Below are 139,703 nucleotides of genomic sequence, written 5' to 3'. Positions count from 1 at the left end.
CTGGGCATCGGTGTATTGCCAGCAGGGCAAGGGAGGTGATTCTTCCACTCTGCTGTCGTGAGACCCCACCTGCAGTGCTGCGTTCAGCTCTGGGGCACCCAACACAAGAGGGACATGGATCTGTTGGAGTGAGTCCAGAGGAGATTCGCAAAGATGCTCAGAGGGCTGGAGCACCTCTCCTATGAAGACAGGCTGAGAGAGCTGGGCTTGTTCAGCCTGGAGAAGAGAAGGCTCCAGGGAGACCTTAGAGCAGCTTCCGGTGCCTAAAGGGGGCTTACAGGAACTCTGGAGAGGGGCTTTTTACAAGGGCAGGTAGGGACATGAAAAAGAGTAATGGCTTTAAACTGACAGAGGGCAGATTTAGATTAGATATTAGGCAGAAGTTCTTCCCTGTGAGGGCGGTGAGGCGCTGGCACAGGGTGCCCAGAGAAGCTGTGTCTGCTCCATCCCTGGCAGTGTTTAAGGTCAGCTTGGACGGGGCTTTGACCAACCTCGTCTAGTGGAAGGTGCCCCTGCCCATGGCAGGGGGTTGGAACTGGATGAGCTTTAAGATCCCTTCCAACCCAAACCCTTCTGTGATTCTATGAAAATCATAGCACTAGTGAGGGCTAAAATCCTACTCCATGCCATACACAAGTGGTGCCTCATGGCTACGAGACTGGTGCTTTAGGCAGGGCTTTGGGTTCTTTGATAACGGCTGGTTTTATAAGGCTCCAGTCCGGATGATGGCACGTGGGAAAGGTTTAACTCACAGAGGCAAAAGGATGCTGGGGCATGAATTAGCAGGGCTCATTTGGAGAGCTTTAAACTAGATTCGAAGGGGGATGGGGTTGTAACTGGGCTTGCCCCAGTGAGGCAGCACTCTAGGATTGATGAAGACTGGGAGGCCTCCTATAATCCTAGGGTGAAATTGGTGAGCTCAGCTCCCTCCTTGAAATGCCTGTACACCAATGCATGCAGCATGGGAAATAAGCAGGAGGAGTTGGAGACCTGTGTTAAGTCAGGAGATTATGATCTGGTGGCAATTACAGAGACGTGGTGGGACAGCTCACATGACTGGAATATACTCATGGAGGGCTATGTCCTTTTCAGGAAAGACAGGCCAGCCAGGCGGGGTGGTGGGGTTGCTCTTTATGTGCGAGAGCAGCTGCAATGTACTGAGTTCTGTCCAGGGGCAGGGGATGAGCGAGTTGAGAGTCTGTGGGTGAGAATTAAGGGGCAGGCTGGCAGGGGCGATACTGTTGTGGGTGTCTGTTACAGGCCACCAGATCAGGGTGAGGAAGTTGACGAGGCCTTCTACAGGCAGCTGAGAGCGGCCTCACAGTCACAGGACGTGGTCGTCGTGGGGGATTTTAATTTCCCTGATGTTTGCTGGAAGGACTACTCAGCAACCCAGCCACAGTCCAGGAGGTTCCTCCAGTGTATGGATGATAACTTCCTCATCCAAATGGTGGATGAGCCAACCAGGAGAGGAGCGCTGCTGGATCTCATCCTCACTAACAAGGAGAGGCTGGTCGAAGCAGTAAAGGTTGAGGGCTGCCTTGGTTGCAGCGACCACGAGATGGTGGAATTCAGGATCTTGTGGGGTAGGACCAGTACAATAGCAAATAGAATTGCAACCCTGGACTTTAGCAGGGCAAACTTTGGCCTTTTCAAGCAATTGCTAGGGGAAGTCCCATGGGCAAGGCTGCTTGAAGGTAAAGGGGCCCAAGATAGTTGGTTGGCATTCAAGAATTGCTTATTCCGAGCTCAAGAGCAGAGCATCCCGACACGTAGGAAGTCAAGGAAGAGGGCCAGGAGACCTGCGTGGCTAAATAAGGAACTGCTGGGTATGCTCAAGTGGAAGAGGAGAGTTTACAGGTCATGGAAGGAGGGGCTGGCCACTCGGGAGGAATATAAGGCTGCTGCTAGAGGATGTAGGAAGGCAGCTAGGATGGCTAAGGCCTCCTTAGAATTAAATCTGGCCAGAGGGGTCAAGAACAACAGAAAGAGCTTTTTCAAATACATAGCTGATAAAACTAACACCAGAGGTAAGGTTGGCCCACTGGTGAACGGGATGGGTGCCCTGGTGACAGAAGATACAGAGATGGCAGAGTTATTGAATGCCTTCTTTGTCTCAGTCTACTCTGCTGGAGGCAGTCCTGAAGAACCCTGTACTCCTGAGACCTCAGATGAAGTCAGGTCACTGGAGCAGTTTGCCTTAGTCGATGAGGAATGGGTTAGGGACCAGTTGAGCAATCTGGACATCCATAAATCCATGGGTCCAGATGGGATGCACCCGCGGGTGCTGAGGGAACTGGCGGAAGTCATTGCTAGACCACTCTCCATCATCTTTACCAAGTCTTGGGAAACGGGAGAGGTGCCTGAGGACTGGAGGAAAGCAAATGTCACTCCAGTCTTCAAAAAGGGTGAGAAGGAGGACCCGGGTAACTATAGACCGGTCAGCCTCACCTCCATCCCTGGGAAAGTGATGGAACACCTTATCCTTGATGCCATCTTAAGGCATGTCAAGGATAAGAGGGTTATGAGGGGCAGTCAACATGGCTTTACCAAGGGGAAGTCGTGCTTGACCAACCTCATAGCCTTTTATGAGGAAATAACATTGTGGATGGATGATGGCAGAGCGGTGGATGTGGTCTACCTTGACTTCAGCAAAGCATTTGACACAGTCTCCCACAGCATCCTCATAGCTAAATTGAGGAAGTGTGGCCTGGATGATCAGCTAGTGAGGTGGACTGCAAACTGGCTGAAGGAGAGAAGCCAGAGAGTTGTAGTCTATGGGGCGGAGTCCAGTTGGAGGCCTGTATCTAGTGGAGTGCCTCAAGGGTCAGTATTGGGACCAGTATTATTTAATATATTCATCAATGATTTAGATGAGGGAATTGAGTGTACTGTCAGCAAGTTTGCTGATGACACTAAGCTGGGAGGAGTGGCTGACACGCCAGAAGGCTGTGCTGCCATCCAGCGGGACCTGGACAGGCTGGAGAGTTGGGCAGGGAATAACTTGATGAAATATAACAAGGGAAAGTGTAGAGTCCTGCATCTGGGCAGGAACAACACCAGGTTCCAGTATAGGTTGGGGAACGACCTGTTAGAGAGTAGTGTAGGGGAGAGTGACCTGGGGGTCCTAGTGGACGGCAGGATGACCATGAGCCAACACTGTGCCCTTGTGGCCAGGAAGGCCAATGGCATCCTGGGGTGTATTAGAAGGGGGGTGGTCAGTAGGTCGAGAGAGGTCCTCCTTCCCCTCTACTCTGCCCTGGTGAGACCGCATCTGGAATATTGTGTCCAGTTCTGGGCCCCTCAGTTCAAGAAGGACAGGGACCTGCTGGAGAGAGTCCAGCGCAGGGCGACAAAGATGATGAAGGGAGTGGAACATTTCCCTTATGAGGAAAGGCTGAGGGAGCTGGGTCTCTATAGTTTGGAGGAGACTGAGGGGTGACCTTATTAGTGTATATAAATATATAAAGGGGGAGTGTCATGAGGATGGAGCCAGGCTCTTCTCAATGGCAAACAATGATAAGACAAGGGGTAATGGGTATAAACTGGAACACAAGAGGTTCCACTTAAACTTGAGAAGAAACTTCTTCTCAGTGAGGGTGATGGAACACTGGAACAGGCTGCCCAGGGGGGTTGTGGAGTCTCCTTCTCTGGAGACATTCAAAACCCGCCTGGACACATTCCTGTGTAACCTTATCTAGGTGTTCCTGCTCTGGCAGGGGGATTGGACTAGATGATCTTTTGAGGTCCCTTCCAATCTCTAACATACTGTGATACTGTGATACTGTGATACCTGCAGGGACCCTGCTTACTGGCACTGTGAGGGCTGGATCTGGGGAGACGAACCACAGCCACACTGACTTTAGCTTGTGGGAAGTTATCACAGAACCCCTGGTCTGCTGCCAGTGCTCTCTGACACAGCACTACAAAAGATGATCATCACCTGCTTTGCAGATATGACCATTAGAAACCTCTTATGTGTAACAGAATGAAGTCTCCCCAGAATTGATGTAAACAATGAGCAATGGAAGACTGAGCTGCAATTATCCCAGTCTTTTTTAAAATATCATTTGTGCACATTACTTACTTAGAGAGTAATTGAAATACAGTTTGTCTTTTGTTTTCTTATGGCATAGCAAACCTGCAGTGCCAAGGCACTTGGCTGGTTGTGGCAACAGGGTTGCTAGAAAGTCTGTTATGAAAGTCTGTGGGCATCCAAAATTCATTAACCAAAAGAGTTTAGCAGTCAATAGTCTGTGTTTTATAAAGCCTAAATTTTACACAGTTGACATGAAAAGGGTATATAAAAACTAGATATAGAGACTGAAGCTCTCTATTCAATGCCCCAGGATAGGTGTTATCCTTAAAAGACCCCATAAATGAAGGGGAAGTCAGGATGAGCAAGCTGATGACAGGCAGCAAATAAGAGCTGCTTTCCCTGAAGGAGGGCTGGCCAAGCTTCCCTTTGCTGCTTGCCAAGGACAGCCCTGAAGCCACAGCTCTGGCTGGCCTGGTCCAGAGAGGGTGTCAGGCTGTCCTCTCAAATCTGCTGATGCTGGGGCACACTAGAGGTTCACGTGCCCACAGGGAGCGGAACAGCTCAGCCTCTTGTGAGAGAAGGAAACACCTGGAGCCACAGAAAGATTTTCTCCATGGTCCCAATCCCACTTTATGATCTGTTGTTTATCCAGAAAACAATCGCACACACACACCCCGACTCTCTTTATTGCATAATCAGGGCACTAAGTAGGGATCAGAGGACACCTTCCCAAGTGGGTAGGATCTACCAGTGGAGGCTCAAAACAGAGAGAAAAAAGTCTGATTTGTACTGTATTGGCACAACCAAGACTGTCCTAAGCCCACCCATAGGATAACAGAAAGAATAAGGAGTAGCAGAAGCACACAAATGGATACACAGTTTCAGAGCAAAGGTCCACCTAAGCCCAGCATCCTGCTGATGACCAAAACCAGAAGGCTGGGGAAGGGTGTAAGAGATTCCTAGATATCCACCATACATCTCACTGTGTCAGGACTCCTTGAAAGATGCTAGTGACTGAGTGTACAGTATCTGGTGCAGACCTTGGAGAACATGTAATATCCACAGTGCCTGATCCAGATGGGCACGTCTGGAACACAGCAGTGCAAGGTGGGGCTTTGATGGGATGTGGGCACATTGGCCCACTTTATAATACAAATATCACAGCAGAGTGTGTCTAGCCAAGATGACTGCTACTGCCTTGGCTTATATTGGCATTTTAAAGCAGAATCACGTTTGCGATATAGAATCATTAGAATAAAACCCAGCACTTTTAGTCAAGCAACATGTCTGAGAATAAACTCGCTTTAATTTGGCTGAACATACACCAGTCCCACCAAAGGACTGAATCATCATTCTGAGCATGACATTGATCAAAAAATATAATGCTTAAACATAATGGTTAAATAACACAATGCAAATCAGAATGATAATTTTACGGTTTCCTCAGAGTTCCCACCTTCTCTAGCCTTCTGGCAATATTAGGGAATTGGGATTTGATATGATTCTAGTTGAAGCTGCTACTGAGCTCGTGGCTAAGCTAAACAATATAAATGCAGATTGAAGGTGGTTTCAGCTTTCAAATTTGAACTCCAGACAGAAAAGTAGTCTCAGTACTGTGGCAGGTGGGTAAGTGGCATTTTGGACTTCTTTCTGAAATGCCATGTTAAAACACTATGCACAATTAGAAATCTATTGGATGGCTGACAATAGAACAGCTTATGTATAATTGAGCTCCAATCACTGGTCAAGGCTCAAGACACTTGCATTCAGAGAGCTTCCATGGCTCACTCACTCATATTTTCCTTATATTTTTTAATATAAAACAAACAAGGGGCAAAAACATCAACTGTATTTTAACAGCAGAAGAATAAAATCTTGAACAGTTTCTGAAAGGAAGAGACAAACAAACCTACTTTCTGGGAAGGATTTATTGCCCTACTTCAACAGGAAGCAGAAACAGAGCTCTGAAGCCTGAAGGATACAGAATAAATACCCACATCCTCTGTTTTTCTTGCTGATTTGCTGTAGAGGGCTTTCCAGTCATTATCCTGACTGTGAAATCTCATCTCAGGTTGGGAACCAAACATTAAAAAAAAAATCCCATCAACACAGCTTTTATCTACTTTAGTCTTCTGTTTTTCTGCCTAGGTTCATGAGCCCTGGCATATGGCTTTCATAGCCACATGTGAGGGCTGTAACAGCTTTACTTGAAAGGAGTGTTCTGCAGCATTAGCAGTCCTATGCATTCAAAACACGTGCTTGAGCAATGCAAGATCCTGAGTCTTGAATATATTATGCATTCTTATCTGCCTCCTGATTTCAGAGCCTTGAAGGCATACCCACATCTCACTTCTAAGCGCTTGGCTGCATTCACATGGACCACAGACTGCTTGTGATGCTGTGGTTAAAGCACAAGACGAGATGCTTCTGAGATCAGTCTAGTCCATCGTCAGCCCAAATTAAATCCCTAATGCTGCTGAGACTGACACAGAGCAGAAGATTATATTGCCCTTTTGCGACTATAAAATTGCCCTTAAAAAAAAGTGGGGCATGCTTGCGAAAGCAAGTAATTTTGTGTCAGGAAATCTCATCAAGTTAGCATACCTAAAATACATACCTGTTCAAAATGCAGTACCTGTATGCAAGGCAAGACACCAAGAGTCAGGGTTTTAGACCCAGAAGTAAGCCTGAAGATTCACTTTTTCCCCAGTAAACTCTCCTTCTTAGCCCAATAGTATATGGCAATACAAACACAGCTAATAATGAGTCAATCAATTTCTCTTGCTTGCTGAGAAGAAAACCAGAAAGTGCTATTTTGAAGTAATTGAGAGCCCTTTGAGGTCCTCAGTTCTGTAGCTTTATAAAATGCAGAAGATTCTATTTAACATGGACTTTTATATTTAAAAGTTCAAATTTAAATACACAACTCAGGAAATGTTCTAAAGTCAAAGGCCTCTATCACATAGTCAACTACACTAAGCATACACATATGTAGATGCATCTCCGTGAACCTCTAATTATAATGAACATTAAATATACTTACAGTGTTGTCAAGTCGGTACTAGCCAAATGGTATTTTAAATGGCTCCATATGCTTTTGACTGAACTACTTTGTAAGTGCACACAATAAATTCCTCAACATTTTGCTACCGCATAATGTTTCCCTCAGTTTTATAGTGCTGCAAACTATTATGCAACTCAAGAACAGACTCTGGCTCCATTAACACAAAACCATGGATTTGTTTATAAATCTGCTCAGATTATTTTCCTCCATCCTGGCTGCTGACTGCCTGAACTGTAAACTCTTCAAAAGTGTCCTTTTTTAATCTCCTTTGATGGCACTTAGCTGAAGGAAACTCTGGTCCAAAATTGGTGTTTCTTCAATAATTAATAATTAGACCTCAATAAGCACCGTTAGCATTTTCTTATCTGTAAGCAAAAGTCATAATAAGTTTTAAAGCAGGCAAGGTATTGTCTCTGTAAACAAGTAACATACTTCATTTTGTATCTCTTACAGCCTGGGAGCATTCAGCTCTGGCTTCATGAAAGTGGGGAGTGTTTGGGTCTCAGTATTGCAAAATAAATGCAAGTTCTTCCAGGGCTGAATTAGCTGGAGCTGTTGAAGCAACTGGAAAGGAGAGCAAGGGAACCATGAAATATAAAAGCTGTGCTGCAGGAAATGAGTGCTGAGATGCATAGGAAACTTCATGCTGCTGCTGCTTTTGATGAAGAGAAAGCTGGTGTGACATCTGGCTCAGCCTACCTTAGCAGTTAATGCAGTGTAATAAGCGTGGATCTGCTGATCAAAGCATTTGGTCCTGAGGCATCTCATGTCCCCATTACGACCTAAATTCAAGGTGTTTATTTCAGAGTATCTATAATCCTGCCTTCAGGGCTAAACAATTCAACTACACGTACGGTCTGGCACTTGCAGGAGCCAAGCGACCCCACCAAACCCTATCTCCCTCACTTGCCATTCCTTCTAGAAAGAACCACACTCTCTTTTCATCTGTTTTCTGTCAATGTGTCACTGCCCACATCAGTTTGTACACACATCACTTCCCTTGTAAGGCTTAATGCCAGAAAATCTCTGTCTTTCCTGGTGCAGCTCCTGAGTGGCAGCACAAAGTCAGCTTCTCCGTCCGCCTCCCAGATCGTATTTGGACAGTGTGATCTGCAAGATGCTGTGGGCCAAGGACTGAAGGTGGGAGTCTAGACCTGAGGCAATACTGGGAGGACACCTGATGTCTGTTGTCCTGAGCTGTTTTTTCCTAAAGCATGAGGATGGCAGGATTTCCTCCTGAGTGGCCACCGTGCTTGAGTATGACCACGGCCTTAGGGCCACATGGGGCAGCCTCACCCTTGGGCAGCCTGGGAAACATCCAGGATCTTGGTAGAAGTGGCCACAGTCAAGGCCATCAGCTATGAGTGGAACCCAGTGCTCCATCTCACCTTTGGGGAGCTTATCCCTGGGATCAGAAGTGGAGCTACTGCCCTGTGGCATCTCACTATGCAAGTCCTGCTAGTCAACCATTACCCAGTTTGGGGTGGACAAGACTGACAGGGTTTGTGAGACAACCCTCCAGGCTCAGTTCCTTTGAGCAATGCAAGTGGGAGGGGCTGCCAAAATAAAGTAACCCTCCTGGCCTTTTCTCCCCATGAGAGCCATCACAGTGGGGTCTGCTGGCTGTTTTCACATTTCCATCCCAAGCTTAGCTCAAGAGAGGCTCTCACTGCTCTGTGAGAGGCTGTTCCTTGCCAGGAGAGCCCTGTGTGACTGATAGGGTACCAGTCCTCCCATGGCATCCAGCACATGGAGCCAATAGCTTTTACTGTTGAGATCCACAAACACACTGATCACCAGAAGTGATCATGGCACGGCAGGGCAGAGGAATATGTTTAATCACTCATGCTTTTGTCATTATAGTTAATGTAATGTCAATACAAAGAGACTCCCCATGTTTCTCTCTGTGATCTTTCCCCACTGCCCATCCTTACAGAAGGTTTATTCTTGCCTTCCGACATCCTTTTCTAAGATTAAGCTGCTCCACTCTCTCACTCCTGAGTAACATTCAGTCTACAAGCACAGAGTAAAGAGGGTTCCTCGGGTTACACCTTCTCTGACCCTCTGTGATTTGGGCCCTTACATCTCCGTCGGGCACTGGTGCACTTTTGAAACAGACTTTGCATGTTCACGTCCTCTGAAAGGGATATATATTACGTGAACCAAAACTCCTCTGAGAAACAGACATGTCCATGGGGGAAATGGAGGCTGTCAGCGGGGTTGTTGCAAACCTGCACACAACAGTTCCTAACCATACCACTGGAGTCAACACAATGCTTCTTTTTCAGGTGTGAGACACAGTCAGTCTTTCCTGTCTTCCTCTCTCTTTCCACCCCTCCTTCCCACTTGGTAAGAAATGTTAGCGCTACCCTCAAAATGCCAAGTGATTTTTCAGCTATTCCTGTCTTGAATCTGGAACAAGCTAAAAGTAGTTGAACCCAAGTCAGCTCAGCAGGAACATAGATTTGCTTTCGCCTGACAAATACAGATATTTTTTTTCCTTTTGGACTTGCCTGAATTTGCTCATTGTAGTTAATGTGATAATAACTGCTTTCCCCATCTAAGAAGCGTACAGGACCAATCTCTGAATTCACCAGACACACCATCAAAAAGCAAAAGCTGCATTAGGTCTTGTTACTGCTATCCAGTCTTGTGAGTCCAGGCTAAGCAGTCTCTCAATGCTTTTATGCTTTTACACTATACATTAAGGTCAGTGGAGTCAAGCAAATTATTCATCTCAACCAGAATTTATACATTTGTTCACAGGAATTGCATGCTAAACTAGATCACCATTGACTTAAATAAGAGAGGAGACAGCCAGCATGGTAGGATGTGGGGGGCTGTAGTTGTTACAGACATGTGTCGTGGCAGTACAAATGGTAAAAATCCCAGTAAGGGAACTATAACCTTGACCTGAATGGGAGAAAATCATCTCTCTTTGTTCTCTGGGTTCCTCCTGCTTGCTTTTATCCATCTGAAGTGTAGGCATCTGCTTCTGTGTGGCCTTTTCATTGACTATCGCGGCTCTTTGGGACTCACCCTGTAACCGTTATAGCTACATGATAGAGTTTTAAAATGAGGCAAGATGAAGTGGAGTAATTAAGAGTGCTAACTGAAGGGGTCACTAGCTCTACAAGGACTCTGGTTCAAAACTGGGAGCAAGAGTACCAATTAGAGCACAGCAGCTAGCAAAACCATAGGCTTGGTAAAACAATGGTAAATATATTATGCATTCACCAGTTGGCCAAAAAGGAACGTCAGTAGGTAAATTTATTGACAGAAAAGTCCAGTTCAAGGGAGAAAGAAAGCAGGAATTCCTACAGGCACCGCTTAAAGCTTTTTGCTCAAAATACCTGGACAATGAGGACTTTTTAAAGCTTTTCTGATGGCTGCCTCAGAAAGCTTCACTTGACAATAATAGCTATTGGTGCAAAGCTGCAACACTTTCCTCTTCTTCATTCTGACTGTAAGACACCACCTTCACCTCTATGCCTACAAATGATTAATTCGACAGCTGGTGTGTGGATGCTGCTAGTCACACCGGGGGAGCAGTGGCAGCGCACACAGTTTGGGGTGTGAGTTACAAAGCCAGCTGTCCCATGCTCCCTCCGTGGGCAAGGAGACAGAGCTTCTGGGGTGAGTCAGGGAAGGCAGTCTCAAATGCCTCCCAGCACTCAGGGCTTGGTGCCACAGAGGAGATTAGAGCCAAAACTGTCCCAGGCAGGCCCAGCTTCTGCTCTGTGTCCCACTCAGAAATAACGCAGTTGTAACTAAGTAGTACCTGCATTTTAGAAACGCGGGGAGAGAAGTACCGTCTTTTGCAGAATAGGTGCGAAGTGGGCATCTTTCTTTATATAAGGATATAAAATGGTAAGGGAGAAAGAAGGGGCAATCAAAATAAAAACTAAGAGATTACTAACAGTGTACTGCTGGAGGTGCCAGGAAGGGTTTTCCTCCTTCACAGAGAACCCTGATTGTAGCTTTGTGGGGAGAAACACAAGTGGAGAAGAAACCACTGAGACTGACTTGCCTTTCCCAAGACATCCCAGCTAGCTGATGATCGACAACAATTTTGCCTTGTACTACAAAATGATTTTGCCTGCTGGTACCTGTCCCTGAATGAGCCACATGCAAACTCTACACCCAGCAGTGTGATGCACAGATGGGGAGACAGGGATGGAGAGAAGTTCTTTCTCATTTGAGCAGATCAAGACACAGCTGGAAAATAAAGTCTGTCTAAAACACCCACATTTGGCTGTCCAGTTCATTAGAGGAAGAGTTTCAGACTAAGGCACTGTTACTCAACATTAGTCATAGCATCATCATAGAATACCAGGTTGGAAAGGACTTCAAAGATCATCTGGTCCAATCTTTCTTTACAAAAACACAGTATAGACAAGATAGCCCCACACCCTGGGCTATTAATTATGGAACTAAACCACAAATAGTCACATGGCAACTTACAGAAACTTCAGTAAGGAGATAGACAAAAGAAAAGGTGATAATATGCACAGCTTACTTAAGATATCACCATTTCAGGAACCTATTTTTAACCTCTTAAAAAATGCATTTACACATCCCACACATTAGCTACATAATCTCTTCCTAACACTAACAAGCCTTCTCTATCAAATGAAATATAAAAGGCTCATCAACTGTTTGGTAAAAAAGCAAAGAAAGCATCATTTGGAAAGGCCTTGGGGCAGGGTGTGGCTCAAGATCTCTGAAGTAGTGATGCTGGATGCAGAACTACTGTTATCCACCACCTCATGCATGGCCAGAGTTTGAAGGAACCTGCGGAACCTCACAGGCCACCAGTCCCAGCCAGGGGAAAGTAAGTACATCTTTACACCACAGGCTGTCAGCTTTCATTCACTGCCTCAGGAGCTCGAGGAGCAGACAGAATCATCAGGTGTAAAACAGGGTTAGAAAAATTATCCAAAAACACGTCCATAACTAAACCCCAAAGGAGCCAGGCAAGGATGTTCTCTCTAACAGCCCAAATACAGTGCCTGGGAATGTATAGACAGTGAGAAGGAAGGACTGCCACCGGTAGCCAGGCTCACATGTTCACTTTAAATGGCATCTCCCGCTGGTCCTGTCAGAGTTAAGATGCCGGGCGGCTGCGATGGCCCATTAATCTGATTCAGGAGCACATTTGTCATGTTACAAATAACCTTCAGGGGGAGAAAAAATAAAAAGCCTTTCCATGTGACTGCAGAAAGTGAAAGAGGCAAAGAGAGCATTTGCACTCCCGGGAGCTTCAGCAGTGCTGGCTACCTCAGGAGCTGCTTAATTACACTGTTAAGCCCACTTCCCTCAGGGGCTTTGCAGCCAGCTAGCACTGGAGAAGCAGGGAGGGTAATATTTCAGATGGACTGACAGCAGAGATCACTGGCAGGGTCATTTTGCTGCTCTCTTTTCCTTCTCTATGCGCATTAGAAAATTAACATGAAAATTCAAAAGGTGGCAATTCTGGAGCAGGAATGGGTACTGATACAGAAGAATAACACCACAGTGCTGACATAGAATAAACTCTGAGAAGGGAGAAGTTAGGGGTATGCATGGTTGGTGTTCCCTTCACTGATCAAATTTAAATCAAACAGTGCAGGGAGTGAGGGAAGTTCAGGAGAATGTCTAACGCTGACACGAGGGTGCAATGCCTCAGACATTGCTGAGCTAATGGTTTGCTTTTCCTCTCTATGCAGAGCCAGTCCATGCCATGCAGTCTCAGCTCGTCATTGCAGCAGCCAAGATGTGTATCACTGGGAACAGTGATACAGAGCCAGGGAGGGAGATGGGTAAGTTACCGTGGCCTGGATCACTTGGCCACCACGCAGTGCAGGGAGGACAGATCTCTGTTGGTGCTGAAGTGGATGGATGTAAAGTGGAGATCTCTGTGAAGGTACAATAAGCAAGCTTGCGTCATGTGGTAGCACTGAAGTTTGGGGACCAGCTGCTGAATTCAACTGTCGCACATGGGTTTGTGATGCTATAGTTTAGACCAGAGATTAACAGATCTGTCTTCAAGTAACCATCAGGGATGTGGCAGGGCAGACCTCGTTTCTTTTCTTGCACCCTTCCTGTGGAGCACTCACCTGTGTGATAAGGCTACCTATACTGTCACTTTTGCTTCATACCTGTGTTTGTATGTATACATGCTTTCTCCCTACCAGCAGGTGCCTTCTCACAGTGAAGAGCCTTTAAATGCAGGGTTACCTTTTCTACACCATCATTAAGGTAATGTAGCATTCAAATCCCAGTTAGGACCTCCATGCTCTAATAAGATTTGTAGTCAGTAAGACTAAGGCAGCTTTATAAAAAGAATATGAAAAAAATAACTTACTCCTTTTGATAGCCACAGTTATTTTTGCTGGTTCTACCTAAAGGCAGTGGGATGCTACCTGCAGTTATCTGGCAACAGCCAGGTCTTATCTTCTCTTAGGGCTTTACCCAGTGGATTTGTCAGGGGAAGCTTTCCAGTCTTGAGAGGAGAGAAGCAGGCTGGAAGCCTCAGGGAAGCACAGGAAGGCTCAAGAAGCCTACAGATGATGAATTTCTCACTAGTTTTGGCGAATGCTCACCTTTTCATGTCTCCACAAGGTCACATTGTTAAGGATGCTGGGGCTGTGGGCTCAGACTGTGCCAGTAAGAGGTAGGCATCAAACCAAGCTTGCCAGACTATCTGAAATACCTTTCTGTCTGAAAAACAAACAAAACAAAACCAACCAAAAGAGGCTTGATCATTACAGAGAAACTCACTTAAAAATTCTGTAACCAAATCCTATGACTTAGCACAGTAAATACCCCTTAACCTTTCCTGCGAGGAAGAAGATAGATGCTAAGCTGAGCTGTTTACCCCTCTCCTTTGTCCTGTGCTTCCTGCTTACCTCCCTCTGTGCTGGGCACTATGGCCATGCAGCCAGCACTCACTCCTCCCCCGCTTACAGAGAGAGCCCGGCCTTCCCTGGGTTCAATTTATTTGTCTCTTTTGGCTTTTATGGTGCTGAAATAAAACTGTAAAAAATATGAAAGCTATCATTTGTGTAATGCTGGAATGGAGAGGTTGCGTGCAAAAACAAGGGAGAAAAGGAACAGAAAAGCTTAGTCTTACATCCTGTCTCCAGAGAGCATCACTTCCTCTGCCTGCCGTGGAAGGAACAGCTCATGTGTGAGGAGTGTGTCAGGTAACTTACAAAGGTGCTGGTGCTGTACAGCTTCTCTACTTCCAATTAGGATCCAGCCACCCCTTTTGCCCAGCCCTTGGAGGTATGAGGTGTGAGCTTCTCCCACAGGCAGGCATCTGTGTGTGCAGTTACAGCTTCATCTCAGAGACAGCCAGAGACCCTGCTGCCGCCGTCTAGGAGAGGAAGGTGACATTTGTGCATGCCTTTTCTGTCAGCACCTTTTATAACACTCCCTATGAATTGCTTTATCAGCGGTTATCAGTGTTACAAAACCCCTCCACATGTGTGGCAGGGAGGGAGGAGGCAAACGGCAGATTATCATGTTGCGTTTGGAAAGACGCAGCTCTGTCATTACTACTTATGCAAGGACCATGGTTTGCTATGACTGGTTAAAAACATTATGGTAACTCCTATGCTTTTTTGAAAGAAAATCCTCCAGAGCAGTCCATAGCCTTGAAGGTTTTGCCTTGGGCTGCCCCATGACTGCTTTAAAGGCAGCGCCTGTGGGCACTGCTCACCAAACACATCCCTGGACAGCTGGGGTCTGCTGGCTCTGGTGGTCACAATTGCACTGCACTTGAGACCATGACAGCAGGCTTGAAATAGAAAAGGCAGGCTGCTTGGTTTGGAGAACCACCACTGGGCTGCCCTTAACAGAAAAAATACTGGCACAGTAGACTGGTTTTCACACATCATGCAGTATGTGGAGTTCTGGGGTCAGGTGAACATTACTGTCTCTGTTAAAGCTGGCAGGCTGGGTATACAAGTGCACTAGCAGTGCCCATCACACCATCTGAGCCATCCTTACACAGAGTCTGCAGGAACCTCCACCTGGAAATAGAACATCAAGGGGGATTTCCTTTCCACAATGCAAGGGTGTTTTCTCTCTCTTGAGTCTTCTCAGCAGGACTGCCCATGGCAGGTAGGGTGGCTGGTGGTGTACCTGTGTGGTGGGTTGGCCTTGGCTGGATGACAGGTGCCCACTAAAACTGCTCCATCACTTCCCTCCTCAGCTGGATGGAAAATATAATGAAAGGCTGGTGGGTTGAGATAAGGGTAGGAAGATCACTCAGGAGTTACCACCATGAGCAAAACAGACTTGACTTGAGGAAAACTATTACCAATCAAATCAGCATAGGATAATAAGAAATAAAACCTAAATCTTAAAATACCTTACGCTCAACTCTCTCTTCTTTCCAGGCTCAGTTTTGCTCCTGAATTGTCTACCTCCTTCCCAGCAGTGCAGGGGATGGGAAATGTGGGCTGCAGTCAGTTCATCACATGTTGTCTTTGCTGCTCCTTCCTCATTGAGGGGGGACTCCTCACACTCTTCCCCTGCTCCAGCCTGTGGTCTCTCATATGGCACACAGCCCTCCATGAACTTCTCCAATGTGAGTTCTTCCCACGGGCTACAGTTCTTCACAGACTGCTCCAGTGTGGACGCCTGCAGGGTTATCAGTCCTGCAGCAAACCTGCTCTTCTCTCCATGGGGCCACAGGCTTCAGCATAGGCTTCCCATGGGGTCACAGCCTCCTTCGGGCATCCCCGCGCTCCTGTGTGGACCTCCACGGGCTGCAGGGGAATCTGTGCTCCAGCGCCTGGATCACCTCCTCCCCTCCTTCTGCACTGACCTTGGTGTGTGCAGAGCTGTTTCTCTCTCATATTCTCACTCCTCTCTCTGGCTGCAATTGCTCCTGGGCAGTAACTCCCCCCTGCTTAAATACTTTATCCCAGAGGCACTACCACCATTGCTGATGGGCTTGGCCTTGGCCAGCAGCAGGTCTGTCTTGGAGCTGGCTGCCATTGGCTCTATTGGACACAGGGGAAGCTTCTGGCAGCTTCTCACAGAAGCCATTCCTGTTGCACCCCCGCTACCAAAACCTTGCCACACAAACACAATGAAGCCTGTTGTCTGTTACCCTCACCTGTAGGGAGGATAGCACACAAGCAAACAGACCCCCTTAACGCGTTAGGGTTTAGTTTAAAAAACCAGGAGTGTCAGTAAGCTCAGGCTGCAGGGAGCTCAGGAGCAGCGGGTGATGCTCTGACTAAAGAAAGGCAGCAGGTCAAGGAAAACATGTAGGCTGCAATGCATGATAGCTTTCACTGATCCCAGGGTCAGGATGACTCATTGAGATGGTGAGGACAGACCTGCAGAGGGCTAATGTGTCTGTTAGGTAAGCAGGGAGCGCCTGAAAATGGAGTTTTCACTAAACTGCTTTGGAGAGACAACTTCCAGCAATCACACGCAAAGGAAATAGAGACACAGAGGAGTAACTGCCACTGACAGGAGTCAGCTCTCCTACACCATGGGTCTCTCCAGCTTTACCTGTTGATCTCTGGAGTCAAATATCACAAGCCTTACTGAAGCAGGAAGCTTTGCACTGAATTTCCACCTCTCTGTCTGCATTCCAGGAGGTAAACAAGCGTGTGTGTTTGTACCCTGTGGAACACCCCTTGCTGGAGACCCATCGGCCAGATGCTGAGTACGAACAAGTGCTGGCAGCATCACTTGGTGTGTGAAATTGTGCTTGGTGGGAGGCTTTCAGGTACAGTGAAAGCACACACAGCAATGCTCAGGCTGAATGGCTGTAGTTTATCCCCTGGTACTTAACGGAGGGGTTCACTTTGGCATGAAATAGCCTCACGGTTTCTCCTGCATGGGAGCAGCATTAGCAAGGCACTCAGAAAGATTGGGTTTTAGTGGAATTTTATCATTCGAGAAACGCTGACCCCTGTGACAACTGAAGGGGTGGGCAGAGCAGGATGCGTGACTGCAGAAGCTGCTTATGAGGACATGGGAATGAGCCTGAGGTATCGCCTAGCTAACTGCTACCTCTGATACTGAGTGATGCACACTATTTCCCTACATCTTAGAGCACCCCAGAGAGGTGGCAAAAGCTATAGCAGAGTTAGAGATAAGCCTTAGCAGAGCAAGCGAAGGCCTGAGGGAGGCAGGGAAACTGTTTTTTATGCATATGTGGGTACTGTTTCTGACCTTCTTTCCATGATCATATGACATTAAAACAACAAAGAAAAAAAGATTCTTCTTTTGCTATGGCAGAATACGGTGACATAAAATTCAGGCCCACTGGCTTTGGCTTTGCAGACAAGGGGATGCATTTATGCAGACTGGAAAGAAAATAGATCCCTCCACAGAATAAGCTTCAGAAAATACCTCCTTGGTAATCCTCCCGTCACTTCTAATGAACTGGTGATGCCATATCAGGTGTTATCTTCCTCTGGAAAAAAATATTCCTCCAACCAAGCATAACACTGGAGGGAAGCAAAGGAACCTGTCCGAGTTTCACTGGAGGAGGTCCCACACCCCAGACCTTGGAACCCAGGGCTTACTTCTGGCCATGTTACACATGTGTTTCAGATACATATGGAGCAAACTTCTCCTGTGTCCTGCTGGCCTCTCAGCCCTTGATCCTATTTCCCATCTCCACATATTGCCTGCTCTTTCTGCTTAGATAAGACACACTTAGAAAATCCCATGGACAAGCTCAGCAGGCACAGCTTTTGGCACAGGCAAAGCTGCAAGCAGCCGAGCAGCTGCAGCCCAGGTCCTACTGAATGGTGCTGTTGCAAGAACCAGGATTTTCCTTTGTCCTCTGGACAACAGAATTCAGTGTTGTCCATGCTGTGATAGCTGTGAGCTGCCTTTGTGTTTTATGTCAGCAGTATCCTTTCCACCCTGGCTGCTGCAGAGTGGGTTTAGGAGCAGGAGAGGTGAGCCCAAGATAACTTTCCCTCTCCAGCAATGACTCATGTAGGTGGGAGATGTCTTTTCCTCTACTGAGAAGTCTGGATGAAGGTTTTTCAGGCAAAATATTTCCATTTTTGGAAAAAAAAAAAAAGTCTGTCCCACAGAGGTGTCAGTGGAAAATCAGACAAACCCAAACCCATGTGTTATCTTCAGAGAACAAAAGTTCAGTTATCAAAAACCTAAATCTGGCTGAAACCTCCACCACCATTGATGCTGACATGGAAACATTTCTTCTTTCCTTTTTGGTCCTGTCCTTTTATCCTTTAACTCAGAAAAATGAGGTATAGGATGTCTCCTGCACTTTAAAGGCCTGAATAAATTCAACCAGACAGATGTATAATGAAGTTTATTTAACAGACCCTTTTACACTTCAGATGATTCCAAAGACAAGTGTGCATGTGGCATCATGCGTTTCACAGGAAGCCCATAATACCCACTTGAATTTAAAATAAACACTAAAGAAAAAATTGCACTGTATCTCAATAACTGCAGGGGACTTTAGAGGTCATGAACGTGGGGAGACAAGTGGATGTATTAGCATCAGGCATTAATTCCCTTTCACAAGGTCTAGCAGCACATGGCAGTCCTGGACCCGTCACAGTGCAGCGCCGATGTTCCAATCCTGAGTGGGCTTTTTGTGACCAGAAACCAGCAATTGTAAAAAAATGCATTGCAATTTTATTAATGAAACAAACACCCATTGGAAGCTGCTGTTGTCACTAACAACTCGCTAATACCCTTGGTCAAATCCCATGCATAGCACCAGCAGGCATTTAAAAGGTAATTGAAAGTTCAAGCCAAAGCCCTTTGTGCACTATAAGGATCACCTGTGTAGCTGCCAAGTTTCACATCAGAGTGAGGAACAGAGAGAAAAGCAGCAGCCAGCACAAGGTAAGGCATCCATGAATTGCTTTGGTTTTGCTGATGGCATCCTTTTATTTACAAAACTACTGATTTTCTTTCCTCAATGCTGATAATGGAATGGCAGGACACAGGTTTCACAGAGCTTCCAGTTACAAAAGCAGCCAATGGTGTCTGTGTTGCCCAGATCCCTCCTTAGGCTGAGGGTTGCTTCAGCCATGTGTCTTGGTACTGCCTGAAAACCTGTTTGCAGCCTTCAGGAACTTTCCTCAGCCACGTTTCCAGGCTGCTGCCAGAGAGCATTTCAGGCTCAGAAAGGCTTTAGGGGGCTTGCTAACTTTCATTTATTCATCAAACTTGTCAGTAATAATAGACTTGTAGGAAATCAGGATAACCTTGACTAGATATTGCCTCCTGTTTCAGGTTTGAGTAGGGCAGTGATTTATACCTGCATGTCACCACATGCAAAAAACCCACCCAAACCCAAAAGATACCACAAGGATCTATTAGCTCCCTGTGAGAGGAGGCCACGATTTTACACCAGTTTACTGCCTTAGTGGCTGCCTGTAGCCAGTCAGAGTCGAAGGGGAATGAGCTTCACCTTGACACAAGCAGCTCAAATGAACAGGTGCTGTGAGAACTCACCTGGTATCAGTTTCTGTGCACTTCACACATGGCTCAGTCTGTCGGTGTTGCTTGACACTGGAGCCTGGAGCAGACTGCTGACATGAGCCAACAGGAAGCAGCAGTGTCATGAGCGCACACACTCATCCGTTTGGGTTTGCTGGCCTTGCTTGTCTCAAGAGAAAGGATTCTCGAAAATCCATGATTTGTTCTTGGGGTTCAGCGTGATTGCAGGCACCAGTAGAAAGTCTCCGAAAATTAAGAATATCATTGTTTTAGCAGGACAGAGGACCAATATGGTGGTTGAAGGAAGGGGGGGACCTTCTATCTTGCTAAAATACAATGGTTACAAATGTGAGACTCCTGTGTCTCTAAATTACTGCTTACTGAGGCACTTCAGTGAATCAATCTCTGCAAATAGCTATCCCATTTTAACTCCTCTCTAGGTATCCACTAACCCAGCCTCCTGCTCTGACTCTGAATGCAAGAAGTGGCTGCCACTGGCTGCTGAATTATAGGCTCTGGCACCATCACAGTGACATTTTATAACAACAAAAATTAGCCGGGGTTTAAAATGGAGGGAAAAAAAATAGCAGGAGAAAGCACCTGAGTGGAGAAAGATGTTTTTTTTCCTTCCAAACACTGTACATGCCACAGGACGGCATCCTCTAAGCCAAAATGAGCAGGACTTGGTGCCAACACACTAAGAACAAGCTGCCTACCACTTCTCATGAAACTACAGGCGAGAAGGATCCTGTCCAATTGTCTAGCAACATCACTAGGCCAGTTATTGGAGTCCAAGTGTAATTTTAGCAGCTCCTGGCGCTCGGGAGATGCGGGCAGTTGTGTGTTGCACATGCTGAAAGCTCCTAACAGTGTTGGCTGATCCTTCATTTCTCTATAAAAATAGCACTTGCAGTAAACTGACAAAGGAAGATTTTAGGGATGAGGGCTAGGAGCACCTCGCAGTATCAGCCCTGTGCCACCTCTCATCCCAGGGACACTGCTGCCAGTGGCTGAGCAGGGGCTGGCCCTTGTCACATGCAGGTACATGCTTCTATGCCTGTGCAGTCTTCTCTACTGAGTCCATACAACAGCTCACAGGGACTCCTCAGTGACAGCATCACTGAACTGATCCAGCTGAAAAATAACCCTAGCAGAACAGGCTGCTGGAGGTTGAAGGGCTGTGCCCATCCACTTTGAAAGGGCCTTGTCTTGCTCAGGAAGGGGTGCTCCACTGGCCAGCCAGACCAGGGTGTCTCTTCTGCTGTGTGAGCTGCAGCCCCGGAGTAGTCCCTTGCTTCTGCCACCACTTCCCATTCTTCGGTTCTAAAACATTAAGAAGTTGTACGATAGCGTGATGGAAATGATTTTTTAATAAAAAAGGCCCCACTTTTGAAGCCAGAGGTAAAAAGATCATAAATCCTTAGAAACAGCTCATTAAAAAACTGGAATTATGCAGAAGTGAGTAGGAATGTTAAAGATGATGTTCTAATTTTTTCATTCAAATTATTGATACTGCAGTCATCTATTAATTTCCCTGTAATTTGTGTATGCACTTAAGAGAACATATACCCTCCATCCATCTTGTCAGGCACAAACACCCAGGGTTTTACCAGCAGAAGACTGAGAGAACAAGCCAAGGTTGTTAGTGAGAAAGCTGCAGCAACACCCACTGTCACAGAGGAAATCAGAGTGCCTTTCCAGCAACTACATCAACATAGAGTTCTGTTACATAGGAGGGAAGCAGGCCCTATAGCTTCACACCTTTTCTTTCCCCACCTGTTGCACTGCTTCAGTTGAACTGCTTCAAGCACGCTACCAAAAATGTCAGAGAACAAATCAATATCATCGAGAGGAGACTGTTATTGATGCAATCACCCTATCACGTGAAGAGAGGGACAGCACTCTTGTCTGTCTGCAGTGGTTTTGCTGGTATGAATGCGACTGCCTGACATACTGTCCTTAGGGAAGGGAAAGGTGTTGAGATTTTAGTCGTATTTCAGGAACCACCCTCACTGTAATTCAGCTCAAAGCTCAGACACCATGACAAACCATCTGCAGGGTGTGTCATAGCAGACAGCCAAAGTACTGCTTTAGAAAGGATGGGAGTAATTTTTGTATGTGTGGAAAAAGCCTGGGTTGAAAATAACCATTTTGCAGCTGATTCATTGCATTTGCTACCTGCTGCCTCAGAGGACACGTCTCGCCTGCAGTGGGGAAGGCAAAAGCTCTGTGCTGACAGCCAGCAGCAGAAGGTGGTGGGGAGGAGGAGGAGGGATGTGCATCCACCCTGGGGAGGTGCACCCCAATCAGGCAGCTTCAGAAGGCCAAAGGTGCAGCAGCAGCAAATGTGACAAAGTGGTGTGAAGCAGCATCAAATAAACCCAGTAAAAACAAGTGGTTCATACCTTTCAGTGCAGTTCTGGCAGCACCTGCAGATTCAGGCCAGGAGCCCTGAGAGTGCTTTGTCACTGCAGCCCCCATCTCCTTGATGCTGTTTAGGCACCCAGTTAAGGGATTAATCAACACAAACTTCTTCCTCATGGGGAAGAAAAGAAGGCTGTCTTCACAGAGAACTTTGCCATGTGACATGGTCTTATTTGGTAACATAAGAGAGAGTTTTGACAACAATCCATAGAAGATGAAGGTTTTTTTTTTTCCCTTTTTAAACATCCTGCTAGTTGCCATTACTTGGCACTCTTCTGTTATGCTTACCTCACATGCTAAGCCTACCCATTTTTAGTTGCTTCCTTGCTTTTGGCTTTATGAATCTTTTCCACTTGCTTTCCATTTTTTTTATGCTCCTTTGTGCATTTGCACTTAATCTTCCTAGATTTTTCTGGGCTTTGTTCTGATGTGAAATACAACCAAGTTACATGCAAATCCTTGGAGCGTATTCATCATTACTTGCTTTCTGGATTCAATTTCCCCACACCCTTGACAGCATTATTCATGTGTTTCTTGGCTGGAGATAGTGTACTTGGGATACAAGTGCCTGATGACTCTACTGAGATCTGGACAAGAAGAAACTTCCCCTGCCAAGCTGCCAAGCACCAGCCGCAATCACAGGCTGCCCCTCCTGTTCCTTGCAGGAAGGACATAGCTGCCAGGCTGCTGAGTGATGGAGTCTCTACCCAGCCCCAGCCCTGAAGGGGTGAGGGCCAGGCTGCCACATGGCATGGTGAGCCAGGGACCCAGCGAGGGCAGAGCCCCAGGTGGTGGCTGCATCACCCTGGGTATGCCTCAGGCCATTTCCCTTGGCCAGGCTGCAGCTGCAGAGTGACACTGTGGGGCTCAGCTGGCCGCTGGTGCCCACGCTGAGCCTTCAGCTCCACCAAGTGTGTTAATATATCTCCTTCTTACCCCCCCAGGATGAGTGTCCTCTCTGTTCAGGAGCATCATTTGATTGTATGAAGAGTGCTGCTTTTTTGTCTGGTGTGCTTGAATTCATTGTCAGAGTGACATCAGCTGGGAAAAGCTGGTACTGGAGCAAAACTTCATTTTAAAGAAGTTTCTGGCCATCCGAAAGCAAGTTTGCCCCACACTGTGCCGGAGAACCCCTCAGTTCTTCTGAAATCCAAGAATACCAGCCAAATTGTAACTTCCCATAATCTGAAAGCCATTAATGACCTCCCTCTTCAAGAGCATTACCCAGTTAATATAAAACAAAGTTGTACTTTAATTATTAACTGTAAATTCTACCTACATGAAACGAGGAAGCAGAAACTGGACTGTGATGATGCAGCCAGCCTTGCTGAAAGACAGAGTTGCATGCAGTGTGGCATTCTCTTTCAGTTATACAGGACTGAAGCTTTAGCATCAGCTGTCGTGGGGGCCAGAGGTGGCAATTGCCATACTGAAGGGCTGGCTGCTTGATACGTTTAGGGATTTTTTTGTCCTTCTGGTGGCAGCAATTGTACTTTAGAACCACAGAATGTTTTGGGTTGGAAAGGACCTTAAAGACCATGTAGTTCCAACCCCCTGCCATGGGCAGGGGCACCTTCCACTAGACCAGTGGAACCCTATCCAACCTGGCCTTGAACACTGACAGGGATGGAGTAGCCACAGCTTCTCTGGGCAGCCGGTGCCCGTGCCTCGGCATCCTCATAGTGAAAAACTTCTTCCTGGTATCTCATCTAAATCTCCTCTCTATAAAGCCATTTCCCCTTGTCCTGTCACTTCATGCCCTTGTAAAAAGTCCCTCTCCAGATTTCTTGTAGGCCCTCTTTTGGCACTGGAAGCTGCTCTAAGGTCTCCCTGGAGCCTTCTCTTCTCCAGGATGAACAAGCCCAGCTCTCTCAGCCTGTCTTCATAGGGAAGGTGCTCCAGCCCTTGGAGCATCTTTTGTGGCCTCCTCTGGACTTGCTCCAACAGATCCACACCCCTCTTGTGCTGGAGGTCCAGAGCTGAACACAGCACTGCAGGTGGGATCTTACAAGAGCAGAGCAGAGGGGCAGGATCACCTCCTTCGACCTGCCGGTCACGCTCCTTTTGATGCAGCCCAGGATACAGTTGGCTTTGTGGGCTGTGAGTGCACACTGCCAGCTCATGTTGAGCTTCTCGTCAATCAACACCTCCAAGTCCTCCTCAGAGCTGCTCCCAATTCAGTCTCTGTTATATTAAGAATACAGGCTTCTCATTAAAAGGCAAGGCAGTTGCAACACAATACTGTGATTCAACACACATTCATAATAATTTCTGCTTCTGACTGGCAACACATATTACTACTCAAGAACCTAATGTGTTTCATATGATCCCAGTGTAAATCAGGACTGTATTTCTTTCTGAAAGGTATAAACGATTGCTGTAAAGTTCTTTGGACAACTCTGGCATACACAGATGATAGGAAATACATCAAGATCTTTTTTCTTTGGCAAGAAAGCATGCATACTTTATTTCTGAATATGTGATAGGTGAGGTGGGAGAAATCCTCCTCAAGAGGAAGATGTGTAAAGAAATCCCTGGAAATTCAGGCCAGCATTGAAAAGAGATTGCTTTTTCTTGGGTCAGGAGCCTAATATTTACTGGATTTTCTCAGCCTAAAATCTGATGAGCTGAGCTCATCTTTTGAGAAAAGAAGCTATATGAGCTCTTACTCAGTAATACCTGTGTTGTTTGCTGCTCTCAGGTCTGTTATTGATTTGCTGAACCACCACAACCTTGACAGCAAGGTCTTGATTATGATTTTGCTTAGTGACTGTAGCTTTGTTGTTCCAGACATTTTTCACTAAGGTAAGCCCTGAAAAGGGAAGTTGGCCCTTTTTCATATGGAAAACTGAAGGTCACTGAAAAAAAAACCCCACCACTTTCTAGACACAGCTCATTTAAGAGACAACTGAAATATCCTGTGAAAACCAGTCCACACACAGCGTGCCCTTTGGGAGAGGGAAAAAGCTGAGCATCCCGGGAGAGCATCACTCCTGGGCTTGTTCTGGTACCAATGCCCTTTGATACAAAGACAGGTGCTGAGCTAGCACACTCCCTGCAACTGCTGTCAGGAAAAAGGAATACTTTTGCCTTTATTTATGCCGTTTCATGGAAGAGTTTCCAAGGTGACACAAGGAAAGAGAAGGAGCACAGTTCTTATCAGAGTAAATAGCTCCACTAATTCCCAAATCCATTATGAAAGTCAGGTTGATTTGGTATGAAGTTTGTGACTTTCTCTGCAGTGAACAGCATCCGGCCAAACTTTAATTTGCTGCTGGTGAAAAGAGAATTGTGATCAGTAGCTCAAGCAATGGAACGCTGTAAGAAGTGCAGAGCATTACAGCAGCTTCTCTCTAGCAAGAGCCCCTCTACCACCACAGGGCCAAATACCATTTAAAAAGATGAAACACAAGATTGCCCGGTATGTAAAGGCTTCAGGATAGAAGTCTTTAAATGGGTCATTTAAAGTGCCTGACTGAATAACACTGTAATACAGCAGCCTGTTGGAAGATGCCTGCTCCCCAGGATCACTGCTCACCAGACATATCTGTTAGCTGATAGTGAAAATAATTCTGCACAGGATGCCTGAAGTATCATTAGAGCAGGTTTTTCCAAACCCTTCACTGAAACTCAGATAATGAGAGGAGAAATGTTTCCAGGTGTACACTGCTGAAAATGAAAGATGAAAACCTGCCTTTATCTGTTTACAGTTCCTGGCCCCAGGGGATAATCAATGCCAGTTGCTTTGGTCAGCAGCTAGCGAGGATGTAATCAAGAACTACCTTAGTGCCACCTGGTTTAGTTACAGAGGCTCTCTGAGATATGGAGCCAGCAGGAGACAGTCTCTTGGCATTCAGTACCAGGCTGCTCCCTGCCAGCAGGCAGCAGCTATGGCTGTCACAGCCTTTCTCTCAGAGTTGTTTCGGCTGAATCAGGAGTTTCTTTGCTTCCCTGCGTTTTTGATCTTCAGTGATGGCTCTGTTTCCCTCCCCTCTGGCTTGCCTGCCCCTTCAGCCAACACCACTGCTTCACCTGCATTTACATTCAGTCTATTAAGTAACACATCCAGCCTCCCAGCTGACATTTCTGAGTGGCTTTGCACCTCTAAGGAAGAAGTTTTTGTTCCTTCCCTAAATTTATCTCTTCAGTCTGTCTTAAAAATAAAAGCACTCATCTGTTTCAGCTTTGTCTACTGCACAGTGCAGTATCTGACCAAGCAAATAGGCACAAAACTATCTGACCAAGCAAAGCTAGAGGGACACCCACCCCCCATGTGTATATATATATATACACACAATAAATGTATATACATGTATAAGCTTGCACAGCACTTTTCTGTCAGGACATGTTCAGTCTCTCAACCAGTTTTACTCCAGTCCTGTGCAAAGCCCCACTGATTAACTCAGCGGAACATCCATGCAAAGACCATCTCTGTCCCTGCCAGCTTGGTCTAGCTGCCCTTCTGCTCTGGAGAAAAACACTCTATCGCCACCTGTCTGGTTTTATAGGCTTTTTGCAACTGCTTTTAGGAATTAATTAATATTGCTGGTTTTCAGTCTAGGGTCCTAAAGCAGCCATTGGCATGGTGCTGTGCTCGAGGTCGTTACTGCCTCTCCTTGAAGAAATAGCCTCCTTTTGACAAAATATTTCAGGAATAACAATGAAACTGATTATTGAACCCTGTTTCCCAAAATCACTGAGGTCTTTCCATCCCAACACACGCATGCTCATGAATCGTAGCTCTCTCAGGTTTTTTCCTACTTTTCCAGCTGAGCAAAATTCAGCAAGTGGCCAGTGGACAGAAGCATACTGTTGATTGCAGGAAGGCTGAATCATGCTCAATTTTCCTACCTAGGCACAGTAATTTGAGCATGATCACACTTACTTAGCTCTTCCTAAACTGTTTGCAGTTGTTCAGATGTAACTGGCCCATGGGTTGAAAAGTTGGCAGAGCAGGAAAGACAAACTTTTCTCCATAAAAACCCCACTGCACTAAAAGCATTCCAGAGGTGACTTTCCCCCCACGTTCTTAGAGCTCACTTCAGGCCTGTTGAATTATTCCTGAGGACAAGTTCAAGCTCCCATTACAGCTCTAGTTCCTTGCTGGGTACAGTTCAGGTCATCTTATTAATTCATGGTTGTTAGCCAGACTGCTTCCTCATCAGCTCTGCCTCCCTCAGCTGCTTTTAGCACACAAGAGCCAGAAGAGTCTCCAGTTGCAGAGCAAGTTTTGCATGCTCACCGACTCAACCCCTCTTCTCTTTCTCAATGGGGAAATGGAAGTTGCGAGGTTGATATTATGGATTCCTTCCATGGAGCATAAGGCAGTTTCTGTGAAGCCAAGCACATCGGCATGCCTTAGGAGGCAGGGTGTGTGCTCAATTTTGGGAATAACACTGCTTTGAGTTCCTGCAATAATACATTCCCTTCATGGGGGAGAAAAATACTTAATACCTGCATCCTGCAGGTGTCTTTCCTCCTAGTTAATCTCATTAAACCTCATCTCTTGCATTCTCACCTTTGCAGGCTCATTTTTTCCATGCACGCTGTTTGCAGCTTTCACTCTTACAAGCTTATTTTTAAACATTCTGGTTTCTCATCATCATCTGCAGCTGAAGCTTTCTGCGAACTCAGTTACTATGAAGCTGCTCCTGCAGAGCCCTTGAAACTGAGACTCTTGAAAACCCTAAGCTTACTGGGATGAACGGGGAAGCAGCTAACTAACATTTTTCATCCCAAAATACCTTTCCCTAACTGGGAGGAATGTCAAAAAAACCAACAAATCTTCTAATTTCTAAGAAATAGTTTACTTAGTGCTATCCATGCTTGCTTCAATTATGATCTATAATTGATATATTACATAGTCTTGCATTACAATACAAATAACTTATGTGATTTGTTATTTGTCTGAGATGGGGGTATTCTACTTTGATTAGTGAATTCTGATATACAGCCCACATAGGACTCCTAAACGCTAAAGACTCCCAACTCATTTAGATCATTTGTAGTAAATACTTGAAGCAATTCAATAAGAAAAATGTTTCCACACTCATCAAAGCTGTGCTAAACTAAACAAGCATTTTTCCTGCTTGTTCTGGAACAATCACTTCAACCTGAAAATGACTATGAACTGGATTTTTATTGCTACCTGGTGTCCAGCCGTTCTGTAAGTCATGACCTGTCAGACAATTGAAAACTAGTGCACTGCAGGTAGTTTTAGGCTGTTTCTGGTAACATGAGACAACTGTTTACATGAGGATTCCAACTGCTTCTGAATGCTATCTCTTCTTTTAAACTGACTTTATTAAGTAACTGCGTAAGTTGCTTACAATTACGATCAATACTTAATTATCTTTGTATTCTTTCTTTCCCATCATAGCCAAAGAACTTACTTGAATGTTGTGCGTCATGAATCACAAACACAACCGATTCCTGTTTTTCCAGGTAAATGAGAACTGTTTCGCAGGTTACAGACGTATCTTCTGATGCCACTCACATTAGCACCATTTAATTTTGGTTTCCAGAAGAACAGTTCCATGAGTAAAGAACAATTTTAATTGAAGGCGGACACTCAATAAGTGTTTCTCCCTCCTCAGCATTTTTTAACCTTTGTTTCAAATTATTAATGGCTGAGATGTCAATACTCTAAAATTAGAAGAAGATAAAATTTCAGTTTGGTGCCAGGTTAGATGCTGTGGGCTCTAATCCTGAAATAATGATGCAAAATGTAATTGAGTCATGTCTGATGTATTGGGTTCCACATTACAACTCTCAAAACCAATCACTCATCTCCTTTAACTACTAAGTAATCCTCTCTTGACCATCAACCATATTAAGAATTGCTTTTCCAAAAGAAAAACATATTTATACAGTATCAAACCAAACATATTGTGAAGTCCTGATACAGCTATATTAAACCCACAACCTTTAAGAGTATGTATCATCTTGAAAAACATCCCCCCAGTCTAGTCAGTAAAACCATTCCCCATAAACTTGCACAAACGCACCTTGTATCATGCTGCTTTTGTTATCAGGCAAAGGAGTCCCAAGTCAGTTTGTTTTGCTTCAAATTGCTAATTGCAAGCTGTTAGTTTGCAATTCCCTGTATTGTTCCAATAAAAATCTGAGTCTGAGAATAGGAATCCCAAAATAAACTCACACTGGCATAAATATACTAATAACCATAAACACAAATAAAAGGTCCTCCATTAATAAGCTACTGAATGGTTGCAAGTGCACTTTAAATGAAGGCCAACAATTTACTGAAGTGTTCTAAAAAAATTATTTTCAGTCCATTACATCTTGTTGCTGCTGAGCTAAACATAAACATTTTGAAATCAAGTGATCTGGCAGGTTTAAAGATGACAAAATATTTCAGTCTTGAATTTGGCAGTCCAGATGGAGGAGTTCAGAGTTATAATGAGAATACTTCTATTGAGACATGATTTCAATAAAAGGTAGTAACAGTATAATCAGAATTTTATCTTCTTTTTAACAAGGCAAGTACCAGCAACTGAGTTATTTGGCCACATGAGGTAAGTAAGTGGAGCTGTTTGCAAGAATGAAACAAAGTCCAAATTTTACAGCTCAATGTGAACCTTTCCAATTTAAACACTGCTAAAAGCATAAACCTATTTTACAGGGCACCATTTGGGCCTGCAGTTAAGTTTTCATCATCAGTTTTATCAAAGCACCATTCTGAGATTTACAATTAAGATGTTCAAGAAAGCTCTTACAGTAACAAAGGACACAGAGTCCCGGTTTAAAAGTAGAAACACAGAGCCAAGTATTGTGTCAAAGAAGATGCATCTTAGAAAAGTCTGCCTTCACCCTCCAAGTAGCTTGTGATCTTAAGTGTAATGAGAATGAAGTGCATGTATTCATCCTGAAACTGGTTCCACCTGAATGACACTGCTAATGGCTTTCTGAAAAATTAAGTCAATAGGCATTAGCTGTATAACATTTTTATTTTACTATATTGACATTTTATGCACAAATATTTTATCAGAGTAAAAATAGAAAATAATTGTTTCATGTAAAATTACCAAAAAAAATGCAAAACACAGAAGAAATACATAATTATTAGCAGAGTATAAGTGTCTTTATTTAAAGAGTAAAAATTATGCAAAACCCCTTCTGTTTTACAAAAAATTGGGAATATTCTTTCTATGTTTTCCTTCTGGCAGCAACAGAACCACCTTTGACAATATTCTACATCTTTTATTTTATTGAAGACATCAAGTTAGTCACAGATTTCTCCCTCGGCTACAGAGAATGTGACAGTGATTTTATACCATTTGAAAGATTCCTTCTTTGCTAATTAGAACACAGTGGAAAAGGAGGTGATCCCACAATGAAGAACCCAAAGGACTGTCACACCTACTGAAAAGCTGCAAAATAATCAGATGTATTTACAAGGAAAATGTGATATACTAGACGTTTCCCCTACAGGGCTTACCATGTAACAAGACCATTCAGGGGAATAAAGTATTGATACCAGATTTCAAATTTGCTGCTAGTTAATCCTCCCATAGCCCAGTTTGATCCAGAAAGCTGATATTTTAAGCTTCTCTTCTTTTTATACTGTATTTTAACTAAAAAGGCCTCCCGTGAACTCTGCTAAACAAAACCAGTGACTTGTATCAAATCATAACAGAGCAGTGTTATACACATCATTGCTGCCACTGAACTACTGGCTTCATCTTAAATCTTTGATTTAAGTGAACCTGCATCTATTTGCATAAGTCAAACACCTGCCAACCGGTGGAATCAGACTACTGTAACAGTAATGAATGGACTGATGGCTGACTTCTTGTGACAGATGCATGCATCTATTTTGCTCAGGGCTTAAGATTTTTTTCAAATACAAAATAAACCCAGCATACTCCGTAGGTGAAGTGCTTTAAGAGCTCAAGAATGAAAACGATATCAAGAGTTACTGAAAAAATTCAGAATCATGGTGATGATGATAAAGGTAGGCCAGAACTACATGCAAGATTTCTTGTTAAAGAAAAACTATCTGCAGATGAACATCCACCTATAAACAAAGTTTTGTCCTCAATGCACCTTTAAAATACACAAGTCTTCTGTGTTCTTTGACCTCTGCCTGCAAGCATGACCGGTCCTTTCCAGATCAAGAGCAACAGTCCAGTGCTCTCACTACTCAGTATAAACACATTTTGTTTAGAACCTCACTGTACAAGCGCTTTTGATATAAGGTTTAAGAGTAGCTTGATCCCTCACAGAATTAAAAGGTTTCCCTTATACATTTGCATTTTAATTGTTACCAGAGGGGGTTTACTTACAGAAAGTTGGAAAAAATGCATTGGTGACATAATACTTACACTGTTTAACAACATGAAGAGGCAAAAACAAACCTAAATTGCATCATTTTCAGCCACCAAAAGAAACAGCCTGATAGGCATCAGTACAGAAGCTCAAAAGCTGCAGCCTCCTTTCTACTGCATGTGAAAGTTCACACAAAGTACTCTCCGTACTGCAGAATTCAGGATACATTCCAACTATTTCTATTCATCATCCAGATTTCAAATTGCACCCAGCTCTGAAGCATGCATTTGGCTTGTGAAACTTCCAAAAACACCACTTGAAGTTCAGAAAGAAACTGATTTTAAATAAAACACACATCTTTCTATTTCAATATATGTCAGACTGTAAAATAATTTGGAAATCAAACTTCAGTTCTCTGTAAAACTATTTCCAACTTGCATTTTGTTTCTAAACAGGGACTACTGACTGTGATTAACTTAAGTCTTCAGTTACTAAGGTTGACTTCTAAGCAGGTATAAGCACCTTGTAGAACAGAGCATTTACCCCCCCCCCCAACAAACTACTCTTTGGGTGAGGGCAACTTTTTCAAGTTTTCAAATCACTTGATGGGGGTGGCAGTGAGGAAGAAGTTTGTCTTCATTTTTTGCTAAATGGCTAGCCTTAACAGTGTTTTTCAAAACAGGGAAGTATTTGCCCTCATATATGCATGTTATCTACATATTACAATGAAATACTCATTAATTGGCTTTTCACTTAAGCCAGACCTAAATCTGGATCTCCTTCTTCAGCACTGATCTCCAGTTCTGTCTACTCTTTGTTTCCCTTGCTTATAAACACAGAATCTATTTTAAGAACCTGATGCTTTGTAGCGTTCAATGAGCCTTTTGGTTCTGCTTGATTAAATGCGAATAATGAACATGTTTAACTTTGAAAGTATAAAACGCCATTTGGTAATTCAGCAGAGAACAAAAGACTGGAAAGGACTGAGTTCACACAACTGATCAGCCTGCTTTCTGCAGGTACTCCATTTTTGTAAAAAGTGCTGCAAGAATTACTTCGTACAGCTGTGGACACAGCGCTGACTAGTTCAACCTTCCTCACCCATTTCAGATGGCATACCACAGAGGCCCTGGCTTAAGGCTGCAGAAGCTGTGGTGATCCCTTAACTTATATTGAAATATATGCTGTTAAAGGATCCAAATTTATGCAAGTCCCAGTTCTTTATAGAAAATCATGCTCTATTTTTCTGTACTGTCAAGAAACAAAAGAAGTTTCTAATTCTGACAAAGATAAGAGCAGCACCTGCTCTGGTTATATAGGAAAGGCCTCAGATTCCCACTTTCAGTTCCTAGTGCTTAATTATCTTTCTCTGTTTGCAGGGATGCTGTAGCTAGTGCCACCGCTGTAACTGGCTGTGCAATGCCATGGAGCTGCATCTTGGCGAGTTTCTTCTGCTCACATTCCGTGACCAACCGATTCAACTCCCCTGCGCTGTATCCAATGAGAGTTTTCAAGTCACAGACAAATTTGTATACAAACCTCTTGCCTTGCACTTTGCAGATCATGTCTCCATCATAGTAATACCTGCAATAAATAAATAATAAAATCAGTGTATATTTGCAACACCTGTAACTTCCATACACACTGGCTAGCTACTTAGGGTTACACAGAAGCCAAAATATGAAACTTTTTCTCATTAAGATTATCATATAATTTCATGCACCAAGGTACTATTTAGGCATTTTCTTACATGAGAAAAGGGAAGAGGGCTGAAAATTGTCCCTGCAACTTGACACATTAAAGAGAAACAAAACATAGTAATTATTTTATAGGTAGTCTGGAAGTACCAGAAATGAAGGTCTTAGAGCAGTTTAAAAACAGATTGGGGGGATAACAAGTTTTATTTAGTGTTTGCCTTAATAACAAAATGTTGTCTCCCCCCTCATTAATCCTTTTGTTTCTTTACTCTTGTCTTTGATTTTCTGAAGAAAAAATTCACATTGGAAACAGTTTGACAATTAGCACTGTAGTACCTATGATACTGAAGCAGCTGTTCTCTCCCTACTGTTTTCAAAGATGGAAGTAAAACTATAAAAGCATGTTTATTTGTTTGTTTATAGCTCATATACTGGCAAAACTACATCCTTTATCTTTATTTACAACTAAAAGTAACTTCTCTAACTCTGAATACTTTTTACATTGTGCCACAAAAGAATCATCAGACTAGGCAGAAATGAAGAAAAGATAACAAAGTCTGTAGGACCCAATGTATTCCAGAGACATTATAAAACTTTAGGTGATATCAATAAGACAGAAGTTCAACATTTTACAGTTTTGTTGCTGTTCTTGTCTCACTGCAGGCAGTAACAGAATGCATGTCACATATCTCATTAAGAAAACCTAAGTGCCTGGTACATTACTTGGACTTGATGAGCTTAACAAGCTTGTGATAAATTTGGAAAAAATCAAAACCAACCAATAGAAACCCCCCCAAACTACAAAAACACCCCCTCCCAATTTAATTTCCTCAAAACCATTACCCAAATGTAGTACAAATCAGCCCAGATTTCTTGACTGTCTGAACTCAGTCCCTTGAATGCCATGCTTGTAAAGCAAAGATGGTCATTCACCAGCAAAATAAGTCAATTAAAAGACTAACTTCTACCTCCCAGCCCTAGTGGAAAAGGTAAGTTACTAAAGAATCCAACCAAATTTCTTCAGCCACCTCAAATTCTGAAAAAAAAAAAAAAAAAAAAAAAAAAAAAAAAAAAAAAAAAATATCCAAACAAAAAAAAATCCAGAAAAAAAAAAGCCTTTCAATTTCTTACTTTTGGGGGTCAGGATCCAAGCAAAGACAGGATGAGAGAGAGGCTATATAGAAAAAATACTGAGAAGCCTGCTGGTTGCTGATGTCATGCAAGAAGCCACAGAGGTCTGTTACAGACTACACGAACTGTCAAATTAGCTCTGCTATTGCTCTGTGAGTAAAGTTTGGTCTGTTTGTCAAAGATCACCTTCACCTTCCTCCTGAATGACATATAGTTATATAAAAGCTTCCTCTTCAGTCCTCCTCCTCACTCCACCTCCCCCAAGCTACCACCTGTGCCTCCCTCAACTCCTCTCTGTTTTCTCCTCCAGATCATTACGCTTGCTCTTAACTGATACTGAACTCCCACTCAGCACTTCTCCACACCAGCCCCAGCCTCCAAAGCACCCTCTTCGCACCACCTGAAGGACCTGTTGTTGTATGGTGTCCACCACATCCAGCCTACTAGCAAGGCAATGAGGATTAGTTGTAATGGGTTAGATGAACCCTGCAACCTCAAGGGTGGGAGGATGATTTATGCTCAGTTTTGAAGCACAGTCTTGCAGTACTGGGCAGAACTGAGGAAGGATACCCTGGTGTATGTATCCCTTGTGTGTGAAATACAGCATAGCTTAGAGCATGGGAACACTGGGCAGGTATTCATGTTCAATGTGATAGGTACTGGGCACCAAGAAATTGGGGAACTGGGAGCTGTGCTCACCTGTGTCAATACAAAGAAAAGCAGAGTTCGCAAAATGTGGCTATGGCACATTTGCACATACGCCGAGTGCCACTGGACAATTTTAAGCTATTTAACTCTGTACAAACATTCACATTTACATTGTACTATAATGCCTGTGCCAAAATAGAGCTGTAGAAAAAATGCTTTACATAACTGAATAAATGTCTTTAAATTATCAAGTCTGCATTACTGACATGACCAGAAACAAAAAGGACAACAACAAATTAGTCTGCCCCAAACCATGCAAGATTCCCACATCATGTGCTAGAAACATTCAAGCTAAAATTGAGGCAATGTAGGCAGAGCAATTTTTCAATATTAATTTGAATGTATTTCTGATTACAGCATTTGCTTATTCAAAAGTAAAGAAAGAATAAATACCCATGCATGTTTACAAAACCTTAGTTACTGGAATGTTCCGAGTCACATGAAAACTTTGTTCCAGAGTAATACAGGGGATGAAGTATTTTTTTCAAGTCTCACTTCCCTACTGGATAACTAAACAAATGTAGATTTTAGAAAATTTACCAAGGTGTATGTAACAAAAAGAGGTTCTCTTCTGTTTTCTTACCCTGCTTAGGTTTCCATACTGCCTGGTTTTCCTACAGCTCGGCAGAAGAGCTAGCACATTTCTCAATAATACCAACATCATTTTCAGTATTAATCAACAATTGACACAGTAATTTCAGTATATTAGTAAACTAAATATATTAACATTTAAGAAAAAATTAGCTCAGCAACAGTGTTTATCATGGGAGTAGCAAGAGACGTTAAATATCCCTTCAGACATTCAAGTGTTAGAAAACACGTCAATATTGATGCAGCTGCCAAAATGGAAACATTCTGAGGAATGATTTCTGTAATTCTGTGACTAAAATATAAATGCAAAACTTCTCTAATAGTGATTTATGCAAATTACTGTGCAGACATCTGGTTAATATCCCAGTGATAACATTATTCTAAAGTTCTTCAGCTGCCTTTGAGATCTTCTGCATAGTTTATTGACAAAACCCCTCTGAAATCAGCATAATTTACATCGTTTTTATGTTCCTGGAAGTTTTCACATATATCTTCAGTACACAAAGGCATACATTCACAAAACCAGGTTGGAAATCTGGGAATGGTACTGCATCAATACAGGTTGGGGAGCAGCTCCACTGGAAAGGCCCTGCTTTGGGCCAGACTCCTCCTGAGGCCTTCTCACCCATGGGATTCTGTGATCCTCCAAAACCAGTAACATCCTAATATATAAATAACGCAAGAGCAGCCATACAAGACCAGACTAAAGATCTATCTAGAACAGGACAGACTCCAACAGACCAAAAGAGGACACATAAGAAAAAGCATGAAACTAGAGTAGGCATCTATCGATGCTCTTCCTTGCTCTCAGTGATTTGGGGCTCAGGAACTCACGAAGGTGCATCTTTCCATACCTAATATCCTTCAGAGTATCTATTTTTTGTTAATTTGTCCACTTACCTCTCAAACTCATAAAATAATTTGGGCATCCACAACACTTTGTCTAAAGAAGTTAGAAGACAAACAAAACGATATAATTTAGTTGTGTATTTGGTGCCTGACAGTTTCTTCTGATGCCTCCTGCTCATGTATGGGCAGTTGCTCTTTACTGACTCTATGCCATTCATGGTTTTCCAGACTTGGGTCCTCCCCAGTGAAAGTACTCATTCATTCTTATGCATACTGATTTTATTTAAAACCTCCCTAAAAGACTAAAGGAAGCCAGATTATGGTAACTTTACCATAATTTCTCACACAGGTAGCTCTAAATAGAAGTTGATTTTTTTTTTTTAAACAGTGCTAGATGAGTTTATTTCCTTTAAAAAAAATAATGTAGCCGAATGCGAAAATGCTGAACAGTAAATCTTAGATCTCAGACTAACTTCATTCATATAAAAACGAGTTCCTAAAACTGCTTAAGTAATTTGCAGGATTAGGCAATACATATCTTTCTTTAAAAATAAGTCAGTAATTCTGAGTATTCACATATCTTGCTTCTTTAAGGAAAAAAACCCAAACCAAACCAAAACCCAACAGAAAAACCCAACAACTCGAACAAACACCTCATCCCTAAGACTAGGACAATCTGATGGGAAGGAGTAGCTTCAGAGGATCTGAGAGGATCTGTTTATGCCTTTATTTAAGAAGCTGCAAGTCTTGCATTATTATAGCTAAAATTGCAAAGTAGAAGCAGATCACTTCATACCTGAGCAGTTCCTAAAGTTTCTTACCTCAAAGCTCGACTAAGCTTCTCATAGTTCATAGTGGGTTTGTTTTTGCGCTGTCCCCATTTTTGTGCAACCAGTTCTGGTTGATTCAGTTTAAACTCTCCTTCATCACCAACCCAAGAAATACAGTCCCGAGCATCTTTGTCAGTGAGAAGTTCTAACAAAAACTGCCACAACTGGATCTGGCCATTGTTTCCTGTTGAAATGGAAATAACAAGATCCATTTAAATTAGTCCTTTTTATAGTCCCTTCATATCTAAAATTTTCAACCAACATATTAAAGCAGACCAGCATAGACTATATGATGGAAAAAATACTTGCACTTAGCTAATTTCTTCTAATTATTCTCTTGTAAAAATTTTCTTGCAAAGCCATCAGAATTAATCTATTAAAAAGAAACTGAGGAATACAGAAAAAATGAATACATAAAGATTTCTCTCAAATCTGCTCCTAGAACTTCAGGAAAAAAAAAACCCATTATGTAACACTAAACACAGTCATTTAGACATATATCTGTCCCTAAAACAAAACAGATGTAGAGCTGCTTGTTCCTCTTCAGGCACTTACATACACATACAAAATAGAAGTTGTTTTTTCAAAAATAGTTTAGTCTCCAATTTCCCCACTGATGTCAGCTGATAAAATCTTGGCCTAAGAATCTTAAATGACATCAGAACAAGTTTTTATGGAGTTTAAAACAAATAAAAATTCAAGGGCAAGGAGAGGATTTAACAGAAAGAAAGTTCTCAGTGCAGAGAACTAAAGCAAAATTGTCCATAGGAAGGCCATGAAGATGCTCAGAGGGCTGGAGCACCTTTCCTATGAAGACAGGCTGAGAGAGCTGGGCTTGTGCAGCCTGGAGAAGACTCAGGGGAGATATTACAGCAGCTTCCAGTGCTTAAAGGGAGCCTACATGGAAGCTGGAGAGGGACTTTTTACAAGGGCATGTAGTGACAGCACAAGGTTAAACTGAAAGACAGGAGATTTAGATGAGATATTAAAAAGAAGTTCTTTACTATGAGGGTGGTGAGGCACTGGCACTGGTTGCCCAGAGAAGTTGTGGCTGTCCCATCCCTGGCAGTGTTCAAGGCCAGGTTGGATGGGACTTTGAGCAACCTGGTCTAGTGGAAGCTGTCCACGCCCATGGCAGAGGGATTGGAAACACATGATCTTTAATATTCCTTCCAACCTATTCTGTGATTCTATGAAAAATCACAGCAAGAAAAAATAAGATAAAGAAATTGAGTTATCAATAATCAAAGAGAAATATGTATGAATAACAGTAATTCCAAAAATAAACAAAACAAGAAATCTGAGACTTGTTAAATTCTCAAGCCACCAAAGGAGTGGTGTGAAAACAAGTATAGGCTAGGATTCCACAACATGTAGTTTATTTTCTCCCTTTTCTGCAAATGGAAAGTAGAAAGAAGTTAAGAGCTTGAATAAATGCTATGCAGTGGTTTGAGAGGACAGTTAAGTTATAGAAACAATCTTAGGCATTTTATTTGCTGTAGGACTCAAAAGCTGCAGCACCACACAGTGCCTCCATGAGGTAACCAACCTGCCAGGCCTGCAAGTGCTTGTGATACATTTTGTAGTTCCAGTCCTCTTCAAATCACATGGACTTCTACAAACATCACGTTTAGAATGACAAAGATGTGTTCTACAAAACTGTAATTCAAATTACTAAGTGTTTACTGCACTTGCATTTAAAAATAATGGAGACAATACCTGTTCTGTTCCCAGGGGAACTTCTGTCTTCCCCAGAGATCCTTGGAGCTCTCTGTACTTTAGCTGCCTTTGCACTGCTGTTTATTACTTTAATGGTGGTTGGGGTAGCAGGCTGTACAGATGCTGGAATAATCTGCACAGCTGTAAAGCAGAGAACATTGCAGAACATCAATAATAAATTGTTGGCACAGAAATAGACATGTATTATTTATTATCTGCACTATCATGTCATCTAGGAGCTAGTTTTTTCCTTTGCTAAAAAGATACACTGTGTAAGTCACACTGCCAAGAATAATTTACAGACTTTTTACCTCTTACAGTGGAAATTGTTGGTTTAGACTCATAGTACAGATGCCACAATACAGATGAAATATCAGATTTAATTTACTATCATATGTATTATATGTTTCCATAAAAAAACCCAAAAAACAACAAACCAGACCCTCTCATGCCTTTGTTTTCATCTTTACGTTGTTCCCTGTATGATCTACCCTAATGCATTTTTCTCAGTGCTCACTGTACATACCTGCTGTTTCAAACAGCAATTAAACACCCTTCTAGTGCAATGGTATAAGAAGATGCAAATGCTCCACTGTAGGTGGCTTTAACTAGACACAAACCCAGGATGCAATGCATGGTCTATTTAAGCTGCTTAGAAGTATGCTGAAAATTGATTCATTTCAATAATTGATGACACTGCTTCAGCTGGAAGAATGAGCGTCAGATAACTGAAAAGTTACTTTAATATATTTTTTCTAATATTGGTTTCTAAGCAAGTCCTCTTTTCCACATCTCCTTTCAGTTTTTAGAGACACTTTCTTTTGAAATCATAATATTTTAATACATCCATTCATTAATGCAATGTATCACAAAATCACAGAATAGTTAGGGTTGGAAAGGACCTTAAGATCATTTAGGTTGGAACTAGAGGGGGGATTCCAACCCTCCTGCCATGGGCAGGGACACCACACACTAGACCATGTCACCCAAAACTCTGTCCACCCTGGCTTTGAACACTGACAGAGATGCAGCATTCATCACTTCTTTGGGCAACCTGTTCCAGTGCCTCACCACCCTCACAGTAAAGAACTTCCTTACATCTAAGCCAAACTTCCCCATTTCAGTTTGAACCTGTAAACATGTAATATAAAATATAACCTAAAAAATCAGAACTGCTCAAGACCTCAAATATGTATCCTAGACAGCTTATTTCAAGAGAGTGGAAAACTGACCATCCAGAAGCAAAAGCTGAAAACTCTCATAGTTCAGGTCATACACCACCTTTCTGACAGTAACAAGATATCCAGAAACCCAACATTTTGCTCTGAAGTTTAAAATATGCCCTCCTCCCCTCATCAAGTAATGTGCCACCCCTCCCCTCTCTCTAAGATTAAATTAAGAGAGTGATGTTTTAAATGCTGCACTATTATAGTGCTGAACCAAAGTGCTAAACCTGCAAACAGTTAATTGTGTGAATTAACTGCTGACACAAGTACTTACGCTGATCAATAGTAACAGTTGCTATTTCTCCAGAGTGTTCTTGGCTAGCCAACACATCTGCAAATTAAGAAAAAACCTCAAGTTTTTATTTAACCACAAACTGCAAATCACCTTAAGATCAAGGAGTTTCAGATTTCATATTAGAAAAATACAAAATTTGGTATCAGTTTTAAAGAGAAATGCATAGCTCATGGTCTTATGAGTAGAGACACTTAATGTCTGCCATTCAATTTTTAGAAATAAGGATGTACATGGTGAATTTCAAGGTACTTATGCATTCTCCATCACCTAAAAGCCTTAGCTAATTCATGCAAATGAAGATGAAAATAGTTTTTAGTCTGCCAAATTACATTCAAGCATGGTAAATCTGAAATGAACAATTATTGTATCATGAATACAATTACTGTATTATGAATATAAAGGCATCACTTTATCAGTTACGTACTAAGGATTTCATTGCCTATGCTTAATAATCTTCACTTCTATATGACATAGAGATGTACATTAAATAACTCACAATCAATATTTAATTATAAAACTATCAAATTTGGGAGATGCACAAACTAAGAATCTTTATTAAAAACAAAGGAGGAATTATCAGTCATTATTTCCTATTAGTTATGAAGTTTGATAAAAGACGGGCAAAAAGCTTTTAGCACGCAGACATGTTTTATAACAGCAGACACTTTCAATAATACCTCCTGTCATCCTGTATTGATACCCTCATTTTTACTGCCAATATTAGAATCATAGAATAGTTAGGGTTGGAAAGCACCTTACAATCATCAAGTTCCAACCCCCCTGCCATGGGAAGGGACACCTCACACTAAACCATGTCACCCAAGGTCTCATCCAACCTGGCCTTGAACACCGCCAAAGATGGAGCATTCACAACTTCCTTGGGCAACCCATTCCAGTGCCTCACCACCCTCACAGTAAAGAATTTCTTCCTTATATCCAATCTAAACTTCCCCTGTTTAAGTTTCAACCCGTTACCCCTTGTCCTATCACTACAGTCCCTAAAGTCCATCAGCAGCATCCCTATAGCCCCCTTCAGATACTCCACGCAGCCTTCTCCTCTGCAGGCTGAACAGCCCCAACTTTCTCAGCCTATCTTCATATGGGAGGTGCTTCATTCCCCTGATCATCCTCGTGGCCCTCCTCTGCACTTGTTCCAACAGTTCCATGTCCTTTTTATGTTGAGGACACCAGAACTGTACACAATACTTCAAGTGAGGTCTCATGAGAGCAGAGTAGAGGGGCAGGATCACCTCTTTCGACCTGCTGGTCACGCTTCTTTTGATGCAGCCCAGGATATGGTTGGCTTTCTGGGCTGCGAGTGCACACTGAATCCAGCTCATGTTCATTTTCTCATTGACCAACACCCCCAAGTCCTTCGCCTCAGGGCTGCTCTGAATCTCTTCTCTGCCCAACTCGTAGCTGTGCCTGGGATTGCTCCAACCCAGGTGTAGGACCTTGCACTTGGCATGGTTAAACTTCATAAGGTTGGCATCAGCCCATTTTAAGTAGAGAAAAAACAACTGCTCACAATTATTTTCATCGTGAAAGAAAGATAGGAAGAAAAGAAAAAAGGAACAGGGGAATAAGTAATATCAGCTACAGAAAAATCTCCCATACACTTTCGAAGAAGCTCCAAATGGCTCCACAGGATCTCTCCCCGTGGGACACGCTGGAAGAAGTCTTCCTGACTGAGGATACAGAGCTCCCGCCCAGGAATGCTGAGTGCATTGAGGTCAATGTCAGTCATACTGAACTCCTTCATCACCCACACCACCCAGTGGAGCACCTGGTCTGTTGACCACTGCACAGGATCTGGGAAAAGAGAGAAAAAATTGCAAACAATATTGTTGCAAGATTCCTCCTCAATTGCGTAATAACTTCCATGAAAGTAAATACAGAACATCAAGAAGCACACTGTTGTGGTTTAAGCCCAGCCAGTAACGCAGAACCATGCAGCGGCTCGCTCACTATCCCCTGCTCCAAGAGGAGAATCAAAAGAGTGTAAATCCCACTGGTTGAAATAAGAGCTGTCCAGTAACTAAGGTATAACACAAACTCACTACTGGTACCACCACTGATAATAATGATAAGGGAAATAACAAGGGGAGAGAATAGAAAACTAAAAGGGGAAAAGGAAAAAAAAACAATAAAAACAAGTGATACACAATGCAATTGCTCACCACCTGTCGACTGATACCCAGCCTGACCAGAGCAGCAATCTGGGCCTTCCGGATAACTCCCCCCAGTTTATAGACTGGGCATGACATGCTGAGGTATGGAATACTCCTTTGGCTAGTTTGGGTCAGGTGTCCTGTCTCTGTTTTCTCCCAGCTTCTTATGACCCTCCTCACTGGAAGGGAATGAGACCGAAAAGTCCTTGATTGGAGTAAGCATTACTTAGCAACATCTAAAACCACTGGTGTGTTATCAGCACTGTTCTCAGTTGGCGCTCAATGTGATCCCGCAGGTAAAACCATTGGGTAGCCCACGGTGTGCACCTCCTGTATCTTCTCTCAGGCAACAGGGTACCTTCTGCTAATATCTGAAATGCAAGTTGGTACAGGTGGGGAGCTGGACAGATCATCTCTCAATTGTATGAACTCCTGGGTCAGGAGTTTTCCCACAGCTGAAATGATGGAAGGGTTGAGACTGTCTTCAAACTCTCAGGAGTTGACAACTCACTTCATCCACTGTTGATGGTGCTGCCTCACTCCAGGTCATTGACGCCAGTAAGTGGGCATATGATGATGGTACACTCTGTGTAAGTTTCCACCACATGGGTCATGTACATTCAACTTCATGTGGATCTACGGGTGCATTCCCAGCATCCGGCCTACGATAGGTCATCTCTAGAATGGCTGATTCCCTCCAAGGACTGGATGCCTTTCTCTATCGTGGTCCACTTGGCTGAGTGACACATAACATCATCCTTGTAGGGAAATCTTTCCTTCACAGCTGCCAAGAGCTGCCTCCAAAGGCTGAGGGCTTGTTTCTCTTCTGCAATTGCTTTGTCAATTTCCCCTTCCTTAGTAAGTAATCCCAGCTGCTTGGCTTCCCTACCTTCTAGTTCATGACCGTTGGCCCCATTGTCCCAGCATCGGAGCAACCAGGTGATGATGTGCTCATCTGGAAGATGGATGAATCTTTTCATATATTCTACAGCTCGGTCGAGGTCTGGGATTGAGAAGGTACCTCTTCCTCTTAACTCCTGTAGTAATAACTCCTGTTCAGATACTATCCCCTCTAGTACATGGATTGCTTCTTCATCTTTCTTCACTGCATGGGTTGCTCTTTGTGGCTCTTGTTTGCTTTTCCCCTTGCTTATAGGGACAATTGATATTGGCATGGATTAGCCATTTGGTTCAGCTGCAGTGTCTGTTGTTGGGGTTGGTGTAGCTGCTGTGCTTGCAGGTTGAGTAGCTGCGCTGTCTGTTGCTTTGTCATCAGATCCAGAAACATCTTTTTCCAGAGATGCTCTGTGGGTGTAGGCCAAGCCCCAGCATGTTGCCATGATTTGTCCCTCTCTGGTATGACCAGGATGATAACACACCTCATTTAAGTGTTTTACTTGTTTTTTTGGATTTCACACTTGTTTGGGGGTGAAGTTCCAAAGCGCAGGGGGGGCCCACTGGCCTAGACAGTTGCCCATACTGTCCCATACATCCTGCCACTCATGACTATCCAGCCTCAGGGAAAATCTCTTGGTGGTCCTCATAGATTGTCATTTAACCTTAGACAATACCTGAGCCTGACCCTCCTTAACTTTTGAGATCAGATGAAACAGAGCATTCTCAAGGTGGTATGGCTGTGGGAAAAAACACATGCCCTACCATGCACTAGCCTCTGGGAAAATCAAATGGTACAATGAGCTGTTAAAAACTACACTGAGAGCAATGGGTGGTGGGACTTTCAAACACTGGGATACACATTTACCAAAAGCCACCTGGTTGGTCAACACCAAAGGATCTGCCAACAGGGCTGGCCCAGCCCAATCAGAACTTTTATATACATAGAGGGGGAATAAAGTTCCTGTGGTGCACATAAAGAATTTGCTAGGGAAGACAGTCGGGGTTATTCCTGCTTCAGCTAAAGGCAAACCCACTCATGGGATTGCTTTCGCTCTGGGAGCCTTACATCATAGACCGAATGAATTCAGAAAACTTTATAGGGATGGTGCATGAACTAAGGAATGGTATCTCTCTCTTTGGGCGTGTATATATATACACATATATGAGAGACAAAAAGTGATGGTACATTGAAAAACATGGGATCCGAGCATGACATGAATGGTATGGAGTAAGGGGTGGATACTGTCCTGGGTTCAGTTGTAGAAGTAATTTTTATTCCTTCCTAGTAGCTGGTGCAGTACAGTGTTTTTGACTTTAGCCTGAGAACAATGCTGATAAGACGCCAATGTTCTTAGCTGTTGCTAAGTAATGCTTACTAAGATCAAGGACTTTTCTGTTTCTCATGCTCTGTCAGTGAGGAGGGGCACAAGAAGCCAGGAGAAAGCAGAGACACAGGACACCCAACCCAAACTAGCCAAAGGGGTATTCCGTATCACAGCACGTCATGCCAGTATAGAAACTGGGGGGAGTTACCGGGAAGGCAGGGATAGCTGCTCGAGTCAGGCTGGGTATCGGTCAGTGGGTGGTGAGCAATTGTACTGTGCATCACTTGAGTTTATTGTTTTATTTTCCTTTTCCCCTTTCAGTGTTATATTCTCTCCCCTTTTTATCTCCCCTTATCATTATTATTACTGATGGTAGCAGCAGTGGTTTTGCATTATACCTTAGTTACTGGACTGTTCTTATCTCAACCCATGGGAGTTACATTCTTTCAATTCTTCCATCATTTGATGGGAGAAGAAGAAGGAAACTGAGAGAGCGGCTGCATGGTTCTGAGTTACCAGCTGGGCTTAAACCACGACACATAGTTACCATAATCGAATCTGACTGGATGGAAAGTTGACTGCTCTTAAAATGACTTTATCTCAACAAAAAGGAGACTGAAGGGTGGTAGATAAACAGCTATCAACAGTTGAGTGAATCAGCTGGTGGTGTTAATGTCTCCCCCAGTCAGAAAGCGAATTAATATGTGGCTCAGCCCAAAATAAAGTACATGAACTAGACAAGAAGCAAAGGAGATTTGAAGAGACCAATGGGCTTGAGTTGGTTTTAACCCACGTATTCCTTCCTAGCGGCTAGGGACACACAACATCATGATGGTGATTGCATTATAAAGACAGGCAATAGAAATCACACTAATACTGTCATTGAACAATATATTGCAATTGCTGTATTTTAATAAGTGTAATTTACTCTTGTGTTTTAGTATACTTTATATCACTTTGATGAGTCAGAAATCCTATACAACATCCACCTTTTTTGAGTAAATTTGGTATTAACCATTATACCCTCCACAACATGCACAGCATTTAAATTCTGTTGCCAAACACAGTACAGCTTGTGTACAGCCTGTACAGACAACTCACAAAGCAGAGGAACATACAAAAATGGTAATAAATAATCAACTCAACATATGTGCAATACATGATTTGTTGACTCAAGACATTTTAACATAAAAAGTCTGTTGTTTCAAGCAGAATTAGTACGAACAACCTTGAAAGAAGATGGGTAAGTCCAAACATTATCATCAGAACTTTAGTAATGTTGTATGCAATATATTAAAACAGAGTATGAACTGGAGATGGAAACTAAAGTAGGGATATTTACTTTAACTGTCTCAAGGGTAAAAATCAGAAGCAGAAAACTTATGTATTTTTAAATTATGAGACGCCAAACAGATGTCACCTTGACAAGTTTTTATGTTAAGAATTAAAGAAAGCAAAGATTTCTCAGTCTATAAACATTACCTAGGAGCTACAAATTCCATTTTGCTTAATAAAAGAGAGTAACATCGCATAATTCTTCACTGTTGCTACCTAAACCCATGCAATGGGAAAAGCCACAACAAAAGGGTTTTGGTCTTCAAAACTTTGTCAGCAGTGAATTCTCATCAGAAAGCTGCTAATTTGTTCTTATTGACATAATCTGCAAGGTAACGTAAAACATTATTTTCTCTAACCAGTTCCATGGTTTCCAAGCTTTCTGCTGTTTCTTTTCCTGGCTTTATTTCTCATGCGAATTAGTGTTTTCCTTCTTAGGGACCTCTGCAGTGGTACCAAATTTTGGGGTTCTATTAGTAGAAACAGCTTTAACAGCTAAAAATCTGATCTTTAGTAAAACTCACCGAAACACAACACAAAGGGAAAGCACAACATTTTCAAGACCTGCTAAATGCTTATTTTCTATTTTCAGCAAAATAGAGAAACCTGTGAGGATGTAAGGATAAAGATACTGAATCCATGACCTTGTGGATGATGATTATTTACTGACTGGACTTGACTTTTAATTTCAACATAACCTGTCTTTTGGGAAGATTCAAGGAATAATTTAATAACTTCAGAGAACTTCACAGAACCAAGCCTCACAACTCTTTGAAGGAAACTGTCCTCTTTTGCTATGTTTTAAGATGTATATTTAGAAGTGCTGGGGGAGAGGGAAGGCTTTTTGAGGGGACTATATAAGAACCTTAAGAATATTCAATCACAGAATCAACTAGGTGGGAAAAGACCTTTAAGATCATCAACTTCAACCTCTACCTCATAACTGCCAAGCCCACCACTAAACCATGTCACTAACGGCCTTATCTACATGGTTTTTCAACACCTCCAGGGACAGGGACACAACACTTCCCTGGGCAGCCTGTTCCGACACCTGATCACCCCCTCGGTGAAGAAATTCTTCCTAATATCAAATCTAAATGTCCCCTGGCACAGCTCGAGGCCGTTACCTCTTCTAACATTCTTTATTCATTTTACATTCTTTATTTTCAGAAACTTTTGACTGTACCATAATGTAAAACATAGAAGTGTCTTATTTCAACTCAAGGCCCTGCAACATCAACTCAGATAACATTCAAAGTTTTATTCTGGGAAGACAGTTTAGCACATTTTTCTGGTATCAAGAGAACACTGTATTATAAGAGATCTTTGCCATCATGAACTAGTATGATTTTCCTGGAAAATCTGTACTCCCATGACACAAAAAACATTAAACTTTTGAAGTCACAGTTGTGGGTTGTCACAGTTGTTCTTAAAGCAACATTATTAAAGTTTATTAACAACATCATTCAACTTAATAACATAGGTTTAAGTAATGCTCTTGTTATATTAATGGGAGAGGATAATGAAAGGTATTAGTCTGCTCCTGATAACACCTCACCTTCCTCCTGCCCCCCCCAAACCATTCTGCATTAAACCCCTGATTATCCGCAGACATAGCATGATGAAAACTATTTTGGAAGTGCTTGCTGCCAACAACAAAAACCACCAAAAGGAATGAAAATGACATTGGTTTAGTTATCAAAAAAAATATATTTAAGATACTGACAAGCTACACATCCTGCAAAGACCTGTGACTTCACTGGAATTCACACTTCCAAGTATCCCACTTGCTAGATACATTCCAGTTTTGCAGGTCTGCTTAGATACTACAGCTTCTTGTGGTGAACATGCCTTGACAGTACATTTCTGCATGTCAGAACAAGCAACTCAGCTGGATAATCTCCTGAATGTGATTCAGGTCTAAAACTCAGTTTCAGTTCAATCCTAAACAGGCATTCACAGGTGCTTTTTCTAAGCTAACATTAAATCGGCAGCCTGCTATGTAAAAATATTAATTCCAAAGAGATGATAACCTACCAGGATACTTAAATTCAGTTCTGAAACACCTTTTGCCAGTATGCAGAAGTATGGCTTTCCATGCAACATCTAATTTAACACCATACACTGCACTTTACAATCTATGAACAACTTGTTTCAGTATTTTTAAAGTCAAACCCCACCAAGTACTGAGTCTACTTCAAATTCAGACACATGAGAAAAAGAGCTTTATCACTAACATACATAATTTTAAGGACGGAAGAAAGAAGAAAACTGCTTTCTAAAAACTGCAATGACAAGAAGCTTGTAGAGCATAAAGCACTATTTTAACAGAAACATCACAAGCATTGATTCTCTTTAGTCCCTTCTTATGCAGGTATTTGATTAATACTTACCCATATCATAAGAAGCATCTGAGGTATTGGAGCATTTTAATTATATAGCCAAAATTAGTTATCATTTATGAAAAAAAAAACAACACACAAAAAAATCTCACCCCAAAACAAAACCCCAAACAATCCCCCAAATGAACAAAAGAACCCAGCCCCCATTTGAACGCACAGAGTCATGTATTATTACCATAGGGTATTCCAAGGCGCTCCTGCTCCTTGCGGTAGCCTTCCAATGCTGCAGCCCATCGTGTCACTTGTTCAGAGGTTTCATCTGAAATTGTTGTAATATGTTTTGTTCCATCCAAGGTTATCACTTGAGCTTCCTCAACAAGGTGAGCTTCAGCCTCTCCATGATGAGCATCTGGATCAATCACTACCTCCACAGTCTCCACAGGCTTCACAATTTCAAGGATGTTTAATTTGGGCTCTAACCCTAGGTACAGAAAGAACAAACATAAAACTTAAAAGACAGCAAAGCAAATATAATTAAGAAGTTGTTTTAAAGCTTTCTGATTAACAGGTGTTAGCACACTTCAGAAAGAAACAAAACACAAAAGCATCATCAATTTTCTGCAAGTATCCTAAATTAGAACGACATATTCTATTATACAGTATATACATTAGTGAATATAATACAAAACTGCCCCTTTATAATACAAAGAATAGAAAACTGCGCTTTTCCCCTCCCCCTGTATTAGGGATTCCTGATTTATTTAGGTGATCCATTTCATAAATCTGGAACAGAATGTTCAGCATGTAGCATAAAGAACAACTATTTTGACCTGTAAGAAATATTGAACCAAAGAGGCGGGGTAGGAAAGCAAACCCAAAAAAATCCAGAACAAGCATCCACCTCTTTCCCAGCCAAGAGGCACTTCTTTCTGCCTTTACAATATTTCCCTGCTATCTCTGGAATCTACACACAGGAGTTAATATCTTCTTTCAGTACTCTGCAAGAGGCAATGTGTTCAACAGCAAGTTAAAAGAAAACTAGAAAGTTCTTCATGTTTTAAGATATCTTGTATGAAATGCTATGAAAGAACTACAATGGACTATACTTCAGCTGGAGTTTATTCCTTTGAATTTACAGGTAGCTTACAAAAATTTTATAAGTCGCTTAAGAGTCAAGCCTCACGGCCTGAATAACAACACGAAAGATCAACTTGATGTTATACACAAGTATTTAATACTCGGGTGTTTCTTTCTTTTAAGGGGATGGGGATGAAAGCAGCTCCTTTGCTACATGGTCACACACCTCAGTTTTACATTCAAGAAGAAAGAAAAACAAACCAAACCTCAGGAAGGAAATGGAAGATAATAGTGAAGATATTTATCACCTGCATCCTTTTGAAACTGGAAGGCTGAGCACTGTATGCTACAAGTTACTGGGCATGAATTAAGAACATATATTCTAGTTCCCTGAAGGGTATTTCTACTCTGCATTTAAAACCAGAAAGGTAGTCCAATCCCCATTACACATAGGGAACTGTGGATTCAACCTAGCACTAGTCACCTGACAGCATTAAATACAAATCAGTTTTACTTAATACTGTTAATACAAAACAGAAAGGCTTCCTTCTAATTACACTGAAGCCACAAGAAAACAGAACGTGCTCCCCAAATTTTGCTGATCTACTTCGCTGACCTAACTGAAAACAGCGATTAAAATACAAACTACTCCAGTAGGAACTTGTCACTGTTTGTTTGACAATATGGCAACAAACATCTGTAGCTTTCCCCAGAGCACATGAATGTTGTTTTCAATGAGTGGTGGCACAACGGTTTACTCTTGACTTCTCATCCAAAGAAAAACCAGATAATAGAGATCCCAGCCTTTCAACAGATTTTGAGTTAACTACATATACTCACATAATCTAATTATTCACAAAGCACACAAGCTTACCTCACAAAGATGAAGCTGTCACCTATCTAGAAAAAAAAATCTTTTGCCTGCTTAGATACTCGTTCTGGTAGGAGTAACTACTGACTGTTAATGAAAGCCTCATACTGTAACTAGCACTATTTGACCGAGGTTTGTTTGAATTTGGGGGGCAGGGGCTGTTGGGTTTTTGGATTTTTTAACTTAGAAATTGATATAATGTTACTATAAAAAATATTTCAAATAGCATCACTCTATGGCATTTATTTTAATTACTACTACTTATAACCACAGCACACAATGGAAGAGACTTTCTGAAAGTATGTTACCATTCAGTGATATTCTCAATTTTACAGCTAGGAATAGTAGGGCATTAGGTTTACTCACAAGTATTCCTACAATATTAATTTGCCTGTACAACAGACAAACATAACTGCTTACCTTGCCTAGATATTACTTGCACGCTGAGTTGCACTGTTCCATCTGTTTTTACTCCTTGATCAAAAAGACTTCGATCTGGGTCCAGCTTGATAAAAGCAAAATAAACATTACAAATATGTATTAGTCTCACAGTTACAAGGAACTTATTCTCCTTTAAACTTCAGAAACCCTAGTGCCTACAGCAAATTTTCTGAAGAGGCATGCACATATTTTTAGCACTATGTAGACAGAGTAAATGACAAAGAATTTGATTGGAATTTGAAACTCGCCACTCTGTTCTGTTTAAAGTAGTTTCACTTAAAAAGGCAATGCAATACCTGGAATTACCTTCACTTTGTGAAAAGTATCCACAATTCTCACCATCAGTTTTGAACACTTTCATAAATATTCTTGTCTTTAAAGCAGTATTCTGGAGAAGCTACAGATGTCTGATTGTAACTACAAATAGAACATGCAGGTACACATGATGCAAAACAGTTGCACTGTCTAACATGTGGTGATGCCTGTAAACATAGGGGGGCATTTCTTGAGTAATATTTTGCTATCTATGCACCTGAACAGTATAAAAACCTTCTTGCTTTATGCAGATTCAAAACAAGATTAGATTTGCAGAAGTTCAGGCGGCAACAAATTATGTGAGTGCCCTGGGTTCAGTTGTAATAGTTACTTTTCTCCTTCTTAGTAGCTGGTGCAATGCAATGGTTTCAACTTTAGTTTGACAACAATGTTGATAACACACTGATGGTTTTGGTTGTTGATAAATAATGTTTACTCCAATCAAGGGCTTTTCAGTCTCATGCTCTGCAGTGAGTAGGGGCACGGGAAACCAGGAGGAAGCAGACAGGACACCTGCCCCAAACTAGCCAAATTGGTATTCCATACCTCAGCAAGTCATGCCCAGTTATATGGGCTGGGGGAGGAAGGTACCCGGAAGGCCCAGATTGTTGCTCTGGTTGGTTGGCAGGTGGCAGGCAATTGTATTGTGCAGCACTTGTGTTTATTGTTTTCTTTTCCTTTTGCCCTTTTACTTTCATATTCTCTCCCCTTATTTTACTCCGATCATTATTATTATTGGTGGTAGCAGCTGTGGTTTTGTGTTATACCTTAGTTACTGGACTGTTCTTATCTCAACCTACGCAATTTACATTCTTTCGATTCTTCTCCCCATCCCTCCAGGAGCAGAGTGGAGGGAAAAAGGTGGGGGCGTGAGTGGGTGGCTGCATGGTTCAGAGTTACCGGCTGGCCTTAAACCACAACAGTGAGCTAGCTCAAGAAAAGACAGTACTGTTGTTGCCCCTGTTCTTCTTTCACCTGCAAGGTGGTAATTTTTTCCTTTCTTATCCCCACACCGGGAACCCCAGAAGTATTTTGATTTTATTCACACAGAATTAGTATGTACATATTAAATGGTATGATGATAACAAACCTAACATAAGCTCTTAATTGTAATTAATATACCAGATAAACCATGAATTCCTTGAACAATAGAAAGGACAAAGTATGCAAAATGCTTCTCCATTAAGAGGTTAAGTCTTTCATAGCCTTTCAGTTTACCTGGATATCTTGCAAGCAAATTTCATGTGTATCCAAGGAACACTGCAGTCTGGGTTCCAGCAACTTCCTAAGATTTCCAATTGGTTCATTGATGTCAATAGCTTGACTCACAAATTCTGCTGTGGTAAAAGTTTGCTCAACGATGCTTAAATACCAAATTAATACAACAAATAATTACTTATATGTTAATACAGTGATATAGAAAAGCTTTATAAAAGTTAGACGTGAACTACACAAAAGGTAATACTGGCTCTGAAATCTTAATACCATGCAGAAAAACTCTTAGCTTGAGTACAGCACGAATTACTAAGTTTGGTCCCATTGATTTTACAGTCATGTAACTTTCCTTTTACACTGTTGCCATTAAAAAGTTAGGTTAAATACCGAGATTATTTTCAGATCACCATTTTCAAGAAATTGTCACAATCACTATATTAACTTGCAGCAAACTGATTTTATTTGCCTTGCCTATACCGCACTTAAAAGCTATTAAAAACAAATACAGAAACTTAAAAGATAGGGGTAAAAAGGAATAAAAAACATCTGCTCTCATACAGAGTAATTGTCTATGCCTTTTCACCAGTCAGCACATGGATTAAGCTTAATGCATACAAGAGACAACCAGAAATAACAGCAGCAACACAGAGCCTTGAATGAAACATTAGTCATGTGCCATGGTTGTCCTGCACTTAAAATAATGACAGCATTGGCACAGACATTCAGAAACATCAATGTTATATGACTCGTGTCTTAACAACAACCTTAGACGTGTTGCTGGTCTCTCCACATTTACACAGAAGGAAATCAGAAAGTATACACAAATAGTCAGTTTATAAGTACTAAAAATTTACAAGGAGCTCAGAGTAAGAAGAAACTAGTGTGTGGTTTTCAATCAGTTCTCCAAACCAGATTCTTAAGAAGCACATGACCTGCCAGCCTCAGCTATTTCTACCCAACACATTAACTGCCTCTCTGTGCTTTGAAAAACAGTCGTAAAAACTATGAGGGGAGCATTAGGAAGAAAAAAAACCAACCAACAAACCCAAGAACAAGGCTGAAGTAATTAAGTCAAAGCATATCTGACTTCAGAATCTGTTTCAAGGGTCCTAACAACATTATAGTCAACAGATACAGAATGTAATTTCTGCTCTGTTAAAAACAAATGACCCTGTGTAACAGTAAAGTAATGGACTGAGAGGCTCATCTCATTACAGAAGGATACATTGAAGCTAGAAGGTTTGCAGCATGTACATGTAGACATATTCCCACACACATGAAAGTAGGAGAAGAGAACTACTAAGAATGTAGCAAGAGATAAACAAAACAGTTTGAGATTTAAGCAATAAAGATTGAAGAACACTGATAGCACTCTATTGGTTTCCAATAGTGGCTACAGCTCCACTTCAAGAAAACCACCACTGGATAAGAAACAGAATAACTGAAGTGTGCACAAGCAAAATTAAGAACTCTCTATCCAGTAAGAAAGTTGAAAAACTGTGGAAACAATCAACGGCAGGGTTACAGAGATCATACTGAGCCAGACACTTCTGCCAGTTTAAAGTTACTTCTTTTGCCTAGCTAGAAAACACTTGTACTTATTTCATAACCATGCCATCTCTGAAGCATTACACAATACCCAATAATAAATCTGTATAACCAGACAGTGTGTGTAGCCACAAATCTGAAACCAGTTAAAGAAAACAAATAATTGAATCAATTGCAGCCTAAGGACCCCAAACAGCAAACACAGTACCTACCTTTCTTCAGTGCATTCCTGTTTCTCAGTTCCATCGATTTCTATTTCTATCAGCTCCTCTGCCTCTCTCTTAGTCATGGCTAAAATGTCTTAAGAACAGAGCTGTGAACAGAAAAGAATTTTTTTGGTAAGTCATAGACCAACAAAACTAGATGATGGGTTGTGTCCTATCAAACATTTTTTAAACTAAACACTAAAAATAAATATGCAGTGTCAATGAGAATGTTAAAGCATTTGGTCTGTAAAGACATAGTTTATATATTATTATGTTTCACTAACCATCCCATACATCATAAGTATGTAATACATATGATAAAGAACTCATCCAAATTATATTAAAAGTTCACAATAAATAACACCACCAACTCACAGGAAAAGGAGTAAGAAGAACAGAGTCAAAAAAAAAAAAAAAATCACAGCAGAAAAAGCAAAACATGTTACTATTTAAATACCCACAAAAGATTAGTAACATTTCCATCCTGGAATCATTCTTTCCCAGGGACTACTCTATGCCAAACCCGACTGTTCATAAGAGAATTTATTAAAGACAGGCTAGTAAAGGAACCTGAAAACTTCTCAAAAGGAAAAGTGACCAACTACGTTATACCACTGTTACATAAAAAGTTTAAAGAAATCCAAACCACTCATTATCTCCTTCAAAAACTATTATGTAAAATCAGTTTCAAATAAATCAAGCACCACATGCGATATCAAGCTATAAGAAGCTACCAGGGCTAGACAGAAGGTAAACAGCACTTCATTAATAACTTACCACTAGAAGCAGAACCTGAATTTGTTCAGCTCACAGATCTGACTCTGAAAATCCCCTAGCTGCTGGGTAGGGCTCACTGAACTGGCATGGTGGTGTACACTGAAGAGGGCCCTGGGAGTCCAATTCCCAAATCACTTAATCTTAAATCATCTTCATGATAAATGGGGAAGAATGAAACACCACTTCTAAAGAATGCAGACAAGCTTAATTAAACATCTGAAAGAACAGACACCTGCATGGCCACAAGTGATCTGGTTGACTGTTAAAAGATTTGAGCAAAGTCACTTAATAAAAATTCCCAAAGAATCTAACTGGTATCATAGAAAAGGGGGGAAATTCATTCCTGTATTAGCAATCAAATTAAAACCCCAAAACAACAAGAGTTATCATTTTTCTTGTGATGGAGTTTACCAGTAAGGTCACAAAAGGTTTTAGGCTAGGATTTCTGTTCTGCAGGTCTCATCTTTTTGAATCTTTGAATGATTTCTGGCAGAAAATTTTCAATACTGGTAAATGCAAAGCAATGCACAGTGAGTAAATACTATAACAGCATAGTAACTGTATTGAATTAGGTAAGATATTATGAAGTCCCTATGGACTGGACTTCAAATTGGCAGCTAGACTAATAACTTCACTCACTCTTCAAAGGCAGCTTGTGGCTGCATCTCACAGGCTCTACTACATCTCTGGTTACCATGCAGAGGTAGGAGAGGGGAGCACATGCACAGGCAGCAGGCACAGAAAGAGGGAGAAAGATGGTTCCACTGAGCGCAGATGTGAGAAAGGGAGATGACGGGATGAATCAGCTTAACCATTATGAAAACATGTAAAGTCATTAATAGTTCAGAGAAATCTAAAGGGGAAAATTACTCAGTCTTTCTCATGCTAGAACAGACAGACTCCTAATAATATAAATCATTTCACACAAAGTCTGTCGAAATTTGTTGCTACAGGATGACGCAGAGATTGAAAGAGTACGTAAATTCAAATTGGACTAAGCTTCCTGAGCCTTCCCTGAAGGCTACTAAGAGACAAGCAAATTCAAACAGCTCAGCTTGCTAGGAGACTCAATATGGCAGGAATACTACAACAGCAGCGTTTGGGGGAACATAGAAAACTGTGTTTGATGTGTGGAAGGTTCAGCCTACTGATCTCTGGTTTTATTTTTCCTTCAACCTAAAAAGCCCCAAGACTCACCTGCTATCCAAGAAGGTATCTGACCATAACGCCTGACACAGACCTCCATTAACATAAAAGGCACCTATCAACAGAGCCTTTTTTATCCCTGAATGACAGCCCACTGCTACTCCAGCATCTTTTACTGTTTGGATTTTGCAGTCAGGGGAGAAGTCCCAATGTTCTGTTAATAGCTATCTTTTCCCTAAAACACAAGGAATTAAGCAAGTAACACACCCATGATAATAAGGGCACAAACTCTGCTAGCAGAATTAGTGTTTGCTATCCTACCAGGTATCTGTTAAGTGGGGGATAACTACTGGAGGCCATCTGCATTATTATTTTACACTGAAGCCAAATCACTGGGAATACCTGTGCCTCTGAGAAACTTTGGTGTTCACGGATGATCTAGTACTATCAATCCCTATTATTAATAGAACTGTAATACCAACACGAAATAGGTAACACAACAGACGACCTATCCTTTATAGATCGATCAGGTTTTGCAAGTTATCAGCCGATCTGGATTTCAGACAGTGGACCACTAAACGGGGTGCAGTCGTACCAAGTTTCAAGTGTTCTGCTTCCTTATCTTCAGTCAGACGTTAAAAAATAAACCCGATCTAGGAGAAGCGGTTGTACAGCTCGTACCTGCCCGAACACCAGGAAACGAACTATTCAAGCTGCCAAATACCCTTCTAGGTTTTCACCCAAAGTAAGTTTTACAGACAGAGGCAAGCTTCACGCCCCGGTGGGGCCCGCGCTCCTCGGTCCGGGCTGCCCGACTTGGGACCCGAGCGGGAGGGTTGCATCCTCCTCTCGCGAGCCGGTACTGCCGCGACGCCCGGCCCCTCTCCGAGCCCCGTCGCCTTCATTTCCGTCTCGCGGGACCCGACCGGCGGCGCCGAGGCCCCTCGGGACAGAGCGCCTCAGAGCCGTCACCACGGGCCCTCCCGCGGGCGGGCGGGGGGCAGGCGGCGCAGCATCCAGGCCAGTGCATTCCAGCGGCCGGGGAAGGCCGCTCCTCCCCGAAGACCCCGGTCCTCCCCCCACCACCCCGCCCGCTTCCCCCCTCCCCCTCCTTTCGCAGCGCCTCGTCGTTGTTTGAACCCGAAACGGAAATGAGACTCGCGGCGCCGGGGAGAAACGGAAACAAAACACGGGCCGGGCCGCCGGGCCGCGCCGCAGCTCACTCACCCGCCGCTGCCGCTGTCCGGTCGCTGAGCGGAGCGGCCGCACCACAGCTCCCGCCGGCCGCGGCTCTCGCAGCTCCCGTGGGTCCCGCCGCCGCCGCCCTGAGGGGGCCGTCGCGCGCTCGGGATTGGGCAGCGCGGCCCAGCGCGGGCCCGGGCAGGGAGGGCGCGCGCCAACACCGCCACCCCCCGCGCGGGAGAGGGAACTACAGCTCCCGTCGGCCCCCGCAGGCCGCCAATCCGCGTGTGGGCGCGGGGCTGCTGGTAGCTGTTACTCCGAACCGCTTCTCCTCACCCGGAAGCTCATCGCCGGCTTCCGACGGTAACGGTGCGTATGGGGAGTTTCCGTGCTCACTCTCCCCGTACTCTGGCTGGCCGCGGCGCGGGACCGTCTGGTGGGGTTCTCGCCGCCCCCTTCTGTCCGGGTACCCCGTGTGCAAGGGCGCGGGGGTCGGTGGTGTGGCGGCGGGCTGGGCCGGCTTCCCGACATGCACTGCGCGGAGAGGCGGGGCGGCGGTGGCTGTGGTGACTCCTGTCCCAAGGTGACTGGAGCTGGGCCGGTGCGGTGCTGCCGAGCGCCGAACCCTTCGCCCCGCGGTGCCGGTGCGTGCTTGGGGGGTGGCTCCTCGTCCGCCGCCGTTGCCTTGTGCTTTGGGGCATTCGGGCCCTGAGGGTAACGGCGATTCCCGGCCCCGTCGTCGGCTGGGGGCTCCCGGGGCGGGTGGTCCAGAGATCCCCACACGGGGAGCGGTGGGGCCGCCACCGCTGCTGGGTTGGGCTGGGTTGAAGTTATTACTTCTCCTTTAAGTGAGGCAAAACCTGACATGCTGTGTTTGTCTCTCTGGGGGTGCGGGCAAAGCGGTCGTGATCCGTGCTCCTCGGGTTCAGCCGCTGCTCGAGTTTCCTCCTCAGACTGCTGCCTGCTTTAAGTGGTTATGGTTTAAAGCTCATCTATAACTAAATATGTTTTTTTTTTGCACATTGCGGAAAGAGCTAATTCTGTGTTCCTGTATTGGGTTTCTGGTTTTTAGCTGAAACACTGGTGTCATCATGATTTTGAACCAGATTTTGCGACTCTCGTCCATTTTTCGCTCCGCTGTCTCCACTCACATGCGCAGAAATATAGGGCTTTCTGCTGTCGTCTTTAATAAGGCAAAAGAGCTTGATCCAGTTCAGAAGCTCTTCTTGGACAAGATCAGAGAATACAATACAAAGAGCAAGTAAGTACAGGAAATTATTTTGAGGCTGATGGCAAAAGGGGGAATAATGTTTTTGACAAATGCTGAAATGTGCTAGGTTTGTCGGTTAGTCTGTGAAGGTGTTCTTTCTTGAAACAGTTGATGGTAGTGTCACAAATAAGAAGGTTTGTTCTTGCTTACCTAACAGACAAAGTCCATTTTTTCCCCATTAGGGAAAAAAAAAAAAAAGGTAAACCTGATGTCAGCCTTCATGGGGAGTTAGAGCATTCAGTACACGCTACATGAACATACCAGTATGGTAATTTTTACCCGCATATGTGCTCTGTAAATAGGAAAAAATATGAACACCACCACCCCTTTTTTTTTGGTGGGGGAAAGCGGCTGTTCTTCAGTCCTGTTTCCAGAGGCGGAATGGAAATAAGTCTCCAAAAGCAACTGGGAATTAATGGAACCGTGCAGCTGATTTATTAAGCATCTCAAGTTATTAAGCAGTTAATTCAAATGGAATCTTAGATTCTTGTAGTGCTTGAATGAACTACTTAATAGGAAATTAAAGCTCTAGCAATTCTGTGTAATTTATTCTTGGGAAGGAAAGCAGCCATTTCTTAGTTCTATTGTTTCTTAGGTCTATTAGTTTCCATACCTACAAACTAGCCTGCTTATGGAGATGTATTTTTGGTGGCTTTACCAATCACAAGTGTGATGGCTTAGCTGAGCACTGGTAACCTAAAAAGTTCCTATTTTAATTGTTTTACCTTTGTATCCCAAGGAATTCCTGTCTGATTCTACATGAATGCAAGGTGCCCTGCGTTGTCTCTTGGGTCTTTGCTTGTTTAGTACTCAACACATGTTCTCTTTGCAAGAACAGTTAAGCTTTACTAGCCAAGATCACTAATACAGAAACAGCAGAGGTACAGATGACAATTTTGTTAGGAAATCCCACCTGGAACAACTGAAACTAAGAATTCTGAAAGCCTGGATACTCTGTGTAGCTTTATGTCTCAAAAGGCTACCTCAGTCACTTGGATTTTCATCACTGATAATAGAAAGCCTGTACTTTATTCCAAGAACCTTGTTCCTGTGGAAGACCAAAGGTGTCTCATATCTTGACTTTTGGAAATACTTTAAATGGCTTGCTTTAGTTGGTTGTCAGAAAGGTTCTAAATTCATAAATGGCCATGAAAATTTAGAGCTTCCACATGAAACTCCAGGACTGAAGTGTTAATCAGAACTTTCAATGGTTGGTTTGGTTTTTGGTTTTTTTTGTAGGCAAGCTGGAGGGCCTGTTGATGCAGGCCCTGAATTTCAGAAAGAGATGAATGAATCCCTTGCTAGACTTCAACGGGCATATGGTGGGGGAGATCTAACCAAGTTTCCAGAATTTAAATTCGAGGGTGAGTCAACAATCTTACTTAATTTCTGATTGAAAGTAAGGGCATGTTCACTGACTGGTTTTAAGTAATTCCCATTTAGTTTTTATTTGATCTGTCAGTTTCATGTAAGATGCCCTTGGTTAATCTCCTTACTTTTGCAGACTTCACATCTGATTCCGTCTGGCTCCTTTTTTTGATTATTTGTCTTTTCCAGTAGTGGTGTGGACTTACTTATCCTGATGCTTACCAAAACTTACTGTCAGATCCGGCTATCTTAAATTACCCTTCAAAGACCCTGAAGAAATATCCCATGTCCTATTGTTTTGGGGCCTTTTGGTGTGGCTTTTTGTTTGTTTGTTTCTTCTTCTCATCCTTCCAAAGATGTCATCAAACTAATTTCAAAACTAGTTTTCCATGTCATCCAAAGTGCAATTTGTAGATTTTGTAAGCTTGTCCATAAGGTCAGTGATTTCAGAAAACGAACTCAGAACTTAACTTTGACTACTTTGTGACTAAATTACATTAAACCTTTTTCTTCGGTTATTTGGGTACAGCTTCTGTTTAACTGCCTTAAGTTTGTGTTAGCATGTTTCCGTATTACCCCAATTGATTATGACAAGAAGAATGCTTGTGACAGTTGTTTATCAAGAATACAGAGAAACTGCACAGACTCTGTCTGCCTCAGGACATAAAGGCAACTACATTTCTGTTGTTCTTTTTCTTTTACTTGCTTATGTAGGTACAGCTCAGAGTCTTCATTGTTCACAAAAGGTTTTAGTTTACCCCCACAAAACCTGGCTTTAGCTGTCTTTCTAGTAAGCTGTAAGTAGCTGGGATTCAGCAATGTTCTGAATGTGCCAGTGTATTTGGTTTATGTGGCAAGGTTTTGGTAGCAGGAGCCTGCAGGGTGACCTCTGTCAGGAGGTGTGTGTCCTCACATCAGACATAGCCAGTTTCATTTGGCTTCAAAATGGACCCACTGCAATTTGCAGCTGAGCTAGTCAGTGATGCTAGTGCCACCTCTGTGACAACAGAGTATTTAAAGGGGTGAAAAACACTACCTTTATTTGTAACTCGCCTGGAGAGGGAGGTAGAGGAAAGAGCAAGAGAGCACAAGGATGGGTATGTACCTCGCAGCTAGCCAAGGTCAAGCCACCATAGGCAGACTAACTAGAAACTGATACAGACTAGGAACACATCTAAAAATATTCTTTGTTTCTGTGGTATTTCAGTTAGATTAAAAAAAGATTTAGTGTCAGATTGTTACTGGTGCAAATAAACCAGAGCATCTGTAAAGCAGGATCTATGGCATTTATTTTCCTAAGTTTTAGGGATGCAGTTTCTTTATGTTCAGCTCTATTTTTATGTACTATGTGAAACAGTACATTAGTATTTCTTTGTAAGTAAACAAATTTTTTGTGACAAATGAGGGGGGGAGATTGTTCTTTTACCACTGTTGCCTATCCTTAACTGAATTCCAACAAGTTTTCAAAATTAAGTGCCTAATGTGTAGAAACATAATTTTTTGTCTTAGTGAAGATTACTCTAAATGAGCCTTATCTCTCAGACTCCTTGTAGCAAGGATAACAGGTGTTAATAGCCCACCTGTCAAAAGCCCTAACTCTTCTGAGTTTGTACCTTTGACATCAAAACCTCCTTCATCAGTGTTTATATGTGGAGAGTATCTTTTGCTGAGCGGAACTGGAATTGTGTGCTCCATTCTGTTAACCAGCTGTAAGACACTAATCAAGGAAAAAAGCAGCTTGATTACTTGTTCTTACACCAGAGCTATGCTGGAAATATTAGTGTTAAGTGCAATAAGTTCTGGTTGATGACTTCATCTTCTCTGTGCCTTCTCCCCTTCCCCAGGTGATGCTAAAGCTGTTTAGGCAGAAATGTCAGTAAGGTGCATGTCTGTCTTAAACTTTATGCATAACTCCTTTAAGATGGAAAAGACCTGTCGCCAGCATAGTTTATTCTTCAGTGCTGCCCACATCCAGTGATACTCTGATGCAAATTAAGTGGTGGTGTACAAGTCTGCAGTGTACAAGAGCTTGCTTTAGCTTGCCAACTTAATGTTTAGCTTTCTTTAAATAACAAATGAATTGTGCTATTCAAGGCTGGACTGAAAAGAGGCTAATATGACTTCTCTCTCCCTTTCGTCCTCTAGAGCCCAACTTTGAGGATACTCCAAAGTGATCTCTGCAGGTTGCACGCCAAACAGCAGCATACATCAGTGGAGTTGCTGAACATAGCACCAGTTGTAACTTAATAAATGCAGTGTTGCAGTTTGATTTCAGAAGCGTGAATAATTTCTTAACTGTATTGTAAGCGTAGTTAGCTATGATCTTCAGGTGACCGAGGCAGCTGAGTAGTATTTCTTAGTATTAACTGCAAAACTATGTTGTAGTGCTGAGAAATTCTAACATTGTTAATGACACATCAAGAAGGAACTACTTGTTTTTCTGAGTTGATCACATACAAAAAGCTTCTGCAGAAAAAAATCTCATGAACCCTAAATGGAATGGACCTGCAGAGCCAAAAATGTAGCACAAAATCTACTAATTTTACAGGTGAAGTGTTATTCTTACAGAAGCAGCTGACACCTGTTAATGAGGTTGTAAGATTTAAATTTTAGTAATTTAACTATTGACACAAACACCTCAGGTTCAGAGCAACTATTTATTTGTGACGCTTCAACAACCAGGATCCAGATACTACAGCCTGAGTTATACTGGCATGATTGAATGATTGAATGAAATTACGTATGCAGTCTACGGAGAAAGTGAGAGACTGCTTTGTGGAAGAGAAGCTATAGGCATTTTGTATTAATGAACCACTGGTTCAGACTGAATTACAGGATGCTTTATTCTGTCAGGATAGTGAGTTTAAAGTCTGCAACAGCTACTTACACTCTTATAGATGGCTTTGGCAAACCTAATACAACATCAAGGTATTAAGTCATCAGAATTGCAAGAGAGTTTGAGCCCTTGACAATGATGGAGACATAGGTAGTGGAAGTAGTGGTAGCAAGATCACCAGTGAAAGTTACTTGAGTAGATTGTTCCAAGCTGTAAGAAGGAATCCAATATTGCTGCATGTATACATATACAAAATGAGAATCTTAGAATGGTTTGGCAGGGAAGAGACCTTATTGATCACCTATTTCTACCCCCCTTCCATTAGAGCAGGTTGCTCAAGAAGTCTTCACACAAGTTGACTTGTATATTCAATTTAATTCTATCTTTAAGTTAAGGGGGTTTGATGGTATTGAGAGTGGGGGGCTTGTGCAGTTTGAGGTTTCTTTTAGCTCCTGAAAAGCAATCACAATTACATTGACTGGATCTAAACGTTGGCAGTTTGTATTTTCAGCATGTAGTACATGGAAACTATTTACAGAGTAGAGGTCAAAAGATCCCTTTGATACTTTTGTATAACAAGTAGTCATTTGATGTCCCTCATAGAGGCAGAAATCTTCTAAATAACAAAGGACTTGGTATGCTTGAAATCCTAAATGAAGCAAACAAGTTAACATAAGTAATAGTTCAAGGATTTTAACTAGATTAACATTGAGTGTACATTTCAGGCGAAACTAAGGCATCAAGTTTGAAAAGAAGCATGCCCAAAGCACTGTTAGTTAACGTGAAAGGGAAGTCTACACAATGCACTGCTACACAGAAGTAACTTATTAAAAACTACGAGTATTAAACAGCTCTGTTGAGCATCTGATTCCTAAGTGCTGCATTAATACAGATACCATGGCTCTTCAAAGTTTACTCCTCTCACTCAGAGCAACCAGGCAGCTGGCCTCAGGAAGTTTCTTACATATATATTAGGTGAAGGAATAAGCTTATGCTGTTTCGTATGTTCTGTTTTGGGTAAAGAAATGGGTGTTGTTCAAGGAGCTTTTAAGGTTATTAATGTAACCTTAAATTACAGATAATAAAATTAAGTTGCTCCAGTTGAAGTTTTTTATTTGGAGCTCTATTCTTGCACCAACCTGAAAAGCTGGAGCAATTAATGTGCAGTTTCTCTCAATTGAGTTTCTCTCAATGAGAAAGGTGTGTATGTGGGGGGAAGCATTAAGTTTAGCTTCCATACTCAGTCAAGCCTTAGAGGAACTAAGGCCAAACCTTTCCTTCACTGCTGATTTGGACTCCAGGTTAATTTCCTTGGTTAACTGAATGGACAAAAGCAAGGCAGAGTGGAAGTTTTCACAAGAAATAGCATCATTAAGTGGGCAGCTTAGAGGTGATACTGCCAAATAGTGTAAGGGTGTTTGTTACTCTTTAGTTTATCTGATAGCTGGAAAATAATCCAGAACATTTGAAAGAAAAAGAATAAAAGAAGCAAATAGAACAGGGAGAGATTAAAAAATAGGAAGCTATAAATGCAAACAGAAGGTGTCTTCATGTATTGGTGGTGTGTACAGCTTGTCAAGGGCAGGGGCATATGTGCAAACTCATCAGAGATGAGTAAATTTTGAAGACATCTAAAGCAAACACACTAAACGCAAAATACTTGCCTTTTCACTTGTAGATTGATAGTTGGTCTTCTTCCTGTTAATAGAGCAGGAAAGGAACACAGGTTAAATAGTGACTTTTCTAGTGTTAGTTTTAACCCTTTGAGACTCTTATTTATGAACAAATCCATTGAATGCTTTTAGGTAGCTGCCAGTGACTCATAAACCACTGTCAAGTTACCTTCCCTAGCCTGTCTTTTAAGGTCTTCCAGAAATGCTTTTTGTCTAGTTCATGACTGGTATAAATAACAGAGTATTTTGAAGTAATGAGTTTAAACTTAATCGGGGGGAAGTTCAGATTAATTTGAAGAGGAGACACATACCTGTAGCTGAGTTAGGGGTTTAAACTGTAACTGGAAAAAGCCACAAAAGCACACTGATCACAGTAATAATGCTTTATTTGTTTTATGACCAACACACTGGTTCTAATAAGGGAACCAGCTGGTGTGTATGATCAGAGGTTTATTTCAGTGTTCAAAAAGGCCACTCTACAAGAGTCATGTGAGAAAGTCCTTAAACAATCATCCTGGATTACTAAATCAGAAATGTATGTGAAGTTTGCAGTGATTTGTGTACTACCTTGCATCAGGATACTTACTGAGAAGAGCTTTCCTCTGAAAAAGAAAAACAGAAAAACAGTTAGCACAAGAGCAGTTTCCCTGGTCCTTTGAAATAGTTATCCTGAGCTTATTCAGCTCTTCAGTTTCTAGGAGTTTGTGAACCAAGTGTCTCTTCTGGTGTGAGTTTAAACAGAAAAAGATTAGATTGCTTTCAAAGGTAAATAAACCTCCAGGTGAACATGAACTCTAACAACAGCTCCGTTAGCTTGTTACTTTCAGGCAGCGGACCTTCTCAGACCCCGACATTTGGCATCCCTTCTGCACGAAGGTAAACCCTAAGGAGAGGGTATCGAGCTTAGTGTCGAGCTTTTAACAGTAAGCTTTAAAAGCAAACTCTCCACCTGCACTTTCACCACGAGCCAGAAGAGGGAGCCAGTGAACTTAGTTTCCCCTCCGTCGGAACTCGGCCACTCACACCTTTTAGTGTGAAAGTGAACTTCGACGGCTTGCTTTTATGTTGCCTCTGCCAGCCCCTCCCAAATCTAGAGCAGAGAGGCTCCAGGACCTAGGGTTCGGCTCCTTGCTCTCCCTAGATTGCTCTGTGGTACCTTATGCAACTGCACAAACGTCTCCATATCATTCTTTAAGTATCTTTTACAGTAGAAGTTGGCAGAAGAAAAAATGTCGTCACCAATAGAGTCACTGTTGTAATGCTTTTCAGTACCATGGAGTTAGAGCCTTCATGAATAGGAGAATGCATTACTGCCCACAGAAGTACAGGGTTTTTTTTTTTGACATAAGAGTGATTTTACTTACTTGTAAAGTAGCCTTTTTTCTGGGCATAAAATACCCCAAGGCCACACGATGCCATTACCAGAGCCACAAATACTACTGCAGTGATGATACCACTTACATTGAGGTCATCTGTAATTACAAGACAGAAGTCCAATGTTGTAAGTTGTAAAAGTTTCCACTGGCTGTATTTGTTTTCCCCCTAATTAATACAGGCACCATTTGTAGCTATTGGAGGTCTTTGGCCCAAGCTGTGTAAGTCAACTGGTAACACTTGAATATAGATAAGCAGTCCAAAAGCACTACAGTATCACAGCCACATTGACAGGAGTGACAGAAATACTTCAACTGCTTAGTTCAGGTCAAAATTAGGGAATTACTACGAGGCTTCAAGGGATACATACCCCTTATTAAACCTATCCCAAATAAGCATTCAAGTATTATGTCTCTAGGGGAAAATAACTTGAAATCTTTAAAAGTCTTAAAACAAGCATTTTCCTATCGTTAGCTTGCCTAAAATAACTGAAACAGCTGATTGCAAGTCCCAATCCTGAAGAACCCTTCAGGCCAGTTATTTAAAATTCAGTGCTTTTTTATTTTTAGACAGCAAGGCTTTTAAAATTCAGTACAATAAAGGCCAACAAATACTTTAGCCCAGATGTAACTATTCTATGATTCTGTGTCCAAAGTTGAACTCAACACTGGGCTACCAGAACACCTAGACATTTTTATTTTGAAAGGGATGACTCGTGCCCATTTGCTGATATAATCTCCAAGAGGTTCAGGCAATCATCTGTTTTAGGAGAAAGAAGCGTAAACTGGCAGAAATATTTTCACAGGTTTTTGTTGTATGTCCTATTACCAATTCAGATTGTGACTTCAAGCATACATTAATATTTGGTTGGGAATTTTATCCCTGAAGTTATCAATATTTGGGCATTGGTTGACAGCAATTTAGGACTTTTATTTCCACAGCAGAGGGATTTTATCTAGGTAGCCTATGGGACATTTGACCAGGATAATTGACCAGAAATGCATTAAAAGCCATGATACAGTGACTTTCAGCTAAGTTCTAAGAAAGCACTGGATAATTGCTTCATGGAATACTTGGACATGAAATTCTGTGCAGTATTTGTTAGAATTTGTTACTATCTGCTTTCCTATCCCATCTGCAAGACTAGTTTTATATTTTGCCAAAACAGTCACGTTTTGGGTTATTATAGACTATCAACTTTGCCTCTCCAGCCCTTGCTAAATTCTTCATTAGCTAACCAATGTCTTACTTCACCTGCTATGCTGTGCACATAGAAAAGAAATAGGCAACATGGGGTTTGGGGGGAGGGGTTTATTTGTTTGTTTGTTTTTTAAGCTACACTGACTTCTTCAGTGTTCCTCTGGCAGGTATAAATGAGTCATTCAGTTAAATGTCTGATCTGTTACAGTAAGATACTTTGTCACATGAATGCATTTGAAAAGGGAGGCTTTTCATAAAGAAAATAACCCAGTGGACTGGCACAGCATCCTCTGCTCCTTCCACAAAAGCAATCTGAATTATTAAGACTTTCACATGGGTACTGCTGTTCTGAAGTTCAGTGTTTAGCAAGGTTATTGCAAAGGCTGGTTATTGCAATAATTTTTAAGTACTTAATTAGCTGCTTTTCTGTGAAATGCAGTGAGATATGTTTGTGCTGTAGGAAAGGAATGCTTTAAGTAGCCACAGCATCTACATAGAAGGAATTCATATTATTATTCCTCCCCCCAGATGCCATAATCAAACAAAAAGATGTAATTCTTAGCTTCTCAGTTGCACCACGCAATAGAATAATTCCTATTGCAAGACTGGTTTCCTCCCTTATTTTGTTTGGCACTTACCAACTTGCATTCGCTTCACTGAGCATTTCTGAGATAATCCAATCCCATTGGAGGCTTCACAGAAATACTCTCCAGTGTCATTCTTCGTAACTGTGTTAAAGAGCTGTTAAGAAAGAGTCCAAAACCATTATCAGAATGGAGAAGAGAAAAAATAAAAAACAGACTTTCCTGTGGGGTAGGAATTTTGACACGTCAACAGAGGATTGTTTGTTTGTTTAAACAAAGTGTCATAATTCAGCTCCCTCGTCACACTGCCTGTCCTTCAGCTTCTGGTCTAAGAGGGACTTCTTGATGAATGTTTTAACTCGATGGAGTAGATCTACGAGGAGGTTCTTTTTCAGTGAATCAGTAGTTTCCAATCAAGTGCGTTTTCTTAGACACTCTAATTTCAGAATCCCTGAAATCAGAATGTTTTGTTCATTTTAACAAACAAATGATTATCATGTACTACAAAAATGTGACTCATGAACTTCCTGTGGGAAATGCGTCTGTCCCTGTCCATTTCTGTCATCCCTTCGCCCTGCCCCCGAATGGCACCTTCTCTCTTCTTCCAAAGGAGAAATGCTTAACTGCACTATTTATCAAATACTTTTCACTGGCAAGTACTCTAGCCATGTCACTCAAGTCTTAGAAGGCAAATGCAGGGACTGCAAGAATGAAGACCTTAGGTCCACTGTAGGGGAGGATCAGGTTCACCCTTAGTGCTTCACTCCCACTGAAGTTCATGATGTTGCTATTCCAGATTTTAAGGTGCTACTGCCAGTAGAACTCTGCTGACATACTGAGAGATCATTCTCACCTGGCACTAGGTAGCTAACTGGCAAGGTGAAATTTGTATATATATTTTCTATATTCTGCTCATTTTTCATTACTGCAGCCTTGCAACTCACCCAATTTGTCTGTATCACTCTATGTCTATGGCTTGTCATTAGTCAGAGGCAGAAACCACTTTCTACATTTGTTAGCACATATTTCAGCATGACATTGATCTCCAACAAAGACCTTGTGCATTTCTGGGTTAAGACTCCTGTGTGTCATTGTATTAAACAGTAAATTTGGTCTTGATAGCTGGCTATGACAGAGTTGGTTATTACACTTACCAGAGTGCCAGACTTCTTATTCATGGTGTAAGTTATGTTTGCTGCTCTAGCATTGCCTGTTCCTGTCTTTTCCAGTAAGGCAACACCGTTCTTGTACCACTGGTACTCAGATGGAGGAGACCCCTCTGTCTCCTTACAGCTCAGTTGCACTACTGTTCCTGTCATTGCAGAGCCGGGTACCTCACACACCGGAGTAGCTGGAGCAACTGGACAATGAAATTGCACTTGTTACACAGTTTTATCAGTACTGTCTGTAAGACAACAGTTTGACGGTCCCTGGTGAGGAGGTGAGCACTTGCATGCACACTTAGAAACTAGCACATTAATGAAATAAGGTGATGGAGAAGGGGTTGAAGGCAGAGTCCTGCCACTGGAGAGCACAGCAAAATTTGGGAGTTGCTAAAAAAGATGCCTGATCCCAGCCTCCACCACCATCTGCTGTCTCAAATCTATACACCTTCATGCAACCCCAGAGAGTTTGTTGTACCTTACTTCTTGTATGGGGCGTTTTGCTCACACAGAGGAGGGATAACTCAGGGAATCCATGGTCCAGCAATTCCCCCCTTCCTTGCCCCAGTACTTAAAAACAGAAGTGAGGAAGGTGTATTTTTATATTAAAAGAAGCTCCGAAAAACGTCTATCAGAAAGAATTACCAAGATTGGCCATCACCATAGCCATTGTGTAAATACCAAGCAACAGAACTAATTGGACACTAAATTTCAGTATAAATTAAACACTCCCACACACAGATGCAGGAGAAGTGATCGTTCCATCTGCCATGGAGATAAACATCTCTTTTCCAATTTTTAGTACAAGAATAGAAAAGGAACTTAAGCTTTTTTTTTTTTGTAACAAGAATCTATGTAGAAGAAAGCTAAGAGTGAAGAGGCATGCATGGAACATTAAAAACACAGGTGACACCTTAACAAATATTCATATTTTTTCCTTGACTGATTTTAAAATCAGAAGCAAAAATAAAGAAAACCAAGTGAAATACTAACTAATCCACATTAAATTTCAAAAAAGGTTTGTGAGCAACACACACACACTCTTCTTTGGATTCTAAGATTTCAACTTTAAATTAAGAAGTCATGTTTAAAAGGGGAAAGCTGTTGAGATAATGGAAGAAAGGAGGAATAAGTGGGTGTTTTATAGTAGCTCATTGTTGGAACTGATCAGAAGTTCAAGAATTTCTCATCCTTTATGAAGGATTTTGAGACTTTACTTATAACTTTAAAATATCAATTATTTTTTATAGAAAAAAATCCAAAACTATACAACAATACCATATAGAGACTACAAAAGCAAATATTTTCTTTTCTTCTTATACAGAGAAAAGAAGAAATCCACCAACTTCTACCACTCATCTATGGGGAAAAATACCAGGAACAATATAAGAAGAATGTGTTCTCTTCCCTACATTCCCCAATGGGGAAAGAAAACAAAGAGAAAACCCATACAGAACAACCACCCCCCCCAAAGCCAGCACCATCTCTTCTGTAAATAAAGACCACAGATTGCTTGCTCGCTGGCTGGTATTGCACAGACACTGCAGCAGTTTCTCCTTCCAAAAACAGGAGGAGACTGTAGCATATTGAAATGAACTGCTGCTGAGGAATATTTGATGTGTTGTCAAATACTGACTTTCCAGTGCCAAACACCATGATCATTTTATCCAGATTCTCAGCCACTGAGCGACTTCAATTTTGGGAGAAATGGAAGTTTGAGCAATACCAAGATCAGCATATTTGCTAAGTTTCGAGAAGTGAAACCCACACTTATAGCAACAAAACCCTGTATTTCTTTCCAATGCAAGTGTGCATTTTGCAAACCTCTTTTGTGAGTACCTTGTAGGATGTGCTTATAAACCCATGTGTTTATAAACCTAGCCCAAAGACCACCCAAAAACCCAGCAGCCACACACCATACAGACAACTCTACCATCAACACCCCTTGCTATCATTCAATTTAGTACAGAAGCCTGAGTGAAAAAGTTTGTACCCAATACTGTGAGGGTAATAGTAGCCTCTCCCAGGCGTTGCCCCTCTTCGCTCTTTGCACTGATTTCACAGCGGTAGGTCCCAGAATCCCTTCTAGTCACATTTCTAATACGGATTCCTGTATTCAGCATCTCTGCTCGGCCTCGAAGATCACCTTTAAGGGAGAACAGACAGAAGTTTCTGCTCTTTGCTTATAGCAAATGTCTGTGCCTCATTGGCTTGTTCTGAAATCACACACAATTTATACACTGTTGTTCATTTGTTCAGGGTTAGTTATCTATCACCAAGGAGCAACATGTAATCCCCTTCCCAAGACAGTAAGAAATGCGCACAACTTGCTCTTTGGTCTAAAAAACAACCCCAAAACAAACAAAAAACCTCCTACATGTGTCATATTTTCTAGTTGAAAGGTGAAATCTTTTTTTCTGCAGATATTTCAAGAAAACATGTATAGCAGCAGTCAGGTGACAAAAAAAGACGCTATCTTCCATGAGAAGGACAGCAATCACTAACTTAATTACTTTTCAGAAAGAACTGTGAGTGAGACCACAGCGAAGTATTTGACATTTTAACTTGGCAAGAAAAACCAAATGCATTTAGCAAAGATATTGCCAGACTTCCTACAACAGGGTTTTTTTCATTATATAGGTTGTTATGAAAGTAAATTTACATGCACACACAGAACCATGAGTTCCAGTGTTTCTTTAAACTAAATATATGCAGAAAAAAAAACCAAACTCGAAGTTCATCAACAGGACCAGCACATCTTGCAAGCTCTACAAACCAACAAAATCAGTGAGCTTTTATTTTACTTCTCAACCTTCATTTATTGTGTACAAGGTACCAGAGACCCATATGAAGCTGAGGTAAGTCCTTTTTAGAACATATAAGCAGAAATTCCACTTCTGAAAACAATACAAATTATTTAAAATATACAGCTGAGTTTATATTTTATGTATATAAAAATTGCTGCATTATTCATACCTAAGCCTTCAGCTCTACAGGAGGCTTCAGAAACCTCTTTGTAGCATAGGAGTGCAGAGCTTGCAGTAGTTTTGGGGAGTTTATATCCAAATGTCATTTCATTTTTGAAAAATGACAAGGAATGTAATTTTCCTTACATTTTACTCTTACTGTATTCAACTTCATGAAAAAATAACTAATCATTGATGATTATATTAAGTGCTTCCCCTTTCCATCCCCCAGGGAAGAATTCTTTTCCTCAAAATCACAGCTGTTCAGTTCCTAATGTTATTCCCCAAAGAAAGAGTCGGTATCTATGCTAGAGAATGACATGTTAAACTATCAGTCTAAGTTTGTAGTACTATACCTGTAAATTCACTGTTGTAGTAGACAAATGAGACTCCTTGAGACTGAATTTTCTTCCATTCTATTCTTAAGCTCACACTCTTGGAAAACTTGTGCTTACAACTAAGAATAGCCTCTAGAGGGGCAAAAAAAGAAATAAATAAAATAATACAAAGAGGACTTTAGCATTGTGTTTGGTACATGTTCACACTCCATGAAGTTAATATTCTCTCTTCAAAAGAATTTGAGCAGTCAGTAAGGGCCGTATCTACTTCTCAAGGTGATGGCATCAGGCCTTCTCCAGATTTGCACAAACAGAATCTACTAATTTTTCCATACATTGGTGGCCTTCAGATCAAACTTCAGTTGCTGGGGACCATGTTGGATGGGCACAGATTTTGTATTGCTACCCTCATTTTAGGTTTAAATATTTGTTGTGAGTGATCAGACCACCATTATAAAAGGACTCTGATCCTGTAAATGATATTTTGTGAATTACCATTCTGAATTCAGCATCAGTAGTTTAACTGTTTAAATGTGAACTTAATGCAGGTGGACAAAAAGCTAGTAAGACGGTTAAACATTCTCCTAAGTAATTTGTATATTTAGTTACAATTTCACATTAGTTATTGTAAGGGTATGTGGAAGGTGAAAGGTGAGAGTCTGCTTCATGAAGGTTTCCCAATCAAGGACCTATTCGATGCAATAGCAGTAACAAGTAAAAAGGGCTGCAACAAACAAAACCAGACACACAGACATGACAGATAAGGACTAACAGAGATGATGATAAAGACCATCAGTATTTATTGGGATAAACTCAGTGTTTCAGTAGTTCCATTCTCTGTGGTATGGCATGCTGAAATATACATTCCCTCCCCCCCCCCCCCCCCAGTAAATAACTCTTAAGTCAAGGTATTAATACGAACTGTTGGGAGAAAACATCAGAGGAAAGAATTTATCCACACCTCTGACTAGTTCCAAATCTATTAATACAGTAAAATTTAGCATCTCCCAGAAACTTCCGTAAAAGAAATAAATACAATATTGACCTTGCCACCTCTAGGCTTCTTCCAACACAGCCCAGAGTATCAAGGATCACAAACCTTTATAGTTTTGACAATGCTTGTCTAGCTTCTCAGGAGGCACTGCTCAAACATACAGTCAATCTGCATTAACTGGCACCCTCATTTCCAGTCTAAGCAAACACAGATGAAGGGCAATTAAGAGCTACCAACTGATCTACCCACTCACCCTTTAGAGTCTGATTTCCCAGTTCTGTTCTGTGGAGAAGCACAAAGCTTCCAAGGGGCCAGACTGGTAGCCTTGGTGATCTCTCATAGGGGAAAAAAAAGTCTAGACAGACTTGAAAGAAAAAGTGAGGCAGGAGGGCATTCTGTGCCAGAAACACGTTACGCATGCACTGGCCGCTCTGAAAAACAGGCTGCGCGCTCAGGAAGCCTGAGGTTCCTGACTTTAGGTTGAGTGGATGGGTGGAGGCTTCCTGAATCTTAAGATTTGCTAAAGTTTCCTTTCAATTTTGTTTTTATATCCTTTTAACAAAGAAAAGCCATCATTCAAGCTCAGCTTGCTCTTGCAACTGACCTTGTGACAGTTGGCTGGTCTCATGAGGCAGTCTGTATTAGCTGACATAAAGGCAGCTGAGCTGAAGAGTTCTCAGCTGAACAAGTCACCTCTGTTTTGAATGAGTTACCCCTTTCTTGCATACCACATTTTTTTGTTTCAAGAAAAGCTAGCATTGATGCTCTCCCGCTAATCTTATACAGAGAAGGGGAATGGCGTGGAAGAAAGGGAGCACACGCAGGCAAGACAAAACATAATAAAACCCTCCTTATAGTTCCCCTCTACTACTCTCCCCATACTAACAGAGTCAGCAAGAGGTATTTCCGGAACAGGTCTACTTGACTTGCATTATGGTAGGTCCACAGGATGCGGTGCATTAGCACAGGCTCTGCCAGACCTGGAAAGACATCTGGGATCTTGGACCGGTCTGGGCAATGTTTAACTTGGATTTACATCTAGTCTGAAGGCCATCATTTGGTTATAGAATCATAGGATATCTCAGGGTGGACGAGATCCACAGGGATCACTGAGTCCAACTCTCCGCTCCTTGCAAGAATACTTAAAACTAAACTATATGGCTAACAGTGTCATCCAGATGCTCCTCAAACTCTGACAGGCTTAGTGCTGTGACCACTTCCCTGGGGAGCCTGTTCCAGTGACCGACCACCCTCCTCTACAAGAACAGGAGTTAGAGAAGAAAAGAAAAATACATTTCAGATCAGTTGTATCCAACTGAATACCTCTGTCTATCAGCCCCCACCATTCCCTTAGTGCTGCTACACAAAAAGAACCTGGCATGGCACCTGACCTATGTTAAACTGATCTCACTTTACCATAAAAGAGTGAAAGAACAAAATGCAAGCTATACATCATATAAAAAGACAAAGCCTAATCAAGCTTTAATATTACCTGAAGAGCTTCTCTCTCTTACGTGTCCTGAGCTCTAAATGTATTAAGTTTTACTGCCCCAAAAGTGACAAAAATACTTGACAGAAGCCCAGCTGACAGCTTTAGATACCTCTAAAATACTTGATCATTACCTCAGAACAGATGAATGAAGCCTAAAGCTCAGCGAACAGTTCTTTCAAGTCTCAAATTCCCATCTCTCTCCATTCCAACCGAATGTAAAAAAACCAATCAAACAAGAACCTCCCTCACAACCCACAAACCTCACATACACACTGTTCGGATCCCTTTCTCACCTACCCAGAAAACATCAGGTTTTCCTCCCTGCCTCCTTAACTTCTCTAGCACATTATTGGAAGTAATTTTTCATATGACATACACAAATATGTAAATAGCCATTACAGTTACTGAAAATTAACTGACTTACAATTTTTCTCTCTCTAGTCCCTCACTTCTCTGTAGTGCAAGATAAATAGTGCTTCTCCTTTCTATCAGTTCCCATCATTTTGGGTGGAATGAAACCAGGCAGAAGTTAGACTGACTGATAAAGGACTGATAAACAAGTCATAGAATCAGAAAATAGATAAGTTTGAAAAGGACCTCTAGGGAGCATCTATCCCAACCCCACATCAAGTAGGAGAAAACTGGGGACAAGACCAAGCCAATGCATAGTCAATGCAGATTGTAACAGCTGGACCGCTCAGGAAGAAGAAAGACAATCTTAAGAGCTGCGCAGCTTCTGTATACACAGTTTGCATGTATTGTATTTATACTAAACATATTCTCAGCAATGCCCATACTGTACCCTTGAACTCCTCTGCTTTTACATTTTTATTATCCGTTTCAATGGAAATTCCAGACACTTTATGATCTGCAAAAAGACAAAAAAAGACACAGTTCAGAAATAAGTACTTGTAATTTCATATGTGCGTCAGCAGCTACAAACAGTAATTTCAAGACCTCCTTACACTGGGCAGATTAGATATTGTCTGCTAAACAAAGCATTGGACTAAGAGCTAGACCAGGGCTAGGCATGTGGGTGGCCTTGAACAATTCATCTTTTCTTCTCCATGCCTTGGCACCTGTTAAAAATAGTAATATTTCTCTCTTACAATAGCATGATAACATTTACATGTGAGAAATTCTATATAAACAGTAGGCATTGTTTTATACTGGGGTAATAAACGTACACAAGTCCATGGGACCTGATGAAATCCATCCGTGGGTCCTGAAGGAGCTGGTGAATGAAGTTGCTAAGCCACTGGCCATCATATTTGAAAAATCATGGCAGTCAGGTAAAGTTCCCGATGACTGGAAAAAGGGAAATATAACCCCCATTTTCAAGAAGGGGAAAATGGATGACCCAGGGAACTACAGACCAGTCAGTCTCACCTCTCTGCCTGGCAAACTCTTGGAGCAGATTCTCCTGGAAGGCATGCTAAGGCACATGAAAAACAAGGAGGTGGTTGGTGACAGCCAGCATGGCTTCACTAAGGGGAAATCCTGCCTGACCAATTTGGTGGCCTTCTATGATAGGGTTACGAAACTGAAGGACAGGGGCAGAGCAGTTGACGTTCATCTGTCTGGACTTGTGCAAAGCCTTTGACACTGTCCCACACGACATCCTTGCCTCCAAATGGGAGAGACATCAATTTGATAGGTGGACCACTCGGTGGATAAAGAACTGGCTGGATGGCAGCACTCAAAGAGTTGTGGTCAATGGCTCGATGTCCGGCTGGAGACCAGTAACGAGTGGTGTCCCTCAGGGATTGGTGTTGAGACCGGTCTTGTTCAACATCTTTGTTGGTGACATGGACAGTGGGATTGAGTGCGCCCTCAGCAAGTTTGCCAATGACACCAAGCTGTGTGGTTCGGTTGATACTCCGGAGGGAAGGGATGCCATCCAGAAGGACCTTGACATGCTTGTGAGGTGATGCCAACCTTATGAAGTTTAACCATGCCAAGTGCAAGGTCCTACACCTGGGTCAGAGCAATCCCAGGCACAGCTACAGGTTGGGCAGAGAAGAGATTCAGAGCAGCCCTGCAGCGAAGGACTTAGGGGCATTGGTCGATGAAAAAATGAACATGAGCTGGATTCAGCGTGCGCTTGCAGCCCAGAAAGCCAACCGTGTCCTGGGCTGCATCAAGAGGAGCGTGACCAGCAGGTCGAAGGAGGTGATCCTGCCCCTCTACTCTGCTCTTGTGAGACCTCACTTGGAGTATTGTGTGCAGTTCTGGTGTCCTCATCATAAAAAGGACATGGAAGTGTTGGAACAAGTGCAGAGGAGGGCCACGAGGATGATCAGGGGACTGGAGCACCTCCTGTATGAAGAGAGGCTGAGAAAGTTGGGGCTGTTCAGCCTGGAGAAGAGAAGGCTGCGTGGAGACCTCATAGCAGCCTTCCAGTATCTGAAGGGGGCCTACAAGGATGCTGGGGATGGACTCTTCATCAGGGACTGTAGTGACAGGACAAGGGGTAACGGGTTCAAACTTAAACAGGGGAAGTTTAGATTGGATATAGGGAAGAAGTTCTTTCCTGTTAGGGTGGTGAGGCACTGGAATGGGTTGCCCAGGGAGGTTGTGAATGCTCCATCCCTGGCAGTGTTCAAGGCAAGGTTGGGCAGAGCCTTGGGTGTCATGGTTTAGTGTGGGGTGTCCCTGCCCATGGCAGGGGGGTTGGAACTAGATGATCTTAAGGTCCTTTCCAACCCTAACTATTCTATGATTCTATAATATCTCAGTCTGTTTCTAATGGGGGAGACCTGCATTAATCCATAAGTGTATTTTCCATTGCATCCCTGTTACAAGGCAGGTGTTTACTGAAGAATACCATATACAGCTCCTACAGCACAAAATGTGCACAGTAATTGGCAGTTACCTTATTCTTGTTCAAGTGAGATGGAAAACATTAGTCAATATTTCTACAGTTTTATATACAAAAAAAACCCCAAACCAAACCAAAACAAAAACTCCATACATTTTTGGATCTCTCTTGTATCAAGAACACCAAAACTCCAGAGAACATGTGAAATAACCACTAGCCCTACATCAGCCTCCACCCAGCTACCTACTCCCCCACTGGATCTCACTATACACCCTCTCTTAAGAGCTGCTCTCCTCCCAGGAAAGGGCTCCACTTCATTCCCTCATGATTCAGAAGCATTCTTGCAAAGCCCGAGTCAGCCAGTTATTCCAATTACTCCATGACAGGCTACAAGTCTACCAAGTGCTTAAGAACAATTAAATACAGTTCCTAACACAGGTTTACATTAACTTCCGCCCTCCCCCCCCAAGCACCTTTCTGAGGTGAACAGCTTTTCATCCAACAGTACCCCCAGTTCCTTCTCAGCAAGGTTGATCTCAATCCCTTCATCCCCCACCCTGTATTGATAATGGAGGTTGTCCTGATCCAGCTGCAGAACCTTGCACTTGGCCTTGTTGAACCTTATGAAATTCTCAAAGGCCCACTTCTCAAGCTTGTCCAGGTCCCTCTGGATGGCATCCTGCCCCCCAGGCATGTCAGCTGCACCACTCATCTTGGTGTCATCTGCAAACTTGCTGAGTTTGTCATTTGTGTGTCACACTCACTGTCCCTGTCATTTGTGAAGATACTAAACAGTACTGATCTCACACACCATCACAGCTTTCTTCTCAATTAAGATCATTCTTTATTGTTCAAATCTGGCACTACAGAGGGAATTCTCCATCCAAGAAAAACCAAAACTAAACCAACCACAGATTGTAGTTCTATCAGTACCTACAGCCATTGCCACTGTGAATCATGGAGAAAGAATCAGAACAGGTATTTGAGTACCCGGCACTGTAGCAAAAGTTCAGTGATTCATTCACTGTATCCTGGTGTGGTGGGTTGACCCTGGCCAGCTGCTGCACACCCACCCAGCCACTTCCTCACTCCCCCTCCTCAGCATGAGAGGGGAGAAAAAACTTAGAAGTTCATGGTTCAGAAGAAGACAGGAGATGACTTAGAAATTACCAACCCCAAACCAGACTCAGCTCAGAGAAAACAAATTAGTTCCATATCCAGTTAAAACTAGCAGGGGTTGTGTAGTCAGTCCATGACAGCTCCTCTGATGCTCCTTCCTCTGCACATTTTTCCCCTCCTCCCCATGGGCTGCAGTTACTGTCAGGAGTCTGCTCCAACACGGATCCTCCACGCACTTCAGGTTCCATCAAACCATATCCACTTGCTCCAGCATGGGACCCCCTGTTGGATGCAGTCTGTATATCTGCTCCAGCATGGTCCTCCACAGGCTGCAGAGCAATACCTGCTCCACCATAGTTTCTCCACGGGCTGCAGAGGATCCTCCTTTTTTCCCCTTGATGCTTTCAGGGCTGTTTCTGACACTTTTCCCCTCACATCCAGGCAGGGCTTTCCCCTTCCTCCCCTAGGTGCTGCCATCATGGCTGCAGGACTCAGCTGTGTCCTGCGGTGGGTCCATTGGATCTAGCTGCTCCTCACAGAGGCCTCTGCAGCCCCCTGACAGCCCGTAGGCACCTACACCTACATCCCATATCCCTGTATTAATCTTCAGAGTTGCAGCTTGCTACGTATCTCACCATCCCCTTCCAAATATATGTCCAACATCTCTTGTTTCTAAGAGAATACAGCTTCACACCTGGCAATGTAAAGTGAATTCTCCTATGTGCACATTACCAAAAGATCAAAATTAGTGTGTAACTCTCTTGTCCTTCATATGTTTTAATGTTATCATCACCTTTGTGATACCTCAAAATAGTTACAGAGGAAGTTTGATATGAAAATAAATAGGAAGTGAAGAAGACAATTCCAGCAATGCCATTTATATACCCCTGGAATACTGAAATAGCAAAACAATATTTGCATTACAAATAGTGCTCAGAATTTTTTTTCACCCCATCAAGAAAGGAAACTTTCCTGTTGGACTTCAGAAATAGAAATAAAGAAAATAAGCAAAATGACCCCCAACACACACCCTGTTGAAACCAGAGGATGGGGAGCCACTTCTTCAGCATCTCCCAAAGTAACCATTAGTCCTGCATGTCCACCCAGAGCCCATCTCCTTGGTTTTGTCTAGAACAAAGCCTGAAATCATTAAGTCATTTTCCTTTTTACCTATTAAACCCTTTTTAGATTTATAGAAAAAAAAAATTAGCTTTTGACTTTTACCAAACCATGTTTTTTCTAGAATAACACCACCACATATATGGCAACAGATGACAAATCATGTTTGCTAATTGAAAGAACATCTTCTTTCATGCCTTCATGAAGAGGAGAAGCCTTTCGTTCTGAGGCTTTGAGAGCAGCTAATATGTAAGAAGCATTTCTAAGACTCCAGCGTGTGTGTAAAGTAATTTATAAATTACTGGCACATCAACCTTTGCTGGCTGAGCACAAACATCTCAAACACATGCAGTTCACCACTGTGTTACATTCACTGTTTCATGGGCCTGGAAACTTTTCTCCTCCTCTAATACAGATGTCACACCACTCATTGTCATGGTTTTAGTATTCATAAGCTAGAAGCCACATAAAATATGTTTTATGACTTCTGGGGCAGGACCACAGTACTTACTTCTCTCTATGGAAGTTATCACAACATTACCCTGTGTACTTTGTACTGGGAGCTTGCAATTGCTCAAAGTCTCCATATTTCCCCTTGCATCAAGGGATTTATAGAATATATGAAGATCCTATTATACAACACAGTAAGTGCAAAAATAGTTCAACATTCACACAGCCCTCCTCCCCACACACACAAACCACAAATATACATGACCCTTTTCAAGAAGCAGTAGAGTCCAGAACAGTAACGTAAGGTGGTGCAGAGACAGCTGACCAAATTAAAACCACTGTATGTTCTGATCAAGCAGAAAGACAGAAGAGCTCCCTTAAGCTGCAGCATCTCTTCCTTAAAAATGTTATTTTGAGAAATGTCTCTGCCAACTACTCTGAATCCAAGATTTAAACTTTGGGTTTCAATTCACCATATAAAGGGCAAGAGTGAAAAGGTGACCTATTACTGTACCAATCAACTTTTTTTAATAATATACTTTCATACAGACCAAAAGAAACCCCTATGATGTGTCAGCAACCTTATTTTTTCAGAAGCATACCCCAGAAATACACACTTTCCATTTGATAATCACTCATACAGCTGTAAAATGATACTACTAGCTGGAGGAATCATTAAGGAAAAGCATATTAGTCAAACCAAATCAAAGGAAATAGTTTGCCTGGAGGAAATTACATGAGAACAGAATCAAAACAAAGTTATAAGTACAACAGAAGAAGCCAGCTTGCAGTATTTGTTTGCCAAGTTCTAAATAGCAGGTGGCCTATAGCAAAGCTTAACAAAGGATTTCAGAGGATACTGTAGATTTAGGAAGTTGGATGTCCCAAGAATAAAGCAATAATGAAGCCAGTTCTCTTTCTGAAATGCTTGAAAGGAAATAGGAAAGCAGACATCTGTTTGGTGTTAGCATCTTTCAGACATGTGACCACCTCAGGATAAGCCATCGGCAACATGCCTAGATGCTGATGCAGACTTCTCAGCTATGTAGCTACTACCCTGAGGTACCCAAACAGCCCAGACGTTTGTCACAATCACACAACTCAGATTCTTCTTGATAGTCTAAGATGCAGTTGCTACAACTGAAAGGCTACCAACTGTACTCATGGTGGTGTTGCCAGGCTAGATTATGTTAACTCAAGACACTTAAAAATAGGCAGCCAGGGCTCAGACCCACCACTCTTCACAGCCATGCTGCTGTCAGCCGTCAGTGTCTAAGCAGACTTCATCTTCCATCAGTTCTGCCTGGTGAATGCTAACCTCCAGCAAACACACTAGAGAGAGATCAGGAGTATTCACAGCCTCTGCAGGGGCCTCCTGTGTTGGCCAGAGTCCTTCAGAAATCTCCAAAACTGGCAATTTAAACACCAAACGTAGCCTAAAACAACTGGAGTAAATACAGCATCAATCAGTAAACAACACGAATATGTTATTAAGACTACAAATTTTGGACAAGCGCTAGAAGAAGTTATCCCACATCATGGGGGGAGAAAAGTTAAGAAGCTCAACTTCAGTCTTTCAGTTACCTTGGGTTACTTAATTTCTTGAATCTTATATAATATTTATAGAACAGGATTTACGTGGGAGAGAGTTTATCCAATTCACAAAAATCCTCAGCCCTGTATATCTTCAGCCACAGAAAACAAAGGAGTAAACTGAAGGGGGGGTCTGCAGGGTGGGAATAAGCATCCCATCTAAGGCCAGATGTGGAGAACAAGTTTGTATTTTAGTCAGCATGGTGTGATCACATAAAGGACAGTAACTTGAGAGAAGGCACATTTTCTGGCTGAGCAGCTAAAGGGCTCTAAACTACAAAAGGTACTTAAAGATCTTCTTAGCCACACCTTCACTAAGGTGCTGGTTGTCAGCAGCGCTTCTCTTGTGCTCTGGAAACTGCTAGAATAAAACACAGCAAGTTCTAGTCATTCAGACCCCAGAGCTGCTGCAACTCTCAGACCGGTGGTAACACACACATACAGCTCTTCAGAGTAGCTTAACATGCTGTGAAATATGTGGCATGATTTTCAACACTCCTACTGGCTAATTAGGACATAGACCTTGCAGATGTTTTTAATCAAGTAAGAAAACCCAGGGATCCTACACTATGTACACATGTGCTATCCCTACATCAGTGGCAAACAAGGGAAGTTTTTCTAGCGGCTTAAAGAAACTGCTTTTAACAAAGAAGTTCACTTTATAGTCCTTACCGCTATGAGGAAAATGGTTCCTTGATACAAGCAGATGCAGTGCTGTTTTTCTCACACTACAAATAAATTCTAGTTTATCTGTGCTCGTAGTGTTTTAAGCATCGGGGGAAATAAATGACTAATTATTGTATTCCTTAGACAGTACTCAAAATGCAGTATCTTGGTCTTGATTCTTAGGAATGAGAGATACAGCAGAAACAGCAGGCTTTTAGATACTCAGAAGGTTCAAAGAACAGGGGGCTACAGGGAATAAAAGCTCACTGGTAGGGTAGCACAGCTTAACTTCTTCATTGTAGGCATTGTCTTTCCCATAAGAGGATTTATTAACAACCTCATTAAAAGCCTTGCAATGAACCACAATTTGAATGCACAGATACCTGTCAGTTTTCCCTCCCCTTCGATTATACAAGCCCTAACTCCTGACATTTTTTCAATTTGTGGAGATATGGACCAGGTTTTTGGAGCAAGGAAAGAGCAGGGCAGTGGGAAGAAAAGAGCCAAATCCAATATTTGGTTTGGCTTCTCCTTTGGAAGAACAGCTATTACAGAATTAAAATTCCATCTCTACAGCTGATTATCTGACACACACGAAACACCTCACCTTACCTCCAGCAAAACCAAAAACCTTTCCCCAAAACCCAAAGATGTTTTCCTTCTTCCAGCCCAGGCTCAGAGCCATTGCACAATGGAGTAACCCTCCGTTCCATTTGCTCTCCTGAGCAGAGTAATACATTTGAAGCTGATAAGGCCAGCATCCAGATGGTAGGTCAGTTAGATATCTAAGACACACATTGTCTTATATAGCTATAAAAGATATATAAGTTTTGCTGGGAAGTCAGCAGATACCCTCTTCACCTTTTCTCTTTTTCATTAAAATATCTCAAATTAAGAGCAAAAGCAGTTAAATTAAAAGGGGAAAAAAAAAAATCAAATTATCTACAGATACTCAAGAAAGCAATCAAGTTTTAAGGTATCCTGCCTGCAGGACCTCTATTGAGATAAAGCAAGGTTCACCCTAAAGCATACTTCGGAGTAGTTCCTCCAAACAGAGGAACCTGACAAGTAGTAGGTTGTTTCAGAAAAACAAACAAAACCCCTCAACTTGGACTAAAATGACAGAGCTTAAATGTACAAGCTGCTCAGGTTCAAATAGCTTTTCTCTACTGCAACATACACTCCTTGGCAACTGGGCAAAATCCCTGTAGCACTGTTTTCCCTCCCTTTTCCCACTTAAAAAAGGTGGCTAAGAATTTGAACACAGCTGGAAAGCTAACAACAACTGTGTGTGGATTTACTACCTATTACATGTCCAGAAGTCTAAAGCCTAATACAAAAAAAGAGTACTATTTTACCTAGATGTAGCATAAAAGTAAAAACAGTCCTTTACACTCTTCTGTTACAGAAAGTAGGGTTTAATTTGCTTTGGTAACTCTGTCTTGATAATGGAACACACCTGAGAAACAAAGTGCAGAACTACATTGTCATCCCACCAGGAGTTTTTGAAAAGGGGAAAAGAAGCTTAGCCAGAAAGCGAAAAAGAGTAGGATTTTTACCTGTATTTAAAGCTGGTATTGGATGATCTGAGGAGCTTGCAATCCCACAAAGGAAAGAAGTTTTTGTGTTAAATGCCTCAACTACAGAGCAGACTAGCAAAGAGGTTTTAATTTATAATGCCAGCCTAAGAATGAGTTAATCCTCTCCTTTGTGTGTACTCTTTAATGCAATCTGGACAGCCAGCACACCAGTGGATGGTGCCTTTATTTTTAACTTTCAAGTTAAGCAAAAAGAAAATAATCTTGAAAGTAATAAGAGACTGAAGTTTTCAGAGCCAATTATCTAAAGTTACCAGTAGTAGTCCTAAGAGTTTAAGATCATGTTAATAATTCATTTCAGAGCAGAGTCCCAAGGACAGTCAGCCCTGGAAACACAAACCTGGAAGAGCCTGTAGAGGAGAAAGCAGGGAATAAAAATTAAGTGGCATGAAACAAGAACAGAAGAGATTATTTAGGTCAGCCTTTCTAAAGGAACTAACTCAAAGCACAATTCCCCATAAACTGAACAGCCTCCTAAGTGCTTTCAGCAGACGCAACACTGAAAGATTACTCCATGAGATGGTGTGGGAAATTCAGGGAGGGAGGAGAACATATATATAATTAATTATAAAAAACTAAATTTTTGCTTCCTCTTTTTCTAGTAGCACAGAAGAGGGAAATGGTTTGAATTCACAGCTTGCAGAGGTTCAATGTAGCATGGAGTTTATTCCAACAGAGAGACAATCCAGAAAGCATATGCCATTAACCAAATAAATATTTATAGATTACAGTTTTACAAGACTCAAACCGCTGCTACTCTTCTTGTCTCCATGGCAATTCAGAGGGAGCTTCTGAAGATGGGGGATGGGGTTTTAAACTAGCCGGGCTCTCACAAAAAAGCCCATTTTCCAGCCCTCTCCCAGTCGTGCCCAACATCAGTTTCCACAGGAACTCATCAGTGGCTGCAAACAGCTTGCAGGGACAGTGCAAGCCTATAGCTGCTTCAGCTGCTGCTTATTTAAAGAAGAACATCACGATGATGATGTCTAGTACCATTGTGTTTCCAAAGACCGAAAGAATAGGCTACAGGAGTAGAAGTCCTTTGCCACTGCTGTCCTGCCCACCTCGTACCACACACTGCAGCGGTGATCTGAACAGATTTCCAGTTGCACTATTAAGTGTAACAATTCAGCAGAACACTGGTCTGTGCAAACACCTAGGGAAATTGTAGAACTATTAAATTTACAAGACAATGCTAGGTACCCAGTGCAAACTGTCATGTTCCTCTGAACAACAGGCAATAGTACTAGACTGATTTATATCAACCATAAAATCAGCCCTGAAACACGGAGAGTTGGGAAACTAGAAGAAACATGACACACACACCCCAGAACCCACACAAACATTCTGGCACACAATTCAAGACAAAGATCTCTGAAATATCCTACAACTTACAAGTGACTTTTGCTGTAACTGCCAATCAATTTGAAAAGGATAAACACTTTCAAGAACTCATGTCATTTTTATACCTACAGATAAAGACATTACTTATAAAAAATCCCCTGAAAACAAATTTAGTTTACTTTCCTACTGTGTCAACCAGCATTAGCCACAGTTCCAGTAAACACCATATGAAACTGGAGTCCCTGCTCATTCAGAACCAGTGAAGTCATTCATTCACTGCAGGATCATGTTTCCAGATGCTAGGAAGAACATCAAGATGCTACAATTTTAAAATGCTGTAAGTAACTACATTGTTATAGTGAAGGAATGTCTCTTCCCATTGTTAGTCTTACTCATTTAAGCTGGAACCCAATTGCCTGTGCATCCTCAGTCCCTTCTCAAGTTCATAGCAGTTTTTCCCCAGTAGGTCTTCTCAACCATTTTTGATTAATCTAAGCATTTTATAAAGCACTTTCACTGCAGAGGATGAGTATGTATTAAATTCTGGCTTCTAAAGGTATAGGAGTAGCTAACTAACCAGAACTGTGCATGACAAACAGATCCTAAGTAGCAGGTAAGATAGGTAATTTGACCAGCTGCACACAAATGTCTTATTTTCAGCAGTGTAATAATCAAAGCTATTTTCACCTTATGTCCCCTACTGAAGGGGGTGATACCTCTGAAATACATGGATTTTAAAAAAACCTCAGAAGTCCTCTCTCAAGAAGATGTTGACCTAAAATATAATTCTATACTAATATTCAAAGGATGTAAGAAATTGAGTTTTTTAAAAAAGGGCTTTACAGAGGCTTTCTCTATTCAATTTTTGCTGCCTGTGGGACATACTGTGACTTCATTCTAGCTAGCATGTCCATGAAAAATGTCAGTCTTTCCAAAACCAGTAAGATTCTCTTTAAATACAAATATTCAGCAAAACCCTTCTGCAATGCTTTGTGAATTTGGGGTTACTGAGGAGATGTTTTCAATAGCTGGGGGTGTTTTCACTCAAGCAAATTTCACTCAAACCTTGAATTTTAGGACTGCATCCTATGAGTGATAAGCAGCACTAAAGTTAGCTTTCTAACTTTTTTACTCCAGACTACAGACCAGATTATTTGATAATATGAGATGAAAACATGATGCCCACTTCTCTCCTGGCCAAAAGAATTTGGTGAATCTTTCCTAATAATCCAAATACAATTGCCAAATTAGCTCATCCCGTTCTCATTCACACATGATCTCTTACACTGCCAAGTTTGCTCAGTAGTCTCTTCTTGCCAGAAGCAGTTAACAGTCATGTTTGATGACTATTAGTTTTAATCAACATTGTAGTTTACAGTACAAATGCATATCTTTAGCCTTAATTCTATAGGCCTTTAATAGATAAGTTAGTCCTTTAATATCATGTTTTATAGAAGCACCTTCCAGCACATTTGAACAAGACTGAAGTCACTCCTTCAATTCAATTAGGGCTAATACATAATAAAGAGGACCTAGAACAAACAGATGATGTCTGGCATGCTTAAAGGAGAAGGGTAATTAGAAGAAATCCTCCGGAAGGTAGAGCTAAGAACAATAGGTCAGTATAATAGATGCCAAGTTTTCCTCTAGAGGGATAAAGAGGACAAAAACAAACAAGAAAATCAACCAATAAACAAAACCCGCAGAAAATCCATCAAAAAAGCCCCCCCGACCAACAAACCACTATAGTCTTCATCCCATTAAAAGCTACACAAGCAAAATAACATATGGGTATTCAGATTAGAAAACATGAGACTAAGAACACTGGGAAGTTGCACAGGAAACAGGAATAAACAGAGTAACTCTGCGCTTTATTTATTTTTAAAATCAAGCATAAATGTTAACTTGGCAACCATTACAGCTTTTCAACAGAAGAGATGTGTTAGAAGCCACATCCTTGAGAATATTTGGGTAAGGTTCAGTAATGAAACACACTGCTGCTTTGCGTCAGAGGAAGGGAAATCTCAGTATGGGAGCTAACATTCACAATTCACTGGTTTTCTGCTCCATGTAATAAGATTTGATGAACTTGTCTGCAGGTGCTTAAACTAAGAAAGTAGCAGCTGTTTCACCATCACAAAAATGAAACAAAATAAGATGTCAGCAATTCTGTAATGCTGTAAAACAAAAAAAAATAATTCAGGAGACAGAATGAGTTGTATGGAAGACAAATAATCTTGTCAGCATGAGTCAATCTAGTCACAGGTCAGAGACAGAAGCAGTACCAGGAACATGTAGAGGTGGGAATCTTGTAATTAAACTCTTCAAAGCCATTAGAATTGTTTGTTGTGGTTTTAGAATAAACCATAAGTGGTTAAGGATTCAGCCCCCTGAGTCTCTACCTTTTCAACCACAACTTAGTGCTTAAAAGTCTGGTGGTTAAAATGGCTATACCTGACATCCTCCAGAATCCAAGTGGTTAAACAGCTAAACCTGGAATGTAGAGCACACAAGATAAATCATCAAAACCCACGTTACACTTCTAGAATACTTACTACAGTCAATAGACCAACACATTTCACGAAACAATGACTCCCAGATAGGCATATATGCTGCTTTAAACTACTGTTTTGCCATCTGCTTTGCCTACTTCTGCACATATTCCCTTTATAACCAACTGTTCATGAGATGTTGATGCTCTAGAAACTATTACTGCATAAACTGAATTTTCCTTTAAAAGTAAGACTAAAAAATGCCACTGTGAAGGTGCTTGTGCTCCTTCAACTTAGGTCAGCTAATTTCCATTTAAGGATCTCTTTTTTGAGAAAGATATTTGAAGAACGGGCCAAGGACTACACTGGCAAGCAGAATACACAGGCAGACACACATTGGCGTAATCACATGGAACACAGACAATAAGGTCTCCAGAGTTCATCTCTGGATTCACAGAACAATGCGTTTTAGTAAGATGATGATCTGGGCATGTTTACATTATTATTCCCACTGTTGTTGCAGGGCTGAGGCTCCTGCTGCGAGCTTTTTTGCTACAAAGCTAGCATCAGAGCTATGAGTGGTTAAGAAATCAAGAAAGGATTAAAAAAATAGTTCAATGAAGTTAAAACCAGTTGTGTTCAGTTTAATCAAATGCTAGTCTGATTCTAAATACTTATTACCAGCTTTCCAAAGCACAGTGTAAAACAGCCTTTTGGGTTTAGTAGATTGTTATAGAGATACTCCCTCTCTCCTACATTTTCTGATGCTGTACTGCAATACTGAGATACTGATTTTCCCCTCAGGATCCTTTCAAGTGGTTATGACATTACTGTGTACCAGTGAATCACATTACACCAGGGAGGACCATTGTGCTGGTGAACAGAAGGCATCAGCAGCATTCATTGCAAGATACAAAGAATACTCAAATACTGACTAAATCATAGAATCATAGAATAGTTAGGGTTGGAAAGGACCTTAAGATCATCTAATTCCAACCCCCCTGCCATGGGCAGGGACACCTCACACTAAACCATATCACCCAAGGCTCTGCCCAACCCGACCTTGAACACTGCCAGGGATGGAGCATTCACAACTTCCCTGAACAGCCCATTCCAGTGCCTCACCACCCTCACAGTAAAGAACTTCCTCCTTATATCCAATCTAAACTTCCCCTGTTTAAGTTTTAACCCATTACCCCTTATCCTATCACTACAGTCCCTAATAAAGAGTCCCTCCCCAGCATCCTTGTAGGCCCCCTTCAGATACTGGAAGGCTGCTATGAGGTGCAAAACATTTACCTTTCACATAAAAATATTTGCTGAAATTCAAACGGAAAGCTACTAAATCTTCTTAGAGGATAAACATCTTTCCTGCACAAACTGTTCCAAAACCTAAGCATTGCTATTAATGATCTTTCAATTGGACTTCATGTGGACATTAGAGGAGAAAGAAAGAAAGAAAAGAAAGAAAAATAGAGACATGTCCTTTCCCCATCTTTTAAGGAGAACCCTGTGATACTTGTTTATTCTTTAAAAAAAGGGCAGGCAGGGTGAACAGGGACACAAAGAAACCCCAGCCAGCAAACCAGTAACACAGAACAAAAGAACTGAACCCAGCAACATTTATCATATATTTTTGTTTAGGAACAGCGCTAAACAGATACCAGTGATGTCTTCCTTTGCTATTCTACTATTTTGGTTTTAGAGATAATCGTGCTCTATTTAATTATTCCTACATTTATGAGTTGCAAACATCTGAAACAAGCTGGATTTAGCTCAGTGTAAGCTACTGATTAGTTATAATGTAAGTCTTGAGCAATGAAATATATGCTTTTATCTGTTAGAAATTATTAAAATGTATACCCTTTTCCAAATCTTGACATATAACATCTTAATTGGCAAGACATCACATTAAAATTTGTTTAATTCAGCAGGAGCAGCATTTAAAGAGTCTTCAGTCCTGTCACATATAAAGTATATATTTCTGTTTAGAATTAAATTGTACACCTTAAGAGTTAACTTGATAACACACATGCCTTTCATATAGCATGGGTCAGCTAAATGTTTTATTCTCAGCAGGGCCTGACTTTACCCCAATCTAAATTTTAAGTGTTCAGGCTCTTGAGCAAGCTTAACACATTAACATCAGTCAATCAGACCAAATAGAGCTCTGTAGCATGAAAACAGCAGCTGGGAGCACCCCGGCTGATGCCACTGAGCAGTGCCTCAAGCCAAAGTGGCTTGGGGTCCCAGCCAGCAGCCCTCCATGGGTCTTGGCACACCAAAGCTGTCTGTTGCTTCTCTTCCCCAGCCTCTGTGCCCTCTCAGATTCTTCTGTATTTAGGCAGCCTTCACAAATAAAGGACAGCCCTCCATTATTAACAACATGGGAAAGCCTGCTTGAATCCCAGTTTCAGAAGTGCTCACCACCACCAGTTGAACCGTGTCAAAGCTGCAAAGCCCTATCACACTCCTTAGACTCCCAGTCAGTTGGTACAAGCTACAAGCGTACACAGATCAACAGCCACAAACAACAAGCCAGGAGTTCAAGGCAGAATTTCTCGCCTCTGTTGCTGACTAGCTTAAAGACTGAAGAAGGGGTAGAAAACCCGTTTAGGTGGTCCAGTAGTCACAGGGCAAAGAATTTACTTTTTAAGACCATTTTGTAGAAACAGAAAGGGTGCTGGAACACAAAAGCTAGCCACAACATGCAGAAAACACACCTACACATGCTACAGATATCATTCTAGATGATGTGTTTTTACTAATTTTTGCCAGTACAGCTACTAGAAAGCTTCAGTTATGAACCAGGGCCTCCCTGCACTAAGTACTGTCTATATGTTTAGGTGGTAAACTGCTGTCTAACTCACATAATATGTATTCAAACTTTGGTTTTCTGCATATAATTCTTCCATACGTTTACAAGTATTCCAAGTCCAAGCACTTCTCCAACTCTACTTCAGATCTAGCCAACATACACAAATTCTTAGCATCCTATCCCCAGGAACTACTCTCGATTCCTACTGGGCACTTTCTGCAGACTGAGATACAATACTCAATCATTATGGTTTCTTTATTATATCAATTTGAGCAAAAGTCACTCCTCAAGAATGCATGTTCCATCATTATTTCCAAGTGCTACGCTAACAGTCTGTGAATGGCAAATATACCCTCTATTGTTAACATTATCTGGTATCAAAACAACCATATCACTTTCCATTCAGATAATATGTTTTGTTTCCCTTTGAGTCTGATCCAGTGGTTTGGACTGGCTTGAGAAATTAAGGGTTGAACATGCTCTCAAGTTAAGAAGTTAATCCAAACAAAACCTATGTAAGGCTATGAAACTTTACACCTGTAGGATCTGTTCTTTCCAGCTCAATTCTTATCATATCTCACATGTTTAAAAACATGGCTGTTTTTAAATGTTTTTTGATCCTGTTTTTAAACAGCCAGGATCAAGCTGTAGCTATTTCAATGCAAGTTTCATCTTCCCAACTCTTACTGGAAATTGCTAAGTTTCGAGCTTGTGCGCATTCAAAAAGGCTCATTATCAGATTTTTCTATCATGTTTTTCCCTGCTAATAATCCTTGAGAGAAACTGGATGCCTGCTTTAATTCCTATTAGCCAGGAGGGGCTACAGACTTACTAGCTGTTAAGCTAGCACTATTGTATTACATGCTGTTGTTCAGGAATGCCTATTTTCCTCTTCTTCCTTCTCCAAAAGCTCCTTCACCTCCCAGTGTATGCCAGAAACCAACAAGTGAACAGGACCAGATGTTCAGCTGCCAAACTCACCTTCTGCCTGGTTTAAGAAATATTTTATAAGCACTTGCATGCTCAATGATATACTGTGAGCACAGAGGTGACATAACTCATTGGTGCCCTCTGGAAAAAAGCGGCTTTGGAAATACAGGTGAGCATTGGCAACCATCCAAATGCTCTTCCAGCCTTATTTGCTGTCTCATTCTTTGAAATACATATTCATTTCCCTAAAACACCCCAGCATTTAGATAAAGGAAACAAATAATTTGTCTTGATAACAAGACACCATAATATTTGCTTTAAGCTTCCTGAGGTGGAATTACAGCACAATCACATACAGCGCTTCGAGGAAGATGAGATGGACTTTTTCTTTAGAAATGTTTTGTTAAAACTGTTAGCTCTTTGAAAAGTACTCCAGATGGCAAAAGGCACACTAGAAAGTAAACTGAAACAAAGCTATCTTTACAAAATTGAAGAGGGAGTGGGGGAGACAACCAAAATACAATTAATTACTGGTAAATTAATTGTCTTTCAGCTTCCAATAACATATCACTCAGTTTCCATTTTCCATTAAAGTGCTCATCCCACTGTAATTTACCCAGTAAACTAGAAAGTAAACTTGTAAGCTACCTATTTTCCCACCTATATGCAATAGTGCCACAAAGTTATCACAGTGGAGAAAAAAAAAACAAAAAAAAGACCTCAACCAGCCAAACAAGAAAAAAGAGCAATATGATGGTTCATTGTATACATCCACTGGGACATCATTTTATGCAATTTTTTTTTCATCTGGTATCATTGTGTAACTTCAAGGGAACCTTAATTTAGCCATTCCATATGGCCCTGGCAAATAGTCTACAATGACAAATACAAATGTCTACCTTATATATCAAAACAATTCAAGCACAAGACATTTATATCATGATGTGGACATTTCTGGCTGTGTGAACATCTCCTAATAATCTTCCTTTATGTAAGCATTTATCCTGGAGTCACCTCTAGCATTGCTAAGAAAAAGTACAACACTAAGCTTTACTTTGAGTATTCCTAAAAGGGATCGCCAGCTGCAGGGAACCGATGACGAACAGATTGTCTTCAGAAGTGCTCCAACAGAAAGATGACATTTTGAGCACTGATGGCCTCTAAGTAGGTCATGCAATTTGTAAACTTTTAAATCCCAGTTTCAGAACTAAATCATTAATTGTTTGTGCCCCTCCAAAAGCACAACCCCACACAAAAAGACAACCCCAAACCTGTCCCCCACCAGCCCCCCAACCAGAAGGGGTTGCTGGTTACTTACTGGTGCTGTGGAAGACAAACACGTCACTGTCAGTCTTCAGTTAAGAAGTACCACTATTATTCACTCATGTGAAATTATGAGAAAACTGGATTTGTTTTTGTTGTGTCAGTTGTACAAGATCATTCTTCCATGCTTAAGATGTGACTACCAGCACCTGAGAAAAACCTAAAGCAGTTACAGCACCCTTTCAGGAAGCGTCAAAGCCTTCTCTAACAGTTTTAGCTCACTTCTTTAAAAACAAGTCTGCACACATTTCCCCCCCCCTAGTAATATTTGGGGTCAGTGGAGGCAGACAAGTTTGGTAACTTTAGGTCAAACATGATCCCACATGTTTTGTCAAGTCTGTCAGCTAAAGAGCAAAGGTGAAGTCAAAGTTACACTACTTGTGAGATCTTACCTAATAATTTGTGATGTCCTCAGCCAGTTTCTTCAGCAGAAACTGGCAGATACTGCGTTGCTACCAAAACAGTCTGCAGTAGGAAATATAATAATACAGGAAATAATCGCAAAAATATCTTTGTGTAATTCAGTTAAATAGCCAGTGAGAAGACCTTATCCAGGCTCAATTAAGTCTGCTAATCACAGTGTAGCTTTAACTCTCATTATTAATGCCAGATGCCCTATGTTATTCACAATTACCAGAAATATATGTCATGTGACATGAACTAAGAATTGTTGCAATGTTAAAGCTAAGAAAACAGGACCTCAGAGGCTGAGCGACAGCAAAAGCAAGGTCTCCACTTGCACACATCCACCTTAAGCAGAAGAAAAGAAGAGAAATTGCAGTTGTCTGGATGTGACATTTAAAGGTACATTTTCTGTCTCTTGCATGCAGTAAGGGAAGACAGTCACACTCACTTTTATATTTGCACATCAAACAGTTCAGGTTACTTGCCTCACAGCCTCCAAAAAGTACTGCAAGGCCAGCCAGGGACCAGCTTTCTCTGGCTCCTCTCTGCTAGAAAGGAGAAAGACACAGCCGTCACCACAGAACAGCAACGCTTCTGGCTGAGGCTTCCGAATTAGAGAGCCCCTTTCAAGCAGCATGCCTAGATTTAAAGGAAAGAGCATGAATTGCTCAAATGCAGCAACAGCCATGATTTCCAAGAGACATGCCAATAACTCACAGTCAAAGTTTCTTCTGAGCCCTGAGGATCTAACCAAGAGGGTGAAACAGTGAAGGTTATAACATCAGCTAGAGAGGAGCATGTTTCCCTTTTTAAGACAGGAAGGTCTTCCAAACAAGTCCTCAATTTTTATGTGTTCAAAAGCATTTGGGTATCTCGTGCAGTGTCACCACAGTCCTAAACAACAACAACAAAGTCAGGCTGAACATTAGAAACAAGCTTTGCTTTTATATAGTTAATTTTCATTTTTTTGTTTGTATTTTAGAAGCTTACTTTCATCTGACAGCATACATTATGGTGTCTAAGAGTCTGTTTGTAGACAACCACAAGTCTATAGCAAAGAATTACTGTTCCTCAAATAAAACAGAGAGAAGGAACCTTTCTTTTATGTATCTGCTCCCCACTCCCTCTCCAAACAATAGGTAATCTGGTTTATATTATTACAAAGTACAGGTATTACTAAAGAAGTATGCAGTCTTACAAATTTAAGAAATAGCATCTCACCTGAATAGGGACTCTGATTTAGAAATCAGAGTAAGTCATAGAATCATGGAATTATTTGAGTTGGACAGGACCTTAAAGCTCATCCAGTTCTAACCCCCTGACATGGGCAGGGACACCTTCCACTAGACCAGGTTGCTCCAAGCCCCATCCAGCCTGGCCCTGAACACTTCCATGGATGGGGCAGCCATAGCTTTTCTAGGCAACCTGTGCTGGTACCTCACCACCCTCATAAGGAAGAATTTTTTTCCAATATCCGACCTAAATGTAGTTTAAAGCTATTACCCTCTTCCAGTTTAAAACCATTCCCCCTTCCTCATAACTTTTTATCTTTCTAATAAAAAGTCCCTCTCAAGATTTCCTGCAGGCCCCTTTACTGGAAGGCTACTATAAGGTCTCCCTGGAGCCTTCTCTTGTCCAGGCTGAATAACCCCATTCTCTCAGCCTGTCTTCATAGGAGAGGTGCTCCAGCCCTCACATCATCTTGGTGGCCTCCTCTGGACTCGCTCAACCAGGTTCACATCCCTCTTATGTTGTGGGCCCCAGAGCTGAACACAGTACTGCAGGTAGGGTTTCATGAGAGCAGAGCAGAGGGGCAGGATCACCTCTTTCACCGGCTGGTCAACAACCAAGTTAATCCAGCAAACAAAGAGGGTTTAACAGAAGACTGGGGGTTGTCAATAATCTAAATTTTGAGTACATCAGTTGCACAGCACAGGCAATCAGGAAAGCACAGTTTAAAGACTTCCCCTGTCATTCCTACATCCAATGCAGTCATGCTTTATGATTTCTTGCTGGGGATGGGGAGGAAACACAAAAAGCTTTTTTTGGTCTAAAACCTCTGCATCTAGCTGAAAGATTCCTCAGCAAGGAGGAGTGTTTGCTTTAGAGCCAAAACCAAACCCTTACTTTATTTATTGCTCAAACTATCCTAGTGAGCTCCATCAAATATTTATGTAAGACTACTATTTATCGCCTCTGCATTGTCCTCACACAGACATATCTGTGTCTGTGCATAATCTGGTGCAGCACCACCAGATTAACTTTTAACATAAACTAATGCAAGGGAAAAAAAAAAAATCACACCTAGAAACCTCCCAAAAGGCCAGTTCATCTGTACATACTACCTCCTCCCCAGTAGTCATGATGGTTAACAACAATCCTTTCTGTACATTTTGTAAGCATCTGGCCAACAGATCTTACAAGGTGCTACTTTGTGGCACCATTTAAAACTCCCCAGATAGCATCAGTTTCAGGAGCTCATAGTCACAGAGAACATATTGAACACCTCCAACTCCCTTATTTTTCCCTAAATTGAAGGCAAAAAAAAAAAAAGCTTTTGCTCAGAAATCACTGTTTCTGTTGGTCGTTAATATTTCTTAGTAGGTTCTCACTGAAAAGTAATCCAAACCTGATTTACCTTAGTACTGTTAGTGGCTATGCTGACATCTTATGACCAACTTACACAGCTCTTAATTCTGCAGCTGAGCTACCAAGCAAGTTCTCTACATCTGCTCCACAATATAGTGCTCACACAGTTCACGTATCAACCACTGCTTTCTCTTTTTCATTAGTTTCTGCTCATTCCCCTCCAACTCCAGAGCACGTGAGTCCCACGTTAAGAACCATCCAAGTACCACAAGTGACCTGGATGTCAGTATTAGTTTTATTGTTCTTGTGAACATACTTGAGCCACAGGAAGAGCAGCAGCAGACTCCTGATTGCCTGGGTTTCCCCTGGCTCACACAAACAAGCAGCATTTGCACACCCAACTGCAGTCACTTTCTTCATGTGATGACTTTTTATCAGTGCCTTGCTGGTAAACTTTCTCCCCACCTGGTTCTTCTTGGGAATTGAGACAGGAAGAGGAAAAAAAAATCAAACAGAAAAAAAAAGGAGGCAAGTGTGACAACAATGTAGGCACTTTGATCCACTGCACTGCTTCCAAACCACCCTCTGTATCATTTCCTCACTGGCCAAAGCCAGCACAGGCACAACTAACCACAAGGCTGAGCAGCCTGAAGACTCTGAAACAATTACTATTTGTCTATTAGTATACGAAAGAGAAAGTCTGCATTAGCTGCTCATTTAACATCCCAAATTTTCCATAAGGTATCTTAGAAGCAAAGAATGGTGGTGGTGAGGAAAACCCTCCACCAAATGCATCATTTCGTGCACAGACATGGACCATTTCAAGTCTCTCCTCAACTGAACTCATTCCTCCTTTGCAAAAAGGACCTTCCACACACACAAGTTTCTGTTTAGGTGATGAGGAATGAGAGGTAACCTACAAAACACACCCAGCATCATCATCGTGGATATTCCCCACTCACAGTGCATTGAGAACCCATCCCAGGCTGATCCCAGTTGGTCACTTCACTGCCAGACTGTGCTACCTAACACTGTTCAAAACATTGTTTCCATGTACAGCCTCTTTCCCCAAAATACCAGCAAAACACAAGAAGCATAAAACAGGAACACAGCAAGATGGGATCTGAAAGTGACAACCTTATCACACAACTGGCACTGCGAATGCTGTGTATTAATTCACTGCTTCTTCACAGGTATGTGATCTGGTTTTCACGTATTTCCATGTGCTTTCTGGGTGGGGCAGCTTTGGCCAGCTTATTTTACCATGCTTGCGCCCCCACCCCCCCCCCCCCCCCATCTCCCCATTGTGTTTTTAAGGAGTTAGACAATAGGACCATAAAACCACTGGAAACACAAAGCTGTTCTGGAGTTGCAGCATCCAGCGCTGGCAACAGAACACATGCTCCCGTCACTTGCTCATCCATCTCATAAAGGCCATCAGGAAAGCAAACTACGCAGCCTGCATCCTAAAGTTCGCACCACTGCAGAGAGCCACTGGCTTGCCCTAAAACAGGCCCGGCTTAAACAGGTTACATCTGTGCGAGAGCAACAGACACATGGAAACAATCACCGCGCTGTCCCCCGCCTGCCGCGAAAGACTCGCTCGCTCCTATTTTGCTATTGGAAACGCCACTTGGCTCCTCTCGCTCCGGGGGCGAAGAAGAAGAAACGACCTCCTCGCCCTCCTCTTCTCCCTGCCCCGCGGCTCCCAGGGCCGGGCAGCGCCGCCGCAGGGGCGGCTCCCGGCGGGGCGCGGCAGGGCAGGTCCCGGGCGGCTGCCGGGGAAGGGACCAGGCACCCTCAGGCCGAGCTCCCCTCATCCTCCCGAGACACTTCGGCCACGTTGAGGATCCTTCTCCCCGCGGCCAGGAAGCCCAGCGGCCGGGGCGCTCCCAGAGGGAGCGGTACGCGGTAGCCCCCACACCCGCCCCGCGGGGAAGGGACGCGGCCACTTACAGCTCAGGACCCCCAAGTAACCGAGGAGCAGCAGGCGGAGGCTGCGGCTCGCCATCTTCCCGGCAGCGCAGCTCCCCGCCGGCGGCAGCGGTTAATAGACACCGGGCGACGCCGGCGGCGGGGCGTGAGGCGCGGCCGGGGGAGGCGGTGGCCCGGCCCGGTCTTGGCCCGGGAGAACGGGGAGGTGCCTGGCGAGCCGTGGGGCAGGTGCTGCCTTGGGGCTCTGCCTTCGCACCCGCGAAGCCCTCCCGCCGCCACCCCCCCCAAACTTATAACGTGTCCGAGGGGTCTTCCCGCCCCGGGCTGGCTCCGAGCGCACGGATTGCGCGCCGGATGCCGCTCCGCCCTTCCCTGAGGCGACCGGAGTGGGGAACCGCGGCCGGCAGCAGCTCCCGGCGCATCCCACTCCTCCTTCTCCTCTTGCTTTTACGCCTCCCCATCCACCTCGATGCCCCGCGCCTCCCGGGGCTGTATTGTGCGGTATTCAGCAGCTGTTCCCTCCGATTTATTTTATTTTCGAGCTACGAGATCTTCACAAGCTCAAGGACATTTGTTACAACAAAATAAGCTTTTCATTAAGAAGCTTAAACTTCTCAAGGAAGACCACGGTCCCTGTCGGTGAGTTTCCCGAAGTTAAAGCCACCTTGGGGTGGAAGTACAAACGACACGAGTTAACTCAAGAAACGAGAATTCAGATGTTCGGGATGAAAAGAGAGCGACGCAGCACTGATTTGAGTTGCAGACTGTAAGCCATGTCACACCGAGTCTTTGTGCCTGTGCAGCTGGAACGGACAGAATCCCACCTGCCGTAGGGCGCCTCAGTGCATCAACAGAAGATGGACCGCACGGTGACCTTCAAAGCCTTTTTTTTATTAGTTATGCCACTTTATTCCAGTCTGAGAGATTCTGGATTAAAAATACAGGAGGTGTAATGGCCCTTTAAATTTTCGAATCAGGGAAAATTACTCATCGTAACAGTTAATACTGCATCTGAGTAGTTTCCAACAACATCTTAAAAATATATCACCACTGATGTAACACAGTTCTAAACCAAGAAAAGTGTCATAAGTATTTCTTTGATAATCAGAACAGCAATGTTGGCTATATTTTGTTAGACTGTAGCAAAATGAGGAAAGATTATTTATAAATAAAATCTCTTAACAGCTATTTTGATGCAGACCAAAGGAGTAGGATGCCATGATGCTCTTTGTGTCAAAATCTTGTTTTTCACGTGCAAAAATGTATATAGGATACAAGTAACATTTCTGCAAAAAATGTGTGTGTGTATATATATGTCCAGTATATATTACCAGTATAGTGGTGACCTACATTTAATAAAATAAAAGCTATTCCATTGGCAACAGAAACATTCTTTATTTGGAGTGGCCCAGCACATGGTAACTTTTAGCATATACAAAGTTTCATTGATTGCAGTAGGACTGCTTTACTGTTTAAAGCCACATGGTGACAGAAACAATGTGTTGACAGAAAATTTAAATGTATGGGAGATGTCCGGTGGAAAAAAGTATAGAGGTGGGGAATGTGAGGAAATGGCAGTGTGGAATTAAATTAAGGGATAGCTCATAAAATGATGGATAAAGCTGATGTTATGACAACAAATCAATGAAGGTAATGAAGAGATAAACTGTGAGGGGAAAGTATCCCATTAGACAACGAAATGAAGCTTAGGCTAGTTACAGAAGCCTTCCCACTACAGTAAACACTCAGTTCTAATTGCCCAAATGCATAGACTCATGTATACATACATACTGTTTCATTTGCATTTCATTAACATGACCCTTGCACCATAGTAAATCCACTTAAATGCAAAGGGTTTATATAAACGTGAGGTTGAAGGTTTGGGGTTTTTTTCTGCTCACTCTTCTGCTTCTCTTGCAAGTGAACACAAACACACAGTGCACAGGGCTGTCTCCACACATTTCTCTGACCTGTTCTAGTATGGTTTACAGTACTTCCACAGTTTCTTCACATTTCCCTCTTTTATTTCAGCAACTACAAGATCACCATTTCTTTGCTTGCTTTATACAACTGCAGGAAACACCAGCAATCAAATATGAGCATTCTGAATGCAGTTACAGGATTACTGGAAAAGTGGTTGTAAATAATAGAGTTAATTCTATATATACGCTTTTCCTGTCTGTATGTTGTTGAACAACGTTAATCTTAAAAATACCCTTAAGTACTTTGTTAGAAGAGCACAAGACTGCTATCCATATTTTTAATCTTTTTAAGTTAAATGTAGTAAAAATATTTTCATTAAACAACCCATAGAGCCCAATATGGAAAATTTGTACTAGATGCTCAGTTTGACAGTTATTCTTGGAGAGCTTTCCACAGAGACTCCTTTTTAGAATAATAAAAATAATCTATAATTAACATCTGCACACAGAATGCTGGTCAAAAATAGCTATCTTATTTTGTAATAACTATTCTAGTAATTTTCTTTGTATAGAAAAGCCTTTAAGGGTTGTGTGGAAGTGCAACATGATTTCAAGGCTTGGATTCTTCTTAATGATCTCAGTAATTCATAAATCAAAAGATCATCATCATTTCATTAGATGGTATCTCAGATAAATCTACATTCTTACATTACAATGGAGTCCTTTCTACTTTTAATGAAAATTTCTGTTGCAAATGTGAGGTGCTGATGGCAATCTGTTACAATAGTACAAGTTTACTTTTACTTTCTCTCTGATAAAGAGTTCTGTGAAAAAACAATTTCAAAAAATATTTTGCAAAAATTCTGTGAAACACTGTAATCCAAAACTCTGGCTCTCTGCTTTCAGAACATTTCACTTTTCTTTGCTATAGAATGATATAAAGGAATACAGAGAAATTAACATGTATTGAGAAAATACTTCTTTTGGTGATTTCTCCACTCAAAATAGGTTATATGTTGAAGGGGGAAATGAACCAAATCACCCTAGATTTATTTTTCTGCATCTTGCATGATCATAGCAGCCTTCCAGTATCTGAAGGGGGCCTACAAGGATGCTGGGGAGGGACTCTTCATCAGGGACTGTAGTGACAGGACAAGGGGTAACGGGTTCAAACTTAAACAGGGGAAGTTTAGATTGGATATAAGGAAGAAATTCTTTACTGAGAGGGTGGTGAGGCACTGGAATGGGTTGCCCAAGGAAGGTTGTGAGTGCTCCATCCTTGGCGGTGTTCAAGGCCAGGTTGGATGAGGCCTTGGGTGTCATGGTTTAGTGTGGGGTGTCCCTGCCCATGGCAGGGGGGTTGGAACTAGATGATCTTAAGGTCCTTTCCAACCCTAACTATTCTATGATTCTATGATTTCTAGAACTACTTTGAGGCATAATTATAAAAAAAATAAAGAGTACAATAAATTAGAACTGCAAAATTAGGTTACAAAGGTGTTGTGCTGTAAATCCTTGAACACATTACAGGTAGGTAAAAGGAAGGCAATTATAATTAAAACATGCATAGCATAGGGGGAAAAGTAGTTTACTACAAGAAAAGAACTGACTGTTTAATTAACACCTAAAAGAGTAAGATGTTCATTCCTATGAGTCAAGACTCATCTGTCTTGGCTTACACATACTGAACTAGAAGACAGTGATGTGAGACCTAATGAATGTTCATCCTCATACTGTCATTCAAAAAGAGAAATGTAACGAAAGGCCATGCTTCTCTTTTATAGCCCATCCAGGCATAAACCTGACATATCTCAAGTTTACTTGTTGAATTTAAGTTGATCAAGTAGTGTAACCCTAACTTCACATAAGCAAGTACACATCTTTTATTCTGTTGATAAGCAGGTAATATGGATGTGTGATGATCTGTGAGTAGCTGATCTCTTGTTTGCAGAGTGAAATATCAGTGGAAGCATCACAGATTACAGTTCTGCACTGCTTTTCCTTTTTCTTCCTGTGTTTTGTTAAGCTAATTGTCCTTTAAACTTTTTAGTGTCTCTTAGCTGAGCTGTAACAGCAGGTTATAGCCCAGCAAGATTGCTGATAACTGCTCCTGGTTATAATGAGATGATCAGGGAGCAAGATTTAGAATCTCGAGCCACTGAGTGAGAAAGTGTACATAGCATACGTATTATTCCTATTTGCATGGAAAGTTGGAGGGCTGATTTTTATTGGAATTTATGTTGTTCAGGTTTTGGTCAGGAAGATGTTTTTTAATATTTTTCCATATTTAGATGAGAAGAAGAAACAGATGTTTTCATATTTCCAAAAAAAGATAAATGTTATGTTTGAGGTGGTAAGAGATACCATTTGAGACCTGATGCCACAACCTGTGGGTTAAATCTCTGTACACATCTTTTTTCCAAGCACACTAAATTGTTGTCACATACAATTGTTCCACTAAGCGGTGAAGATGGGAGCACATAGCTGTAGAGTGACTGTTCTGGTGTGATTGTGGGCATGGCAATGGGACAAGTTGATGGAAAACTATTTTGTAAAACTGCTAAAACAGATTCAATTTAATTAACTAGTTTAATCACCAAAATGCATATTTCATGCTCTGTGTCACAAATCTTTTTTCTGAAACTCACTGATTGATGTGCTATGTATTCTTCATTGTGCCCAGACTACCAGCCTGCAGCACCTTGAATCTGTCAGCTTCAAAGCCTTGCCCTTTAGGGTGAAGAATTATCAGCAGCCACATGTCTGTGTGTGGAGAGACTGATATTTACAATTTAAGGGATATTTGCTTTCTTTTGCAATTTTAACTAGCCTTTTATGATGTTCTGACATATAGCTTCGATGGCTATCCACTCCTCTAGTTGCAGTAGGCCTTGTCTCCTTCTACGGCATCTTGTTACTTTGGTTTGCTGCTTCATGCTAATTGCTTTAACTCCTGCCTGGGAAAAAAACCCAAACTGATTTAGTTGGCAGATTATCTCCTTATTTTGTACTTTGAAACTGAAAACTGTGAGCAAGTATAGCTTTGAGAAAAGGAGCAACTAAAATTTCAGATGTTCTTTTTTTCCACCAAGCTGTTGTTTATGGCTCTTTAAAGACAGAGTATGCCATAGATCAGTTGCCTGGTGATAAAAGACTAGAGCACTGTGACAGAACACTGTATATCTTTAGATTGTTGAAATATTTCATATCTAATGTGCCAGCCAAACTTGAACCAGGAAAGCCACAAAATCTGAGGGTAGAACAAGATAACAGTAATACAAATTACTTGTTCTCAGTAGCTTTTTTTTGTGACCCCCCCTCCCCTCCCACCTCCATTTTCTGGAATGTCTTGTGTAATTTTATCTTTGACTTGCAAAGTACAGTATTAATGCCATTTTTTGTCAGCTGAATTTGCAAGATTACTGCCACTGAGTAGACAGCTCAGTAGCAATCATAGAATCATAGAATGGTTTGGGTTGGAAAGAACCTTAAAGATCATTTAGTTCCATCCCCCCTGCCGTGGGCAGGGACAGTTCCCACTAGACTAATCAAAGGTAAACTTCTAAAAAAACAAATAAATTCACCAAATTGGATGCCCCAATCAACCTAAGCAACAGTGGACAATGTGTTAGCCACAATACTGGTAGTGATATATACAGAATTATTTTACCACAGTGTTTACAATGCTTTTCTGCTTCATGGTGGCATGAAGAATGCAGCTCTTAGGGTGTAGTTTCACACCAAGTTGTCTTCCAGGGAATTGCTGTCTCTGGCCATGGATTACTGCTACCACTTCACCTGTGATCAGAAATGAGTGTACAAAGCGGTATGTTAAGCCAGGTCACTGAAATAATGTGAATAAAACATAATCTTTCACCAATACTAATCCTGCAATTTGTATCACTTCAGTGATCTTGTGTTCAGTGCCTTGGACAGTGCTGCTACACTTGTCTACCTAGAGAGTAAGCAGTGAGAAACAGCCAAGAGTGGCAGAGAAGGAGGGGCAGGAATTTTTAAGCCAGTTTTGGTTTTGAAGAAAGATGTGATCTCAGACCCGATTTTGGGACCATGTGGGTGATTGAATGTCATGGTTTGTCACTTATGTGTTACTGTTGGGTCACATACTATGGCATAAGAGTGATTATGGAGTTTCTGTTCCCTCCTACGGCAACCTCTTATTTTCTGCCCATAATGAAATAATATCCATGGTTTTCCTGAAAGTCAAATGGCTTTATGAAGGTTTATACCTTGTAATTAATCTTGGACAGTTTTGTTTCCCATCTCTTCTCTGTACCACAAATGTGCTCAGTGTTGTGACAGCTAAAAGTCGCGGGGCTTCAGCCAAACCCTTCCCAGAGTATTTCTCAGTTGGAAGGCTTTTGTCCTTTGGCATTGAGAGATCAATAGCTGGGGGACTGCAGAAGGCCTGTATGTCCTCCCTGGCTGCTGACAGGACCACGATGGGCAGCTGGGAGTACCCCCAGCTGTCCCTTGGCTCAGTCCGTGGGATTTGAGTGGACCCAGGCGCTTTTACTTTCTCCCAGAAGCCTCAAGTAGATGTTTACTGTGATAAACAAAGAAATGATATTGCAGTTGTGAGCCAGCAGGAATCAAAACTAAGCTTGGAGACTGAACTTTTTTAATTAATCCCATATCTGTGCTGATATGTTTCTCTCCTCTACCTTTGTCCAGCGGCTGTAATGATTCCAGCTGAACCCTGAGTGAAATTCCCAGGAGCTTTGGTTGTCTTTTCATTTCCAGTGGGGGGTAAAGCTTTGCACTGTCACTCTGTCAGCTGAGGATTACCAAAAGACAGAGGGCTATAACAATGCTCCTCCTGTAGCCTTCAGGTTGTTACAAGTCCCAGATGGCTTTTTATGTGCATTGTGCTTCCAGAGCAATGCCAAACAAGTAGGAGGGACCAGATACCCTACCACCATTTTTCTGAAGACTAAGATGAATAAAAAGTTGCAAAAACTTGCACAAAAGATGATTTAGAGATTAGAAAGCAGCAATTTAAAACAGAGACATATAATAAAGTGTGCAGTATCAAATACGATTTTACTCCTGTTCCTCAAGATTTCCTTAGAGTTACAGACTAGGGTTTGTTTCTGTGCTTCATTCTCCAAATATATTGAAATTGTCACCTCATAGAGTAAAATTTCTTTTTATACCCTAAATTGTAAACTTTCTTCGTGTTTTTCTCTTTGTTTGTTGTTTTTTTTTTTCCTATTTAAACCAAAATGATTATGTGATGTGGTGTGATCATTGACCACACATTGACCTCAAGCCATAGAATAAAAAGTTAACAGAAGAAATGGTGTAGTTGAGTTATAATGACAAAATATAATAAATTACAAATAATAATTGCATCTTTGTGTTTTCTCTGGACCTTTCACTTCAGGGCCATAAACTGCTTTACACCCACAGAGATGTGGCCTGCAGCAAGCCTAAAAAATAACTTGCATTTAACTTATTTTAAAAAATGAAGAAGCAGGGTGATTGACTTGCTGAAATTCTTAATCCATCAAATAATGTAACAAAGGGCACAAATAGCTACTGTACCTGCACAACTTGTTTTCTGGATGAGAGCCCAGCTAAGCAGGGAAGCCAGGGCCGGGTACTGAACCAAGAGGAGCCAGCTGTCCCAGTGCTCTGCAGACTTGTTTCTATAGTGGAAAATTCTCTGTCTATTACTGGCCCTTGCAGGTATTAACTTATTTATCTTTCCAATGCTGAGTTTAATTACATCCTTTAGTGCTTAATGGCACTAATTCAGTGTAACTGTTTAACACTGGCATTCTTGATAGCTGGTTGTTATATTTTTGCCAATTGGGGATTAGGCTGAAGACCATCATCAGATAAATTGGAAAGCACCTAAACAAACTCTTGAGTTATTTTGCAATTTTTAATACATTCTAATGCAAAGCATGGTTTCCTTGTACATGCAGTAGCTAATTTCTGCTTGGCTTCAATTTTTTGGGAAGGAAGGGCAGTAGCAAGGTATATGGTGTGTTGACCTTGGCTGAATGCCAGGTGCTCACCAAAGCTGCCCTATCACTCCCCTTCTCAGCTGTACAGGGGAGAGAAAAATATAACAAAAGGCTTGTGGGTTGAGATAAAGACAGGGAGATCACTCAGCAACTACCATCATGGGCAAAATAGACTTGGGGAAATCAGTTTAATTTATTACCAATCGAATCAGAGTAGGGTAATGAGAGATAAAACCAAACCTTAACACCTTTCCCCCACCCCTCCCACCTTTCCAGGCTCAACTTCACTCTGAATTCTCCATTTCACCCACCACAGCAGTGTAAGGGAATGGGGAATAGGGGTTGTGGTCAGCTCATCACACGTTTTCTCTGCTGCTCCTTTCTACTCACACTCTTCCTGTACTCCAGTGTGGGGTCCCTGTCATGAGACAGAGTCCTCCATAAACTTCTCCAATGTGAGTCCTTCCCACAGGCTGCAGTTCTTCATGGGTGGGTCCCTTCCATGGGTGCAGCCCTTCAGATTGCTCCAGCATGGGGTCATCAGTCCTGCCAATAAACCTGTTCCCCTCTCCATGGGACCACAGGTCCTGTCAGGAGCCTGCTCCAGTGTGGGCTTCCCACGGGGTCACAGCCTCCTTCAAGCATTCCCCTGCTCTGGAGTAGGGTCTTTCCCAGGCTGCAGGTGGAGATCTGCTTCACCATGGACCTCCATGTGCTGCTGGGACACAGCCTGCTTCACCATGGGCTGCACCACAGGCTGCAGGAGAATCTCTGCTCTGTCACCTCTAGCACCTCCTCCCCTCCTTCTGCACTGACCTTGGTGTGTGCAGAGCTGTTTCTCTCTCATATTCTCACTCCTCTCTCTGGCTGCAATTGCTCCTCCGCAGTAACTCCCCCTATTTAAATACTATGCTACCACCATCACTGATGGGCCCGGCCTTGGCCAGCAGCAGGTCCATCTTGTAGCTGGCTGCATTAGTTCTGTTGGACACAGGGGAAGCTTCTGGCAGTTTCTCACAGAAACCACCCTGTGGCTCCCCAGTATCAAAACCTTGCCACGCAAACGCAGCACAGGAGGTCAGTGGAGGCAGAGGGTGAGGAGCTGGAATTAACATGGAAACTTGATAACGTATGCCTGGTGTGGCCCAGCCCATGGCTCGGCCACAACAGGGAGCAAGGCAAGAAAGCTCCTTTCCACACCAGCCCGTTAATGTTGTGATCCCAATACCACATATTTGTGCTCCTTACTACGAGATGACCTTAAGGCCATCCAAAAGGTGCAGGTTTTGGGGATGACACGCTAGTGTCATGAGGCCCATTGAGGCAAAGGGAGAGCAGGGGGTAACGCAGTACACCCGGCGTGCCGGAGCTAACACACACAGAGCGGGGCCTCTGAGGACAGAGCTGGGAACCGGGACCGAGGCCGCCGCCAGCTCCTCCGACCAGCGCAATGCGCCTCCAGTCCTAGGCCTGGGCCCGGACCCCGGCGCCGCCTGGCGGCCCCATGCGGAACCGCACGCGGAACTGCGGGACCGCCGCTGCTGTTTCCGGCGGACCCAGGGGTGGCTGCACCGAGGCGGTGGGATTCGGTCGGAGCATGGCGGCGCGCTGGGCAGGCTGCGGCCTGTGGGGCAGGCGGCAGGGGCTGCGTGAGTGGCAACAGCTTCGGGCTTGTCCCTTTGCGGTGCTTGGAGGGACTCCTGCCGTGCGAGGCGGCTCGGCTTAGGGCCGCGGGCTGAGGAGGACGGCGGCCGCGGGCGGGAGGCGGGCTCGTCTCGCAGGGGCTGTGGGCCGGTGTGAGGGAAGGGGCTTTGTAGCCAGAGACCGTCGTTAAGGTCTCGTTGCTTCAGTTTTCTGTCGTGGCTTCCTGCAGGCATTGCAGGGACCGAGGATGGCTGGGCAGCAAGAGCTGCTGAAGTGTTCACCCTAGGCATATTGAGACAGACACATGGATGAGCAGTACAGCGGAATGTTTTCCTTTTAGAAACCAGCATCTTATAAAGAGACTTTGAAACTCCCTATCGCTTATTTTAGATCATTCCTTTTACCAGGGTTCATCTCCACATCATCTGTTTCTCAACTGACATCAGAAGAAGTGATTCAGATGCGTAATGAACTCTTCAGCAAAGAGAAGGAAAGACAGTTGTCTCTTTATCCACGAATTGAGAAAATAGAAGTAAAATACACTGGGAAATCGCACCCTGGGAGTGTGTTTGTGATGAACAAAGCTTTGTCTACTCCGTACAATTGTGCCATGCGTAAGTGAATGGACTAACAGTGTGACACTGCTGATGAAAATTGTACTGCCAATTGAAGTACTTGTTATCTCAATTTGAAATGTTAAAATTATTGACATTTTAAAGACCAGGACAACAGACATACAATCAGAATATTTGTGTTTGGTAAGTTTAAAATACATTTGTACTAAAATCCATCAGCAGAAACTGAGTTAATTTTTGGAGGCTCTGTTAGCAAATCCTTCTCCCAAGTAATTTGCAAAACTGAAACTTGCAGTTTGTTGTTACAAATGCAGGGGTCTAAGCTGCTGAGGAATATAGTTAATAATTGTGTAATACTTATTTTACTTTGTTTAGACTTAAGTGAATGGCATTGCAAGAGGTCCGTTCTAGCTCTTGTGGATGGTGAAGCCTGGGATATGTACAGACCCTTGATGAAATCTTGTGAAATTCAGTTCCTTACTTTCAAAGATGAAGATCCAGAAGAAGTAAACAAGGTAATCTATATCTTGTCCCATAGTAGGTGACCTTTGTTATGACCGCTTGATTCTGTATGCCTCTTTCAGTTCCAAGTCCATCTCCTTTCTTGGACTTTGTTGTGAAAGTTCAGATGTTTGTAATAGCTGCTTGGTGCATCATGATTATCATTAGCTGGACAAGGGTGCGGGCTAGATGATGTGCAAGCATCCCTTTCAATCTATATCGTGGTATTGTTTTATGATTTCAGATTTAAATGTCTTCAGGGAAACATCTGGCTTGCATTTTATGTGCAGTTTTGATTTTTTTTTTAATTGATTCTATATGTACAATTATCTCCAAATACAAGTTTAAAGGCTAAAGAAGGTAGTGTTTGGGTTGACAGCTAGGTTTAGAATCATAGAATAGTTAGGGTTGGAAAGGACCTTAAGATCATCTAGTTCCAACCCCCCTGCCATGGGCAGGGACACCCCACACTAAACCATGACACCCAAGGCTCTGTCCAACCTGGCCTTGAACCCTGTCAAGGATGGAGCATTCACAACCTCCCTGGGCAACCCATTCCAGTGCCTCACCACCCACTCAGTAAAGAATTTCTTCCTTATATCCAATCTAAACTTCCCCTGTTTAAGTTTGAAGCCGTTACCCCTTGTCCTGTCACTACAGTCCCTGATGAAGAGTCCCTCCCCAGCACCCTTATAGGCCCCCTTCAGATACTGGAAGGCTGCTATGAGGTCTCCATGCAGCCTTCTCTCCTCCAGGCTGAACAGCCCCACCTTTCTCAGCCTCTCTTCATACGGGAGGTGCTCCAGTCCCCTGCTTATCCTTGTGGCCATCCTCTGGGCTTGTTCCAACAGTTCCATGTCCTTTTTGTGCATCATTTAGTTAGATGTTGGTATTCTTTTGGAATGAATAGCTGATGTTCATCTGGTTGGTTTGTTAGATTCTAGGTATATAAATCTGTGTTTTGAAATTCTCTCTATAGGCCTACTGGCGTTCCTGTGCCATGATCATGGCGTGTGTGTTAAAGCGGGCATTCAAAGATGAATATTCGGTCAATCTGATTAGAACTCCCGAAGTGCCAGGTGAGGCAAGTGTTTTATATTGATTGTCTTGCTTTTGCTGCTTCTTAAATGAGTGTTTAATAGTCTTGCAAAAACCCGACAACAACCAGAGGCTCCAGTGATTGAAGGTACTTAGCATTGATAGGTGTATTATGTGCTGTTGTTGTAGCCTTTAATTTATAGTAATCACACTGAGAATAATTTTGTTGTCAAAGTACAGAAAACTCATCTGTGTGGCAACTGGGTTTCAGACCACTTAGGATTTCATAGTTAGTAACTTAAGGATATAACCTTTTTATTGGGAAGTGATATGGGTAAGGTATTTAAGATGTGATGTGTTTCTGTGAAATTTGCTCTAATAATTGCATAGCTGTGTGAGTGCTAAAAACTGCTACTAAAAATTATAGTGTATGCATCAAATTGGAAGATTATTGAAGTACACACAGGATTAGTAACAACTTCTGCTCATCTGTGGCCTGATTTAAGATTTACAAAAGTGAGAAAGTGCACAATAGAGGAAGTTATTTAAATAACAAACCCAGTGTAATTATGCATTTGATATAACCAGCAACCAATATTCTTATATTTGAAGTCCTCCTACAACTGATTCACTTTTTTGCGATTTCAGCATTTGTCTTTATTGGTAAGTGTAGAGTGGATATTTCAGTTCAGGATTTGGAATAATGTTGTATATACATAAGCTATATGGTATTACACTGACATTACATTAAGACTCATTTCAAAGACTCATTCAGTGAAATAAAATGAAAATGGTACAGGTTTAATCTGCCAGTTGTAGAATCACAGCTGAATATTTATATTTTATAATGGATTTCTTGAGATTATTCTGTTTTTCTGATTAATTTTGATATATTTATCAGAATATGCTATGACAGTGAAGTACATACTTTGTTACAAATGTGAATGTTTTTTCTTTGGACTTGCAGTGATCTCTGGAGCTTTCTGTTATGATATAATTTTGGATGATAGACTGAATGACTGGAAACCAACAAATGTAAGCACAATAACTTCTTGCCTGACAGATTGTATAGGTTGACTAGATTGCATACTTGTCCAGTGGTTCTTTTTTGATGGTGAAGAGGGAGCAGTGAGGTTTTCTTTCTTTTTGTTCGGTGTATCTACACTAGTATTTTTTTAGGTCAGAGGTACTCTTTGGCAAGTAATCTCCGCATTTACCACATACTGGCTCTCATTGCAGGGTGCTCTCAGATCATACAGGCTGGGTTCCTTTTAGGTGAAACTAAACGTTGAGCTGTTCTTCAGGCGCTTACAGGTTTTAGGTCTGTGGGGCTAGAGTAAGTTCTAATCTGAAATACCATTCCAAAACCAGTTGATATGGTTGCTGGGACCTCAGTGCCATCTTTGTTACTCTACAGATCTGCTCCTACTCAGCCACTCCTGCCTGGTAATGTAGATGTGTCGTGGTACATCGTGTAGATGTACTAACGTCTTTGTGTGTAATTTTATTTAGATGTACTAATGTCTTTGTGTGAGTAGAGCTGTCTGAAAATAAAAATGTGTGTAATATATGTATTTTCAGCTAGTGGTTTGCAGGATAATCAACTTCCTGTTGTAAAAGAACTGTGAGAACATTCAGATGAAGCTCTCCTTAATACCTTGCTTATATATATCAAACTCTTCAGTAAATCTAATGATCTAAAACTCTAACTGTTTGTTAGCTGGTGCGATCCCAGATGTTTTACTTATCTGGTGCCTGTTCATATTCTTATGCCCAAATATCAGTGGAGGTGTGTATGGCTAACGGCAGTATTGGTACAGTGCAGAATTTTTTTCGGTATGGTCTGCGTAGTTGAAGTAACTTGGTTTGGAATATTTTCTATGCGACATTATAAATGTAATTTCTCCTAATAACAGTTTATTATTTGTTAACAAATCTGAGTATGCAGAGGTTTGGATTCTGGATCAAGGTGATCAATTTCTGTTTATTAATTATTGGGTATTTTTCTTTTCCCTTTGATTCCATCACAATAGAGGTCATTTATAAGCAGTTATGACTCTGGGAAACAAGACGCACAAATGAGTGTTTTAAGAGTAGCAAGACTGTATATGTATATATCATGGAGGGAAAACCTGAGAAGTTTGACTTCAATTAATATATATCGTTTCTGATGGAAAAATGCTTATTGATTTGACTGGGCATTGAATCAGTCCATTTAAAACAGTGATGATTTGTAGCAATCTGTTGCTGATAAAAAGTAAGAGTTACAGTCCCACAGCAATATTCTTATATTTAGGCTTTACAGTAGATGATCGTTGTTGTTTTGACTAATATTTAGTGTTTCTTATGCTTTGTCTATTCATTACAGCTGTGAAACAGTGGTGGCAGTTTTATATGTATCAATTGTTTTTCTAGGACAACTTCCGTTCTCTTACAAGGGATGCTGGAAAGCTGATTCACAAAGACCTGCCATTTGAAACACTGCATGTTGAAGCAAAAGTAGCACGTGAAATGTTTCAGCATAACAGGTGAGTGAATTTGCCTTTCTTTTAGAAGGGCAATTAGAAATTCATTTAGATCTCTACTTGGTTTTGTAAATGTAAAATAAGGCAAGACAGGTGAAGAAAAAAGTACTTCTCTCACTACCCTGAATGAGCCTCCCTTCGTTCTCTTTGTCACACTACCTTATTTCATTTTGAATATTCTCTCCAGGGAACACTGGGCACCTTTGGATGTAGTTTTGTGATAAATGGAAAGACACTCAACTTCTTAGATTTCACTGCTTTTAAATTTAACATCTCTGGTGATTAGACTTGTCGTACTAGTTACTCTCTGCCTTTGCTGAAAGGCCTGGTGAGGCTACATGTGGAGTACTGTGTCCAGTTCTGGGCTCATCAGTACAAGAAAGACAAGGAGCTACTGGAGAGGGTCCAGCGGAGGGCCGCAAGGATGGCCAGGGGTCTGGAGCATCTCTTTTAGGAGAAGAGATTGCAGGAGCTGGGCCTGTTTAGTCAAGAGAAGACTGAGAGGGTATGTCATTAATGCATATAAATATCTCAAGGGTGGGTGCCAGGAGAATGGTGCCAGACTCTTTTCAGTGGTGCCCAGCAATCGGATGAGGGCAGTGCCCATAAACTAAAACACAGGAAGTTTCACCTCAACATGAGGAAGAATTTCTTTACTTTGAGGGTGGTAGAACACTGGAACAGGCTGCCCAGGGAGGTTGTGGAGTCTCCCTCTCTGGAGACACTCAAAACCTGCCTGGACACGTTCCTGTGTAACCTAGTGTAGGTGGCCCTGCCTTGGCAGGAGGTTGGACTTGATCTCCAGAGGTTCCTTCCTACCCTAATGATTTTGTAATTCATATTTTGGTATCTTCAAATGAAAATTTGCTGAAATGCAGGTTGTGAGCTCTGCAGGAGGAAAATGAGTAAAATACTCTCGTCTGTGCTATAAAAGAAGGCTTGTTCAGATCACTCCAGTTTTCTGAAAAATTGCTGAAAAAACACTTTAGGCAGTGTTTTGGGATTGGGCGAGGGGGGGATTCTCTGGTCCACAGCTTTTTGGGGGTTGGAGAGAGGTGGAGGAAAATGGTAAATAGTTTGTCCTTAGCCGCTCCTCACAGGACATGACTTGCAGCCCTTTCACCAGCTTTGTTGCCCTCCTCTGATGCAGTCTAGGACCTTCACATCCTTCTTAAATTGTGGGACTCAGAACTACACACAGTACTCAAGGAAAGGCCGCCAACACTGAATACAGGAGGATGGTCACTTCTGACCAGCTGGTTGTGCTGTGTCTGACACACCGCAGGATGGGGTTTGCACTCTTGGCTGTCAGGCTACCTATGCTCCTGACCCTTATTGAGTCCACTGTCAGATGGCACTCCCAGATCCCTTTCTGCAGGGCTACTCTCCAGCCACTCCTCTCCCAGTTTATACTTGTGCTCAGTGTTACTCCCTACCAATCCAGCATTTGGACTTGTTAGATTTCATGCCATTGACAGCTTGTCCAGAAGGATGCTGTGAGGGACAGTATCAAAAGCCTTACTAAAATCCAGAAAAACTACATCCACCACCTGCCCTTCATCCACTAGGTGGATGACCTTGTCATAGGACGATACAAAAGTAGTTAAACAGGACTTTCCCTTTGTGAACCCATGTTGACTGTGCCTGATGACTGCGTTATTCTTTAAATGCCTTTCAGTGGTACCCAGTATAATCTCCATATTTTTTTCAGGAACTGAGGTTAGACTGGTCTGTACAACATGCTTTATGAAACATGTCAATGTGTGTTGTCATATAAAATTTAGAATTTAAACCTATAAATGTAATGTAAATACAAGCATGATTTTTAAGAATGCACCTTAAGTCAATCTCTTAATTATTCTTATAAGAACTAGGTGTTAAAGGTGAGGTTTTTTAAATTTTTTTTTTTTTTTATCTTGTTCAGATACAAACTGGAGATGATTGAACGAAAAGCTTCGCAGAATATGGAAGGAATTGTAACGTTACATAGGTGAGCAAAGCAACTCCTTCTGTAATGGTTCATTAAAAGATTTGATAATGTTGCAAATACTCTTTGCAGGTGAGAAGACTAAGTTACTTGTGATGGTTTCCAATTTAGAAATCGCTTTTATTCATTGCTCTTGTGTCTTAAGTTGTTATTTGAGTGTTTTCTTCTTTATACAATCATTGTTTTGTGATACCTAACACTTGGTGGATCTCACTAATTTAAGTTAGAGGTGGTAACTGCCAGAGAAGTCTCACTGCTTTTATGTAAAATCAAAACAACTCTAGGGCTTTAGAGGTTAAATAAAATACAAACCAAATACTTGTTTCAAAACAAGAGTTAGTATTGCATAGTGGACTTTTCTTCTGAAGTTGTCAATATCTTCCTGACGGGCAAGCTAGGGAGTGGAGCTGGCTCCTGGGATAATAAGAGTTTTTAGGCTGGAAGCTGGAAGCTTGTGTTGTATCTCAGGCATGTAAAAGAATTTGTGACTAGCTTGGGCTAGCATTTTATAGATGTCTAAATTGTTCTGCGTTTGATTCTGGAGTCCATATTTCTGTAAACAACAGATGTCTCTGCAATGACAGTTCTGGAAATTATGGAAAGATGTGTCTGTTCTCTGTTACGAGAGAATGGGCTTACCTATTGACTTCTGGGAGAGGTTTGTTCTGAATATCCTTTTGCTGTGCATATTTTTGTCTCTCACTTTTCTTAAGTGATTTGCATTTTTCCAAGACTTTAAGGAGAAGCATGTGTGCAGGTTGTGAACACTGTACTGTGGAAAATACGTGATCTTGGAGACAAATCTTCTGGTGAATGATGGATTTGTCCCGCGTTTAAAGCCAACATGGCTTTAAAGATTTGTTAAACCTGGGATCCTCTTTCTAGACTCAAGGTTTAAATTTCATAAGTTCATTTTAGGCAATTACATAACTTGTACTTTTGTTTCAGGAAATCTAGAACTGGGGATTTATTTAGATTTGGTTTGGGTTTTGTGTGGATTTTCTTTCATCTGTTGTTTAGATAGGAATTTGCTAATCAAATGTAAAAACAAATAGGCTTGTACTGCTCTCTCAATATATTTGACTTTTTTTTAAAAAAAAGTTTTTTTTTTCTTTTTTTTTATCTCTCCCATCAGATTTGGTGACTTTGTAGATGTCAGTGAAGGCCCTCATATTCCAAGGACGAGTTTCTGTTTCCAGTATGAGATAACAGCAGCCCATAATCTTCAGACTAACCAATCTGAATTGATAAGGAGGTTCCAGGGTGTGTCCCTGCCAGTCCATTTGAAGGTAATTAATCCATTTTGTACAGGTTTTCCTTTTTTACATTAGGGCACTTGGATTACTTTCTGGTCTTTATTGTATGCTGTGCTGGTAGGTGAACATAATTCAAAGGTGAGAACAGCTGCATAAAGGGAAGGCCCATAACGGTGACTGTGTTGGATATTTGGAATTTGTTTTCCTGGAATTATTGTGAATGTGAAATCAGAAAAGTTTGCATCACAGGGCCCTTGATACTTTCTTTCAGTACTGAGAGTGTTGTTCTGGTTGTGCAGTTTCTGCATGGATATTTCGTTCACCTTGCCTTAGTCGTGCATGCTAATCTTCTGAAATTGCAGCTGTTAACAGTGTTTAATCAGATTTGGGGAAGGCAGAACTTCGAATTTAGACTACTGACAAAGGATACCATTTCAAGGTCTTTCATGACACCAAAGTATAACTTAACCACAATAACAAAAAAAGTCCTAGTACTAATCAGTTTCTAACAAAGGCTTTGCGGAACTATAGATGGAGGCAGGAGACTTTCTTCCCATTCCTGTCGACTCATATGCTTGTGACAGGTGGTCTAGCACATGTGCTGTTGTTTCACTTGGGGAAGTTTTCAAGGGGCATGTTTGCATGGGTTCCTCACCTCATGTCTGCATTCCCTTCCTCATCATAAGGTTTTAGTTCCCATTTTTACCCACCCTCTCAATGATTCCACATAACAAATAGATGTGATCAGCAGACATTTATTCAAGTGCTCCAAAGGAATGTGGGCAAATTGGATGCTGGAAGCAGGAGCTCTAACATCCAAGTTAGGGATTGTTATGGTTTTGTGCCAGCATTTCTATACATTTGTCAGAATCTATTTTAAGATTTTATTTAATGTTTTACCTGCACTAACATCATTTAATGGCATTTAATACAGGCTCACCACATCGTGTGGCACAAACTGCTGGAAAGATCAAAGAGGCTGGTAAGTTTCATTAGTGGTGAAGTACAGCTTACCAAATATAAAGATACACTGTGATAGAGGAGAATTTGAATGATTAGGGATGGGTAATATATTCAAGAATGCATCTTTAGGAATGGAAATATTTGCAGCTGAATTAAAATCTGATGCACAAGGAATCTAACTGCCGAGCTGCTGTGTAATAGGTTTGAAAGGACACATGCAGACACGTTTCTTACAAGTAAATGCAGGGGTAAAATCTAATACCACTGGGTGAACCTAGTTGGGAGTTACTGGAGATAAAAGGAAATGCTGTTTCAGTAAACTGAATAAATGCACTAGTTTGAGGTTTTTTTTCCTGTTTAAAACGTACATTGAAAATAAGTTTCTTACAAACATTCTTCTATTAAACAACCAGTGTTTCAAAGTTGAAATATACTTATCCAAAAGAAACCTTACAGTGTCTTAAGTAAATGCAGAAGACCAAGTTTTTAAGATAAGTGGAACTATAAAATATCATAAGCTGCATATAATCAGAGACTTGCTAGCAAAGCATGCTTAGACATTGGAAATCTTCATAAGAATTAAACAGCAGATGTTTTGGAGTCTTCAGATCAAATATTTTACTTATTTGTGTGGTAAGAGAGAGAAGTGCTGCATGTCTCCTGAAACTTGTTAGCCAAGGATGTATTCAGAGCCTAGCCCATCATATTTTCCCATAAAATTAATTTGAATATGCATGTCATTCAGGTTGTTTCATTTTGGAGGCAGTAATTGTCTTTGTAGGCTGTCTGTTCTTGTTAAAGTGACAGTACAAGGGGAGGATTTCCACGATCAAGGAGAATTAAATAATTAAAAAAATATAACAAAATCTCTGTGTGCAGGTCACTGAAGAAAAATATTTGGAAGCAGCAGCTGAACATCATGAGGCAAAAGATGGAACTGAAGAAAAAAAAACTGCATCAATTTAAATTAACTTTAACCTCTAAATGTACATAATAAAATGTGTATTTTTACATGGCTTATTTGTGCTGTATATAAAAATTGTAATTAATTTGAATTCTGTGGACCTAAATAATGGATAAAGCTGTTATCAGAAATTTCAATCCACTTTAAAGTTTTCTTTTAAAGGGGGTGTGTGTGTGTAATATTTTAGTTGTGGTAACTCATCTTGCAAGTTACCCTTTTCCTTATCTTGACAGTAATTGTATGTGTCCTAATGTTGTACTCTGTGCAGCTTGGCCTACAAACAGTAGCTGAAGTGGCAGCTGCAAAGGCCATCCCCTTTATCTTGTTACAACTTCAAGACCTCTTGTTTGGTCTTCCATGAAGGAAGTATTTGTTTCTCGTTTTTGACCTAATGTGTTTGTTTCTTGCTGGAACTTCCTGATGGAATTCCACTGAGTTCTTTGCCTACTGCAATAGGAAGTTAAGACAATATTTAAAAAAAGGAGAAAGCATCCTCTCAGAAGCACTTAAAGGGTTACAAAATACGATTATTTTACTAATTTTGGTTTCCTGTCAGAATTACAATTAGATATTGTTGTGTTTCCAGTTCAGAAAACTCCATTCAGTAGACAACTGTGCAATTGCCATTGCTTTATTAACACAAAAGTAGCAGAATACAAAAGCTGAAAAGTTCTTTGAGTTCATTATTTTCTGCTGTACCAGTGCAGTTAAAGATAATTTTCCAGAATAGCACCAGGAATGTAGTCTATTACTTGCATACCCAGTGTAGTAAGGTTTTATTATGCATGTTCATTCTTTGATATTTAAATATGAGGACTTCAGTTAAATTTCACGGGTTTTTTTCTGTTAGATGGTTTATCCCAACATCCTGTATTTTCATCTCCAGTTCATTAGAGCTGCTCTCATTATACCAGATGAGATTTTTATTGCTTTTTTAAGTACAAATACTTTCTGTGAATTTTATCCCAATTACTGCTTTTACTGTTAACTGCATCACTTGCCTTCTAATCAACTGACACTAGTTTTGGAAGAGTAGGGTAGCAGTTCAGTAAAATACATTTAGGTAAGGAAATCTTGCCTACCTTAATCGAACTAAATAATAAGTAGGCAAATGCTGAATGTATCCTAGCACAGAAGAAGAAATGCAAGTGGTGAAAGTAGCTTTTTGTGAAATTGCAGAAATCCTCTTAAGGGATGTGTTAAATTATGTTTGTTGCTGCGCTGAGGGCAATCTGTAGCTGTGCAGATTTACTGGCATGCAGTGAAGTTTGAGGTCCATCAGTATGTTAACAGTCTGTGACTTCTGGTTTAGTTTCCTGATATATACAACGCTGTTAAAAGTATAGCCAGTGCCTGTTCAGAGTACCTGAAAACCTGATTTTATTCTTTTTTCCTCTTGGTTAATGTTGCAGAGGACTTTTCATAATGGTATCAGATGCTTATTTTTTAAAATAAGATTCTTGATTCAAAGTTTACGTGAAGAGTATACACACATTTTATACATTTCCATAAGACTAAATGATCTTTGCACTGAACAGAATGTCAAATATTTGTGTTTCTTTTAATCCTTAACATTCCAGAGTATACTTTGGCTTACCTTTTGCTCTTTTCCTCTTGCAAAATTGGTTCCTGTTTTGAGGAACAATATTTGTTGGGGTGTATTGTTTTGGTTTTTTGGAGGTACTTGCCATCTCTGATTAACCCAAGACCATAGCGAAATTATGCCAGTGCGATCTGATCTAGATGGTCTCTTTTGGATCTTAAGCCAGTTATATATCACCAACCCACACAGCCTCCTGATGCCTGCTCTGTATTTTGAGAGTCCTGTTCGGAATTAATCCTGGAATCCACCACCTAAATAGGAAGGTGAGAACGCTGCTTCCCTTTAGGACGTTTATTTAACGTTAGCTGGAATTTCATGTTGCAGAGCTGCTCGGTGGTCTGGCTCTGGCAGGGGTATGCACAGCAGAGCATGGAGAGCTCCCGCCGCTAGGTGGGAGCAGTGGCTTAGGGAGCAGGAGGTGGAAGCTCAAACTTCTGCTAGTTGGTGCTAACTCACATTTTGTCTTACGTGGGCTCCACAAGGCAGGTCTTGCCTTAGGAGAGATGAAGCTGGAGGATGTCTTTGAGAAGTGCCAGGGTTCTCACACAGGACAGTAGCAATTAAAAAGGAACTGGGTAATAGTTGCACTTGCAAGTTGAACTTGCACTTCTTTCTTACCACCAATACGGTGGTGACAGAATTTTTGTAAGAAGGAGATGGAGATTCCATTCCCTGTTCTGACAGAGAGGGATTCAGAACCGCATATGCAGGGGGAAACATCCATAGTTTTTTGGTGGGGCTTGGATCTGAAGGTAGTTTGAGTGGTCCCGACCCGATCTGTATGAAGTGATGCCACTACCAGAAAACAATTCCTGAACATTTGTTGAATGAGCATGAGAACAAATGGAAACAGTGCTCAGCGTTCATGGCGGGCACAGAGCAACAGGAGAGATCTGGTCCCTGAGCTCAGGGCCATTTCTGTGCTTTGCCACTAATTGTTGGCATATAAAATGCTGAAATTGTCTGCCAAAAAGAATGTTACAGGAGCTAAGCTGGAATAACACTTCCTTTCTGTCTTTGTCTTAAGGATTTCTGAACTTTAGCTTGAGCTGCAGCGTGGTGCCAGCCTGGCTGGCTGTTTGTGCCTGTGCTCTGACATACGCCTGGAACTATAGTGATGTACCAGACCTAAACCTGTGAAGCAATATAAAATACCAAAATGAGCTTAAGTATGGCAAAGCTCTGTCTGGGTGTGGATTCGAGATGTGTGTGCACTGTCCAGCCTACCATGGGGTCTGGCCCAATCTTCTCCATTGGAAGTAGCCAAGAGACCACCGTAGGTCAGTTAAAAAAGAAACAGGAAAGTACATGAGAAAATGAACATGAGCCGGCTTCAGTGTGCGCTCGCAGCCCAGAAAGCCAACCGTATCCTGGGCTGCATCAAAAGGAGCGTGACCAGCAGGTCGAAAGAGGTGATCCTGCCCCTCTGCTCTGCTCTCGTGAGACCTCACTTGGAGTATTGTGTGCAGTTCTGGTGTCCTCAACATAAAAAGGACATGGAACTGTTGCAACAAGTCCAGAGGAGGGCCATGAGGATGAGCAGGGGGCTGCAGCACCTCCCATATGAAGAGAGGCTGAGAAAGTTGGGGCTGTTCAGCCTGGAGAAGAGAAGGCTGCGTGGAGACCTCATAGCAGCCTTCCAGTATCTGAAGGGGGCCTATAAGGGTGCTGGGGAGAGACTCTTCATTAGGGACTGTAGTGATAGGACAAGGGGTAATGGGTTCAAACTTAAACAGGGGAAGTTTAGGTTGGACATATGGAAGAAATTCTTTACTGAGTGGGTGATGAGGCACTGGAATGGGTTGCCCAGGGAGGTTGTGAATGCTCCATCCTTGGCGGTGTTCAAGGCCAGGTTGGATGAGGCCTTGGGTGGCATGGTTTAGTGTGAGGTGTCCCTGCCCATGGCAGGGGGGTTGGAACTCGATGATCTTAAGGTCCTTTCCAACCCTAACCTATGATTCTACATACTGTTATTTCTCTATACTGAAAGCTATAGATCCCAGAAACAACAGCAATTAGGGGAGGGTAGAGTGGCAAATAAGACTGCAGAATTACACACCTTCCCCCCTGCTCGGCTGTTTCTCCTCTTTATGAAATTGCTGTTCGAGTGTAAGGAAGCACTTTTTACTGTATCCATTCAGTAAAAGAGATGCAGAGCCAGCTAAAGTTAAGGAAGACTATCAGAAGACACCACACTGCAAAATACGGAAAATGAAGAGAGGGCAAGGTAGGGTCACTTAGGTCAACACACATGAGCAGAAGATGACACTGACCAGGCTCTGAGAGGGAATAAATAAGGAAGATTTTATGATGAAGTTGGTGAGACACCGGAACAAGCTGCCCAGAGAAGCTGTGGCTGCCCCATCCCTTCCAGTGTTCAAAGCCAGGTTGGACAGGGCTTTGAGCAACCTGGTCTAGTGGAAGGTGTCCCTGCCTGTGGCAGAGGGTTGGAACTGGCTGAGCTTTAAGGTCCTTTTCAACACAAACCATTCTGTGATGACTGGGGAAAAGGCAGAAACTAAGTCCTTGTTGCACATCTTGGTTGTAGCTCCATGGCTTCTCACATTGAAATTGTTCCTCCATCTACCTCCTGCTTGAAAGAGAGCTGAAACTTTTCTAGGAAGCAGAATCCTTGCTATGAGCTTAGAACGCTGAGCCTTCCCTCTTATTTACTGGTTTTATCTGAAAAGGAAACTCTGTACTAAGGTTAAAGCTACACGGTGTCTTGATCCCAAGAGGTGGCAGTAGGAAGGTTAAACTGAGTCAGTCCACCTTTATATATGGAGTATGTGACCAACTGAGATATTTTTTCCAAACAAATATCCTGTAATTCATGTTATCATGGAATTTGGAGATAGAAAAGGCAATTATGACATAGTCTGACTTCCTTCCTAACAGAAAGAATTAAATGTCACGAGAGAGTTATTTTTTTTCTCTTACAAAGTGAAACTTTTCCCGTCAAACATGTGCAAGTGATGAAAACACTTGATCATCAGCAGACATTGAGTCCTTTTACGACAGCAGCCAGAATGTGTTTCCCTTTCTATTTTCACCTCTGTCAAGAAATGATCTCTTACTGCTTTTTGGTAACTTACCTAATGCTGTGCCAATCAGTTTACCATAATATTTTGTTATATTTTAAGCCAGTGAACTTTCTAGTGCAACTATATTTATTTTATTAGTTATTTTAAGGAATCCAGACACAGGAACTCAGTATTATAGTAGCATTCATTTGGAAGAGTTGGTAGTGGATATCTCTTGAAGGACACCAACCATCTGAAAATGGTAATGCTATCATGCTGTGGTCTTCCACAAGATTTAACCCCAGTCATGAACAGCATTAACATTCCTTCAGAGTAAAAAGAAAACCTATTTTTTAGTATCTACTAATATAATATCTATGACTTCATATACTTGCCTTTCTGGCAAATCATCTATGCAGAAAAAATACATGTAAAGGTCTAATGACCATATTATATTTGCCATCTAATTCTTAACTTTGCAGGTTACTCAACTTACATTCTGAAGAGATAAATTTTAAGGAAGCTTATGCTTGGTTTTTATAACATGAACATGAATCAGAATGGTAAATGGCAAGACCAGTTTTCCTCCTTTACATGCCTTCTATTGGCATGTGTCTATATAGAATGGAAAACGGAAGTCCAGCCTAGGGAGTCGAAAGGTGGGGTGAGGTAAGAAAGTTGCAGCTGGTCATTGTTTCGGTACCATGTCATTCACAAGCACTGAGGACAGTACTGTAGTCCAAGTACACTGCTCTCATGTTAATTAAAACCTTTGAAGAAGAAAACAAAGATCTCTTGGTGGTGCAGGCTTGGAGTGCTGTAATGTAAATGAGACTTCTCAATGCAATGAGGAACCAAAGAAAATATCATGTAACATCTTCCTTTTGTGAGCACAATGGACATAATAAATGTCATCACTTATTACTGAGCTTCAACCTATATATGCCACAGGGGAATTAAAGTGTGGAGACAAGCTCAACAGCATTTCCAGATTTCTGCCTTTGGCAGAAATCTTAGGTTTAAGATTGTCATTCTGAATCAGACATGCAGAAAGGTGCCCTGTAAGCACTGCAACCACGTCAAGGCGGCGCCGGTTCTCTGGCACATGGAGAAGATGAACAGCAGTGACCTGTGAACCTGGGACTCCCTTGCTCAGGGACAACTCCTAGGGGCTCAGGGACCACCTTGGCTTCTGTAGGAGAACTGATGCTGCCAAACCTTGCCTCAAGTGGTGAATGAAATTGAACTGTGCTTCAACTCTTTCACCCTAGTCACAAGAAATAAGAATTTCTATTGACTCTCCTCCTCTCTTTTGCCACAAGTTCCTCCCCATTTTCAAAGATACTTATCCTGCAAAATGAATAGGCATATGCTTTTCTTTAACAAAATGTGCTTCACCACTCTCAGAGCTATGGCTCTGACTTTGTAAGGGATAAAGCTAGCTTTTGCTTTTTGGTGGTCATGGCCCCTGGCTGTATGCATCCCTGGGGGAGTAACTGAGCTTAACAGCCTGGCTGGGAAAGCATTTTACACCCTACAGGTGTTCTGTCTGAGTGGAAAAATCACATTCAGTGAAACTGTTCATATGTAAGACTTTTATATACGTGAGACCTTTGATTCGTAAGTGCCTGCTGTCTTGAGGTGCTCTGTAATCATACTTCATGCTGGGGGTCCACAGTCAAAACACTGCGAACAGAAAAGGGTATATGTATTGATACAGCACAGACATTAACCTTATTTCTAAATTAATAGTGAGCGCTTTGAGGTTTTTTGTTTCACCTTCTGCTTCCCCATCAAATTAATGTTGCATAATGAACTATTCATTAAACAAATTTAATTAGAGTCTAAGATAGAGATTTTGAAAGACTGGCTGTGTAACTCAGGTTTTGTGACTGTGAGTACCCAGCATCTGTGTACCTTCGGCAAAATAAATGTATCAATACATTCCTATTTTTCTGGAATTTTCTGAGATGACTTCTAAAAGTTTAGAATGCACTGGTAATCCTAAAGTAAAACAAATATATTTTGATTTTCTCTCAGTAATCCATTGACCCATTTCTCCTAAATGAACTGACAATAGAATCTCAGAGAAACCTTTTCTATAAGATTTTCTCTTACATATAATAAAATTCTATAGAAATGAATGGAATGCACAGTTACACATGCAAAGAGTTTAATTTATAATTTTTCTTTCCTAAATAAAATGAAAAAATGCAGTATTTTTGTGGGAAGTAAAGCCAGAAGAGCTGAAAAGCAGTAAACCAAGATAAAAACCAGGTTGTTGCATTCAAAATGTTACATGTTCTATATCCTAGTAAGGACCTACTGATACACAAAGCTGCTTTTCTCCCTGCTTTTTCCAGCGACTCTAAACCTAGCAAACATTCTAGAAATCATGTCTGTATGCAGAACAACTCATCTTTTTACATGTAGAACGGACGTTTTCCCAGCATAGCACTGACTGATTCACAATTTCTGCTCTCCTCCCACAGCAGCAGTTCGTTCCATGTGAATTCTGGTAAGAGGCATGATACAGTGTTAATGCTAATATGTAGGAGTCAGTCAGAGGTAAAAACCCCTATCACGATTAGCATTAACAACATACAGCCTACAGAAGAACTCCAGAGTCTAGAGTATAAAACGCAAAGAACAGAACCACTGTTTTTTCCCCTTGATATACCTAAAAAAAAAATAAGAAAAAAGAAAAAAGACTGAAATGCATATTAAAAAAGATGTCAGAGAAAGGACAGACATCAGAGGGAAAAAGATTGTAGCTGGTTAAGTACACAGGACCCATCTGCTGTGCATTAAAAACCAGTCAATCCTGCAATTGTTTAATTACTTTAGGACTAGAGCACATTCACTATTCTTCTCTGAAGGCTTGCCATCATTCTGCTTATTGCATTTCTTTGTGCTGCTTTACTTGCACTGAGCAGAAGGAATACAGTTTGTAACATGGTCTTGCCTAATTTTGTATTTTCTTAGGTATCAGTTAAGGAAGACTTCTAATATCAGCCACATTCCTCAAAATGTTAAGAATTCAAGATAAACAAAAGCAAAAATTACTTGGGTTTATTTTTACTTAAATAAGACAAAATGACTATCAGGAGAGCTGACTGTTTAACAGGATGTAAGAAGCAAAGCTAAGAAATAATCATAGTTTCATCAGTATGCAGTATTTATGATTAAGCAACAAATATTCCTTTGGATTCTGGAATAAATGAGCACTGAGCAGAGAGGAAACCTGTTGGACAGACTTAGTTGCTGATCTAGGATCCATATACAGGTCTCCTTCACTCTTGTTACAGTAGGCTAGAACGAGATTAATGATTGCAACTGTTTGTGTTGAACAGCACTTTGTTTGCTGGTTGCCCCTTAATATTAACCAGTCACTGGTGCTTTGACTATAATATTAATAAATGCTAAAATTTTTTGACCAGTTGAACATACTTTTTTAAAATTTCTTTCAGCCTATTACGATCTCTATCCTGAAAAATAACAAGGAAAACATAGTTTTAGAAATCAGTAATTCAATAGCATCTTTCAAAAATCTGCAAAGGAATCATATAATGAAGTTGCAATGCACTCAGGAGGAGAAAGGTTAGAGAATCCTCATTATCTATCCAATTATCTGAAATACTTTTGCAATTCTCAGTTACTTACATTGGTAATAAGGATGGAATAGTTGAGACAGTCATTCCAAGCAGTTTTAAACAGGCCTAAGTAATGCCCAGTTAGGTCTCTGCAAAGTACGTCTTGATTGAAATATTTTTTCCTTTATCCATCATTCTACAGGAAAGTCTCAGCTCCTGAGCAGAGTTCAGAAATGCTTGAATCTTGTTTGCTTTCTTTTTGGTCTCCCAGTAATCACTTCTTTAAAAAACAGTATTGTTGCTTAAGCAAAAAGTTAACAAGAAAAAGAGTATGGGAAATGAGAGAAAACATGCGTAAGACGTAATTTTTGAGATCTTTTTTGTATGTAAATGTAAAGAAACTTACGTACTTTTATAACTTCCCTACTCTTATTAACACATGTTTTAAGAGGAAGTTGAAATGTCATAGTAAGACTGTGATCTAATTTAGAGATTTTAGGGAAATTACCTTTCACTTTGTGCCACTCTAAACGAAACCAGCCAAGTACTTGGTTGTGATATATAAGTGGCAAACAAAAATTCCAAGGTGAATATAAAATTTTGGTAGGCAGAAAAAAGTGGTTTAGAAATTTCCAAACCTCAAATTTAAAATGATGATTCAGAGCTTTGTTGAGTGTTCAGGCTAAACTCCTACTGAAGTCAGACACTCAGAGCTGCGGTGCAACATTTGCATTTGTGGGCAATGAAGCAAACAGTTTCTAAACCTATATATCAGTACTCCTAAATGTTGTGTGTGCATATGTGGTATGTGTGTGGAGGGTGAGGGGTGGAGGTCATGGAAGGAAAATGAGTTACTTCTATCAACAAAAGGCTATAATCTTACCTGAATTTATTGTAGATGAACCTGCTTTGAGCAGGGATTTGTATTTGATCACCTTCAGAGATCTCTTCCAACCTGAATTATTCTCACATTCAGCTATTATGCTTTTAAAGATCCTGACTTCTTATTCACTTGCTGTCACCCAGTGGGCTTACATATTTATGAAAGGCCTGATGCAAAACCATTGCTCCTCTTGTGGGAACCCTAAATTTGGCTTCATTAAGCTTTGGATAAGGGTGATACTAGGCAGTAGGAAAGAGTTTTGCTACAAGAAGCTTCTCTCACATCAGAGTCTGTTGCCCTCACAATATTTGTAGAACATGTTTGTAAATTTGCAGTCTTTTAGATATGTTTCAGGTGCTATTCTTCACACAATGCTTCTCAAACCCTGTTTCTTCTACATCTTTTTAGGATTTTTATCTTTGTGGGTTGCAGCAGCCATTTGTGGTTAACAGCATTTTCCTCTTCATTCTGCCTTGCCCTGTGTTCAGTCTTGGATGTTTTTGAAATCCGTCACTTGAATAGGTCTAATAGCTATTTCTCTAAAGCAGCTGAACGAATGCTGTACTTGAACATGCCTGCTTCCGACATTACTGTTGAGCAGTGAGAGAAGTGAGTGACTTGAAGCAGCATTTGGTTTCAGAGCTAGCCCTTCTAAGCAAAAGAGTGTAAGTGGGCAGCTATAGCCACAGATGAACTTTTGTCTTTGGTCCTTTTCTGCTCCCATGATCTTGGATTTATGTAACGGGATGGTTTTGTCTAGGCTGGCATCCTAGCATATTAATTTTGGGTTTAACAGCTGCATAGTATCTCCAATGCTGTTTTGCTCCTATGTGCTAAAGGCAAAACAAAAAAAAAATATCATGCTTTATCAGGAAGTGGTGAGAAATGACACGTGTTTCCTCTTGCTGAGCCTTTGTAACAGCCTTTTGCACAGCTGTCAGATTTCCATTGCATGAACAGATACCTATAATGCTGCCTGTCTTCTCACACATCTCAAAAAAATGTCGTTTAGCCATCAGTGGATATGATGTCCATCTACTCTTGCTTAAATATTATAAAATAAAATCCTCTGTTATTTGCCTTGAAACATTAAAAAGGAGAAAAAGCTCTTAAGATCTGGTATGATTTCCAGTTCAAATGACCAAACTTATTTACCTATTGGTCAACTAGAGGGGATCTTTTGTCATGAATCTGGAGTAAAATTCAACCATTTGTCTTTGGATTGCAAGGGCATGCCACCTTTGACAGTACTTACCATGCAGAGGACATGAGGTGGGTCTCACATCACCCAACTGCAGCTATAGAAAAATTAGGACTTCCGTCTGTGCTATCTGTGTATCCTCCCGTAACACTCATCACACAGAGAAAGGGAAGTGAGCATGGGCCAAAGGGTAGCATGAAGCACCTATCTAATATCTTTCTTGGAATGTTGCAAATTGCCCACTGGAGATGCCTATTTCCTTGTATTTGTCAAAACTAAAATTTGGCTTAGTATACAAGAGTGCCTTTTAAATCTGCCTTCCTCTGCAGTCATGACAAAATCTTTCTTTTTCTTTTCTTTTCTTTTCTTTTCTTTTCTTTTCTTTTCTTTTCTTTTCTTTTCTTTTCTTTTCTTTTCTTTTCTTTTCTTTTCTTTTCTTTTCTTTTCTTTTTTCTTTTCTTTTCTTTTTTCTTTTCTTTTCCTTCCTTTTCTTTTCTTTTCTTTTCTTTTCTTTTCTTTTCTTTTCTTTTCTTTTCTTTTCTTTTCTTTTCTTTTCTTTTCTTTCCTTTCCTTTCCTTTTCTTTCTTTTATTTTTTCTTTTCTCTTTTCTTTTCTTTTGTTTTCTTTTTTTTTTAATAGAAAATAAGACCAAAATAATATGTACCAGTTTCAGAGATGTTTTTACCTTTCAATAACAGAAACCTAATTTTGACTGAAAGAGAATTAGGATTGGAGTACATTCTATAACTCATTTAATCGCCTACAAAAGGCTGTTACACATAAACAGTACACCAGACATCCATTTTCAGGTGCCCTATTTGCATTTTCAGGAGGATTTAAAGTTCTCTTTTCTACTCTAATTTCTCAGAAAGAAAAGCTATTCTTTTTAAAACACTTAGAAAAATATGGAATTCAAGTCTCCTACTGAAGGTACTGGAAGGGCTCCAAAAATGTGTATGTGGATAGAAGTGGCTTTTCTCTGCTGAACACTTCCCTCAAAAAAAAAAATGTGCCTCTATTTACCTTTCACTTTATGGATCAAGTAGCTGGATTTTTTTCTTTAATACTGTATTTCAGCTATTTTGCTTTTTCCTTTGTAAAGTAAAAATTGCCATATTAGAAAACTAATAAAAGAAATAATTAATCTTAGGTTTTGGCTGCCAAGTCTGAGTTCAGAGCAAATATTTTATGGCCAAATTAAACCTTAAGAGTTTTCACCAGAAAGGTCTGAATGCTGAGCATGGAGCTCCTGTTTTGTCATTTTGGATGTGCATTTCAAGAAAACTATATGAAGTTCTTATTTGGGCATTTTAAACATCTTCATTTTAAAAATAATTAAAACAAACCATAGCTATTTGGTGCGAAACTAATGGGTACCATGTCCAAAACTACCTCTATGGCCAAAATTAAATAATTCTAACTAGTTTGTACAGTTACTTTTCCCTGCCTCAAAATGCCTTTGGCAAGCTCTAGGCAAGAGAATAACTGCAGATTAGTCCTAAATCTCTTCTAAATATATAACTGAAACACTGTAGCAATTATATTCCATACTACATGGTCTAAACTACTCATCTCGAAACAAAAGACGAATGAGTTGTGGGAGCTAAAAAGCAGCATGTATCTCCCATGTCCTCTTAGTTGTCTGCAGACACCTTTCTCATGTATGCTGTCCCACTGGAGCAGACAGCAAGGGGATTGGGTTTGTATTCACTCGAGACTGGTTATTCGTGTGTGATTCTGGATGGCTGAAGGCATATTTCCATGAGGATGCCTGCCTGAGTGTTTCTGAATGTGTGCAGAAGTGTCTGAAGTTTAGCCTTTCCAAGTCCTGAGGCTTCTGAACCCTGCCCGAGGGCCCCTTCCCTTGGCCTGCTCCCATCTCCTATGACATACGAGCTTCTCATTCAAAAACAGAAAGCGCACACACAAATAAATGAAAAAGCCAAAGACCCAAACTGAAAAACCTACCTGCTCTGAGGCAGTTTCTTTACACAGAGATGAAGCAAAACCAATGCAGCAAGAAGGCCACAGACTTCCTCTGTTCCATCTCACAGGTTAACCATGATCACTGAGCTCCGGCTGCTTTTTTTTGTTGTTTGTTTTTTTTTTCTTCTAAAGAGAGAGAGTGAGAGTGAGAGAGAAAGAAATAAGGCAAATAAAGGTGAGAAAAGGTAACAGAGGCAGGAGCAGTCGCCACAGAATGTGTTGGTCTGACTGGTTGCCTGATATCCTTGCAGCACAAGTTAGGTGAAGAAAGCCCGCTCCAAACAGCTTGAGACCCTTTATAAGTCATGAAGGTGACTCATAACTAACCGACTTGTCGTGCCTTTAGTAAATCCCCTGCTTGCTTTTTCTGAGAACGGAGCTTCAAAAAAAAAAAAAAAAGAAAAGAGAAAAAAGAGAATACCGAAGGAAAACAGAAAACTCCAATCAAACTGAGGAGTTTTTAAAAATACACCATGATGTACTTTCCTTCCCTCAGACAGTTCAGCATCAGCCTTTGAATTGAGTAATAATAATAATAAAAGCAAGTGATTGTTTAGCAGTGGCGGTGCACTTAAGTCACAGGTATGTCGTGTGAGAGAGAGTTCATGCCAATATCCTCAGAGATCTAACTGGAGAGGGAGGGAGTTCACTGTGGTGAGCTGATTACTACTGTTCTTATTTTTCCCTCTATTACTTTTTCATCCAGAACTGTTCTGCATGGACTTCTTGGTTTTTTAATTAACCCTGACAGATCCAGGCAGAAAGGAAAAACACCCCAAATAATGAGAGATGGATAAAATTCTCCCTGTCCTCAGGAAATGTGAGGAGACACCTGACAACTGTAGCTGGAACAGTTGTGAACATCTAAAACTAGGGACAAGTTCTAGCCAAATTAGGGTGTACATGGGAGACTGCAAAACAGAGGATTGTGGAAGCCTGTTGTTAAAATTATATAGCATTTTTAACATTCTTGAAAGACCACTGCAGATGACTGGAAAACCAGGTTAGCCTAAATGTACAGGAGTTATAAATTTATACAGTTCTTAGGTTCTGAATATATTCCCAGAAAAATCCAGTTTATGTGGATTTCCAGCAAGGAAATGTGTGGCTTCTACCTCCTGATTTTCCTCAGACACTGAGTGTTGTATGCTCTCAAAATGCTACATTTTCACTATGAATAACAGGATTTCTTTTGCCTCATGGTTTGGAAGTTCAGTGATATTTTATAAAAGTATTTGAATTCCAGAACTCATTGAGATGGCTGAAAGGCAATGGTTCTGTGTGCCAACCACCCAAATATAAGGAGCTAAAAAAATCTGCCAAATTGCATCCTACACTCACTGTTCTCTTTGGTTTAGGTGTGCAATTAGACACATCTTCATTTTCCCCACGGAACCCATGTAAGTTTTGGGTGCTTGTCCGCAGATCTGCACTTACATGGCTACATCTGACGCTCACACCTTATTAACAATATGATGGATTTTGTCTCCTGTGGTTTATAGAGTAAAGTCTGAAGCTGTGGCTGGAGTAGTGGTATTTCTGTAATACCTCTCATGTGAGGTGAAGCAGCTCTGACAAACGCATTTAGTTTTTATCTCCAAGGTCCCCTGCTCTGGGGACATTGCTATTGCCCATGCTTCTGGTGGAGAAGGCGGCAGTAAGCCTGGCTGTGCTCTAATACTCATGCGTCTGGATGGGTGGGTAGGTTATGTCAGCCACCCTTCTGTTTTCTTCCTATGCCCGTGGGTTGGAAGGAGACTGGATTTTCCTTGGGCCCTTACCCAGGAAAAGGAAAACCACTGAACTACTTGGTCCTCTCCCCTACATGTCTTCTTTTACTTGGTACTTGATGTAGGACCAAAACTTGGGGCCAGCTTTTGTGGGGAAGAGGAAGGAGGCTCCAGTTCAGTGAGATTAGACCCTGTGATTTTCTCCAGCCTGATTATGCTACCACACAAACATCTTAATTTTTACCTCAAATATTTCTTTTAACTTGCATTTTTACTTGATTTCAGTATGAATTGTAAACCTATATTCCTAAGGAGGTGAGACTTCTGGAACCACACTTGGCAAGTGTATGTCTGTGTGTGTATCTCTTGGTCTCCTCTCTAATGGCTTGAAATCATGGGTTAATTTGAATTGACAGTGACAGAGGGATATCTCAAGGATATGAAGCTCCTATCATTTTTGTGAAAACATGTGAACAAATTAGGAAAGACCTTTTTAAAATTCCCACTTGTGGAAAGGACGGTAATTGGAGTTTAACTCGTTAAATATTACAGAGTCCACGTGGGAGCTCAATTCAAATCCATGGGTAACAGAATTTTGTTCATTTTGCCACTCACAAAATGACCTGATTATTAAGGGATTATTAAGGGATTACATTAAATTCATGAAAAGACCAATTAATACATCCATCAATAGACAATTTTATGTTAAAGAGCAAATAAAATCCTAATGTTGCTAACAACAATATACACGGGTAATTTAGCAAGAAAGCTGTCAATTAGGCACTGATGCCAGTTAGAGGTAGCCTGATTAGGGTTATGTGTGCATTTGTGTTCGAAAGCTGGCAGGCAATTAACTTCAAATGCCATTTGAAGCTGTGAGGTAGCCTCATGTCATTGTGGTCCAGAGTGCTGCTGAAGCTGCCCCATGCTTTATTCCTGCTGCTCTGTATTTCACTCCCTAAACTCATTTTTTTTTTGCACCTTACGGCAATTATCACTGTGGTTCTGCACTCAATTATGGCACAGAACCACAGCATAATTTCCTCGGAGAAGCATAAACACCTTTTGTATTTTAAAGTGTGTGAATATGATTTTAGTGGCTACACCAAGAAATGCAAAGCAGTAATGCCTTGAAAGAATGCCAAAAAAAGGACCTTTAAGGTCATTTAAAAAAAAAAAAAAAGTCTCTAAAAGTATGCATGTATTTTTAAATTCCTGGAGTCTTTCTAGTTGTTCGGCGTACATAGAAACATAAATTTCCTAACTGATGTGGTAAAGATGGTTAGGTTTCCTGTTGTCTGTGATGCTCTACGAGATATGCCTGACCAACAGAGGGCAACACATTCACACAAGCAATAGACTGGTCCAAAACTGATGGAAATCAAGGAGAGTTTGAGCTTAATATAACACTGGTCAGATCCAAAACACTCAATACTATTTTCACTTGTGATAATGGCTAAGGATCCTAATGACATCTATCAGAGAGAAAAGCAGATCACATTTTGAGCTCCATTAGAAAATAAACAATGAAAAAGGTGGAAATGTCACGTTTAATTAAAACTGTTTAATGACAGAATTTAGTGACAGAAGTACCATCTTCAAATACAGCTTGCTTGTGAGTACCTGCAGGGTTTAAAATATAGGTAACTGAAAAAGGTAATAATGTAGAGGCAGCAAACTTCTCTTTTAATTAACTGCAGTTTTCTTCAGACTTTATAGCCTCATCTTTTTCTTTCTGAAATAAATTGTTCTAATACGGTTTTTTTAGCTGAAAATTCCAAAATTGCTGAAATTAGGCTTTGCAATAAAAACTGATATATATGGAAAATAAAAATTTTTATTTTCAGTACAGTTTTAATATTTTATGAACATTGTGACACTGATTAGACAAAATATTTTTGAACAAAAGTTCTTTAAAAGGTAACATTTCAATTAGCCAAAAATTATCCTATATGTTTTATGAATTCTTGTCGCATTGCCTAGCAAAGTGTGTAAAATATAATTTGGGATGGATGTTTGAAACTTTTTCAAACCTTCTCTTCCTGTTCTCCTCTTTCCCTTTGCAGCAGCCTCTGGCACTTCAACTTGTGCAGTCCAGGTTCTTAATGACAACTGAGATGCTTTTACAGGAAAACAGTTTTGTTTTGTGGGCACCAAAATTCTGCCCACTCTTTAAGTGCCTGTCACTTCTGTGATAGTGAAAATCTCCTGGTGAGCAACAGAGAAGCCAGAATGTGGTTACTCAGATCTATCTTCCTTTTCTGATTCAAAGGTCCTAATAAGTCCTAGATGCAGCATTAAGTCCTGATGAACAGTGCCTTCTCTTTCTTTATAGTCTCTCTTGTCCATGCAATGGAGATGTTGCTTTCTAGAGATGCCATGGAAGCAAGATGTTTTGGGGGATCTACTTTCCTGTGGAACTTGTAGCCTTGTCTGAGGAAGTAGTGCTCGAGCTGCTACCCCAGGAGCTGGGGAGGCTCAGGGAAAGCAGATGGGATTATTGTGGTCCTCCTCAATTCATGTTAAAACTGACAGTGAGAAATCCAGTAGGATTTCTCAATAGGCTGCACAGATATTTGAGTGCGGCTTGGAGTCCTTTTCAGTGAAAGAGCTGGAGATCAGGCTTTGAACATGAATTCCAGAGCCCCTGTGTTCAAAGTCCTTGAAGGAAGGCAGCAGAGATGGAGAAAGCTGCTTTAAAAGCTGCATCCTAGGGAAAAGAAGTTCCTTGTACTTCTTTAAGGAAAGGAAAAGGCTGGGTTGTGGAAAACAATAAAAACTAGAACTAGTAAGGAGGACTCTAATACAAAAAGGAAATTAATATTATTGTGAACTGCTTTTGAGATTATCTTACACAGCAGAATGTTATATTTGTAAAATAAACATTTTAATGCATCCTACCTAAGTCTGAGTATGACTGAATAGAACTCAGGTTTAATTGGAAGTATGTTCAAAAATGCCAAAATATTACGTGTAATTTCTAAATGCTTTGAGTTGTATCCAGCCATCAAAGTATAATGTATAATATTTTGGTTTGGGGGAGGGCAGCATTTTCTAAATAATAAAATAATAAAAGATGCTTTTGTAGCAGAATTCAGAAAAATTGCATCTGTGTGCATTTCCTCCTGGCCTACTGAGAACTTCTTGGAGCTTTCCTGTTCAGCTATGTAATACAGTCTGCAATTACATTAGCAAAAAGTAGCCATTGAAAATATGGCTGAGGAAGTTAATCACCACAAAAGTGTGTTTAGTTTATGTTTAAGTTGGGACAAGAATACATATGTAATCTTATGCAGGAAAGTTTTATGTTTCTATTTTTTTTTCCCTCAGTCTTTGTAGGTGTGGGCTGAAGGAACTAACATGATTCCTGCTTGGAGAAATGATCTGCACAAGTTGCTGAGGTTCCTTACTAAGCTAAAACATCCCATAGGTGTGTTAGCTAGGAGCCAGAGATAAGCTTAGACCTAAAACTAGAAGAGAATTTTTTCTTGCATCCTAACCCAGCTGTTGCACTTGTCAGTGTCACAGAGAAGGGGAAAAGAAATAGGAGCTGTGCAGAAAGCTGACTGCCTTCAGTGTTGTGGAACCTCCTTCTAACCTGCAGACTACATGCTATATGCTTTCCTTAGGTGGTATTTGAGAACTACTGTATTCCTTATTGTAAGAACCCTGAATAGCCAAGGTAGTACTTGTATGATCTTTATATAAGCTGCACAGAAAAATGTGTAGATCACATAAATGCCCCTGAGTGCAGACCAGATGTCAAATCCTTCAGTTATTATTTCCTCCTGAAAAATCAGAATTACATTTTTGGGAATTAGAAGAACATTCTTACAGCTTATTGATCACTTAAGCTGAAGCAAACTGCCAGCCTGTGGAATTTATTATTTCAGAAGCTTTATTGTATGTCTAAGTGTGGCAACTATTTTTTTACATAAGCCAGGTTGATGCTGTGAAAGATATTGTGTTATCTTTTATTCCTGCCTTTCGCAAGATAAATAGTTTTAGATGTGAAATTGAACTAAGGGACAGCTGACTTCAACAGTAACCATTAACTGCTTGAACTTAGTGAAGAATTACAATGATACACCAAAGGTATGTGGGAGCATATCCTCAGCAAGAAAGTGGGAAGCAGAACAGCAAGAAGCTGCAGTTCAGCATTTATGAGAATATAAGACTGGATACAAAGCAAAAAAAAGGCTAGGCACGCCTCATGTTTCCTCACAGGAGAAGAGTTGGCAATATTTAACCTGAATTAGGGGCTATATGCAGCTATTTGTGAGAGCCATTTGAAGGTCAAAAATCTGTTCCCTGAAATATGATCTATTTTGCTTTTGAAGTTGGTTCTCATGCTGCTGCTTTTTGAGCTGCATCTGTGTACCTGTTCAGTGATTTTGTTCAGTGGCTTTGCAGTATAGTCAAATGCAGTGAGATAAGGTAGTCTCATAGCATGAAGTTCCTTCCAACCTGATGTTATTCAGTGGTTCTGACAGCAGTGTTCAGCTCTCTGTAGAATATAGTAGGGATAAAGGATTTTTTTGAGAAGAATACAAATAATCTACTAATAGTTTAGTAGACAAAAAATTCTGCTAGATGAAGTTAATGGTATACATTTTGGGATTTGGATCTTGAGTTTAAGATCCTTGCATATCTCTTGTGGTTTAAACTAAGGGCCTCTGTGCTGTCTTCTCCAGATTAGATTGCAAAGTTTTATTCATGTAAAATATTAGGATTATTAGGATGCTTTCAGTGAGTGGGTGTTCTGATAAAACATCATCTTCAGAACCTTACGAATTATTAAGAATTCCACAAGATATCCTTAATACAGTTCCAGACTTTCTTTTTTTCTGGATGTCTGGGGAAATTTATCATCTTTCCTACTCAGTTTGCACATCTCTAACAATCCAACAGGAGTTTTCAGCAAGAACTAAATCAGAAATATCTATCACACATTGAAAATTTAAAGCTGTATCTGAGCTCATGGCACAGCTCTGTTTCAGCACCATACTGGGCTGTCAAATCAAGAACAAAAGGGATATTTATTTTCTAGGATGAGAGAGTACGCTAACGTTTAGCATGAAAAAAATATTATGGGGTTGTTAGAAAGAGCAATGTTATAAAGAAGGGCCATCCATGAAAGCACCCACCAGTACCTTTTGTGGATAAATAAAAAAAATTAGCCAATGAGTAGAAAAAAGGTTCTTAAAAAAACCCCAAAACACTCTCCCTGCAAACACTGTTATTTCCCATTGAGACTGTTTTTATTTGTTCTAAGACCTGCAAGGTTACAAGTGTGTAAATATATCATGAATTGAAAGGGTTAATGGATTTCATCTACTTCTTTTATACTCACAGGAAAACTGCTTAGGTCGATTTCCTGTAACCTAGAGAGCTGTATCACAACATGAAACACCCAGCTGACAGTTTTATGGCAAGAAATGGAAGAGGCAGCTCTGTGAGAGGATGCTTCAAAGAGAATAATGTGGGTGGGGAATTTTTGCAAGCGACACACAAGCTAGTTCAGAAATTTCTGAAGAAGTCAGTCTTCAATCAATGATCTTCCTTTCTGTAAAGTACATGGGATTTTGTGCCTTTTTCAGTGATGAATATTTCCCTCACAGAATCCCCTTAGTGACAACACTGGCTGTTTCTACAGAGACATGGGATTAAAAAAAGACAAAAGATTGGTAACAAGTAACTTTATATCATGGAGAGAGAGATGCTGAATGAAAAATTACGTGTTTGCGTGTCTCTTCTATGCTCTTGTATGTTCCTAGGAAAATACTTATTTTCCTAGGAAAATATTTATGAAGTTATTTACGAATAACTTCATAAATATAAATCTGCTAAACATATTGTAAACACGATTACACAATTGCATTTTCTCTTTAAATGTCGGTAATGTTCATTAATAAATGTCAGTAAGTTTCATTAATAACAGCAACAGCGGTACCACCTAATAATTTAATGCATAAGTAATTTACCGAATCACAGCAACTAAAATTTCTCATTAATTATAAGCATTCTCATTCAAGAAATGTATGAATAGGTAAGTAAAACAAGAGCAACACATAAATAAAACAAGGCAGAGGGCTGGTTTCAGTGAGGTAACACACCTCTGAGAAAGGACTTTAGACGGGACAGTGTCAGACTTAAAAGTAAGTTGTAGCTGGGAGATCAATGAGATCATTGGGAAGGGAAGATCTCACTGTAACTAATATCATTGTAACCAATATCACTATAACTGTACTTCTATTTAGCTTTTCAGAAAAAAGAAAGAATAGAATCTTCCATTTTTCAGGTTGACATCCTGAAAGCTAGGGCCTGCAGGGAAGGCTCTGTATGAGGGTGTTTCGGTTCCACGAGGAGCCCTAGGGATTCTACTCATAACTTGCTGAAAGTGGCAATGAATTAGAATAATCAAGCCTTGAGGGTCTGACAGCATGTGTTACAGCACCAGGTTGTCTTGAGAAACCAACTAGTAATTATGTGCCTAAAAATCATGTTATTAAGTCACATCTAACATAGCCTTCAAAAGAGAGTCTATGACCTTTAATAGGGCCAACAGTTTTACTTTGAGTCACAGCCTCAACTGTTTTATTCTCTGTTAGAGGGAGGAATGAAGGAATATATCCATCTAATTTAAAAGAAAGCAACACAGTCCTGAGACGAAAAAAAGGCTGAAGGACATGGTAACATTGAGGACTGGATACCCTGTGGTTTTGTTCAGGTGAGGAGCACTTCCTCACATGGCAGTCCTGTTGTTGGGTTAAATAAGATTGTGCTTGTGTCTGTTAACTGTAGGATCTGGACTATCTCTTCCTCCTACATTTCCGGAACTGGAGAAAAACAAAGAAAAATACCCCAAACCAGAGCCTGACTCAACAGCAAACACATGACAGGGAAGTAGCATTATACCTAACAAACTGGCTGACAGTCTCACAATGGATCCAAGTAGGTCTCGGTTCTGTGAATGACCTGTTATACTTTAAAGCTATCAGCCTGAGTGTGGCTAACATGGACACACATGATTTTCTCTCTGCAAAATGAAGCTGGAGGTGAAATTCAGCAAGTACAATGCAGTTGGAGGTCTGGACCAATCGAGGGCTGTTTCCAGCATCTAGTAGGCTGTGGGTTGGTATTCCAGGGAGTCTCTGGCACACTGGGGTGGTTGTGTACCCTCAGGACACATCCCTGCTGTGAAGTGCAAAGCCCAGGAGCCAAAGTCTGGCTTCCGGAAAAAGTCACTACATCTTTGCATAGCAGGAAATGCAAAACCCTTCTGAGACCAAGGTTCTTCTGCCCTCCAGAGCTGCTGGAGACTTTTGCTAAGGCATCTTAAAAGGATCCTAGAATGGGGCAGTTAGGTCCTGAGGCAGACCTAATGGTATAAGGAAGTGGCACTCAGGGGCCACAAGCCTCAGTGTTTGGAGCTCACAGCAGAGAGATGAGGTGGCAGGAAACCACAGGGAATGCTGCTTGCTATACAGTGAAAGTCTTCTGAAATAGAAATGTTTCCACAAGGCTTATGATCATCATAAAATTGCACTATATTGCAGAATTCTTTACCAACTTTATGTGATGTCTCCAAGCGCAAAGACCTGAAGTCAGAAGCAAAATACTAGTGCATTGATTTAGAAGTGTTACAACAGGTTTTCCTGTTCTTTCATGTGTTCTGCATTTTACGATCATGTTTTTAGTGTGTTTGTGTGCAGCTGTGAGGTTTTGTAAGCTTCCCTGGGTGAAAACTGGAAGTGTGATGTTACTGTGGAATTCTGAAATCTGAGTTTGCTAAGAAAAGCACTTAATATCCCAACACCTCAGTGCTGCACTCAGCAAAACAACCACTGCACAACTTCATTCTTTCAGTTTGTCCTCCCTTTCCCTGCATTCTATCCTGCAGGAAGAGCGGGTGGCAGAGTAGAACAAGGAAGATTTGGCGTCATCCAAAAGATTTCCCTCTGTGACTTGAGCTCTATGTAGTAGCTGACAACTGAGCACAAAGTGAAATTTAGGAGGGAAATATTCCCTTCTAATCATTTAAAACATCAAACAACTATGTTGCTGCATATTCAGTGCTCACAAAGAGATAAGTTACTATGAATAATCAGCCAGGCTTCCAATGTTCAAAAAAAAAAAAAAAAAAAAAAAAAAATTAAATTATTTCTCAATGAAAGAGATTATTTTGGAATGATACTTTCATGTCATGGGCGAAAAAAATAAAGCAAATTTATCTGACAAGTAGGAAAAGCAGGTCATATTTTTCTGTTTCTTTTCAGTGTGCACAACAGGACCCACCTGGCTAGAAAGTTTGCTGACAAAGCAGTGCTGAGGAGGTGAAAAGGGATGATCTAGGTGGAGGAGATGAGACAGACCAGTATCTGTAATACTCCTCAACCCCTTCAAGTTTATTTGGGATGAGGAAGCTGGGTCTATTACTTCTAGGAATTTCATGATAAAGACGTATCTCAGTCTGCTGTTGGAGGTGTGAATGAGATCAATGCAAGTGTGTACATGCATATGGCTACATCCTCCACACCAGTCCATGGCAGTGTTTTCAGTAGGCCACCAGGTGACTGTATGGCATATGGTCACTTCTCAGAATACTAGATGTATCTATGAACGATTTGCAGAAAGACAAGGCAGCATCAGCTGGAGGATCAGTAGATCTGTAAATTAGTCTATGATCCAAGGAGA

The 139,703-nt window shown here is 41.4% G+C and overlaps 4 protein-coding genes across 11 annotated transcripts; 2 read left to right on the top strand and 2 right to left on the bottom strand.

Moving 5' to 3' along the window:
* Positions 1-30,049: 30,049 nt before the first annotated feature.
* GABPA (GA binding protein transcription factor subunit alpha) lies at positions 30,050-57,343 on the bottom strand. Of its 4 annotated transcripts, XM_080614059.1 has the most exons (11): positions 57,205-57,343; positions 54,061-54,161; positions 52,304-52,448; positions 50,750-50,834; positions 48,617-48,862; positions 41,929-42,123; positions 40,291-40,347; positions 38,791-38,931; positions 37,063-37,255; positions 36,293-36,335; positions 32,717-32,849 (listed from the first exon to the last, which is right to left on the bottom strand). In XM_080614059.1, the coding sequence occupies exons 2-10, from the start codon at positions 54,135-54,137 to the stop codon at positions 36,302-36,304; spliced, it is 1,173 nt and encodes a 390-aa protein (XP_080470185.1). In that variant the 5' UTR covers positions 54,138-54,161; positions 57,205-57,343; the 3' UTR covers positions 32,717-32,849; positions 36,293-36,301. The 4 variants fall into 4 exon arrangements, with proteins under 4 accessions (XP_080470182.1, XP_080470183.1, XP_080470184.1 ...); XM_080614056.1 differs by lacking the exon at positions 36,293-36,335 and having other exon boundaries at positions 30,050-32,849; XM_080614057.1 differs by lacking the exon at positions 36,293-36,335 and having other exon boundaries at positions 30,050-32,849; positions 52,304-52,422.
* Positions 57,344-57,414: 71 nt separating this feature from the next.
* ATP5PF (ATP synthase peripheral stalk subunit F6) lies at positions 57,415-62,074 on the top strand. 4 transcript variants are annotated; one of them, XM_080614062.1, is made up of 4 exons: positions 57,415-57,528; positions 58,232-58,420; positions 59,669-59,793; positions 61,943-62,074. In XM_080614062.1, the coding sequence occupies exons 2-4, from the start codon at positions 58,251-58,253 to the stop codon at positions 61,969-61,971; spliced, it is 324 nt and encodes a 107-aa protein (XP_080470188.1). In that variant the 5' UTR covers positions 57,415-57,528; positions 58,232-58,250; the 3' UTR covers positions 61,972-62,074. The 4 variants fall into 4 exon arrangements, with proteins under 4 accessions (XP_080470188.1, XP_080470189.1, XP_080470187.1 ...); XM_080614063.1 differs by lacking the exon at positions 57,415-57,528 and adding an exon at positions 57,539-57,625; XM_080614061.1 differs by lacking the exon at positions 57,415-57,528 and adding an exon at positions 57,604-57,742.
* A 1,045-nt stretch (positions 62,075-63,119) lies between these two features.
* On the bottom strand, positions 63,120-97,695 carry JAM2 (junctional adhesion molecule 2; the record flags this gene model as incomplete). Of its 2 annotated transcripts, XM_080613756.1 has the most annotated exons (9): positions 63,120-63,282; positions 64,298-64,331; positions 65,667-65,778; positions 67,519-67,621; positions 68,619-68,824; positions 70,621-70,773; positions 71,950-72,063; positions 75,220-75,285; positions 97,641-97,695. In XM_080613756.1, the coding sequence occupies 9 exons, from the start codon at positions 97,693-97,695 to the stop codon at positions 63,250-63,252; spliced, it is 876 nt and encodes a 291-aa protein (XP_080469882.1). In that variant the 3' UTR covers positions 63,120-63,249. The 2 variants fall into 2 exon arrangements, with proteins under 2 accessions (XP_080469882.1, XP_080469883.1); XM_080613757.1 differs by lacking the exon at positions 70,621-70,773.
* A 9,416-nt stretch (positions 97,696-107,111) lies between these two features.
* Positions 107,112-117,036, top strand: MRPL39 (mitochondrial ribosomal protein L39). The gene is made up of 10 exons (XM_080613819.1): positions 107,112-107,183; positions 107,586-107,792; positions 108,129-108,268; positions 109,234-109,333; positions 110,260-110,327; positions 111,708-111,820; positions 113,742-113,807; positions 114,940-115,093; positions 115,995-116,042; positions 116,903-117,036. Exons 1-10 carry the CDS (start codon positions 107,132-107,134, stop codon positions 116,987-116,989), a joined length of 1,035 nt encoding a protein of 344 aa, XP_080469945.1. The 5' UTR covers positions 107,112-107,131; the 3' UTR covers positions 116,990-117,036.
* Positions 117,037-139,703: the final 22,667 nt, after the last annotated feature.

Source organism: Psittacula echo (assembly GCF_963264785.1).
Source record: "Psittacula echo genome assembly, chromosome: 3".
NCBI lineage: Eukaryota > Metazoa > Chordata > Aves > Psittaciformes > Psittacidae > Psittacula > Psittacula echo.
This window is presented reverse-complemented; position numbering and strand designations above follow the sequence as displayed.

Bases quoted from the DNA above. Each gene is read 5' to 3' on its own strand.
- GABPA (XM_080614056.1), bottom strand. From the start codon at position 54,137: ATGACTAAGAGAGAGGCAGAGGAGCTGATAGAAATAGAAATCGATGGA. The intron at 52,449-54,060 runs GTAGGTACTGTG...TTGGTATTTAAG, and splicing joins CAGGAATGCACTGAAGAAAG to CATCGTTGAGCAAACTTTTA. The intron at 40,348-41,928 runs GTATGGGAGATT...CTTAATTTGCAG, and splicing joins TTTGGAGCTTCTTCGAAAGT to ATGTGTTGGCTAGCCAAGAA.
- ATP5PF (XM_080614062.1), top strand. From the start codon at position 58,251: ATGATTTTGAACCAGATTTTGCGACTCTCGTCCATTTTTCGCTCCGCT. The intron at 58,421-59,668 runs GTAAGTACAGGA...TTTTTTTTGTAG, and splicing joins GAATACAATACAAAGAGCAA to GCAAGCTGGAGGGCCTGTTG. The intron at 59,794-61,942 runs GTGAGTCAACAA...TTCGTCCTCTAG, and splicing joins TCCAGAATTTAAATTCGAGG to AGCCCAACTTTGAGGATACT.
- MRPL39 (XM_080613819.1), top strand. From the start codon at position 107,132: ATGGCGGCGCGCTGGGCAGGCTGCGGCCTGTGGGGCAGGCGGCAGGGG. The intron at 108,269-109,233 runs GTAATCTATATC...TTCTCTCTATAG, and splicing joins ATCCAGAAGAAGTAAACAAG to GCCTACTGGCGTTCCTGTGC. The intron at 111,821-113,741 runs GTGAGTGAATTT...TATCTTGTTCAG, and splicing joins GAAATGTTTCAGCATAACAG to ATACAAACTGGAGATGATTG.